Source organism: Balearica regulorum, chromosome 12 (genome assembly GCF_011004875.1).
Source record: "Balearica regulorum gibbericeps isolate bBalReg1 chromosome 12, bBalReg1.pri, whole genome shotgun sequence".
Taxonomy (NCBI): domain Eukaryota; kingdom Metazoa; phylum Chordata; class Aves; order Gruiformes; family Gruidae; genus Balearica; species Balearica regulorum.
This window is the reverse complement of record NC_046195.1, coordinates 12,827,441-12,959,513: the sequence shown is the minus strand read 5'-3', so window position 1 is coordinate 12,959,513 and position 132,073 is coordinate 12,827,441. Positions and strand designations below refer to the sequence as shown.

The window sequence follows — 132,073 nt, the reverse complement described above, 5'->3', positions numbered from 1 at the left end:
AACAGCTCTTATCTTAAATTACTGCCTGTTAAACCCTAAGAAATTTTAGGGCATAACATTATATTGAGACATAGCTGATTTTATTTTAAATCAAAGAAATTACATTAATCTGTACAAATATAGGTAGGTGAACCTTAAGCAAGCACATGAAGATCAATGCAAGGATTAAGAGACGCTATTTATAGCTGGTGGAAGCATTGCTCATGTGTTCGCATATGGCTCTGCCAAGCAGCAAGCTTTCACTGCATTATGATGCCAGCTACAAAATACCATCCTGGTACAAAACAACTCGTGCCATTCAATTTTTATTCAACTAAGCTGGTACATTCTTGAGAGTGTACTTCCTGTATTTGCAAGCGAGTTTTTAAGGCAAGAGAAGACAGTAACCAATAGTCCGGATAAATATGGGTTAAAAATGGAATTAAAAGATGAATTAAAAGCTTCATGTTTGGGACTCTTGTTGATTTGTTAATTTGCTGAGGGAGCAGCTTAGATCACAGATATCTGCAACCCTCCAACAGCTTTAAATCCAACGTATTCTTTTTCTGAAGTTCTTGTTAGTAGAGGGCATAAGACCTAATAAATGATGCTGCATTGTAAATCACAGACTGCATGGTGCACCAGAGGCAATATAATGTAGTTCATACAGTATGCATTGAGGGTCAGGAGGCCATGTGCTAATGATCTGCTGAGGATTTGGGGGGATTCTCTAGCAGCAATCACAGCACCAAAGAAGCACACAAAGAGGAATTAGTGATTAGTGTCCATTCCACTTACAAAATTGAGCATCCTTACCTCAAAAATGGAGCTACTTTTGGTGCTACAGCCTGTCTATTCACCAATTAATAATCTTAAGAGGAATTCAGATATGTCAGAGTAAAATTAATAGGCATTACAGTAAAAGGGAGTATGTCAGTTGTACTATTTGACTTAAGCTGTAAATGGCAAGAGTGTGGCTTCTTGTTAATCGTGTGGAAATCGAACTGCTAGCTAAACACCCTGGTAGAAATGGAGGAAATGTGTGCTCTGTCTGGAATGCTGCTGTGCCTCAACACATTTAGCAGGGATTGAAAAGTAAATAGCTTCACTAAATAGTCTCTGCTCAATCATAAAGATATGCTGGTAATAACTAATAAAAGAGTTTCCCCTTCCTTTGCTTTCCAGCTATGCAGTAACAGAATATTTTTAATTATTTAAAAAGTATGTCAAAGTATAAGATTTTTCATAGAGCCAGCCATGTCAGTATTTGAAATTATATGTAAAATAGGCATGTGGTAAGTAAAATCTTCTAAGGCTTAATTAATTGGTTTGGGTTTGTAATTATTTTCAGATAAAAGATGTGACAAATGTTGCTGTTGCCACTTGTTGTATATATTTGAAATACATAAATGTGCAGAATGAAAAATGAAAGACCTACCTCTAGAACTGGAGTGATTAAAAATTTCCATGTGATGGTTGTATCAGTTGTTCATGTCTCTACGTTAGGATTCTGAAAATTTTCACAGAAATACTTTGATTAGCAGGAACAGTGTACTGTAAGTAATGATTACAATATATTAACAGCCATTAATGTAGAAATTATGAGTATTATCACTAAAACTCAGAAAAGTGTATCAATATAAATGAGGGCACAAGATACATAACAACCTTAATACTCCAGGACAACTAGCCAGCACATCTGGAAATGTGGAATGAAGTGCTCACATACAATAATTACTTGTAGAAATTATAGACATAATTATGAATTTAAAAATTCTGAGAAAGTTGCAAATTTATTATGGTCAGGTTTAGATTACAGTTGAATTAATTTATGAAAGAGAAAAAATACTAATTGCTCTTATTTTGGCTTTTTTATCAACATTATATAGACACTTTACAAGACATAAGAAAAAAATGTAATCCCTGCTCTTAGTGTTCCTCAGATCTAAGATTCTGAATTTGTTTTCTGTGCATGCATGGATCTCACATCACAACAGCACAGGTAAATGCAAACCAGAGAAAAGAATTATTATTATAAATAAAAAAAGGAAGAATTATTATTATCATCATTATCTTTATCATTATTGTCATTATTATTTGCAAGCATTCTTATTACACATTTACATATTTAAATAACTTTAATGCTACTAGTAATTCAGGCATGAGAAGGGTAATATGCATATCTGTTATCCACAGCACTGGCATGGATCAGATGTAGGGGATTTTAAGAATCTAATTGAGCATGGAAAGGAAAAGATGTCATCAAATGGCCCCAGCCAGGAAGTTTAATCAGAAATAAATCTGTGATTTACTCTGAATTATTCTCTTCCCTCCTGAAGCAGAGAAAGGATGCTAACTGCTTATGAGAACAATTGCTAATCACTGTAAAAATACGTGCCAGCTCAAAAACTCTGATCATAACAACAAACAGCTCCTTAGAACCTATACAAAGCTGAGTTCATGTGGGAAAAAGAAGGAAAGGGAGGAGAATTTAAATAACTTCAGGAACAAGTGATTGAAAACAATACACTTTGTAACTCAAACCCTTTTGATGGCTCTCACAGAACTGGCCGTTTCACCGGCAGGCATGGCGAGGGCCGCTGGGCAGGCATTCCTTTGTCTCTGGGACATCCCTGGCATCACAAGTATCTCAGAAATCCCTGCAGTTTGATCAGGACATTCTCTGGTTCTTCTTCAGTATCTATAAACTCACTTTGTCCTCTCTCTCCCTGCTGGCAGGTAAAGGAACCTCAAAACTTGGGGAGTTCTTTTTTCATGAATTTCGACAGCAAAAAGGCACCAGGTCAGCATGAGCTTGCACAGGCCATTATGGTAGACCTTGAAAGTGAGTTGCTCAAAAGCGTGTAGACTCCCTGACCTTCTGTTTGCTGGCTAGTGATCAGGACAACCTTCACAGCTATATAATATAATACCGTTGAACTTTTGTCTGCAGCCCTTGATTTGTAGCCATTCTGTTACATGAGAACAAACAAAAAGTTCTTGGGCCAATATACACTGCTTATGTTATATAAATATTTTTCTCTGTATTGATTTCTGCTATATTTCCTAGACAAAAACTGAGCATACTAAGAAAGCAAACAACAGGACAGCATTTTAGTGACATTCACAAGTAGCCCCTTTTTGGAAAGGCATTGTATATTATTTCTGATCTGCACTGGTGAACACAATCCCATGGCATCACATTTAAAACCGGCTATGATCCATCTACTGATAATGCCAAAGAAAAACTAGCTGGTTTTTTTGGTTGATTTTTTTTTAAGGAAGCTGGCACTAAGATTACAAGGTGAAACAAATGTCTGAGGCTCATTGTCTACATGTAGAAAAGCCCAGTTTCAAAAGGAAAATGGTTACTTAATATTTTCTTAGCTCTGACTTCCAAAACTGTTTAAATTAGCGCATTTGGCTTTTAGCTGATCAGATCTGATGGGCAATCAGGTTGCATTTCTCTTTTTCTTTGTCTCCTTTCCCATTTTTTTTTTAGACTTTTGATTTCTTTCATCTTATTTTTGTTTCTTTCCCATCATTTTCTCTCTCAACTTTCTTTCTCAGCCCATCTCATAGGTCTTTCCCATTTTTTCTGTCTTGCATAGCTTTGTCATCTTAGGATTGATTTCTCATCCCTGAAGCTATCTTACATACTCTGTCTGCCCCAGCCACTCTCCTTTTAGTTCTTTGGCGTACCTTTCCCTCTTTTTCCCTTAGCCTTCTTCCATCCTTGTTAACTTCCTCTAGTGTGTTAATGACACTATGTTCACTTTTTTACACAGTTCTCTATAAACAGAGCAGTCATGGCTGTCAGCTCTCGGCTGACAGACTAACCTGTGAGTGAACACAGAAAGGTAAAAGCAGAAAGACAGCAATGAACGAAACTCATTAATACCCAGATCATCCTGTGACTGAAAAAAATACACCCAGAAAACTATTTATTTGTGTCCACGGTGTCACCATTTCCCTCATGATTTTTTCTGTCTCCATCCCTAGCTATTGGAGGGAATCTGGGCTTCTGCTTTCCCCTCTTTGCCCACCTTGGGACAAGAAAACCGCAAAGGTGATACCTTCATTCTTCTAAGTCAGCAGTATGATTTTATTTTTAAACATAGCCTGTGTGCAAAGCTACTTGCAGCTTTCTGGTTGGTATACTACGTCTTCCTGTGCCCTTTCCCACTATAGTTTACCCTGCTGAAATTGCTTCCATCTTGCTTAAGGTTCTCTGAAACTTGTTCTGCGAAATGGACCACATTTGCTTGGTCTCAGTTTTGTCCTAATTATAAACCTAAATGCAGAGTGGTGACATATTCTATTCCTCTTTTAGCCACATGCTTCCATAAATGCTGACAAGTCAGGAGCTATGATAAATAGCTTTCAGCTCCATGATTTAAATTGCTGATGTATTTACAACAAAACTCCAGTAGATGGCAAAATGATCCACCTGATTTTTCAACTGACAGCGTCTGGTTTGACAGGACTGTGAAAACGCAAACATACCCTTTTTGTCTTTCCCCTTTCCTTCCCAAAAGCCACCAAGATATGACACTAAAAATGACCCCATTTTGCTTGTCAGAATTTGCCAAATTAATTAACATTCCCTGGTTCAAGGACATTAATTTTGATGGCTACTGCTTTAGGCACAAATCCCACACTGCCTCTCTGCCACATTCACTATTGCTAGGTTTGCTTTGTTTTTTCTCCTCGGAAGTTTAAAACATGAAATGTCGAGACACATTGTAAATGGATTTCTTTTGTATAGGAATTGTAAGGTACAAGTGCCAACAGTCATTAACGTTTCAATGCTATTTCAGAAATAGTTAAAATAGGTGATCGATCCTTGTTTTGCCTGTTACCAGAAGGAATGAGGCATTATAAAAATGAATTTGCATTTCTCGTGGACAAGTAGAATAGCCGCAAGATCTATTAATTCCCACATGTAACCACATGCATTTCCGTGACTGTCGCAGTGCTGTGTGCTTTTGCATGCCTGGTTTCTCCCCCTTCGCGGTTCTGGAAGCGCATTCCCCCCGCACACGCGGGTATCAGACTCCTTTACAAAACTGACAAGTGACACAGACCCAAAGCACGGCCTGGAGGCGGCAGCCGGCGCCTGGGAGACCTCGCTCCTGCCCCCGGCGGCCTCCGTCCCCCCGCCGCCCGCGCGTCCCCTCAGCCTCACGCGTGGCCGTTGGGGACTGGCAAACGAGCAGCAACGGCTTCGCCCGCGAGCCTGCGCGAGGTAGAGACGCATGCGCGGTGCAGGGGCGGCGAGCGGTTGACGTCGGGGCGCGCGGCGGACGTTCGCGTGCCGCCGGGGGACGGAGCGGCCCGGCCCGGCCCGGGCCCTCAGGGCGGCGATGGCGGCCGCCGGCGGCGGCGGTTCGGGTGCGCCCGTGGAGACGCCCGCCGCCGCCACTGCCGCTGCTACTGCCGCGGAGGCCGGCGCGGTGCTGCAGCGGGAGCCGCTGTACAACTGGCAGGCCACCAAGGGCTCGCTGCGGGAGCGCTTCGCCTTCCTCTTCTCCAACGAGCTCCTCAGCGACGTGCACTTCGTGGTGGGCAAGGGCAGCCCCCGCGGCGGGGGCGGGGGGGCGCCCCCCGGGCCTGGCCAGCAGCGCATCCCCGCCCACCGCTTCGTCCTGGCGGCCGGCAGCGCCGTCTTCGACGCGATGTTTAACGGCGGCATGGCCACCACCTCGGCCGAGATCGAGCTGCCCGACGTGGAGCCCGCCGCCTTCCTGGCGCTCCTGAGGTCAGGCCGCGGCGGGGCGGAGGCGGGCGGCCCCGGGCACGGGGGGGGGGGGTGCTCCTGGACCGCGGGCACGGCGGGGCGGGGGGGACGGGTCGGGTCTCTTCCCTCGCCGGCGTCGCCCGCCCGCGGCCGAGGAGCCGGGCCGGGAGCCCCGCTCGGGCGTTGGTGTCACTTCCTCGCTCCGCGGCCCCTCCTGGCTTCTGTCCCCGAAGAGCCCTTCCTTCTCCCCGGCCCGCCGTGTTCGTCGCCGTGGAGGGAGATGCAGAGAAAACGCGTGACCACCTTGTGGGCTGGCAGGCAAGGTCAAACGCCCCACGAACACATTTTGGTGCCTTCTTGCTCTTTCCCTGCATCCTTTTCCCAAGAGGAGTGCCCTAATCTGAGGGCAGCTAATTGTCCGTTTACAAAAGTACTTCGGTAGTGCTGCGTGTCCGGTTTGGCTTTTTGATTCCGTTTTTACTTTTCAGTAAGGTGATGGGAGTTAGCAGTTTCTCTGGCTGTTGCAACTATCCATCCACCTTCTAATGATGGCTAAGAAGGGACAGAGGCTGTTGTGCCGAGCTTTTAATTTCATTTGGTACTTACTTTGCAGTTTTACTCATCTTGCTGTTCACTTTTCTTTTTCAACAGTGGTAATAGATGGTTGTTACCTTTTTGCCAGAGTAATACCCATTGTAGTCACGCTTATTTCGGATATTTTTGGGTGGAGAGTGAATATGCAGCAGAAGGCAGTAACTAACTGATTTTTACAGACAAATCACCCAAGTGAGACTGAGTGCAGTGATGGCAAAAAGTATGTAAAATGGGTTAGTGATTTCTCATTTGAGCATAATAAGATCTGCTACTTCTCATGCTCACAAAACTGACGAGTTTATCTACCATTTCTTTTTACTCACTGTACTCAGTGGTAAATAAAAGTTATGGTGTTCATAGAGACAATTGCTGATAGTTTCTTTGTGCATCAGGCTGTGGTGTGGTAATAAGACTAAAACTGCTTAACCTTAAGGCTTTTCTCAAAGAAACTCTCTGCTAGGCATAACCTCTATAAAATAGGTGAAACGGATTTCTGTGGTGAACTTTGGGAAACAAGTAATATTATTGCCTGGAAATAAATATGTAGTGTCTAGAAGCTTTCTGTAATGGGAAAAGCTTCAAAGTCTTAGGAGCTTTCTCTTTGTTTTGAGGCCTAATAGATAAGAACAGTGAGAAGACTCATCTAGTCCTTTTTGTAGTCATGGACACAGGAGTTGCAGCAACTGATTTGAAAAAAAACAAAACCGACAAAAAACCCCACAAAACAACAAACCACCATGCAGCAGCAATGTGTCTGTTGCCATTGGCAAACGAACTGTATTCTGTGGATTCTTAGCAAAGAGGGAGTGGCAAGGTGAAGACTCTCTGTAGCAGAGTAGGAGATAGTGGGAAGTATCTTTCAAGCAAAATGGTTTCAAAGGTTAAAAGTAAATGACTGTGCATATACATCTGTTTATATATATGTGGAAAAAAATGGACAGTGAAAAGTGGATATAATGAGAGAAGTTTGTCTGGATAAAAATATAAACACAGAAACAGGAGAATTGTAAGTAAAGATAAGGAAGGTATTTGAAAACTGTAGAAGTGAAGGAAGAGATGTTGTTAGAAGCAAACAAAAGCTATCTTGTGTTGGTCAAGCTGCTAGTACGTAACCGCTGGGGACTTACGTAAGTAAACTGATTTTGCTTGTGTCTTGTCTAAGTATCACCAGACTGATGAACTGTTGAAGCATCTCAGGTTTGATGTCTTTTTTGGAATGAAATACATGACAACTTTTTAGGACATTCTTCCATATTTTTTATATATATATCTATCTTATATTGGAATAAATATACACTGCAACACCTTGTTAAAAACATATATAAGGAGAATTTTAATACAGACAAGTACTGGACTTCTTCCATGCTCGTATACGTTGTTTTTAAAGTATACCAACTATAAGACAACCTGTTTTTTTTCCCTGAGGTTGGCCAGAAAAGGCAAGAACTTACCTTGTGCTGTTGGCCTCTTTTATCTATCATTAGTAAATTGATCAGGTAATGATGGTTGCCTTTTATAGGACCTTTCTTTAATCTTTGCAAAGATCAGTTTGAGGTGTATTGGCTAGAAATTAAGTTGGGATCTTTGAATACACACAGCAAATGAACATCAAGGTAAAGGAAAGTTTAAGTGATGCAAAAACTTTTAGGGATAACTTACTAATTATTTAATGTTCTACAACTTGTTTCCATTTTATTTATTCATGTGGTTTGTTAGGTCCTATCTGTAGTTGACGTGTTTCATAAAGATCTACTGACAAATGCTACTTGTAAATTAAAGGAAAAGATTTTTTTTGATGAAAATTTTTCCAATTCTCTTAAAAAATTAATTCCATCTGTATCTGTTCAGTGAGACTGAGTATCACTTCTCTGTCCTATGATGTAAACTTTCATCAGTATTAGTATTTTGTCACAAAATCGGTGGTAGTTCAAGAATTATGTTTATGGGGAAGAAAAAAGTAGCTAGAAATTGAACAATTTAAGTATCTGGTAGTCACCAAGTTAATGTGACATCTGTTTTTTTTATTTTTCTTTTGGATGTATTCTTACACAATTTAAAATCACCTACAGTTGCTACTTTTTTCTGGCAGAGGCCTCTAAAATAATAGATTTGTAGACTTAAAGTATTTAAAAATAATGAACTGAAACTTTAATGGATAGTACCAGTGTAATTCCAGTAATACGTTGTTTTTCCCCCTAGAGAAAGTTGAGTAGTCTTCCTTGTCTGTGGACTAAAAACTTAACTGTAAAGATGGGAAAAGAGGACCCTGTTAAAATTGGCAGGGGAAGGGGAGAGAACTTTCTTAGAAAACAATTGGCTGAGCTCAAAGGCTAGAAATGACTGTGGTGTGTGTGTTTTGGCTTATCATCCAGTATTCCTCTTGCCTGAAGAGTTTTCAAACATGAGCCACAGAAGTTTTTTTTTAAAAGCAGCTGAATACTTCAGTAATTTGACAGATAAATCCTTAAGAGCTGAAATAGTATCAATCACAAAGTTTGAATCTGCTTCCTAATTAAATAGCTTTTTTTTTTGTATGTTTCTAACTGTACAAATTGTCTAGCAGTGATCAAGAAAATTAACATTGTCTCAGTAGGATTCTGCTTTAGAGTTGTATTTTGTTGGTTTTATACGATTTTTTAAAAAATTTGTTCACATTTTAAAATACATTTTACACTAATTTAATTTGTCCTCTGATAATAGTATAAAGGAAAGTGACGACATGGCACAAATTTAGCAGTCCACCTTCCAAATGTCTTTGCAGAGGACTTTGGCAAGCAGTAAATAGAGGCGTAATCATGACTAACTGGAAAAAGATTCCTGTGTGCTTTTATAATGGTGAAAATATTTCAGCTGTTGGGAAGATGCTAAGACTAGGGGAGGAAGAAGTGCTAACCTGACAGTAAATAAAAGTGGCATAAAATGTGTGAGAGGCTTTTATGTAAAGTGAATGATCAAGTGGTCCCTTGGAAAATTGTTCTGGTCACTGAAAGTTTTCTTCCACTATGCACATACACATGCCTCCCATCCTGGATGAAAATAAAATGAGTCCATATCTAAAGAGCAGGTTATTTCTATAAGTCTCTCAAAGGGGAGGAGAGGAGGGAAGAAGGCAAGGGAGAAGGCTGAGTGATCTTGATTCCCACCGAGTCAAGCGGAGGAGGAGCAGTGGTATAAACGTAAAGGTGTGCTAGTTCAGGCGTGCCACAAATGGGAGAGTTAACACAGAGACAGAGCTCTTGGCACTTGAGCAGAGGGATTTTTAGAGAGAAGATACAGCTAGTGTTCCTCTTTTGTGAGTAGATTAATACATCGTGATCATTCATCCATATACTTAAGGGAAATGGGATTATACAACATCCTAGAGCAATGTACTTTTTAACCATTTTTCGTAGTTTTTACAGCTACTGCTTAACTTTGCAAATTCATACTTTTTAGTGTTTGTAAAAGGCTACTATTTGGCTTTGAAAATCCCAGACAAGTATTGGCATTGTCAAAAACTTGAAATATTCTACACAAAAAACTGACAATGTGACTTTCTTAGTGTATTTGGACACTTCTTGTCATGAGTTTTTGCAGTTTCAAAGTATGTAACTACATCGCACGTTCTGGGACAGTGAGTTGTTATGGTCTGTGGTGATTGATGTGCAGAAACAGATAGTGAGGTCAACAGGGTGAGCTTGAGATGCTGCACAAATTTTAATTATCAGAACTTTAATCACTTAAGTCAGTTTGTCATTGATGCACTTGCAGTTGAGGAGTGTCTCTTAATATGTATCCAGCCATACAGCAGGGGAGGGATTGGAGCATAGAGCCTCAAGTGTATCTTTCATGGGATGAAAAAGCATCCTGTAGCTCATAGATCTCACATGAATGAAAAGCCTGCGTGTATATGCACCGTTACAACATTTGATTTCCTGTCATTTGGCCATGTAATTGGTCTCTGATCATATGAGGAGAAAGTCTGCAGAATTCCTGGGAAAGCAAGGATCAGAAAAGTGCAATTTGGAACTGCACCCTGATTCTTAAGAAGGTGTACCAGAAAGTGAACCACAAGCCAGACAAGCCCCTCTGGTGGGTCAGTTCATTGGCTTCAGGTTGGACATGCTTAAAGAATAAAACCAAAATCATGTTCCAAAAACAACTTGGTGAAAATATTAATTTTATTTTTTTTTTTAGGATTAGGTAAAATTTATAATGTAGTTTGCGTGGTAATGCTGCTTTTTTACAGCCTGTTCATGCTCAAGTCTTGCATGATTTGGATTTTAAGCTCCTATAAAGTCATACAAGGAAGGTTAGGGCATTTTGAAACAGTTTGGGCTTTTTTTGTTTTTTCAAATCTAAAACCAAAATCTAAAGGCACTATTCTAGTTCTTTAATAAACTACTTGGCAATTTGATATACAAAACTGTACCTACGAGATGTTAGTTTCTTAAAAGTAAGTTTGTCAGTGATTGTGACTGACAAGACAGCCCATCATTTTCATCAACAGATAATAGCTCGTAACTTTCATAAATCAATTCTAAATGAACTGTATGAAACTTTTACTAACAAAAATGTTACCATTTAATTAAACTATTTTTCTAAAAGCTATTTGATGTAAATCCAGTTTAAAAACAATGTAGAGCATCATCATTCACAACTGATGTGAAAGCTAGTCATTTGAATGGATTGGAGTATTGTAATGGCAAACATGTACCTGTTGGTAAGTGGCAGCAAATTTTATGTTGAAGGCCATATTTAATCGTATGCTAGCAATTACTGAGCATTAGAGTTTTCTTCGAATATAAGAAATATAAATAGCAAAGAACTTTAGTTGAAACTTTAGTTCTAGGTTTCTATTACTTAGGTCTCCCCATGTTGCAAACAAGTTTGAGTCCATTACTTTCACAGGTTTCTTCTGTTAAATACTAACTAGCTATTGTTACATTAAAAACCCTTCTAAGCACCTTCTGTCTCTACTTGTTGCTTGCTATTCATTTCCAGGAGATTCTGAACAAAAAATATTAAGACATATGAAGGAAAGGTTTGGTCTTCATTGTGGAATTCCTGCCAATGTGCCCTGGTTTATTATGTTTAATCACCTGTGTGTTGGGGACGAATGTATTTTTGTAAATCACAAGCTATTCTTGATTATTATCTGAAAAACTGCTGAAATATTGCTAAGGCTATCTTCAATGTCACCTGTAAGAAAAGTTATTTTTAAAAAGTCATCTTTTCCATACAGAACCTTAAAATAAATCTTATCTTGTCTGGTCTTGAATAACACCTGCTTAGGAAACAGGTTTTTTTCCTGGTTTTGGTGGAGGCTTTTATGTTTTGGTTCACAGCTTCTGCTAAAATCTCAACCAATCATCTAGCCTCAAGCAGTGGAGACGAGCCAGAGTGTTTTGCTATGGCAGGAATAGAAGAGTCAAGGTCATCTGCTAGAATATTACTCCCTTTCCTCTCCTCCAAACACTACAGAATGGTAACTTTGACATAAGGTGTTAACCACAGTCTGAGTCTTTGACTCAATTCTCCTCATGGTGGAGAAGCTAGTGTGCACTGACAATAAATTAAGTTCAGTAATATAGCCATGAAGGGTTATGTATTGATACTTAGAAATACAGCTCTTCCTAGTGAATCAAAATAGCATGCATTTGTATGTTAAGTAATTCTGCAGCTCAGCTGTTGTTTACAGTTCGGTAGCTATGTATAACTAGTACAGCCGGATTAGTCTTAGGGAGTAATACATATTTAAAACAAATGTATGCCATTAGGTTAACGTTAATATTCTTTCTTTAACTAGCATATTAATTTGTAAAAAATGCTACATGGTGAAGTGTTGCATGTTCGCAGTGCAAATCTTTGACTGTTACAAATTGCAGAGAGACTGTTACATTGTGCTTGACTGCCCCCCCTCAAGATATATTTTTGTGATCTATATTTGTGTATTGATTTTTAGGTTTCTTTATTCAGATGAAGTTCAAATTGGTCCAGAAACAGTCATGACTACTTTATACACTGCTAAAAAGTATGCAGTCCCAGCCCTGGAAGCACATTGTGTGGATTTTCTAACGAAGCACCTCCGAGCAGATAATGCCTTTATGCTGCTAACTCAAGTAGGTAAATTTAAGCTTAGTTTTGATTTACTAGGAAAATCAGTATTTGGAGGGAAATGACTAAGTATTGCTTTACAGTGAGTTTGCTATCACATAGTCTATTTTATGTATAAAAATGTCTTGTTCCTCTGTTAGCATTTTTACAGACTCAGCTTATTAATCTGGAGGAAAGACTTAGTGGTTTGTCAACTTTATGCTTAAGATGTTTTTCTTTACCTTTTTAGGCTCGTTTATTTGATGAACCTCAGCTTGCTAGTCTTTGTCTTGACACAATAGACAAAAGTACTATGGATGCAATAAGTGCAGAAGGCTTTACTGATATTGATATAGGTAAGTTACTTTGGGCATCCTAAGCGTTAAACTTCTGAAGGGAATTGTAGGGCATGAGAAGACTTTGTTACGGTAACCTAGGATAGTTTGCCTCTCTCATCCAGTATGTAGAGTCCCAAGGATATTTTACCTCCTTGTGACGGTAACCTGAGGTAGTTTGTTTTCCCCCTCATCTGAACCCACCTTTGCACAGATGCCAACATGATGGGCAGCTGTGGATCTCAGAATTTGGACAACAGCACTTGCATTACATCAGCAAGTTTGCTAATGAGCAAAACAGGACATTGCATGTGTATGATGTGTTAATCAGCACAAGTTTTATTATCTACCCCTGCAGTGCTTTCCTTTGAGCTTCACTCCCAAACAGGGTTCCACTGCATTGGGTCCCCATTTGATTAGTGTAGGTGTCCTGGGGTTACCAGAACATAAAGCGAAAGCTTTCACTTGCTGAGTGTTGTGCCTTGTCCCCGAGGGATCCACACCTGCTTTTGCCGTGTAACAGGAATGATACTGTTTTGTTGCCACATTCTCTATTCAGAAGATCAGGTATGATTTATGAAAACTGTTAAAAAAATAATTAAGATCTAAACTGCTGGTTTCTCTGTTTCATCTTTTATGAAAAGCTAGCAGTTGTAAATTTGGTTAATTTCATTGATACTATATGTGTCTAAGATTTTAGTCCAATTCAGGTAGACTGTGTGAAAAACTCAGACTGAAGGAACATTTTCCAGCTGCTTAAAGAAATTGCAAAGTCATTGTTAACTCATGTTCAGTGAGACTTGTACCCAGACTGTGAGTGTTCATCTCTGCTCTTGATAAGTCCCAGTCTGTTTTGACTTTACAGTATGATACTTTTGATGACCGCAAACATGCCTTGCTTAAGTTCAGGGCATATAAAAATTCCCAAAGAAAACAGAATGTTCAGAATATGAAAACACGTTTTTTCAGGCTTGTGTTTGGTGGTAAACTGAGAATTTTTCTATACCTGTTATTCATAAAATGCCAGAAAGAGTAAGAAATGCAGGAAAACTTGCTTTTGTAAAACATACATGAGAGTACCTTGCCTCACGTTCTGTGTTTCACCTTCAAGCTTTGTGGGTGGTAAATACGTCAATGTTTAAGATCACTTTCATGTATCATTAAACTGGTTTTGTGTGCACCACTGCTGCTTGTGTCTATAGTTGATCCAGATTCGTAGGTGGCTAATCGGATGGGAATATGACAAAGTCATCGTGAGTAACTTGTTTTTTTCAGTAGTGTGCATTCACCACTTGGTCACTTCCAGTTTCGATTTTGCTCTAGCCATGGAAATTCTTTCGGATATTGGTTGTTACTACATAGTTTATATATAGTCACACTCTTAGGAATGAAGAAGAAAGTTCGTATGCTGTCTTCATAGCAGGAAAGTGATTTTTTGGTTTGGAGTCTATACACCATTGGGAGATTTATTTATACGTAAGATGTCTTATCTTTGATGCGTTACTGTGAATGTTCTTAGTGTTAACTTGCTTAACATTCTAAGCTTACTTAATGTGTAGCACCGTTACTGGTTTGGATGAAAACTGATGTAAATCTGTTAACGTTTTTTCTTTAGACACATTATGTGCAGTTCTAGAAAGAGATACCCTTAGTATTCGAGAAAGTAGACTCTTTGGAGCTGTTGTTCGCTGGGCAGAAGCAGAATGTCAAAGACAACAACTGCCTGTGACATTTGGAAACAAACAAAAAGTCCTTGGAAGAGCTCTTTCCTTAATCCGTTTTCCATTAATGACTATTGAAGAGTTTGCAGCAGGTGAGTTTTGGGGTTCTTTGTCTTACTGTTAGACCATATCTCTGCACTGTCACCTGTGAGTGTTTAGATGCTTAAAACTCGATTCTGCTATTAATATTGTACTAGTAAAAGTTGTAATGCAGAAATGAAAGCAAAACATTCTGCAGAATACACTCTTACCGTTGGAAAATATTATCATCTTCAGTTTGTGAATCTGTGTGGTTTAAATACAACAGCTGGAGTAATTCTTCAAATCATCTTAGAAGTTGTTTCTTTTCACAGGCCCTGCTCAGTCTGGAATCTTGTCAGACCGGGAAGTTGTAAATCTCTTTCTGCATTTTACTGTCAATCCTAAACCTAAAGTAGATTATATTGACCGACCAAGATGTTGCCTTAGAGGAAAAGAATGCAGCATTAACAGGTTCCAGCAAGTGGAGAGTCGCTGGGGCTATAGTGGAACAAGTGATCGGATTAGGTATGGCTTTTGAAACTGTTTGGAGGAGAGACAGAGAAGTGTGGGAAGAAAGGGAACATGGTACTCAACTTCAACTTTTTGGCATAAGATACAGTAACAAACATGCTGGTTCTGTTTGGGCATGTTTGATCTCTTCCTTTTTTTTTTTTTTTTTTTTAAATTAGGCTGTTGCACACATGAAAACATGAAGTAGCAAAGAACAAAGTTCAGGAGGACTGGGTGCATTCTAAAGTTGGTTGTTAGATGCATATTTCTTTTTAAAATACCAAGTCTTGATCTGTTTTTTATTTTGGAGATATTCAAAAGAATCTGGTGGGTTTTTGTTTAGTGATACTGACTATCTTGGGGGATTAGCAAAGCTTTAACCTATAAAGCTGATACCTTACAAAGCATTTAACTTAGTATCAAAATCTAAATAGAAAGCATTATTGAAAAAAAATATTAATTTAATGTAATTTTCGGCTTACTTCCCTACTCTTCAGGGCGAGTCTTTTTCCTGCTTGACTGTAACACACCCATCGCAGCTGTTTAAATTCCTTTTTTGGCTTGTCTTACTAGGTTCACAGTTAATAGAAGAATTTCCATAGTAGGATTTGGATTATATGGATCTATTCATGGACCCACAGACTATCAAGTTAATATACAGGTACAGTATATTCTCTTTAAATAGGCTTATGCAGAAACTACACTTGTAGTACTTGCAAAACGTTTGGTGTATATTTGAATTGGGTAGGAGCAATCTGATAGGCCAAGAATCTAACCCGTGTTTTGTCCCCAGCAGTGGTGATAAGCAGATGACTAGGGAAAAGTAAGAACAATATGAAACTCTTCTCCTTTTCTGCTGTATTCTGAGTTTCCTAAAGTGTTTCCTGAGACTGATTTGGTTTTTGTATTTAGTAGCTCTTGGTGAGTCTTCTTCAGGATACTTGTCTGGTCTAACCTTGTATTCCTGTAAGGAATTTCATAGCTTCGTAATCTGTTCAGTTGTGCACAGAATCTGTCCTTTAATAAAGTTTCTAGTAATTCAGGAAAGAGATCTTGGATTTATCAGGATAAGACAATCCGGCAATTAAGCCTGCTTAATTGTATTTTTCACACTTTAATCTGACAGTTTGAACCTTTCTGTTTTAACCTGGATACAACTTCATATTTCTATAGGATGCCCTTTTTTGTTTGTTTTCCAGTAACAGCCTTTTGCTGTTCAGCCATGCCAGCTTTTTTCCCCCTTTTCTCAAGCCTTTCCTAATAGGTGATATCTTCTGATACAGTACTTGGGCACATGATGTCCTGTAGTAGTCTGCATGCTTCTTATAAAGATTAAATTTTCTTAATTGGTCCTCCTAGCTTCTTTTGAACAAGCTTCTTCATTTTTCTCTTTTTGAAATCTAGCACAGCTATGGTGGATTTGCTTTTGTTGTTCCTGTGGCAGCATTGACTTTAAGTATATTATGGACACTGTTGCATAGTGTTTCCATTATGAAATTTTGAATCTGATCCTGCTCATCACTCAGTACCAAATCAAGGGTTGCATTTCTTCCTACTGAGCAATTGGTTAGCAAGCTCACGAAATGGTCAGTGGTAGCATCTAAAAATGTCACCCCTGCTTTGTGTCCTCGTATGACCCTTGCCCGGTCTGAGCAGGTAATTGAAGACAGCACTAAAATTGTATTTCCTGCTCTTGTAGCCTGTTTGATCTTTCTTAGCATGTTGTGGTCAGGATTGTCTTCTAGCAATATTGATCCAGCACTGTATTTTTTTCCTTTTTAAGTATGGAATTTCAGTCTGTTTGAATTCTCTTATTGAGATTGGTTGTGACTTGATTCTACGCTTTCTAACAAGGTATTAGCATTCCGTGACTGGCACAGTTTTACTCTGCTGTGTATTTCATAACCTGGTACTATTGCATCACATTGATTTATTAGGTGTGTGGGAAATCTTGTGAAAGAACAAAGGTGTGACTTCATTTAAGACCAGAAATTCCATTGTCCATGCTTTATTTCATGGACACCTAGCATGCGCTGGAACTGCTCTTTTGGTTCATTTCTGGGCATCCTATTTAAATGACAGTTTATTTGTCTTCTGTTTCCTATTTGATGATTACCATTCTCTGACTGTCCTGTACTTAAGGATAGGAATTTGTGTCTGACTTAAGAAAAAAAAAAAAAAAAAGTCCCTTTCCTCTTATGTTGTTCCAAGGAGAATGTATCTGGAATGAGGTTTTGAAGGAATTTGTTGGCTTTGCCACATTCCTCAGTTTAAAAGCTCACTTGCAAATTCCTCGATTTGAAGTGCTATCTGTTTGGTTTTCTTAAACTATACATCTATGTAAATAAGTAGCATAGTGCACTAGATTGGATTTTTAGAACAAGAGTTGGTACTGAGGACCTAGCAGCTATACTATACATATTTGGGGATATTTACTTTGTATTAACTCTTGTTTGATCATCTCGGCTAAATTCCTGTTAGCAGATGAGAGCATTTGGTGTGCTCCCTCAGCATGTTTGCTGGATTTATTTCATCTGAAAAGAATTTAGTTCTTGCAAGGCAAACCGAAGCATATTAAGTGGGAATGATCAAGAGATTCACTTGAAAAACATGTTCCTGATCCAAACCAAAAGGCTAATACACCTTTATGGTTCAGATGAAGGCCATCTGTCTTACATGTGTTCTCTTTATTCTGGAAGTATCCCCAATTCCTGATGAGTCTGAAACACCTGTCTGAAAAGGTTGTGACGAAGTTTAAGTCCCCTATTTTTCTTTTTGGACCAGCATCAGTACTAGCAGAGCTTCAGATAGTTAAACTTTACATACTTGTCTTAAAATAGTGACAATGTATATTGCAAATACATCTTTTACGGGAAAGGGGCTTATGACTTCAGCATTATAAATAATATTTCTATTGATTGTAGCCGGGGAAAAAAATTAGAGCACATTTTGCCTAGAATAGGGCTTTGTCTCATTTGTGTAATATTAAAAATCATGTGGAAATTTAAAATATTAAAATTTATAGGGTTCTTGTCAGCGCAGTAATCATGAGAAGTGTTCATGTTACTCTAAAACTCTGATATCCATCTTCTGCAAGAGGTATTCAGCAGCATGGACCAGGATTACTATCCAAAATGAGAAGTGAGGTATCTGCTACTACTACATGTTAGTGATTCTTATTCACCACTAAAATTGAAGGCAAAAGAAATAATGTGTAGTCTGGGTGTAATTTCTATGCTGAATATAGAATAGAAATAAATTGTATAAAACATAGCAGCATACACTTCTGTTTTCTTTTAACAATGTATCATTGACTGCTTATGTTATCTGTAAAAACTTGTTTTCTAAATCAGCCACAGCCAGCGCATGTGCTTCCCTCATGTGGGCTGTGTAGGTGTATGAAGATCAGCAAATCTAAGTACAGGATTATGTGTAGTACATGAAGCTCAGAAGCCGAAAGTCTATGAGCTATTCTTCATCTCCCAAGCAAAAACCTGAATGCTGCTCCAACCAGGTTACAGTTTAGCCCACAGATTGGACAGCCTGTGTAAAACTCTCAAACTATTGCTCGGCACACAGCTGGGTCAATCTTAATGGTATCGGGAAATTACACCTACTTTCCAGGTCTGAGATTGCACTATCCTGGCAATTAAACTGGGTGGAGTAGGCAACTGTTTGCTTGTAATATTCTAATATGCATACAATAAGAATATTTCTCAAGTTTATAAACCTAAAAATACTATTTTCATGTTTTTATACAGATAATTGATTATGAGAAGAATCAAACACTAGGACAAAACGATACTGGATTTAGTTGTGATGGAACGGCCAGTACATTCAGAGTTATGTTCAAAGAACCAATAGAGATATTGCCAACGGTTTGCTACACAGCTTGTGCAACATTGAAAGTACGAATGCCTAACAGTAGAGAAGAAAATGTTATTTTGATGCAAGAGTTGTTCTTTTGATGAGAAAGTGTTTTCTAGGTCTTGGATTTGTTTTAAGTTTAGTACTAAAGAAAACCGTAGCTAAACTCCACAGTAACTTCTAAGACTGCTACTTCTCTTCTGTGCCACAGCACAGAATTCCTAACTGGATCTTTTGTGACTTCCCACTTCCTGGCTTGATTTAAGAGTTAGAATGAGTTCTAATGGAAGTCACTGATTCTGTGTGGGCAAAAGCACTGTCTAGAATATTTAATCTGGCAGCTATCAAAATTTAAGTTTGATTTATCAAGGTTATTCTAACCACTAGCTAGAGTCAAGAAAATGGAAAGCTTTTTTTTTTTTAATCACTTTTTATATACTGGTGTTGAAATCTAGGAATGTCTCCCCTTTAATGTCATGGACAAATTTATTTATTCAATGTTTTCTCAAAAATATTTTAATATTCTTTTAAATATAATTCCCTATACAGAAATCAAAGTTGAATGGGTTGCAAAAAAATGTTGCACGCTAAAAGAAGCTGAGGCAGGGAACTAAGAATATAGACAACCTGTATGACAAGGAGATATACTAGAAAATATGTATTCATTACTAGTTGGATAAAATCAAGTGGTTTACGTCTGCTGTCAGAGAAACTTTTGTTATTTAGACACAGGGCACTTCCTTGTGTTGTCTGTGATTTTGTATATAACTTACATGATGTGGGTACAGAAATTTTATACTATTAAAATTACCTGAGTCAGTAGTGTTTGAACTTCAACATTTTATGGGTCTTACTGCCCGCTTCCATTCAGTTGCTGATCTCTTCTGATGTTTTTCAGGGTCCCGATTCCCACTATGGAACAAAAGGTTTGAAGAAAGTGATCCACGAATCTCCTACTGCTAGCAAAACATGCTTTGTCTTTTATAGTTCACCAGGTAACAACAATGGTACATCAATAGAAGATGGGCAGATACCAGAAATAATATTTTATACATAATTTCACATGATAATCCCAAATGTGTATCAGCGGACTTCAGCTCACTATTGGCGGCAGTTAAAAAATTCTGTGAAATTACATGAATGTGTGAGAACAAAACTAATTTGTTTGAGCGGTACTGGAAAAGCTGTTTTCTCTGCATCGTTACTGGCAGAACGTAATTTAGCTTTTCCTCTTAACAAAATGTCAAGTGGACTAAGTACTCTGTGTATTGAAAAGATTGTTTTAAATACCGTCTTGTGATTAATTGCTTTGTATTTTCACCTCTTCATTTCTCATGTAGTAGAATTCATTTTTGGAACTGGAAAATCCTTACTCATTATGAACTTCTTGTCCTAAAAAGACAGTAAGGCTGCTGCTGTAGTCCTAGCTTATACTTCTTTCCAAAATGACCTTGGAATGACCCTATGGACGTGAATTGCTACTTTTTTTTTTTTTTTTTGAAGTACATCAGCAAGCTGGATTCATATTGCTGTCATCTTGACTTTTTGGATGTGCCATGGAGAATTAATGGACTTGGCACTGCAGACAGCACCTGCAGCTGCACTGAAGAAATACTGTGTCAAATTCAGCAATAAACAGATCTTTCCAGAATCTTTCTTAATTCAGAAGGGCTGTTTTGGAACATAGAGCTGGTTATGGAAATAGCCACTGTATATACATATGTGCCTGTAAGAAAATGTATAATGTGAAAATAAGAATACTAGACTTGTAATGATGTTATTTTATCATTGCGTATTCTAATGCTAAAAATGAGTATAAAGTAAGGTTTATTTGTGTGCAACTAGTTCTACAGCTTGCATACAATAATTTGATGCAATTGATGTATGTATATAGTACGCGGTGTCTTGCAATACGTGCTGTGTAGTAGAACTTCATGTACAAAATCCTGTACACAAATCCTCCCACAAATTATAGTAAAGTATTAATTTGAGAATACAGATGGGAAAAATCACCTCCTCTTTTCTTTTCCCTACTTTACCTGCCTGCTACCGTGGAAGTCGTGCAGGCCTTAGGTCTGAAAGCTCAACCTTTAAACCAAGCTCTGCCAGCACCCTGCCTGGGCCGGGCATTAGTACGCGCGGCGCCGGCAGCTCCGGTCTCGCCGGGGCAGGCAGGGGAAGGGGGTGCCGGCACAGCCCGGGCTGCCGGTGCCTGGAGGTGCCGCTGCCCGGCAGACGGAGCGGCCTGGCCAGCTCCGCCTTTGCCGCTCAGGCGGCTGTGGCGCAGCGCGCAGGCGCGGCAAGGGTAGAGCCGGGCACTTCCGGGCGGGGCTATCTGCTGTTGCCGGAAGGGCCGCACCGCACTATGCTGGCCCTCGCCGGCTTCCGTCGGCTGCTGGCGGCGCCGGCGCGGAGCGGCGGCGGGGCCATGCCCCGGAAGGTGCGGGTGGGAAGGCCCTGGGGAGGGGGAGTCCGGCCCTGGGGAGGGGAGGCAGGTGGTGACTGCGCTTGTTTCTGTGTTTCAGGGAAAAGGAGCCGGGAAGGGACCCGCGGAACCGGCCGGCGCTGCGGGACCGGTGGCCGCGGCGGGTGATGGCTGCGTGAGGGTGGCGGTTCGCGCCAAGCCCGGCGCCCGGTGCAGCGCCGTCACAGGTGGGGCTGCCTCCCGCTGCCTCCCCGCGCCTGGAGGGAGGTGCTGCCGGGGCGGGGGGCGGCTCGGGAGACCGGGCTGAGGCGGGACAGCGTTCTCTTGGAACAGCCGGGTTGAAGGTGCTCCGGTGGCCTTTCGCGGCCTAGGAATAACCGCCCGTAACGGGGAACCGAGCGGGAAAGCTGGTTTTTCCAGCTAGTCTTTCTAACGAGTTCAACGGCTTATCTTTAACCCCTAAGCTGTAAAACAAACAAAAACCCACACCAAAAAACCCCACAACCAACCAACCAAACCCACCCAGAAATCAGAAAACTGAAGAGAGTAAAAGCAGCCGGGAGCAGCAATTCCACGTTCCCCTGTAGGTAACGCTAGGTGGTGCCGCGAGCGTGAGGTAAATTCTTCTGAACCAATTTTTTTTGAAAGGAGTCACAGCAAACACATTTGGTCAGCAGCACCTCAATTTGACATGTGTAATTTTTTGCATGCTACTTGTATCCCAAGAGCTTGTACGGTTTCCTTTGAACTCTAAAGTTTAATCGAATAAAAGGTGTTCTCCCGCTTGACTTGCTTACATACAAATTAGAACTGCTTTTTATGCAGATATGTCTGTGAGACTAACGTAGTGGACTGTAGTAGGGTATCCAGGTTCAAATGGCAACGCAAGGAAATTGTTGATGATAGCATAGCTCTCTGGGCAGGCTTATTTATCATGCTTTTTTTTGGTGGGATAACCTGATTTGTATTATGCTACATGATGCCAAGCTGGACTACACCTGCAGCAGAATGGACAATGTAGAGAGGGGCTTAGAACATAAACATTAATTTTTAGGAGACAATAACTAGATGTTTTGAATATTTTGAGCATAAAATCCTTAAAATATTTGTTATAGATGTGACAGCTGAGGCAGTAGGTGTAGCTATTGCTGCACCTCCATCAGAAGGGGAGGCCAATGCAGAGCTGTGTCGCTACCTCTCTAAGGTGCTAGAAGTGAAGAAGAGTGACGTTGTTTTAGAGAAGGTACTTCCTTTTTCTTTTCTTTCAGTTTTGCCCTACTGCAATTTAAATTCAAGATTTTGAAATGTACTTTCAAGTACAGGGAGCTGCTCTCCAAGTTGAGCCCAAAAGACACTTTAAAGGTGTTTAGTTGAGTTAATGAAATGATTCATTGAGAACAAACCTAGTGTAGGAAGAACCACAGCTCATCTTGAGATCTTTAACCAGAGCAGTTCACATCACGGTATATTTTTCGAATTTGTGTGGGGCATGTTTTCTGGGTTCTTCAAAGATTCTCGTGTTTTCATGTCAAATGCAGTTCACACAATTTGTGCTTTGGAGAGAATGTGCATTTTATTAATAACTTTCATTTTCTTGAAGTAACTTCTCTATTTGATGGAAAGTTTTCTCACAATTAACTGTCACACGTAAGCAAGAGCATATGTAAGCACTTGGGTTATATCTGAGCCTCAAGAGTTTCTTTGTATTAGAATTTACATGTCTTGACTTTAGTGAGTGGAAACTCTTTGTTTTATTCATTGCACTGAATAAATAATTTGTTTTATTAATTCATTGTACTTAAAGTTAGTCTTTCCAGCCATGTTCATTTATAGTTTATGAACATAAGAGCACAATGAAAAATTGTGCTTTTTATTTTTGTCTGTTAGTTTAACATAGTAGTTGTAGAAGTCTGCTAAAGGATCGTCATAAATGGCAACACGATGAATGAATTCAGCACTGCATTACTGAAAGGCAGAGGTGTGAAGATTTGAATCTTGTTTTTCCTGAATCCTGGGCAAATGGCTTCATTTGTTTATCAATATTTTACAGATAACACTGTTTTCCTACCTTAAAGGGATGTTCAGGTTTAACTATTCTCATAAATGCTAATTAAAGTTGAACATAAAAGGGGCCAGTGTTGTCTGACCTTCTTGACTCAGTTGTTCTGACCTGCGGTGTCCAAATGATTACGTTAGTGTTTGTTTTTCACAAGCCACTGTCCTCAGTGAAGCACTGTGGTAAAGTCTGTATTTTACCTGTGGCTTAGATTTTTTCCATCCTGATTTGCTAGGTGTAAACAGCGAGTGATTTTTGGTACTGGTTGCCCTCTTAGATGCTACTTGCTTTATGGTGAGTGCTAACATTAACAAAACCAATCCAAATTGGGAAATGATCCAGTATAAAACTGGGGTTACGAGTTTTTTATGGAAGGGCCTTGATTTGCATCAGCAGCTGGCTAGACCGCTTTAAAAGACTATTTTTAATTTTAAGTTTCATGCTATATTTCTGTATAGTAGAGTTAAGGAAGTTTTCCTCCTTCAGGATGTCCCTTGTGCGTTTTTCAAACTTTTTTGGCCAGGCTGCAGATTAACAACCAACTTGTTTCTTATGGTTTACTGAATACTAGCAAAGTTGTGTCTTCAGGCAATGTGAAATGAGGTTGCAGGTTTGCCAGTTCCTGTGTAAAATAGTGTGGGGGTTTTTTCAGTAATACAAAAATGGGTCAATAATATTTCAAATAACTGCTGTATGAATCTGACTGTCTTATAGGTTATATACAATGTGATTTCATTTCAACCTGAGAACTCAGCTTAGGAGTAACTAATACTCTGTGGGAGACAACTCTGAAGAAATATCTGAAAGTACCCAGTTATCCAATACACATATATATACCCACACACTTTTTAAAAAACAAAAATACAAATTGGAGTCCTGCTTCTAGATGATACAAGTGAATTATGGAAACTTATCACTCCTCACTTTTCATTGTAGCCTATAAAAAGAGCATGAATTCAGGGCGTGCTCTGGGAGCCATATCCAATTTTAAAAGGACAGTAGATAAGACATTAACTAGGAAGGACATTGATCTATCTCTTTCTGCTGTTAATTCTGAATGCCCATACTTTAAGAATTCTTTTTAAAGTACCCAATCCGTTGGCATCACAGTGAGATTTTTTTTTTTGAATGTGTATTTGGTGGTGATTCTCTGAAAGATGTTTTTTATGTGTGTGTCTAAACCAGGGTGGTAAATCACGTGACAAAGTGGTGAAGATTTTGGTATCCATGACACCAGATGAGATTTTAGAAAAACTGAAAAAAGAAGCTTCCAGTTGACCTAAAACAAGACTGGGAAATGGGACAATGCATCTTGGTAAATGGACTGATATTCCTTCTTACGTAAATCTAGTCCTGTTGAGAATGTGGGTAAGGAATAGGCAAAGCTACTTCCCCCTCCCCCCCCCCCCCCCCCCCCCCCCCCCCGGTTAATATTGGTGCTGTATCATTGAAGTTTTTGTGTAGGTTTGCTTAGAAAAACTTGTCTTTACTGAGGCTCTGTATCTGCTTCTGTCACTACAGACTTTTTCCCCTCTGGAGTGTTTCCTGTTGGTAAGATTTGTCCTCTTTCCTGGTCCCTAAACAAATGGTTTAGAAAACTTGTTTCTTAGTGAACCAAACTTTGGTTGACAAAGTAAAAAGCTTGGAGTGACAGGCTTCAATGTGAAAAGTGGTACAAAAGGATGAGTCTGGATGGATGGTAAAGACCCTGCAAGAACGTTCTCTTCAATATCTAGCCGCAGGTACTGGGTGCAGTTTTCCACTATGTGCACATGTGTACATCTAAAATAAATGTATTTGAGGCCAGTATACTGTTGTTGAACACGCAAGCAAGCTAAAAGCAGAATCGCCTGAACAACTGAAACAAAACTAGAAGTTTGCAGTATGAAAAACTGACCCAGAACCTGGTAATTGCACACACCGTGTCACTTTGTAATAGTCTGTAATTAGTTTCCTGAAAAGTAGCAATACAATCATGTTTTTTTGCCAAATGTATGTCAAGTGTAATGACTGTTTTTAATAAAAGGGGTGAAAAGTATTATGAAAACTTTGGTTTGGGCTTATATTTTAAACTAAAAGTTTCCTAGAAGTCACTTACTAGAATGCTATTTTTAAACAGGGCTTTTTTGCAATCTTTCCTTGATTTAAAAATGAGTAGTATTCAAACCCATAGAGAACTGAGCAGAGTCATTTGTAGAACAGAGCAAGAACTCTGAAACAAAACATACAACTATAACCCAGTCTCAGGGCTGATGAGAAGAAGGTTTAACTTCTCTCTTTGTCATGCTTCAGAGGTCAGAGTAAGATTTAACTAGTATTTCCCCAAAATGTATGTGATATCCCACATGTCTCTTATCAGAGTTTGCTTTTTCATCTGCATCGCTGCTGAGGTCTGAAATTGTCCTATCTTTACTATGGTTGTCATATTTAAAATAGATATATATACACACACGGAATGCTTGAAGTAAAAAAGAAAAACCGTTCTGAAGGTTTGTTTAAGATTTATCATACTTTCTCCTGGAAAGCAATATTATGAATGCAAAAGTTACAGCTAAATTTCTTTACCAGCTTCATGCAGTGTAGGCTTCAGAGCTCATAATTCAGTTTTTCATGGTAAAAAATCTTTTGCTTTAGGAAATTCTTTCTGCTTCCTGTTATCCTAAATATTGCAACAGTTGTTTTTAGAGTTAGATACAGCTCCTTCAAGGTGACTCATTTTCACAGATGTTACGAAGAATGTTACTTTCTTGTTTGGATAGCGTTTGGAGAACTGAGTCTAAATTGTGAATGCTGTTTGCGTAATGGTTTGCGTCTGTGCTCCTTACTTTCTCAGGCTTTTGGTCAGCCATACGTTGCCTCAGTTGCTGTTCCTTCCTTACTCCTTTCTGTCTGTACAGGCTGGTTTTGTTTTACTGTTCTGTCAGTTTTGGTTTACGGCTCCTTGCTGTGTCATCTGTTCTTGCCCAGCAGAGAGGTGCCATGTCTTGCAGAAAAATTAAGGCAAAGCAAGCCAAAACTAAGTGTTCATGGCTTTTTTTTTCTTATTTCCTAAACTACTTTTTATTGTGAATAGAAAACAACAATCCAAAGACTGAGGAATCCTGCATTTATAAGTTATATTTTGAGCTGGATGCTGCAACAGCTATTGTAAAGATTTCTTAGGAAGCTAATACCATATGTTCCATTATTTCAATATAGTACGTAATACATATAATGTATTACATTTTCCCATGACTTCAGACCCAGATTGGAGGAGCTGGGTAGGCAGGTACAGTCTCTGAAGTCCATTGGCCTTCAATGATGATTATCTGCAATAATAGCCAATTTAATCTTTCAGTTCCCTCTGTGTCTTGGCAACATGTTCTGCCTAGTGTCTTTGCTAGCTTCTGCTTCAGAGGTCTCACCTGTCCTAAATGCCTTCAGCTGGCATGCTGCATCTTTTCTTCCTAATCAGTGAAAGTAACTTGAAGACAAAGAGGGTGCCTTCAGTGTAGTATGATGTCATTTTTATGTAACGTGAGCTAGGCACATTGTCACAGTCATCACTTGTCAATCAGGAGACGAGTACTGTTCAGCTAGGAAGTTTATTAGTCCTTGGGCAAACAACGACCGTGCCCTCCTCCCTATTGCTTTTCGGTGTTCTGTTGCATTGACAAGTGTTTGGGAGGAGGGGGGGGAGCCATTTATATAAAACTGCGTTTGTGCTTGGCCAAGCCAAGTACTTTTCTTCTGTCTGGATCATAGTACAGCATTTGAGACTTGCTTTAATCTGTCCAGTTCAGCCATCATACAGTATTTTTTCAAAACTTGTTGCAGTTGACTATTTTTTAGCATTGCTTCTTAGGAAGCAGAAATATTGGTGCCATAGATTGAAGTCCTAGCTTCTGTTGGTCGACACATTACTTAATTGAGGCCTCAGTGATGGTGTAAAAAAGCCATGGCAAATGGAAGCCTCAGTAGCAATCAAAGCAGAGAGATGGAGATTAAGTTCTCCTGGTAGCAGTGCCCTGTCTCACTTAAGACTGAAACAGTGGGCTAGCTAGCAGTGTGGCAAATAAAGCCTTTATGTGCTGGGAACAGAGAATTTATTTAATATGAGTAACCAAAATTATTTTAGAATAAATATAGTAGTATAAATAACACTGGGTTGTTGCCATGTTTAATATGAGAGCTGCTTGTATCAATGTTTTTCTGAAGTCTTCCAGTTATATCCATAATATCTTGGTTGTGGATATGGTGATGTGCCTGGGAGGCAGGAGTTGTTGGCCCACGGTATATCAAAAGTGAGGTACACAAGAGTTAAGCAGCTTGCGTCACCAGACAAGTCAGTGCCAAAACTGTGATTTAGGCTTAGCTCTTTCAAATCTTCTATTGAAATCCTAACCTGCCAACTATCTCTTCATGAACACAGTGAAGTATCTTTAGTTGTGTTGAGAAAATTGTGATAGCAAATATCCCTAACTATTCCGCAGAGTATGTTTTTTAATAGAGTGATATTGTGATGTTGTAGGAGGCTTCTTCCAAGAATTTCAAAACACTTTTCACATCCCCTGTCTCAAAGTAAAACTTAACTCTTACTCCTAGACCAGTTTAAAAACATTGTAGTGCCAGTTGCTGCCCTCCTCTTACTCATTGGTCCCTGCTTTATCCTTATGCCTAAGACTATCTGATTAGTCAGCTTCTTGAAATCCTACTATTGACTCAAGCACTGTCCTCTTTTCCTAATGTGTTGTCTGACCAATTTCAGTAAAATGTGTCTAATGGTGATTTACTATCTTCCTACTTACAGACCTAGGCAGTCAGTGCATTTTTTATATAATTAAGGTATTTAAACATTAGCAAAATAGAAAGTTATCTAAATAAATTCTATGCCAAGCAGTCTTATGGCATAGAACATTCTTGCTCTTTCATCCACTTGGTTACATTTATTTTCTAAAATCCAACTTTGAAAGTAGGTATATGGTTTCATTGCAGTACTCTAATGTGCTAATTAAGGCTATTTAATTATACCCTCTGAAGCTGGCCTCTTTGCTCGTTTACTTTCAATCCACTCCATTTATCACCTGCAGCGCATTCCTATCTCTCCTTTTAGTCCCAAGTGTTTCTAAATCCCTATTTCTTCAGGTATCATCAGTCTAAATAATCCTGTATAATTGACAACTTTGTCAATAACTGGCAGTGGCAATTTACCAGAAAGCACAGTTTAATATCTTCCTTCTTTCAGCCTCCAGGAAGATAGATACACCTGATCTTTCTGCGCATTACTTCACATGTCTCACTCTCAGTGTTTCCCCTCTCATACTGTTTATTTGCATATTCTTGAACCAGCTGAATCCCTCTTTAAAATTTTTTTAGTTCAGCCTACTATATTCTCCCCTTAATGTTTTTCGTCTTTATCCCAGGAGGGCGATTCACTGCCGTATTAGCTATTATAAAAATGTGTTCCCCTGTCTCCTTCTGGGAACACAGTTCTTTACCCGCACGTAAAGTGTATCTTGGTGGTTATTCTCTAGGAAGGCTGCTGCATTTGGGGCAAAGTGCTGTTAGTGTAACCAAGGCGCAATGAACAGTCAGAAAGCTGCTGAAGAAATTAAATACCTGCTCGAAAGGAGGAGTCTGATACTTCTCTAAAGTACTGGGAATTAATTTTTCCTGGTCCTTTGTATATTAGTTTTTCAAGTAATTGTTTGTGAGCGATGAAGAATTTTGCTTTCATCTATACATGCTGCATTTATTTGTTTTTGCATTGTTTCAAGAGCTGGGGAAGTTAGAGTGATGAAGTAGTCTACCATACAATCTTACTACAGCTCGAGGCTCAGGTTTTGGAACATTATTTAAATAACATTTTGAGTTTCCAAGTCTGAAATAAGGCAGGTGGAAAGGGAAATATATTGAGTATCAGTTTAGCAGGTGGTCACTATAGAAACATGCTGTAAAGAGAACCATTAACCATGGACTTGAGGAGAAAAGAATGTTGAAATAAACAACAGAGGGTCAAAGCCTCATTTTGTGCTGCTCAGATAAAGCAGTTGTCTGCCTTAAGAGAATAACTGGGGTTTCAAAGTGTAATTCTGGATTGATTGTCATTAAGTTACCTTTATTTTATTACCTAGTATGCATGCAGCGCACATGGGAAGGGCTGCACCATGTTATTCCTCCGGCCAGCTTTCATTGCTGTAGTGTTTTGCAAACCAGGATGCACTGAGGCAAAATTTATTAAAAAATTTCAAAGCTCTCAATGCATGTTAGGACATACTTGGTGCCCATCTGTCTGAAAGGGGCATTAGCAAGTTGAATTTTATAAAACAAGCTCTTTCTATGGAACCTTTTTTTTACTAGTGCTACTTTCAATACCTTGTCTTAACATCTACAGTTTTCTGCTTGTTTTCTGATGTCCAGAAGGTCTGTGGGGTTAAATCTGATAGCGGTATCCCCACACATGCTCAGCTCAAGCAGCCACCTTCCTGACATCTCTGGGCCCTGGGTTCGTATGCCCTCTCCCTGCCTCTCATGTTCAGTTTTGCTGCCGCTGTATCAGGTAAGTGCCCTCCAGCAGGACCAGGCTCTGTGGGGATGTTTCTGCTCTTTATTTGTCACATCAGCATTGTTGCTGACGCTTATCTCCTTAGATGCTGCTGCATTTCTTTTTCTGTTTCTTGGGTCTGACAGCTCTTCGAGATGCCTTCATTGTGGAAGAGGGGAAAAAAGACCTTGTGATATAATCTTTGCAATCGGAGGGCAAACCTGTCCCTTCCAGTGAGGCCCTGTAGCAGCTCTGTGTCGCCTTCTGGCATTTGCCCTTTAATAGAATGTCTCCTTTTGTCTTCAGTAGATCTGACGGTAATCAGCTAGCACGTATGTGAGGTCATGTCCCTGCTATGAGGAAAGATTGCTATTAGCTGCTAGGATGCACTTCTGAACAGACAATTTTCTTCAGTTTCTTATCTGCCTTTTACAATGGAAGTGCAATCTGTTACTAATAAACCTGATAGGTTTATGGATTTGGTTTTTTTTTTTTTCTTTTTCTTTGAAAAACCTGATTAAGCTCATCACTGGCTGAATATAAATGCTAATACATAGAGGGGACCAGCCAGGCAAATTGCACTTAGCTAATTTTACTTAATGAGAATGTCTGATTCTGCTCAGTCACTTCCTTGCTGAGTTCAGGTTCAGCTACTAAAGCAGACCCAGGAGCTTTTTGTTAAATATTTTAAAAATATGATCAGTTTATAATGATGTTCTCAAACTGTATGAATTCTGTTTGCTGTGATTGCTGTCACATATCAGCTAGAATAATTTTTTTTCTTTATTTAATATAGTGCCAGGCAATATTTCTGGCAAAAGATAAATGTGAAACTAGAGCATGTGAAAACACTCATTTGACAATAGCTGTCATTAAATTGTGGATGTGTGGCAAGGCCAATCTTTCAGTAGCCAAATGCCTGTGCGTGTAGCAGTAGAGAAGGTGTAAGATCTAATTAAACAACTTTCAGTAGTCTGAAAAGTATATAAATGCTAAATCTGCAAAAATAAGTGAGCCTGTCAGTGGCGGTGTTGGTATACGTGTGTTACGCACTTCAAGAAACAAAGACAAAAAGAACATGTAATACCACAGTGCCAGCTGTATGGGGTTGCCATTGCAAATCTGAATTTGAAAGTATTTTTTTTCTCTGATCTTGCTGTAAGATCGACCTCCACAAGAAACAGAAAATTTTCTGTACCACTGTTCATGTCACAAGGCTGTGAAGAAAAGTTCCACTGAAGCCTGTCTTATGAAAATGCTATTTAGCAACCCTTTCTGTAGAAAACCTTTGGTTTCTCAGCTGCATATGATTCCTGCTCACTCCAGTGGACCTACTTGGTCTTTTTACCTGAGGAAGAATTTAGTGAAGTGCTGCAAGTTTTACACACTTGGGCTTATAAACATAAATAAGCAATGTCTGTTAGTTCATTTTTAGATCTTAGCTATTTCCAGGCTGGGTTTTAGGCTTTGTCCTGAGGTTGTCCAGTGGGAGGTACCTTGATTAGACTCTGAAGAAACAGAATGTGTTTGATTCCTGGGTTTGCGTACTAGGGGAACTTCTCCCATCCAGAAATAAAGAAAATAAAACATGGTGGGGAAAGGGGGGGGGGGGGGGAAGGAATCATTTACGTTAATCAAAGGTCATTTATTGGGCTAGGAGCAATTTTGCTTGACTTGTTGGAAGTATTTGCTGCATGTCCTTCTAAGATCTGCTGGGGAGGGGGAGGAACATGCACCGAATAGAAGGTGTGATAGACTCTACAGATATTTTGTAGCACCTGCTCTGCTGTTTAGCACTCAAGTCAGAATGGGGAAAAAAACCTGTAATGTTTTTATGACTGTAAATCTAATAATTTGCAATATAACATTCACAGTTGTTTTTTACTAGCAATCTATGAATCTAGGTGGGAAAAAAGTATTACCTCTGGCCCTCTTAGTGTGAATCCTGAGCCCTTAAATGCCAATCTGAATTTTTTCAGGAAGGAAAGATTCATCTTCTGAAATGCTAGATTCATGTAAGGGCCGTTGATGTGTAGTATAGAAAGAGCATCTGCTGATGTTGTGTGGGTTAAAATACGAATTCAGATGGAAAAGTTGGTGAGCTGCTCAAAGTAGTTCATCTATTCTGCCTTCCTGTCTCATTTAAGTAAATTGATTCTACAAAGGCAGCTACAGTTTGCCGGTGTTTTTTTTTCATTTTGGAGACCGAATGTGACTGAACTATTACCCTTCACAGCAAGTCAGGACTAACACTTTGTAATTGCTGTGAGAGGTTGGCACGTCCTCTTGACACCAGAGTCAGCCAACTGCAACTCCCAGGGTCTTGTCTTATCTGCAGAGCTTCGTCCAATGTGTTGTGAAGTCTCCCACAGGTTTCCATTACACTAAACTGGGAGCCCAGCCTCCAGCCTTTTGCAGAGGGAGGAGCTGCTGCCAGAAATGCTCATTCAGGTTAGTAGATACGGTGCGAGTTTGCTCTGCAGGGGATGATAACTGGACTGTATTAAAAATTGGTCCAAAATATCAGATGCTGTCTTCTATTTCTGTGTCAGAAAAGAAAGCATTAAGGCTCTAATTAGAAGAGAAATTTGAACTCGGAGAAATTAATTCCAATCATTGTCACCTTTCATCTCTGAATTTTGGACCTAGCTCCTCTGCTAGGTCTAATTTCTGCTGTTGAAAAAGTACAAATTCCAAAAGGGGATGACATTTCAAGGTTTAAGTGAAATCACTTGGGAATGGTAAAATCAGGTCTTCTGGTTAACTCATTCAATAGTGTAGTACGTGAGACGGTAAATCGAACACCTGTTTTCTTTCGCTTTACTGTCTGCGAACAGCATTGAGTAGAAGAGACACCCGTCCTTGTTTCTTCCAAAATGATGTGCTTTCTCCACAAAGAAGCCTTTGGTCTGCTGCTGTGTGCCTGTTCAGTTTTAGAGGATAAATACAGCCCACAGTTTTAGAGGGTAAAAAAATCTGTGACTTCTTAGTTGCAACAAAAAAGTGTGACTGGAGGCAGGTTTGGCAGCAGAGAATAAGCTCTCAAGACTGCTGTGAATGTTGGATTGGCAGCAGGGGAGATAGCTGTATTTAAGGATTTTAGAGAAGAACTTGTCCTAAACAGTAAGGTTTGAGCCAATTCTAGACACTAGAATTGCTGATTATCTTTGTGTCCAGTTTCATGAAGGACAGAATCTTTTCCAAAGAATGTCAGACTTCTAAAGTAAGAAAATAAGAGCTTATAGACTAGGTATAGCAACCCCTGTGTTTTGTCCCTTTTCCCCAGTCTTTTCTGTTTGTAATAACCTACAAATTTTCATTCTAGATTAGATGCGGGTTCTTGGAGATGCACGCTCCTCTGTTCCTTTGATAAAGTCTCTTGTTGCCACTGTAATACAAATAATAATAAGAGCATAATCAAGGTTGTATTTGTTTTGTGGTTATTCTGAACGCTAGAGACTTACAGTAATTATAATACCATTAAATAGTAATGGAAAAAAGATTTAAAAGTAGATCATGAGACTCCTGGAAGAAGATGAAAATCTTGTTCAGTTTTCTTTGCTTACCCCAGGCATTACATTCCTCTCTTTTATGGCAAAAAGAGCAACCTAAAATGATTTCCTAAATGCTGGGGCATATATCAGCCCTTCTGTGTTACAGGCCAAGAGTGCTATATAAAAGACAGGTTTATGTGGGAGAAACTAAACAGGAATGAATTCAGTTTCAAAAACTAGTTTTTTGTAATTTTGGAAGCGCATTGCCTTTGATTGCATTTGGTAGTCAGAGATACTGCATTTAGTGCCTGGAGACAGGAACATAACTATGAAGAAAGTCTTAATGTGTGTATATATGTGTGTGTATATATACGCACACACACTTCAATATACACTATGGAGTCTGATTGCTTTATGAATCTATGCAGGGTTACGACACTATTTCAAAATTTCTGCAGTGTGCTGATGTAAAAACATTATGTGATATGGCTCTATGACCCAGCCCTTTGTTTTGTGAAACAATACCCAGTCCCAGCATAGTGATCTGTACAAGCCAGTGTAAGGTGGTATTTGTCTCTCGTCTTCTTTCGTGATGTGTCCACAGTGTAAAGCTCCTGTTATGTCTCAAAATTCTGTGTAAATACAAGGGATAAGAACACTATCCGTCTAGAAGCCAGGTAATAAAACTGGCTGTGCTAAGACTGAAGGTGGCAGGATCCTGCAGGGCCAGAGGTGTGTGCGCGGGCTCTGTACTCTGCAGGTGAGACAGACCAGCTCCGAGGAGTCTTCCAGCAGCTGCAAGGCTGTTGCCTTGCCCTTCTTTGGGATGGGTATGTTTTAGGGCAAAAAGATTTTTTTTTGGGGGGGGTAGTTTAATCTGCCTACTTTGTCTTGTGTGAGCCACAAGGTCTATGTTGGGCCCTGATGATACAGTGTCTCTGTGGCTGTTGCAGTGTTTACAGTGTTCATTTGTGAGGGGGCGATGATGTATGTGACTTTGGTTAATGATCCTTTAACACGTGGTGCTTCCAGCCGAAATTGGAAGAGAGCATCCAAAGAGAAGGACAGGCTATGCATGATAAATACCTCTCCCACTGCACAGTTAGAGTTGGCTCATAGTAAATGTGAAAAATGCAATTTCATTTTCCTTCAGATTTTCAATTTCCTACTAATACCTTTCATAGAGGAAAAAATGTTTTTTGTCAAAATCATTATCATTTAAAGCTATATAAATGTGAAAGCTCTTAGAAGGTTGCAAAGGTGAATTAAAATACCCATTTTAATTGTTCCTTAAGCATACTATGTTTGACTTTGTTTTATTCCTCTACCTCCTCTTGTGTATAGTGAAGTTTCCTGACACAGGGCCAATGGAGAGGATGTATAAACTGATCTTAGTATAATCACATTCTGGCCTATATCAGTATTCAGGATGTATTGCTTATCTTAACCTGAAGTGATGTGTTAATTTGACTTGGAAACGGAGTAAGACAGAGTAAACAATTTATTGCATTAAATAAAATCTTAACTACAGATCAGTGATTCTGCTGTAGTGTTTTGCCTGTTAAAATAGAAGGCCTTGCCGTTACTGCATGGGAATCTGCAGTTTATCATCAGCCGGCAGATAATCAGCCCAGTTACCAAATTGTGCGCTCTCCAGTTTTGCCTGCGGGCCAGCAATGTCACAGGGACAAGCAGAGCATCGTCAGCCTCCGAAACAGCGCAGACCCAGCGTGGCACTTCCCCAGCCCAGTTGCGAGGCAGATGTTATATGCATAAGAGCCTTCATGCGTTATAACTTTTGTTTAGGTTCCGAGCATGCTGCAGTAAACTGACTGCTCCTATATATATCTGTTATGCTCACAGAAAGGAATGTGGTTTATTTAGCAGCTTAATGCATAGGAATTCAAATAAATTCTACTCTTTGGACCCTTTGCTTGTTCTCAGGTTCATAGTGTTCTCCGCCTCTGTCTGTGTTAAACCCAGACAAATTCTAGTGAGGTGGCAATGATTTTTTATTACCTACAGTCATTTTCTTTTGTTAAATAACATCCTTTCAGCTGTTGAAACTGAGGCACTCTTGTGTAGTTAACTATGAGATTCCCATATTAAACTTTACTTGTCTCTCTTTGCAAGCAATAGCAGGGGAGCTCGGTAGAGATTTGGGTAGGTGCGGTAAGGATCCTGGGATCCCTGAGTAGGCTGCTTTTATCCCAGGTGGTGCAGACAAAAGTACTCTAAGGCCACTGTCACACGCTCTCCCACAATGAAATTATCCCAAAGTAACAAATCCATAGCCACTGATAAACAGTGTAGAGGAGAAGAGGTCCCATACGTAAGCCATTGTTAAGAAAGAAGAAACTGGCAATGAGCTCCAGCAGGTTCAGAGAAGAGCTTCCAGAAGGAAAATCTGGCCCTCGATTAATCTAAAACTAGACTGGACAAGAAACCCCAAACCCAACTACAAATGCTCTGTGTGTGGAGGGATGGGATGATGGCATGGTGGTATCACAATAGGTAGAGTGAAAGAGGCTGGTGACAAGGAGTTAGGATTTTCCAATTTAGAGACTATATAAAAGCTCTGCTCTGATTTTGCCAACTGAAACCAAGATGCAGCTATTTGATATGGTCTTAACTCAGGGCTGATGTTTTGGTTATCTTGATGCTTGCTTTGGGAGACATGAATAACAAAGGAGCTGGCATTCACTTTCTTTTTTTTGTGTTACAATTCTTAGTGTTTTCTAGCAATCCTTAAATCTTCTATACTAGTAGCAGAAAACGTGAAGAGCCTGAGAAGGTTTTCTGAGCCCTGTCTTGGGTGGCATGGTTACAGACAGCCTTTTAAAACATAGTATAAGAGGCATGATCTAAAGAGACAGAAATTAACAGTTAAATTCATTCATCAGTTGCTGTCCTGTAGCACTGCTGCGTGCCATATGCATGTGCAGCAAAAGTGGAGTTGAGCCAAAGAGCAGCTGAGTTTGTGGACAGCTTTGAATCCAAAGTCACGATGGGACCTGCTGGGATGTCTAGGATCCTCCCCCAGAGCATTAATGAGAAATAGATGCCATCTGGAGGAATTTTCTTGCCAAGGGACTGTGATGCCATCTTTGTCTTCCAGTTCTCATCAGTCACAAACAGCTTTTAAATAGATTTGTATTTTACCTTCAGTCAGATGATTTCATCTTCTCAGCTACTAAGGACACTCTGACCATTCAATAGACTCTTCTAGAAGACGACTTTATTTCTGATAAGACACATTTTGTGCAATGGCTACTCTTTTCCTTCACCAGTACATTCCCTCTTTCACTGTAGCTGACTCGTCCACTCCCCTTACCGCTCTCTTTTCTTTACTCCTCTTTTGCTGATTTTAAAATATTTTGCTGTAGATGCAAAGAACAACTTTACCTTCAGTGGTTTTGGAACTCAGATGCTTAACTATGTAATTCTAGTAGTTTGCATTAGAATTTTTGCATCTACTTGATTAAAAAAAAAGCACTATAATACTTACACAAGGCTGGAATTTTACTTACTCTTGCCATGATTATATGGTATGTGCATGAATGTTTTTAAAATCAATTAAATATAAATGAATAGTACATTCAATGCAGTAATCATCACGAGTTTTATTGATGTGGAATCTAGATTGCATAGATTGCCCCCTCATTTTTAATTCACCTCTCTTTAATTCAATGTTAACTATCAAATTAGACTACCCATACCTTGTAGCTATGACGAGGTTGTCTTCATGCTACTTATATTTTTGAAGGGCTTTCCTACTACACCCGTAGGACTAGAATCACTTACTGTTTAGTGCAGATCTAGCTTTGAGAGTTTGCTAGGCCACAGAATCCCAGCTGTACGCCTCTAAATACTATGCTATGTAACTATGGAGTGACATAAAGGCAGTGTTTAAATCAAGTGACTGCCTTCATAGTATCTATAATGTGTTTGCTTTTAGCTTAAAAAATATTTTAAAATCAGCAAACCAATTAATTCCCTCTCCAGAATGTTTCTAATGTGTTTTGTGGGGACATACAGACCCCAGGTGAGATTGTTACATGCTGTACCTATGCTTTCAATGGAGTAGCCCCTGCCTGGGAGGATTTGTTGCAAAAATAGAGAGCTCAGAAGAGGGAAATGGGGCGGACTTACCACTGTTTTATGGGTGGAAGCTGCGACACAAAAGCATTAAAGGTTTGTAGCTGAGCTGGGAATTAACACGCATGTCTGGTTCTATCTTTGAAAACATCCTTTCCTTTTAACTTTCTTTTTAGTTCAGTTAGAATGACTGGTACTATGACAAAGTTGTCTTTTGATATATCTGAAATAAATAGCCTGGTGCCAGCGTAGTGATAGGAAGGAGAGAGTAAAAACAGTATCAGATTTAAAAAACAATTTTAGGCCAGTAGTAAGAATATGTCTAATGCAGGTATGGAGGGAAGTAAGATTAGGCTGATCTTTTATTACCTAGCAATAAATCTGTTTTGTCTCTAAAAACTAAAATCCCAAAGAGGTTCTTCAATTGGATTTACCCAGACTGCAGGCTATGTGATCAATAGCTATTTGTTTATCGTTCCCTGGATCTGTCCACCTTGCTTAAGGACTTAAACTCTGCCAGTGCAATGAGTCAGCTGCTTAACTGCTTCCAGATTCCTACGTCCATGTTCTGCCGGCTTGTTTTGTGCTGGGGAGGTCCCTGGAGTCTCTGGAGGAGGAAGGAATTTCTCTTCCCTCCCCCAGGCCGTGGCATGGCAGCAAAGTCACTTGATAACCAATAATCAAATCTCCAAACTTATTTTCCCCTACAGGGTTCAGGATACAAGAGGAAATGACCATGAAACAATTGTTCCTTTAGCTCAGCCGTGCTCCTTCCCATCATTGCCTGGGCTGTATGACATACCCTCCCACTCCCGTATTATCTTAGAACAACAAAAATTGTAATTCGGCTGATGGAAGTATCCTCTGAGCTGCAGGGTTGGAGAAATAGGATTTGCCCAGGTGGGCAATTTAAGGTAAAGGTCCTTTATGTTCTTATAGCTGTTTAGCTGTAGCAGGGGTTTAGAGGAGGGTGTGTGTACCCCACGCTTGATGCTCCATCAGCTCACTTCAGAGCAGGCATTTCAAGTGTGTGGCTTATAAATGAGTAACATGGGCTTGATCTGAGGAGAACGTGTGTCCACACAGAGCTCTTGCACTAAACTGATCTAAACTCCAGAGGTTTCGTATGCTGCATTTAAGTGTTCATACCATTAAAGCCACTGAAGCAGTACTCTTAAATGTATTTTGTTTTAGGTCTCGGTGGCATTCATAAATCAAGATGACTAGAAAGGGGTAAAACTTAAAACCCAGGCCTTTGCTATGGAAAAATAATTTTTTTCATTTTGTAAAAGGAGTATGTAATCATTTGGGGCTGGTTGCACTTGGCAGTTATTACCATTACTTTCTTTTTCTTGAGCACATTTTTAATACGAAATGTATTGTTTCAAGCATTTCTTCAGAAACAAACTTCTGACATAACTTTGGACAAAGAGCATCTGCTTTCTGATCAGCTCGGATCATGCTAAACTTGGAACATGGTGGCCAAAACCAATGTGAAACATCTTATGGTATGCTTGTGTTTTTGACCTTTATCTCAACAGTACAAATTATAATCTTAAGTAGTTAACTTATGTGGGTATACAAATACCAAATTGTTTTTCCTCAGTCTGAACAAGAGCTTTGAAAAAGCTTAGTGTCTTAATCATTCTTTTAATACGTTTCAGTTTGAAGATGCTGCTTCAATCCTTGAAGATTGTTTTTTTTCATGGATAAAGTTGGGCCTTGGTTATTTTTGTAGTTCTGTAAGAAATAACTAAGTTTTCTTAAATTTAACTCATCTTTTGAATAGATGAGTTTTTTCTTCAAACAGTGAGCAGGAGCAGTTTTGATACTTGTTATTGAAACATCTTTTATTAGTGAAGCAAGGTTTGAATTACACAATATGTAAAAAAAGAAAGGTGGCAGTCCCTACTTGTGGAAAAAAGTCCTCCAGCTGCTGAAGTATTATTTGAAAAAGAAGCATCTCTGTGTTTGGAAAAAGACAACATTCATTTGTATTCCTGCTGGTCATAAATAACAAACAAGGTAAGCATTGGGGATGGTGATATGATTTATCCTGGTGTGTGTTTATTAGACTTAGAGGAAAACATGGTTATTACCAACTTTTGCCATCTCTTGTAATAAATTTTCAGTTTACCAGGACAGAGTTCTTAGAAAGTCAGGGCGCAAGCTGTATAGAAATAACACTTTGGCATCACTGTTTCGCATAAGCAAATGAGGACTGACAACCACTAAGTACAGTCCGTGCTTTACTGAAGAAAAATAGAGGCCATGGTAAACACAAAAATAAATTCCAGCCTGCAGGGCCTAATGAAAAAATTAATCCTCTTGAGAGGCAAGATCATTGTGCACCACCATAGTACGGTTGCCATCTACTCTCCTGGCAGTGCTGGAGCCACTGGACTCTGTTTTGATCTCTAGATATACCTCTGTGTGCCTCGAATTGGGCTGTGTATCTCCTAGGTACTTTCAGGGAAACCTGATCCGCCCTGTAATCTTGCTTAGCTTCCAGTCATTAGAACGTCAGCGCCGTGCATAACTGAAGCAGGGTTATACAACTCACTTACTTTGAACATACAGGGACAAGGGGACAGATACAGACATTCTTCCTGACTGGCAAGTGAAAGGCAAGGGAGGTGCCGTTTCCTTGAGTCGCTCCTGAGGCAGTCAGTAGCTGCTGTAAGGAGCAATCCTGTAAGGAGCAATCCTGTTTTCCCTTCTTTCTTGCTCCATGTTCCTATCCCCTCTTGTTTGTGGGAGTCAGAGAAGGTGTGACTGCACAAGTTGGATCAGCTAACAAAATTCACTGAGTTGTGCTATTCAGAGCGATTTTTTTTTTTCCTAAAGAGTAGGGGTGGTGGCAGGCAAAACCTTAGCTTAAATATGATTGATTGATAGAAAAAGAATTTTCTTTCCAACATCTCAGTATGAGAAGCAGATGTGAACATGTTTCTTGGTTAAGCAGAATATTTATTACCAAGTTAACAGTATGAGTTTAAATATATTAAAATATATTTTATATTAAAATATATTTAAACAGTAGGAGACTAAATATATTTTTGTTCTAGAAGTTGAATATTGATTATATGTACATTAGAAAAGACACTTGCCTTCCCTGTCTGAAATCTTTACTAGAGCCTCTCGAAAGTAGTTCAGCTTCTAACTAACGTTTCAAAGCACGTCTGCACGTTTCTATTCCCAGCTGCAGTTAGGATAAAAGGTTGAATAGCGGTGAACACTTGTAAAATTGTGTCTCACAAATCACACTAATTTTTTTTTTCTATGCACTTTCTTTTGCCTTCAAGTATTGAGTGGCTTAGCTGTGATTTGAAAGCCTTTAGGATTTTTTTAAAATGCTAGTTAAGAAATTGTATAAAAGCTCCTGAGTTTCCTTAGTTGTTGGCCACAGCACCTGTATTTTAGCATAATTCTTCATTATCAATTAACAGTCCGTACAAAATTGCTGTATGTGCTCAGGATTCAGAGCTGCTGCAAGAGCCATATTCAGAACTTCTGGGGCGTTCGAACTCTTGGTAAAGTGACAGTCATTTTTTTAATACATAACATTTATCTTTTGTTTTATTCATGATAATAATGATGTCTGAGCAAATGTCAGATGGAAGAAATCTCTTAAAGTGAGATTCCGGATGCTGAATTTTAATGTTTACCCTGCAATCTCCAGCATAGTTAAAGCAAACAATTTCTGTAGTGTTTGAAGTTGCAAATGTTAAAGTTACCCAGCTTTAGTTCTGTCATCTCTAAAACACTGTAACGCACAAACCATAATTGCAGGCAATGCTACTGGTTTTATTTAGCTTGACAGAAGCAATAAACCAGACTTTGTCATAAATACTAATTAATCTAAGTGGAAACTGCTGGAGGTAATACATACTGAATTCTATTTACCTTTCTGTCCAGTGCAAGGCCTGCATTTATTTAGAAATGTATTCCCCCCCAAAAAAATTACATTCTTGCCATAATTGTTCCAAGGAAAGGTTTGTAAATCATACAGGTCCTTAAAGTTGAATTGAGAGTTCCAATGGTGAGGCAGATGGGGTCAAGAATGTAAAGACAGAAGCTGGGAAGCTGCACTGGCCTGTTTGTCCTGGTCTCACGGTCAAGAAACTCAGACTAAGAGAACTAAGATCGTGAAATGTGTGATTCCAAGTCATAACTTCCACTTAGGCCATCCTCATCTATCAGCTGCTACAGCTTGGTCACAGTGTTGTAGATTCTTTATTCACTAGCTGAAAGACACTAAAAATAAAATAGTTATTGGGCTTGAGGAAAGGCAACGGATGAGACAGAATCCCTTCCTTTTGCCAGGCTTTATTTCAACCTGAGATGCTACTCCAGATGGTACGGAAGAACATCACCCTGGCACAGCCTGACTTCCGTGGCATAGCTGGCAGCGTCGGGCTCTTTGCAGAAAGAGATGTGCTCCCTTCTTGGAGGGGGGGGTTCAGGTTATCTGGCACTTTGCACATGATTCTGCATTGAAAGGGAATTCTACCGTACCAACTTGCAGGTTCTCTGTAGTGCACAGACAAGAACTTCTCACTTCTTATATCCCCCAGTGTAACAGCTCCTCAATATTAACGAGGGTTAGAAAGGCTGCATTTCATCAGTAGAACTCCTTAAGGAAAACCAAACCTCTCAATCAAAGATTTCTAAGGTTAAACAAGTGAATTCAGGGCAAATACTGTGGGGAGTAGGATATTAAAACTGTATCATCAGAGCTAACAGTATTATATGAAAAGCAGAAAACAAATACTTAGCAGGTAGATGGAGACACCTATGTCACAGCTTTTGTACCACAGACTATGTAAAACCTACATACAGTGTGTGTTTCTAAGATCAACAGTAAATATAATCTTTAGCTCTTAAAAGCATCTTATGAGTTGGGAGACTGTGCTTTTGACTTCTATATTTATTCTTTGATTTTAAATCAAGATGCGTTAATTTGCGCTCCTTATCTCATAATGTCATGACTTTTACAACAGTCAGCGTGGATGGTTCCATGTTTCTGTACAACAGCGGAAGAAAATGTCAAGTAAAAAGAAATGCACTGCTCTCCTGATACAAATTGGCTTATCACGTAAATGGTGGAATAGAGAACTTTGACCCTATTATAGTAGAATACAAGATAGTGGATTAACACTCCAGACTTCTAATTAATCACAATGTGTCTCATCCTCTTGATGTAGGCCATTCTTCTAACTTAAACCAACAGCTGCCCAGTATTAGCGCTTATCTGTTAGTACTGCTTCTTGCGCAGCTGTCAGCCTAGACGACAGCCCTGCAATTCTGAATGTTTCAAAAGTAAGTTTCAGAAACACTCAGAAACATCCTTACATGTGAACTATACTTTTATTGTGTGAATATTTTAAAAAACTCACAGAACTTAAATTCTAAGAACTGAATAAGACTCTGCACTGCTAATGCTATTTTCTCATGCAAAAAAAAGTACAGAACAGTACTGAGTATGGTTCCTTTCTTCTATAACATGCACAACGTATTTCATACAAACTAATTACAATTATCATCAAAACTTTACAGCTTTACTGAAAAGCTAGGAATTCCAAAATTTGTTATGCACATACCAAATGTATTTTAAGATGATACAAATTAATCTGATATCACTTCTCTGGTAAAACTTATGTATCACTGAACTACTACAGTAAGAAGATACATATTTAAGCTACTTAATTTTTATTGCAATTTTTAGACCATGTTTTAAGAGGAATAGTGCAAATAAATTGAAGCCGTTGAGTCAACAGACACTATATTGACCTATAAAATATTTCTGTAGTAGCATCTCACTTCTCAGTTTCAGACATCTGAAATTCAAACCAAACTAAGCTTTTCTATCAAAAGCCAAACTAAGAAATTCTCTCCAGAGAAAGACAGTATGTCGCTTTCAAAAAGAACTATCTTAAGGCAACGTGCCACTGCTACAAGCTGCACACAAACCACAGCTATCTTCCCAACCTGTTGTGCTTTCTAAAATGTAAGAGAGAAACCGCAGTGATGGAAGAAGTGTAATAGTATGTATTCAGACAAAAGAATATGAAATAGAAATTTAATCTAAGATCTACAGACTCTAAACAAACTCTGTATAATACACTTTTATTATTCATAAAAGGTATTCCCTTCTTCAATTTACACTACAAACAAACAGCAATGGAATGTAATACTGACTCTTCAGTTATCGTTACAACTGTGGCAAAATAAGAAAACTGAAGTCTAACTCAATTTGTTACACAAATTACTGGACTTTCAAACGACAAGTATCATCAGTAAGGATGGTAACGAGGCCCTGGGTTGTAGGAGTTGTAGCTGTATTGTCCATAGTGGGAAGAGTACGATTGTCCTTGTCTGTGCTGCTGGTAGTTATTACCCCAACTTCTTTCTGGCCTCTGATTAGATCTATAGTCACCTTGCCAGTTGTATCTGTCCCCTCTAAAATATCTACCATCTTGAAACCTGCAATGAAAAGAAACGTCAAGGTCATAGAAGTTGTGAGTTTTAAAAAAAGATGAATGATAATGAACTCTTACTTAGTTTTCATGAAAACTGTTATGTAACTATACACCCAAATACTTATCCATTTTTATGACAAACAGATGAAAATACATCTACAGTCATCTGAGATAATTTCTTAATTTCATAATACTACTCAACGCACTATTTGCTAAGCAATGGGAGGTCAGTCTGCTTCCTATCACGAAGTATTCACAGGCATTAGGTGAACTGCTGGAACTTTTAATAGAGACTCAAACAGACCATGTATCTAAAAAAAGCCCCAGAAGATAAATCTGTAGCTGTATCAAAGCCAGGTTCAATCTGGTAGCTTCAGGGTTGAAAGCTGTGGCAAAGCTGGCTTAAGTACAATTTAGCTACCTAACAGCATAGAGTCCTGGGATCTGCGTATTCCTTAAAATACATACTACCCCACTTGTGGTCTCTTGTGGATTCCCAGACTCAAAAGAGTGTATCTCATCAGTTGTACTTAGCACTGTTCAGTCTAAATTTTGGCTTTTCAGCTGTATCTCAATTCCTATCAACACCTGAGCTGCCTCACAATAATTTTCTTTGGATATCTCAGTAGTGTGGTGTAGACAAACAACATCTACATGCGGTTCACTTTGTGACCAGAGCATAGATGTAAAAGTTCATTAGTTTAAAGAACCACAAAGTTTTGTAAGAAGATCTCCTTAAACAATCACTTTTATTTTTTAATCTGTACAAACTGATTCTGTGTTTAACTTAATGACAAGCTTCTAGGGTGAGAAAAAGTTAGAATGTTGTCCTTCTTTTCTTCAGACAAAGCACAAATCCTCTTTAGATATTTAGCTAAGAAGTCTTCCTAATTGTTAGTTGGACTGGAGTTTAACTGCTTTATATTAAAGGCTGATGTTAGTATTACCAAACATACTATATGCTGTAATCGTCATTTTTGAGTCACAGAAATCATGTTACTGTCCAGAATTCAGTAAAAAGCTGTAATTACATCCTGAAGAAATAATACAAAATATTTTGCAGTAGGCAGGTAACATTGCACTTGCTAGACAGAGATGATTAATTTTACAGTTATTTCTAATAGATAAAAGAAATACAGGCTAATCTAACAAAGCACAGCAAATGTTTAGGTTACAAATGAAACATTTTTCTGGACAGCTAGCAACAGATAATCACATTATTAGCCTGTTCCTTCGCACATTTTCCTGCCAGTATTATCCAACAGAAGATGATAGGCTGCTTAGTTTTGCAGAACTCTCATCTTTCCCCTCTGAAAAAACATTCGTGGCTCAGCATTAACAAACCCCAGGGCAATGGGTTCGGTGGTTCCAGCTCATTCCTTACTAAAAAGCAAATTACTTAATACTTTTCTACACAATGCAAGAACTTTGATGATCAGTACAGAGAAAATGTAAAACCTCATTACTTTTCAGAGAAGACTATTTCTATTAAACATAGTTACCTGTGAAGTAACAAGAAGATACTTCTATTAACAGAACAAATTCCTGTCTTAATCTGAAATAAATGATCATTTAACTATATGTTTGTGAAACTATCAAGATTGAAGAAAAAAAAAAAAAGGAAATCAGTACCGATCTCTGTTTCTCTGGTTGCCACCAGATCTATTTCTCCATTCTTCAACTATAGGAGGGGGATCTGCAGGGCGTTTCAGATATTCTTGGTATTCTTTATCATCTGATGTGAATCGATGAGCAAACATCTTTTCATAATTCAGGGGCGTGTCAACCAAGGAAGTCATTCTGAAAACTTTAAACATGAACACAATAGAAGTGGCTTTAGCAATGTACAAACACTCCTAGTGTAATAACAGCTACCAAAATCCACTTAGGGCAAACGAAGTTCAATCAAAAGTTACACTCAGATTAACAGCTGTAAAGTTTTGGGCAGACGGCACAGATGACTGACTCTTTAAGTCTTGGCGATCTAAGACTGTAAATAACTCTCCTGAACAGGTCATCTCTGATTCCAATTCCACATGCAGTCCTTGGCCATCTATACTTGATATGCAGACACTGATCTGTCTATACAGTGGGAGTGGTTTTAGGGGACTCCATCCACACAGGAGAAATTCAACTCTCATTAATAGCTAAAATAGTCAGCCATTACACAGCAGCACCTTTGAATCAATTTTGATAGACCTAGATTAGGTGAGATGAATTGTGGTAGAAAGATATGGGACATTTCTGAGAGTTAGTAATAGAAAAAAGTATTTCTCCAGAATGCACTCCCAATCTACTCCTAATACATTTCTGACAGGAAAAACATTGTTACAATCAACTTGAAAAGTTTGCTAAGGCAGATTATCATGCAAACCCCTACAGGTATACATAGCCAGCAAAGCAAAATTATCAGATTTATTCACAATAATTTATGTGTTAATAACTTGATTCAGAGAAAGGATAGCACCTAGGAGGATGTTAAATTACCTCATAATATGCCTCTCAGATGGGACTTGTGTTTAAGACCTTAGTTTCCTTAATTACCTGGCTATATATGCATTTGCCCTTCAGACATTGGTGCTATCAAGTACTGTCCATCAGTTAAAATGTGGCCCTGATAGCAGATGCTGAGAAAAGCTCTACGCCTACTGTTCCAACAAGCCCTGGGTAATTTAGAGTATTAAATGTCTTTGCCTCTAGACTTCCAGATTAAGCTCTTCTGCTGTCTCCCGAAGATTTGCAGGTAGGACCAATATTAACCTTGCAAACTGGAGGGAGGGAGGGAGGGAAGGAAGGAAGGAAGGGACAGGTTTGCTCTGGACCCTGAGGGCTAAAGTATACACCCTCAGTGACCAAGCCCAATTCTCCCTGCTGTACCCATGAGCGGCTTGAGACTAGTGTGAGTAACTGAAATGTTTATGGGGAATACAGCACAGTACTCTTTTCTGTAGACTGAACTGCCCTTTTGTCAGCTTCAGGAAGCTCAGTGTCTGGTGATCTCCAGAGCCCATCTGCAGCCTTCTCCCATCCACCTGATGATGCAATCTAAGTCTTTCTGAAGCAGGTGTAGGAGTTATTTCTGCAGGATGTCCAGTGACTTCATTCTCGTTTTTTGCAATGAGCTAACCTCGTTAGTTTTTACTATGAGCTATCTCCAAGGAACTTAGCTCCTCAGGGGCTACCTCAGTGGGGGCGGGGAGGGGTGTAACACGGCCCTGGGGACCCACCGCATACCACTACAGCCTTCTCCAGAGAGCAGTGGGAGCTGCTCTCCTCACGATTAATAATTTTAACATCAGTATTCATCCTGCGGGGACCGGTAACAGGGGAGACCCGTCACCTTCCTCCGCCTAAGGCCAAACACTACCTTGAACAACGGACTGGGCTCACTCCCCTCACGGTGGGTCAGGCCCGGGGCCCTGTACCCTCACCGCGTGTGGGGCCCCGCTGCAGCTTTGCCGGCGCCGGCCGGAGCTCCGCCACAGCAAAAGCTGAGGGGAACAGCGGGGCTCGGCTTCCCACCACCCTCCTCCCTTACAACCTCTCCCCACCGCCCGCCTCACCCTGCTCCGCCAGCCTCCGCCGAACCGCCGCAGAAAGCCCTCCTCTTCCGGGCCGGGCCCCGCCGCTTCCTCCCGCCGCCGGGGCGACGCTGCCTCAGGCCGGCGTCCCCTCAGCGGGCCCGCTAAGGGGACGCCGGCCCCCGGCGGCGAGGGGAAGCCTGTCGGTGTGGAAGGACTGATTCCCCCAAATTAGGATTTGATAGAAAGCACGTTGACATAAATAATATTGAGATTTGTGAGACGCTTTACTTGGCTCCTACGCAGGTTTTATGGAGGTGATACCTGAAATATTTGGATTTTAACAGGAAGGTGCAACTGAAAGGATAAAACGAACGTGGTGCCTGCAGCCACAGCCCTGTGGCTGTTGATGATGCGATATAAGTGTGTTTCAGGCCTAAAAAAGCTCAGAGATGTGTTGAATTCTGTGTGGGGAAAGTAGGATGACATGAAGCCTTTTTGGCAGCTAAATAATTCTGCGTAAACCAAAATAATTCTGGATGGCATCTGCTCCAGCAATGTATTTGTGCTCCAATGTGGTGCTGTAGGTAGTGGTTAGACCCGTCACCTTTAATTAACATGAAGTTACGCGTGAGCTTCAAAACTTTCCCTAAATGAGGTCCCGAACTGTACCTCCCCTCCTGTACTGCTGTGGCCCTGGGTGTTATTACTAATTTACAAAGTGCCACAGCAATTATTAACAGCTCGCTGCCCAAAGGATTTGCAGTACAGGGATGCGCTGTTGCCTCTCCGCATCAAGACCTTCCTGCAGCAGAAATGGTGTTGGTGTCCCTGTTCCCCTGTTTGCCTTGTTTCCGCAACACTGACATCTTTGCGTTGCTGACTTATTTTCCACAACTCTGAAGCTGATGATTTTTTAAATGGTCTCTTGTGCTGTGTATAAGAAATGGATTTTTTGTTGGACCCTTTCAGAAAGCAATGGCTTTTTATAAGCTCTGGTAGAGCCTATCGCTCACAGTTACTAGCAAAGCATAGAGACTGACAATCGAGTACGTCACGTGAAACAAAATACCCCAGCAACAGCGATAGTGGCATCCAATTCTCAAAAAATATTAGACCCGAATAAGTGCCCTTTGATATAAACAGCAATAATTACAGTCTGCTCTCCTGTGTGACCTATAGCAGAAGTGTAGTGTCACTTCCAGAATAGAAATGATGACCTCGATCCAAACAGCCTAATGCAAATATCTTAGCCTGTATAGCTAGTTCTAAGCCAAACAAATTGTCATCGAGGCTGAAAAATAATATATTTTAGCTTAAGTTTTCCCCATATAATCCCTGTTCTACTGACTGTCCTTTTAAAGTGGGCTGAAGTAAGTAGGATTTTATTTCTTCCCCAGACATGTTTCATTTTGACCACTGGATATTGCAGTTTCAGGTGTGTCCACAGAGGATTTAATGTATAAAATTCATGAGATGATCCTTAATAAAAGGGAGAAATTTTTTTTTTTTTTTTGAGGCTCTGACCTGCTCTTTCCTGGGTAACATTTGTCATTAAAAGACAAAACTTAAATTAGTATTAAACTTATAGACTCAAGTCATCCATACATTTAAGCACTTACATAATATAAGCATATATATAAGTTCTGTTGAAGGCATGGGCCCCTTGTCAGTGCTGTGAGCAGTGTCCTTCACAAATTACAGTTTTGCTAAGGTGCTCTCATCAGCATATTCTGCACAGAAAACACTTGCAGGGCATGGCTAAATCAGAGTGTCACATAATTATATGCGTTGTATGTATTTATATATGATGTCTGTGCTTTCTATCTTTTTTCATGACACATCTTTACACCTGCTGTGGGTTATAACATCAAGGAGGAGATTGGAATCCAGGTTGCAATTTCCTAAGATTTCTCATAGAGGTTATACTGAAGTTCAAACTGCATGTAAAAAACCCAAAGTGAGAGGTGATTTTTAAAGCAATAAGGGCACTCAGAACAAGTCAGACTTTCAACACCCACATAGCACATACTTACATTGTAGGTGACCAAGTACTTAAAAGGTCTATCTCCAAGTGTTGTCAAGACTGAGGACTTGATAATCCACTCTTGCAATCTTTCTGCTCACTTCAAGGCTCTCCGGATAATTAATGTGTTGTTTTCGTACAAACACAATCTTGTAATCAGCATCTCTGAAGCCTACTGTAGTGTGATACAGCCTCAAAGCGTTTGTTTTTTTTCCCTGTGGATTTCATTATGTTAAATAATGTACTGTTAGATGAAGTCTTATCTTCTAAATTTTAAACTAATAGTTGTTCCTTCTAGCCTATCGGAAATTTATGGAGCTTTTGTAGAATGGAATTTCCTGACTGAACAAAGGAGTATACACTAAAACTAGCAAAGTCTTGTTTGCCTTGAAACAATGGAAAATGACAGTTCTTTTTATAATTGTTTAGTCTTGATAACTCTTCTGTTCTGCCACGAGACTTTGTGTTTGACGTTTTACATAAATCCCCAGCTTCTGGACTCACGTGTTTTCATTATACTCAACTTTCATTTGAAAATTAATTTTTATCCCTTGTTATTATGGACACTTCTTGGGAGATGAAGTAAGTCTGCTGTACAGGATAACCAGCCTGTACCAAGAAGCAAAAGGAAAACATTATTCAAGTTTTATTTGTTTAAAATCTTATATTTTTTGCGATTTCCCATTTCTTTATGACTAGGTTTGTTGTTTTATCTCAGTAGAGGTTGACAGCTGTGGCATTTTTAATGAAAAGTCAGCATGTATCTCGGTAGCGGGAAAAAAGTAGAACTACGTTTTTGTGCATTTCTGTACCTTTAAACAGGAAGAATCCTTTTACTTCTGTGTTAATATCTACCTTGAGAAATCAGCTAAGGAACTAACATCCCTTGTAACTGGGGCCTGTCTGATCAAGGGAATATTTGTCTATAAATGAATAAGCAGAGAAACTTGCATAGGTTGTTATGGATCCTGCTGGGTTTTTTAATAGGAAAATAATATATCAGATAATATTTTGGTGAAATTTTATTTATCTTCAAAACTCTGATTAATTTTTTTTCTTAGCTTGCTGAATCTGCCCAGTGCTTTCCTGTCAGCCCATTCCCCCCAACCCCCCCTTCTTTTTGCAGTGTCTCAGTTACAGTGTAACTGAAATCCTGGTTTGTTTGTACAACAAAACCTGATTTCCCCAGATAATTTATTCTAGGAAATGGTGATGTCTGGCACTGTTAGAGAGAGCAAGACTTTGTGTTCTGGCTAAGGGCAGGTCCAAAGGGCGTGCATGGCAGCCTTGTTATTGATTACACACTAAAGGAAAGCTGTGTCTCTGTGGCACAAGAGGCTCTAAGACCACCAGGGGACATCGGAGCAACTAATGACCGCCAAGTATTTGCTAGATCATCATTCACTGCACTGAGCGACAGGGAAGCAGAGAGAGTCTTTAGCCAATCTGCAGAAGTATTTGGAGTTGTGCTTTTTCTCTAGGACCTCCTGTGCTCGAAAGATCAGTTCTCATCACAGGGTGTTATTCCTTTGGCTGGAAAGGATTATTGCCTAGATGAAGCTCACTTAAATTAACAAGAAAGACGGAGATATAACAGCTGTTACTGACAAATGCCTCCGAAGCCCGTGCAGTTATTCTGTCAGATCTCTGCCTTGCCTTTGCCATTATACTGTACAATATCGCCAAGCTTCACAGTGTCTTTCACACACCTCCATATGGTATTGTAAAGTGAAGTCCATAAAGGAACAGACTGCGCCGTTTCTACCAACTTCACTAAACTTAATACAAGAAATGTTTCCTTCCCATAACAATGACCTTTAAATGTTAACTGCTTAAAAAAATAACATTGTCCTTTTTTAAGAAGGGGAAAATGCAATTCCTGCTGCTTGATTGTGTTACAGAACAACCATTTTGGTGCTGTGGGGCCCAATTCCTTTGCATTAAGCTTACAACAGTGTAACACTTGATTAGAAGGAATTTATTCCTAATTTATGCCAGTATGAAAGAAGGCCTTTAATTTTCCTAAGAGCTATTTCTGTTATCAGTCTTTTAAAACTTGCAGTCACATTAAATTATATTTCTAGCGTATTGTTCTTAAAATGAGTGCAGAGGTGGTGTTATCTGACTGTCATTTATACATATCTATATACATATATACAAATTAAAAATCACTACATTCTAGCTGCCTTCTTTTATTTTCACCTTTTAAACTGACTAAGCCAGCTGTGCCCTTTGGGGTCTATAAGAATGAATCATTTTTATTATTTTTGCTCTCTTAGACAGTAATTACAGAGTAGTATGCTGTCTCTGTTTTTTAATATTATGGTGCCATTTTAATCGATGGTGCAACACCATTAACTTCAGCAGAGTTACACTAGAAATGAATTTGTCCCCAGGAGGCTTTTCCAAATGTTCAGTTCTTTCCTCATGATTACCCAGAGGAACGGAGAAGAAGAAGGCAAGACAGAGGGCCCTTTGATAGGAGGAATGTAGTTCAAAGTGAAGTCTTGTTTCTGCCATTGATGGTGCTCCATATGTTCCTCATTTGGGGTGGAGGTGGGATAGACCCCGTGGAGGCACACATGCTGTGGCTGAAGGGCAGGCAGAAGTTTTTTCATAGCACATCTGGTGCACAGGTTATGTTCCTCCTCAGACGTAGGTACTGTACAAATGGGGAAAAAAAAAATAAAAAAAGAAGAAAAAAAAAGTGGGAGGAATATTCAGACACTTAAAGCCTACTTCCGTGGAACTGCTTCAAAGTCAGAAAATGGAGTAGCCGAACACTAAGATATCAAACTCATCATAATCATCAGGCTGTCTAAACTCCAACTCAGAGGCTTTTTAGATGTCAAGTAATCCTGCAAGTGGGGATGTATGAATCAGTGCTACCATGGATTGCCTATTGTAAAGATAGTTGCAAAATACAAAGGAGGTACTTGCAGAAGTTTCTAGGACTAGATTTTATTCATAGTCAATTTTCTTTTATAGTTGGATATTTAATTTTAGTTTGGGCTTATTTCTTATGTTCATATCCAGTCTAAAACATTCAAATCTGCTGCAGTATGGAAATGCCACCTTGTAAGTTAGGTACAAATTAGTAGCACCCAGTGGAGTTTAGAAGGGGAATTTAGAGAATTTCCTCTTTGCTGTCGGGGAGCAGGGAGGGACGGGGAGCCGATGGGGTAGGGGGCCCATCCCACAGCCCCCAAGCCAAACAAGAGGGCCAAACAAGTTTGTGGGGACAAGTCCAAGACAAATCAGAAATTCAGTCCGTGGGTCACTGCCCAGACCAACAGGGTCCATGGCCAGGCACAGCACAGATGCAGCACAGCTGGATCTGAAGCCCGGCACAGCCGCGGCAGCGCTGGGCAGGGACCGAGGGCCCCGGGCTGAGCTCACACATGGTGGGACTTAAAAAAATACCTGTTGAATCTAGCTTTAGAGATGAATACAAGAGTTTTCAATACCACTATAATTGGTTATTTGCTGATCCCACTGAAGTAATTGATTTGGTTTATTACAGTTTTCATAACTCTTAAGTGTACATTTTTGAGCAAAAAATAACTAATGAGCAGTTATTCCTTTTCTTCTTCAAACATCAATTTTGAAACCTTTTAGGATGATTTAAATACGAGCCCCTGCGCCCCAGGGCAGGGCTGTGGGGGAGGCCCAGGGGGGCTGGTCATGGCAATTAAGGCCTGTCAGTGCATTCAGGGCCCTGACACACACATCTGGTAACAATTTCTAGTATGTTTGAATCAGAAACTCAGATCCTTGCAAAACCTAGGATCTAGCAGAAGGAAATGGTTATGCCTTTTTAGCAAATGTCTAGCGTTTCTCCTGAGTTGGATAGTTTATGGAGTTTGCATGTTGCATGCCAGTCAGTTGCCTCGGATACAAAGTCAAGTATTCAACCTCTAAAGAGGATACCTAGGTCTCCCATTTTAGTCCCAGAGTCTCCCTTCTCGGGATGGTGACGTTCCCCAGGCACTGAGGCTCCTTGTGTGGGACTGCCATGCCCTCTCGGAGGCCCAGGGTTGCAACCTGCCCTTGCTGCCAGCCCTGCAGATAGATGCGCAATGAGGCCCTGCTCCTGCCTGTCCTCCTGCTTCCGTGCATCAAAGCCACTGCAGATGTGTGAGCACACGTTCAGGTTCTGCTAAAAGCGAGGAAATTCAACAGCATTTCAGTGTTTTGTTCCCTCTCAAGGCTCAGGTCAGTGGAACTGGTCAAAGTAATGCTCCCTCCATTAGATGCTAAACACGGCTCCCCCCAGATGGCTTTACCAAGAAGCTGTTAGCCCAGGAATTTGTCTCCCATCTTTCTCTTCTCCTTGCACATAAGGAGAGTTCTGGAATGTTCTCTGCAGTTCCTCTTAAGGTTAAGGGCCACTAGAGAAAGCAAGGGCTGAAGTGTAGACCAGCTTTGTTCTGCTTCAAGTTTGAAGTGTCTTCTTAGTCTGAAATAATTTTTTTTAAAATTGTAAACCAGAATTTTCCTGAGATACCAATCTGTCCTGAGACCACACTGTGCTAAAGTGAAATAAGAGCCTGCGGAGAAGCCTGCAGGATTTTGCAAAGCTGGACTGAGCAGTCTGCTCCTTGCTCTGACATTGCCTCGCTACTGGCGTGCAGTGCCCTGTGCATCCTTTCGTTGTCCCTTGCCCTACACAAAATCGGGAAACTCTTTGGGCAGAGACTATCTTTTAATTTTAGGTTTGTGCTGTGCTGGGGCTGGTCCTTGTCTGGGGGTCTAGGTCACCACTACTCCTACCAGTAATAACTCTCCTTCCTGTTCCTAACTTAGGACTGGAGATCATTCTTTCCAGCAGACAAGGGTTCCTAATCTTTTAGCAGATTAGACTGTGGCTGCCACCCCTCTGCCTCCCCTCCTGCCCTCCCGAGACCTCTGCCTCAGATGTTGAGAGGCACAGTGTCCTTGCCAGCCCCAGCACTGCTGTAACTCCTTCTCCATCTTTGCCTTGGGCTCCTGCAGTGGTTTCCTTTCCTGGAACCTTTCCATGGTGCCGCTTGTTCCCGTGGCCCTGCTCACCCTCCCAATTTAAGGTCTCTCTCTTCACCACTTTCTTGAGTTGTGGCTGTCTCTTTCCTATCCCTGTGCCACCTGCAGAAGTCATGCTGTGGTGGCAACCAGCTGCCTGGTGTGGTAGTGCTCAGCTGAACGCTGCTTTCTAATGTTGGCTGGGAACCAGTGCAGAAGAACATGCCGACTGCTCAACAGTCTAAACTTAAAAAAATATAGAGGTGTTATCTTGGAAAATGCAAAGTTGTGATGGAGCCTCTGATGGAGGCTTATTAAAAACAAGCTCAGAAAATCTCACATATAAATGAAAACCGCACAGTAATTTTTGGTGATGCGTTGAATGTGATTGTTTCATATTATGCTATGGCTGCTCATTTTAAGAATAATACACAGTTATTTTCTTAGTCTTAAATGCTGCTGTGGGGGTATCACAAACTTCGTGAGTAAAAACTTTAATTAAAAAGCAAACGTTAATCTCCAAGCAGTAGCATCTGCAGCATATTGCAAGATAAGACTTTGCCAACCTGAAAAACTAAGCAAGATTCTAATTAAATCAGGGAAAAAAAATTATGAACTAGATATATGTTTTATTTAAGGATGGCAGTTACATAAGATATCAAAGATCTCATGGTTGCTATCTGATGGGAAATGTTGCTGCCAGATCTCACAGACTATTTCCAGGGAGAGAAATCCTTGTTCCTCTGATTCCAAGTACTGTTGTGATTTTGCCTTCAGCGGGGTCAGGACTTTGCCGTGGCTCTCCGTTTGACTCGGAAGTCACATCGGTCCTGTTGAAAGCTGCAGATGATCCAGCAATGAAGCAATGTGTCAGCATGGTATGAGGAAACACTGCACTGCGAGTGCTGCCATCTTTCCAGCGAGGCACAAATACAAAGTCCTGACTATTTATGGTTATTAAAGGTCCCAGTGCACCTTTTGAAAAGTAAGGCTCTTAATCCCTGAGTGCTGGCCAAAATCTATTTTCAGTGATGCCACTCTGGCTATCAGCATTTCCTATATTGTTCCAGATGGAGATAGTGTTGGCCATTGCATCCTGTTCCAAACTGCGCACTGGGCTCTCTGTTTTGGAACAGCTGATATTTTCCAGAAACAGCCATGCTGCAGTGGTGTGTGAAGTGATCTCTATATATCCCTCACTTGTCTCACAGGAATGGAATGAGGATTAATCAATTATGACCGAACCATGATCCCAGTGAAGTCAAAAGAAGGGTTTTTTCCATTGGCATCATGGGGGCCAGGGTTGCATTCTGTGTAGATATCGTTGTTTTGAGATACGTGCACATAAAAACAAATGAAAATGCAAAGCATTGCCTTGTTGAAGGTGTCTGTGCAGTGAGAATTCCTTTAGCTGGAGAGGAGAATGCATTTTAAAGGCTGTTTGCTCAAGAGTCTAGTTACTTGGCACAACAGGCGTTATTGTGCATGAGGAAATTCTGGTTTGTTGGATGTGGCTTTGAGCATGCGGTGTTGGCTGGCTGGCATTTGTGGCTTTGCATGTCCTATGCATTCAAAACATGCTTTGTTACACTTTCAGGGCCGGGTCCTGGTCTTTTCCCACTGCAGCTGATGGTGTGGAATTGTATCTCAGAAGCCATGTTCTTAAAACCATTAATAATTCAGCTTTAAATATTGGAAGAAAGTTGAATACTGAGTAACAATAGCTGCAGGTTATTCTCTTTGACCAAATATTAATTCTTCTGTGCAAACAGAGGATCTAAAAAAGAACAACTCCAGCTAGATTTGTAAAAGCCTGCAAAGATATTTACTGCTTAGATCTTCTGTCACATGCCACTTACGATGTCACATTTCAAATTGTAAATCAATTTACAAGTTGGACAAGTGATATCACTGAAAAACATTTTTGCAGGATCACCTATCTTCTTCCATGCAAATATAATAATAGTACACCTCTCATGCAAATATAGGCAAGAGTGGTCATGGACTATTTTGGGAAAAGCGTACTCACCAGATGGTCATAGAGAGAATATTCAGTCAGCCACTGAGGAGCAGAAGAACAGTAATAAATATTATTAAGGGTGGGTATGGATGAAGATTAGCCTATTCCTGCAGGAAAACTATCAAATTAAACTTAGAAAAATGTTGGTACATACATAACATAAATCATGTGCTCTTCTGCAAATGAACAGTAAATGAAAAATAGAGGATATGTGTCATCCATGCTTTATAGCCTTGACTTAATTTTCTCAAGTACGTAGAAAAAGGTTTTGATGTGTGTATGTTAATATTTCTCTATTGGCTAAAGATTAATTTAAAACAAAACACAGCTCAAAGCTTTTCTGGAAGTTGTAAGTGTTCTGCTCCATCTTCCACCAAGTCTCATGGAGTTACAATGAATTCTGTAACTGCGCGCTTAGTGTCACCTCCCATGGTAGTGTGCTGTGATCCCTCCCCTGGCTCCAAAGTCCGAACTGAACTATGTCTGAAAATCTTAATGTGATATTAATGCACGGCTGCTCTGCCTTGCCATCCTTTCAGTAATTCTTCAAAACCCAGGTAAGCACTCTGGATCTAAAGAGTGCTCCTCCAGGTGCTTGAGCTGCAAATATGTCCCTTAAATGGGGTGGGGGGTGGGGGGGGGGGTGTTAAGTATTTTCAAGTGACTAAAAATTTTGCTCTGATTTTTCAAAAAATATGGATTTTATACACCCCCCAAGGACTATGACATTTCCCCAGAAAAGTGGAATCTGTGTTTACCGTTAGATAGAGCACTTTCATAACTTCTATTAACTAGGTTTACACAAGATTGGATTTAAGAGTGTTGATAGTAAATACTTTATGAGAAGCAAAATATGGAGCTGAAAAAATCTGATTGTGTTTGTTTAACTGATTGGTAGTGTTTATATTTTTTGTCATCCAAGTATTGCTGCAGAACAAAGTTATATTAGGTAGAATTAGGAATGCAGAAGCTCCCCTTGAGCTAGTTTTACCTAGGGAAGACATGCAGCCTAAACTTGCCATCCAGTAAATTATTTTAAAATGCATTTCCTCATCAAAGTTTTCCTGGCATCTTTGTGGGAGCTGCATTGTCGTTGTTCTTTTGTCAAATAACTATTTTTTACTTTTCCAGATTTTAATTATTAGTGTCATAAAAAGAGAAAAATTTCTGCATGATTTGTGGCCTTCTGGCTTCACTTTTATTATTGATTAATTATTGTAGTTTAGCAGGACCTAGACATAAGGACTGGTATAAGTCAAGGTTTTTAACTTAATTTGAAAATGGTATAAATTAAGTCTAATAGGGTTTTTTGGTTTTGGTTTTTTCTAATGCATTTTGGAAGCATAAAAATATTATCCCACTTCTTAAATGCATCTTAATTGCTTTCCATAGGACAGTCTGCAGGGTGAAAAACTCAACACTTTTTTCAGAGGATGGTGCAAAATACAGCTTTTGTGGTGACAAATAGTTTCCTTCACAAATGAAAGTTATCCCTGTCTGTGAAAGACATAGCTGGGTACTTCCAACTTCATATCTCTGAGCCAGGTCTGGCTTCTGTGAACTCAAGATAATCTCCACATTTGAGAAATTTTGTGCTGTGGTGCCACTCGTGTCCTTATGACCTTTAGTGAGAGTTTTGGGGTGCTCACCACTATACCTCAACCATCAGGTCTTGTAAATAGGCTTGAAATCCCATGTGGCTTCATTCCCACCTGGCACTCTGTACTGCTCGATCCTTTGAGAAATTCATCCAGGCAAGGGATCCAGACACCTCTGCCCACAAGGAAACATACGAGCCTTTATCGAGCCATCGTACATTCATGTAAATCAATCAGACCTCCAGTGTACCCAGGAGATTTCTTCCTTTTCCAGTTAGGCAGGCAAGGAGCTGATTAAGGGACAAAGTCCACCAATGAGTAAGGTATAGAGAAACACAAAGAATGAGGTATTTTGCACCAGTCTGAAGTACAAATTCCCTCTCTTTCCTTCTGCCATACCCGTCCCCCATCCCCACATGTCCCTGATTACACTCTGAAATTGTACCCACCGCTGGAGAAAGTCAGGTGAAAGGCAGCAAAATTCAGTTTTACTTATGCCACTTGAGCTGGCTCTGGTCTCACGGGCAGGATTAGTTCTACGCACGACGCAGGACCACAGCGGAGTCCCAGGCTCAGCAACGATCCCTTGGCCCCGCAGCCCCCTTGGAGGCCAGACCCCTTCCTGCTGCAGGAGAGCTGGCCACAATGAGCCTGGGGGGGTCTTTCTCCACCTCCCCTCTTCCCTATCCCCCCAGCCCCTCGCCCGGCTCGCTGACCGGCACCCACACCAGACATTGTTCGTGCACCGTAGAGCCCAACGCAGCCAGTATAGCGGAATGGGCTAATTAAAAAGGCAGCATTTAAAATGCCAGACTGTGGTTGCTTAGAAATGTAATCCAACTTTGGTATTATTTTCGAGCTTAGATTTTTGAATCCAAAATTCCATGTGACGGAAGAGATGGGTATTTAAACAGATGTCTGCAATTTCTTTAAAAAATAGAGATTGAGTTACAGATGGTAGAAAGGGCCTGAGAATTAAAAACTCCTGAGCTACAAGAAAATTTACATGTGAGCAAAATGTTTTGCTGAAATGAATGGTCGTGCAATTCTGCATGTTTGAAAATTAAGGTTCTTTCACCAAAAAAGTTAGTATCTTTTCCCTTTCATATTATCTGCTTCTCTAGTAGTAACCTTGGCTGTCACTATCATCGTCACAGCCAAGTCGCAATATGAGGGTCCTGTTTCTAACAGACAAGGCATATAGTTCTTTTCTTCTCCTATCTCTTGTACAATTTGGCTTGTCAGGATCAAAATTTTTGATCTGAGTTAGTTTAAAAGAAAACTAATCTACCTGATCTGTATAACCGGTGCCTGATTGCTCTAACTTCCATTTTATAAATCACAAATTAATGGAATTTTGTGATGTAAGCCTGGAAGGAAACTGGAGTCATCATCTGTACTTGCAGATGAAATGGATTATTTTTTTTCTTATTTTCGGGATTTAAAAAGAAAATGACCAAAATAAACTTTGAGTAAAAAAGCTGATAACTTCTATGAAATGCAAAGCACCGCGTATTGGAAGGGAAAAACTGAACATAGCTTTATGAAGATCTCCACTCATGCATATGTGCTCAAAAAACCAGCAGTATTAGGATGTATATGAAACAAGTACGTAGACTCAAATACAAGCTGTAAGGAGACTTTTATTTGCAGTACTTCTCACCTACTCTGCAGAGTTCCAGTTTGTCCATTGCAAAACCAGTTCAAATTAACATGATTTCAGAGAAGAGCAGCAAGACCCAGTAGGTGCAGAAGAAAGCTGTCACGTGAAGAGTGAGCAACCTTATTTACTTTACATTGGAGTGGACATAATCAAAGGGTCTACATCAATGAAAACATTGAGAACAAGAATTGGGAGTATCTGTTTTCTTAATCTTACTTTGTAAGTACGAAGAAATAGGTCTGTTAAAGGAACGAGGTTTGCTCCAAGTATGGGACCACCTTTGCGAATGTTCAGGTTCAGAGTGCACTCCTGGGTGTGTCCCAGGCTGGATTTCTAGCAGACCAAAGTATAGAAGAGGATCTGCCTAGAGGATCTGTCCCAAATTGTTTATTAATGGTGACAGATGCTCTCTGACTAGGCCAGTATTATTAGAAATCCATCAGCCTCTTACAATTTTTCAGCCTTCAGCACTGTGCTGGGTACTCACATTCAGGGGTGGGAGACCTGTGGTGGCTGGCAGGGCGTTATTCTCATCTTGCTGGCTTTCTTTACGTGCCTATGTATTTTCTCTCTAAAATCTTATTTAATATTATTTTTCATTAGCTGTGTATTTGTCTTCATTGAGAAGGCAGTGTATAACACAATGTGACGATGCACGCTCTTTGCATTTACATAAAAATCTCCTTTGAACTGATATTTTACAGGACAACTTTTTGAAAGTGAAGTAGAAACCGCTTGTGTACCTTATATTACTCCACTTCGACAGGAGCTTCCTGGCACTAAGTAATTATACATGTAAGAATAAACTGCAAAGAATAATAAGAGAATGTTCAACCTACTCATTTAAAGAGATTGACAAAATGCTTTTAAATGGGCTTCTCCTTTTTTTTTTTCCCCACTTTTAAAGACACAGAAAGTAGTCCTACATGATTGTTCTGGGATTATTTTGGTTTATTTCTGGAGGAGAGTCGAGAGGAAAACTACTTTTACCTTAGAAATCGCATGTCTTACTGGAGGACTTGTTGAAGGTCTCAGATGTTTATTGTGAGCTCTGACATTTTAATTGAAAGGACAGGAATGTTGATTTTTTTAAAAAAATAGATCCTTTGTCCATATTGTTTGTTAGATATTGGATTAAGTAGGTTTTAACAACAAAAATTGTTAATCAGAGTGTTTTCAACAGTCTGACTTAAAATCCTTTCTCAGATGCTCATCTTTAAAATTTTATATCCAGTGATATAATAACTACATTAATTCTCCATTTGTCAAGGGATTTTGAAAACTAATTCTCTGTTTCAAATGTAAAATCAAGAATTTCCCAAAGCTTTTTTGGTTAAACTCCTGGATAACACAAAGCTTGAAAATGGTTGGTTATTTGTCAAAGGAAAAAAAAAAAAAAAAAAAAAAAAAGGGAAATGGCACAATTCTGTTGGAGTAAAAAAATGCAAATTTCATCAGTCTAGTTGGAAAAAAGAGAAAATCACAGTATTGAATATTTTATTTAATACTATCTGCCATGGGAGAAGACTACCTTGAAGTATAATAATTGAAAAGGACTAAACAGCAGGTTTTCTGAAATAAAATTATATCTAAAATAAAAGAGTGGCAAAAGATGACAATTGTGAAAGCCAAACAAAAGGAGAGAACAGAAACACTGAGAAAGAGGAAGAGATTGGTGAGCTCTTTGCTTTTTAGACTGCAGACTGGGTACATACTCCTGATTGCTAGATCAGTTTTCTGACAAGGATATTCACCCTGTATCTAGGAATAAAAAAATTATATTGTTAGAAGGCCTGTGGGAATAGAAGAAATTTCTTATCTAAAGAAGTTACATATATTTACAGAATGTGGGTATTTTTATTGCTCAGCTTGAATCATACTGAGGGTTCCTGTGCCTTCAGTATTTTGAATCTTCCTAACCATGCCACAGTAATAAGAGCACACTTGTGAATACTAAATAAGGACTGAATTACCATCACGTATACATCCTGCATCACAGCCAAATCGGAAATGAAATATCACATCACATATGAAAGCTGAAGAACTGATTAATTTTGATAGCATATTTATAGTTCTCATTTACAGAGAACTCAAAATACTTTAAGAAAATGGAATATAAATTATACTAAAATAATGTAAATAAATGGGAAATATACATGAAATAGGACTCTTTGTGATGGTGGCGGAGTTCAAGATGTCAAGAACTGTCTGTAGAGCGATCGCTTCATTCAATATTGATAATTGATCAATTGAAGTTAAACGTTTTGCATGAGATCTGGGCCTCATTCAAATCCATGGGACTTTTACCATTGAGTTAAATGGAGGACAGGACTTCAACCTCCTTTTGGCAGAGATAAGAGGACAACAACAGTGTGCCATGCTTCAGAAAGAGGAATATCTCATCCATTTGGAAGAACAGAGGGAATTTCAGATGAAGGGAGTGCACTTAAAGAAACCCCAATATAAGCAGAAAACTGGATTAACTCGCTGTCCACCAGACCAAATGCCTCAGGGTCCTTGAGAAATGGGACCACAACTCCATCTCTTCTAGAAGACAGTTCTGAAAAGAGCATGAATCAAATGGGAAGACCTTATGAACAAAAGTAATATACAAAATTTTGTATCATGCAAACTTCACAGCCAATTTTGCTTCCATAAGCTCAAGCTTTTTTATAATTGGGGATGAAAATACACTCTTGAATGCAGGATTGAAAAAGATTAAAACATGAGAAAATGCTAAGGCAACTGCAGTTCCAATTTTCATCTTAGCATGACACATGTAGTAAATGCATTACCCCATTTTGATCCAATTCCATTAGATATTTGTAAGTCACATACAGTGCTTGTTCATAAAACACAGCTTTCAGATGCTCACCAAAATGAACAAATTAATCAGAGAGGACTAAGACAACCTCCCTCTGATGAATGGAGTATGTAATTTAACAAAATGAAGTAAATGATGTAAAAATCAGTGAGATAAAATCATCAGATTTATGGTGGGAGTTTTTTCCAAGATTGCTAGGCTGCTATTTTTTCCCCTGAGAGAACGCTACCCCTTGCTGTTTCCCCAAGAAGAGAGGAATGAACATATCAAAGCAATATTCAGGGCTGCAGCCCATTGTGAACACAAAAAGATTGTGACTTTTGCCATGCCTGTCCTGGAGGAAACGGAATCTTGCCTTCAGCTGGCGGAACGGGACATGGGAAGTCCTTAGACATCAGTGATTAGGTAAGGAGTTAAGTCTCCTTCAACATCCACAGTAACCATCTAACCATGGTAAAGAGAGCAGGTTTGTTGGAATGGTGTCATCCCACAGCCTCTTGTAAACATCTGTGTAATTCACCCTGCTTTTTTTCCCCACGGCATGGACTTTATTTGAGTGTATGGGATTGAAATTCCATTTTGGTGTTCCAGACATCAGGAAATAGTTGTCTGTCAGACTGGGAGACAGTTTCATTGTCCATAGCTGGACACACTGGAAGGTGTTAGGTTGCTGCTTAAGTTTTCCTGTGAGGTCCCCAGGTAATACTGGAGACAATCCCAGTTATTACACACAAAGATAAAGCAAGCAAACATAAAGCCTTTCCCACAACTTCTAAACTTTTTTTGAAAGAAAGCATAAATCAACATGAGATTAAAAAAAAAAAAAAAAGATGAAAATAATCACTCTCGATGGCAGGGTATTAATTATAACTTTGTGTGGGAGAAGTTAAAATCCTCTCTTATGTGTGAATCGGGCATCTTTTCCCCACAAAAGAATAACCGTGTCTGTGTAGCACAGTCCTACGAATACCCAAACAAGCAGGTCCATGGCTTTCCTATGGATTTGTGTCCTGTGATTGCCTATCGGATGTCAGGGTGGTTGGGCAGCTGTAACACAGCTCTTCCACACTGGGGCAATTTTTCCTTCCATGGAAAGGAATCATCCCTCTCTTTGTTTTCATAAATCCTACAGGGAAATGATAGCTTTGGGAGCATGCCAGGCACAGATTTGCAGGGGGGCTGAGGAGGACTAAAAGAGGGGCAGTCCTCCTGATGCAATTTGGACTCCTGGGTTGAGCAGCAGGCTGGTGGCCAGATCAGGACTGTGGGGCCGAGTCTGCCAGGGCCGATTGCCCAAATGTGGCTGAAATTGCCCAGTGGCTCGAAAGCTCTTTGACACGGCACGCACACACGGTGCTCCCTTCCTTTCCCTGCGAAAACGGATTCAGACCGTGAAAAGACGTGGGGAGGGCTTGATGGTGGGAGAGAATCGCCCGCGTTTCACACGGCATCTCTCGGCGGTGACATCGCCTCGGGGTCGGAAGGGCACCCCCGGGATCCGCTCTCGGGAGCCGGGGTTAGCGGCGGGGCGCGTTCCCGCTGCGGGACAAGGCGGTCTGGGCACAGCCGGTCCCGGGACAGCCCGTCGGGAAGCAGCCGGTCTCCCGGGGAAGCCGATCCCGGGAGGAGCTTGTCCAGGACCGCCGGGGCTTCACGGCAGCGGGCGGGGCGGCTCGGGGGACACCCCCACAACTTCACCCGAAGTTTTCTCGCCGCACCGTCCCCGGCAGGTCGCGCCCCCACCACCCCCCCGGCGCGGGCACCGGGGGGACGAGGTGCTGAAGCCTCCCGCCGGAGCTTCTCGCTCCCTACCCGGGAGCAGGATTACTCTCGCCGCCGCCGCCGCCGCCGCCGCCTGCCCGGACCCGGGGCGGGGAGCGGAGGGGCCCCGGGGGCGCGCCCCGCCGCCCCGCCCCGCTCCGCCCCGCCGCCCCCGCGCTGCCGCCTCGCAGGGCGGCGGGTGCCGCGGGAGGCTGCTCGGTGCCGCCGCCGCCCGGGAGGGAGGTTATGTAAGGGGGGAGGGAGGCGGCGGGAGGAGGAGCAGGACGCCTCGCCGCCGCCGTGCAGCCGTGCAGCCGCAGCCAGCCGGGGCCGGTACCGGGGCGGCCGCATGTGCGAAGTGGGGACGCGGCCGCCGCTGGCCGCCGAGCGCGGGGAGCCGCCCGGGGGTGCCGCCGCCGCCGCAGCCGAAAGGTGCCGAGACATGGGGTGAGTCCGCCGGGCCCCGGCCACGCGTGGGCGCCGCGTCCCGTCCCGCCCCGACCCATGCGTGGGTGCCGCCTCCGCCGCCCCGGCCCCGCGCCCCGACCCACGCGTGGGCGCCGCCTCCCGCCCCGGCCCCGCCGCAGGTGCGCCCGGCCGCCGCGAAACGCTGGGAGACCCCGGGTGCCCTGTGAGCGCTCCCCAAAACCGGCCTTTTATAACGCAATTACTCGTTTACCGCCCGCTCGGAGCGGCGGCGGGGAGGCTCCCGCCCGAGCCACCGGCGGAGCGGGCACGCAGCGGAGGAAAAACACCCCCGGCACGTTACCGGTGGCAAAATCCCCACTGGAATAAGCGGGGAGGAGCTGGGGGTGTCGCGGCCCGGGGGAGACTGGTGCGGGGCCGGGGGGTCCGGTCCCTCGCCGGGAAGCTGCGGGATGTGCGCGCCGGTGTGAGCAGGGAGTTCATTGTCAGATGGTTCATGCTCTGGTTCAGCGAGAGCTCTCGGCTGCTGGAGGCACACAATAAACTTGCCAGAACTGTGCCAGTTGTTCCTTAATTTGTGTAAATATTCCCCCCTCCTTTTTTTTTTTTTAACATACAAGAAGTGTCTGCTCACATGTGATGGCCTCTTGGAGAATTCATCTTGATCTTTCCAAAAATCAGTCCTGCATTTTTCCTATTCTATAACTTTAATGGGGACAAAAGCCGACTGCTGGCGTTAAAGCAGTTTGTGAACTAAATATCAGGAAACAGAGGTTAACGTTGTGCTTTTGGCTTGACCTATATATAGGTTTGAGATCCTCTCGACCAGAATGTCTTGGGGGATTCCAAACCCCCACGTTTAATTTGCTTTATTTTTATCCTATTATGTTCTCTTACACCTTTTCTCTTCCTTGCCTCTCCTCACCCCCCTGTGGCAAGGAATCATTCTCCGGCTTCTGAGCTTCCTCACGCAGCTTCCAACTACGCAAACTCACACTATAGATTTGTTTATTATTGTCAAAGTGATCTAATTTGAGACAACATAGATAAATAATGAATTAAAATGACATGCATGTGTCTGAATTTGATACCCAGGAGTACTGAATAGAAGTACGGGGACAGAGGGAGAAATAAGATCTAAGTAAGTATCTCTATGTTTCACTTCAGGATTACAAGGGGCTCGTCTACTTCTTAATTATGTAAAGTTCCACTGGAAAATAAAACAGAAACTGTCCTTGGGGTTGGAGAGGGAAACATCAAAACCTGGCTGGAGCAGTGCTGCCCCGCTGAGTCCAGGATGGACAGAAACATCCATCCAAGGGAAACTTGCCTCAGTCATTTTCCCTGGGCATCTCTAAAGGCAAATATTTTTGTTGTCATAATTTTTAACCATTTTCATACTGGTAGATCAGTCTGGCTGAAAAGTTTAGCTGTGACTTGAAGAGAATTGAGTGGAAGAGTACGGTGGTCCCCCACCCCATTCTGTCAGTCGTAGCTCTGGGCTCGGCACGGTCCTGCTCTGCCTCCAGAGCTGTTCAAGCTGTGAAGGACTTGAAGGCTTTTGAGTGCCTTGGTTGTGCTCGTGTCTGCGCCGCTACTCGTGCTGTGTTGGGTCATGCAGACTTATACAGGTATAGGGCACGTTCACCAGTCGAGTTCAATATCCTGATTTAATGTGTTTCACTTCAAGTAAGTTATTTCAGTCTTACACCGGTGCAGGTGAGATCAAGCTCCCAGCATCATTCATTCCCAGGGTTTTGGCATGAGTTGTACATGCTCACACACTCTGTACAGAGTGCAGACAAGGTGGTTTTTTGGATGTACGTTTTGCCCATGTCTCACATCAGCTTGCCATTCACCTTTCTGATACAGGGAACCTGGAAGTGTGTTTGTGATAGTGGTATTGCAGCCGTGGCTCAGCGCGTATGACACAGGAGCAAACCCCCAGGTTCCATCTCTGCTGGCAAATCCTTCACCTCAGCATGCTCCAGCTTTTCCTTCTGTGAAATGGGCACCTCTGTACTCATCTGTCTTTGTGAAGCATGTTGTGATCAGAGCTCAGTCTTTCTTGAAAGAATTTATTTTGCCCCAGGCATTCCAGTGGGATTTGCTTCCTGGGCACGTTTTGATGTCACGTACGGGGCATGTTCTCACAGAGATTGTGACAGTGACTTGACTCTTAGCTCTTATAATATTATTTTTTTTCCCCATTCCTGGGGGTGACCATTGGTAATGATTCATTTAAATGCTGCCTATGGATTTGGCAGTGACTGATGGTGCTATGAAACCCGATATAGCTACTTGAGCTCAGCAAAGCTATTTAAATTGCTTATTAGCTGTGAGCTGAGCTATTTAAACTGTTGTTTTAGTTCAACTTACTAGGCAGCAAGGTAGTGTCAACTTTTACAAAAGCAATTTACATGTTTTTTTTTTTAAAAAATATGCCTGTAACTCAGGGCATGTGAAAACAATGTTGGGGGGGGGGAAGTGTCTAGGCAAAAAAAAAACAAAACAAAACAAAACCTGCTTCAGTGTTCATTAAAGTCAATGCGAAGGTTTCTGCTGGCTGAAAACCATTGTCTTTGGGTTAAGCCATTGTTAAGAATCTCCCTGGAAAAATGCTTACTTTAAAAGAAACAAATCTTTTCCTAAATCACCACTTTCTTCTACCCAGCATATCTAATAACTGCCGTTACCTCAGCAGTCTCAGAGCTTAAACTTTAGCTATATGAAAGCCACAGTGTAACACATTCCCAGCTGTAGAAATCTTTGTGTGAAAATACCACCTGATTTGTCTCCTGGTGTCGCAAGCCAAGGGCTAACACAACCCGGAAAATGGCTCGCTTGTCTATGGCTCTGACTTTAGCAAGCTGTACTTACTTACCTAATAGCCATGATCCGATTCAATTTGAGCTCAGTTTAAGTGGTCTAAGCTAACTTTCCAGTTATAAAGATGCTTCAGTTTTAGTTATTAGATGATTTAAGGAGGTATTGGCTAGCTGCTTCCTCTGTGCTTACATTCTTTCATTGTTTTCATTTCTTTAGTATCTTTGTTTTTCCTTATCAGTCTGTTACAAAGTATTTCTTGTTATTGAGGCATGTGACAAGTATCCAGTTTGATTGGACCTGTAAATCACTTCACTGCTGCTGAAGCTGTTATTTATATTATCTATTGGATTAAAACTCAACTAATTTAAATACCCTCTAGCAATAAAATTGAGTTTCAAATCTGGTTTATAAATCATATCAAAATGAAAATCAGGCCTCCGAGTGTAAGAAATTATTGCAGAAAGCTGTATACCAAGGTAAAATGTGTGCTACGCAGGTTAATGATGAACTAGCTGATCGCACACGTTTCTTTTGGCTGATATGACATGTGCTGCTTTGTCAGGGGCTGATGTGGTAAATTAACCCTGGCTGGCTGGATCCATCCGTACCTCCCCCAGGTGGGCTTTGAGTCCTCGCCTTCCTCCAGGAAGGTGGGAAAAGGCGAGTTTCCAAGCTTGGATCAAGCGATGAAGTAACCTCATCTTAAGGAGACTGGACTCGTCAGCAAGACTTGGCCTCTCCTGTAATATTTTCATGAAAAGGTGCAGTTGAGGACCTGGATTTCTGAGACTAATCATATGTAATGTTTTTATTATGCAGTGACATTTCAGAGCAGCAGGAAAGTCTGCCTTGCACTTCCCCCTTCTGCTGTTAGCAATAGTAACGTCCATCGGCCAACATACGGCTTTATTTGGGGAGTAAAAGGCAAACAAATGGGAAGATGAGGAAAGAAGGCGGTGAAGGAAGCAGATGATCTGATGAAGCTAGTGTTATAGGAAGACATTAATTTTGGACGATGTTCAAGCTGGCCTTTCCCGGTACCAGCAGTACTTTAGATACCATGGTGATAAGCTTCGCCTAAGAAGCTCCGTAGCGGGGGATAGCGTGTTGCAGAGGAAATTCACCTTGGCTGTCGTCCAGCTCCCGCTGACATCCACAGGAGTCTCGCACCAGCTCCCTCCAAAGTTTGGCTAAGCCATCTGTCCACGAGGAAAGGGGACATCCTGGGACCCCGGGAGTGGCGGGCAGATAACAGTACCCGGCTCTTGCTGGAAAGCCAGTGTCCTTCAAAGCAGGGCAGGGATGAGTGTATGCCCAAACGCAGCTCAGTTGGTACTGTGAGCTCAGGGACTTTTTTCTGAGGTTTTTAAGGCCAGCAGCTTCAGTTCAGTTCCTAGCATAGCCCAGGGGGGCAGATTATATCAGGTATCATCCAACTGGTGATTGTGTTGATGTTCAAGGAAAGGGACTGAGATTTGATAGATGCTGTTAATCTCATGATTTTTTTTGAAGCAGCTGGCTGGGGATGCTTGAATTTTCACAGCCCTGGTTCCTTATGTAGCTATTCTCATTTTGCAGAGTGGGTATAAACGGCTGCTGCTCTGAGAATTCGGTATTTCTGTGTACCGATATAGGTGTCTGTACAAGATCCAGTGGTAAAGTCAGGTTCAGAGAACTTTAAGTTCTGGAGCAGTACGTTGAGTTCACTGAAATGGATGGGAAAACTCAGCTGACCTCAACAATATGTATAAAACCTGTTATATGTAGTTCCTTTCTTATATTTAACACAATAAGATTAGAGAGGCAGGAAACTTGGGGGGAAGAAGGAAAAAAAAAAAAAAAGAAGAAGAAATAGCTAGATGGTCATAAAGATTTGTGTATGCTTAGGATTTTGGTGTGGTTGCATTCAGGTGAGCGAGCAAACCTGTGACATGGGAGTGTTCTACCCAAGTCTGTCGTTGGGTGAGAGCCCTTGTCTCCTCTCACGAGTGAGAGGAATTTGTAACATTGCAGATGCACATAACTGAATTTGAGCAAAAAATCTCCTGTGTGAATAAGCTCCAAGGAGAACATGGGATTGGGAGAAATTACAAAACAAGCTAATAAGAGTAGCAGAAAGAAATGATGAAGGAATGATTGGCATGAAAGACACAGCGGGTTAAGAAAAACATCATAGGGTCTGCTAGAGCGAAGTTCAGCAAACTGCAATAGGAAGAATCTGCCAGTACCACAACTAGTTTGAGTGCCCTGGTGCAAATTTCACCAAAATTTGCTCACATAGGCAATGCTGTAGAAAGAGTGACCAGAAAGAAAACTTAATGCTAAGAGTGATCATAATCAAGTTTCTTTCAGCTACTAGCCTAATTAATAACAACTGTTAATTTGATTATTACTTGAGAAAAAAACTTATAAATAAAATATTCTCCCCAAAGTTGGGATGTCCCTCAAGCTCTTCTTTCTATTTGAAAAGAGGATGGTGAGTAGGTCTCCTAATAAAAAAGGCATCACTTGAAATGTTAAAAAGAATTATTTGATGTTCAGTTGCTTTAAACCAAAAGTAGTTTTAATTGGTTCAAGATCTGACAAAGTGTCTTAAACTGTTCAACCATATTCCCAGCATGACTGAAACGCGCAGAGAGGAGCAATGAGTTTGGTGAGAACCCAAGAGCAACGGCATCAGCCTGGTTTTGCATCTAGGTTTTTCTGTAGTGCTGTGTATTCATTTTATTCATTCGGCTCTATTAATGCAGTGCCTACAATAAATAGCCTCACCCATGAACATATATTTAAGGACGCGTAAGCATTTTGATTCAGCTGTTGGTTTTCCTGTTGACTTTGTGATAGGGCGTGTGCAGAGTGGGAAGGTCCTCGGTCCTGAAGGTTGCTACATGGTCGAATCTCTGCTTGCTTTCACCTTGAATGCTGTCCGTTGTGTTTGTGCACTTTGTGCACCGCAAATACAGCGTGTACTTGTTTATACTGTGTTTTGGTCATGTCTCTTTAGGATGTAAATTTGCTTAGGGGAACATATTTCAACTGTGTTTCTGTGATAATTCAGCTGTACACTGTAAATAGCTGACAATCCTGTTATTAAACCTCAGAATGTGACAAGGGCACTGCCTTCCACCGAAGACAGGAAGCATTTAAGCTTGAGCATTAAAGAAGCACTTTTCATGGCAAGAGCAATTAGGCAGGGAATAGACCATTAGTATCAGGGAAGGTTACTGCTGCGCCATAGCCACGCAGCACCCAGCACAGGTTAGAGACGGCGTGAGTAGGGGTTGTGTAATATGTACTCATGCGAAATGTACAAGATGAGATTGGATGATGCAGTTGATCTTTGATCATATTTTTGATGACACATCCTAGCTGCTCTCTGCCTGTTTGTAAGAGAAAAATCTGCCCGCTGCTGCTGGCTTGGATGCTCCGTGCTTAGCTCATGTGTGACACGGGTAGCTGGCTGCTTACTCCTCATTGACGTAGCAACTATTAGAGGCTAATGGGCCCTCTTGCATCACTTGGAAATGATTCGTAATGGTAATTTTGCCACTAGGGTCAGGATTAAAATGAAGATAATATTTTTAAATAATTGATGTTTGAGGCGTTTTAGGATTTGTTTAAAAAAAAAAAAAAAAAAAAGATATCGCAGGATGACATCACCAAGTGGGACAGCCTGCTTAATGACTCATAGGGGAGCAGGAGGCTCTGCTGTGTAGGTGTTTTAGGATTTGTGGGCTTCATGTTGAACGCTGGCAAGACTGGGAGCTTTAGCTGCAAAACAACTGTGGCTTTATCGTGGAGAAGAGAGAACAGATTTGACACAGGGGAAAGAGGGCCTGGCAATGGAGGTGTGAGCAGAAGTGACTGCAGGTTACTGTGCAAAGCTTGTTCACTTCAGTGGCAACGCATCCTCCTTTCCTGCCTCCCACACGCACACTAGTCTGATTTTATTTATTTGACGTGGCTTATCAAAATGCAAGATTGTAAGAATTTCTGGAGTGACAAACTGTTTTCTTTCTGCCTGGAAGTTTCAGTGCAGCCTACAGGATTTAGAAACTTGAACCTTGCTGCAATTCAAAAAGAAATTTTCTGTAGAAGTTGCATTCTTCTGTCTACAGATCAAGGGTCCTGAGAGAGCCCTCCAGAGCAGCTAGGTGTTGTTCCCTGTTAGCATTTGCATTATAAATAGAAGTCCTGCAACTGCTTTCTTATCAGGCGAGGCTTAGTACATCGGTGCAGCAAGACAGCAAAGGCCTCTTTGGAATATGTCTAAAAATATGTAGCCAGCTTGTACGATATTTTTTCCTAAAGCTACTTCTAGTTGAACTGAGGATCCTTCCTTGTGGACTGTGAAATGGTGTGTATGAGTAATTACTGTATAAATACTTGTTGTTTGCCTGTGCTTAACGCTTTGCAGTAGATCCTCATCGGGCATGGAACGCTGTATTTTAGGGAGGGGGAAAAAATATAAAATTTAAATCATGCATGGCTCTGAAGGGGAAATATCAATTTTATTATGTGGAGGTGTGAGCATCTTACTTTCAGTATTATTACTGATTGTTTTATCCCTGGAAGAAGGGCAGGTACTGTAGTCAGAGCTGGGAGTACTCAGCAAGGCTTTTCCTTTTGAAAACATAGTACTTCAAGAGGCACGCTCTCTTCTTCATATTAATTGTGTTGCGGTGACTGACTCGAGTTCTTCACTTTCGGTGAGTTGCTCTGTAATAGGTAACAGCAACACTTTGTTGTTGCCTTTGTTTTATTCCCTGGTTTTATTGGGCTCTTGTATTCTGGCTTCCCACTATAAATCTGTTGCACACATCTAAAATGTCTCCCTGCAGTCGTTTAAGTGGGAACATGTGATCTGGTTTGTGATATTGAAAACTGTCGATGAGAGCATTTGAAAAAAAAACAAAAAACGGGAGAAATGCTCTGAGAGGAGGTGTGCAAAACGTCACCAACCAGCACTCGGGACTGCTTGGAGGATGTGTGGGTAAACTTGGGGAGAGTCTGACACCTTATTATTGTTTATTTCAGAGATGGTGATGTCTAAAGACGAGGCAGGAGGTCTGTTCTGGCAGGTAGTTCAGATGCCAGTGCAACGATGGCAACAGCGTAGTTGTACCCCAGTCTCTGCCTTGACGTCACACCACCTCTTCCATCTTTACGTAGTCCAAACCCCTGGTAGCCCCAAACCTGAAACGCTCCTCCCTCGCTTGCCCAGACAGGGCAGCCCCGAGGTGCTCGTGGGCACAACGTACACCAAGGGCACCACCACTGCCCTTGGATAGACAAGGAGGAGATAAAAGCATCTTTGGACTCTACTTATGTACGCATATAATCCAATGATTATCTCCAGCTGAGATAGGGAGAAATTTATTCTTTTATGAAACAATAAAGGAGATTTAGTTGCCTAAAACTTTATAGCACACAGGTGAATAAGAGCTCTCTCTTCTCATGATTATCTTATTTTGTGTTTGACAGCTGTTTGTCACGTAGGTAGTCCATTAGAGGAAATAGCTGATTTACTATTGTCTGTTGTTTATAGAGGTGGTCATTATAAACTTGTATTTAAGGGATCATCTAAAAATGCTGATACATAAAAATGAGTCTAATTTGATTTATAGTTGTTTTCAAGACGAGCAGAAACTGACTTGACTGAGAACAGGGATCTGACACTTTGCTACACCCACCCAAATTCAAGGAAATTCAGTGAAAAGCTTGAATCACTAATCTCAGTTACAACGAAACACAATAGCTGCAGAATGACGGTCAGATCCCACGCTGGAGAAAGGGAGCTGTTGGTTTGGGAGTTATTTGGGGTAGATAGGGAGGCTGCTCGCCTCCCAGCCAGATCCAGAAGTGTGCGTGAGTCCATGCTTCCTCGGGGAGCCTCCCTTTCCCTTTCCCTTTCCCTTTCCCTTTCCCTTTCCCTTTCCCTTTCCCTTTCCCTTTCCCTTTCCCTTTCCCTTTCCCTTTCCCTTTCCCTTTCCCTTTCCCTTTCCCTTTCCCTTTCCCTTTCCCTTTCCCTTTCCCTTTCCCTTTCCCTTTCCCTTTCCCTTTCCCTTTCCCTTTCCCTTTCCCTTTCCCTTTCCCTTTCCCTTTCCCTTTCCCTCCATGCCTCTTCTACCTTCCCCTGTGCTTTGAAGCAGGGGAATGGGTGTCCATGCATAATGTGAAATTCCACTTTGTCTTATGAGAGATCTGAAGGACAAATAATGTCTTTAAAGTTTCCGTGCGATCCTCAAAGACGTTCCCCGGACAGAAAGTTATGAGCATCTGTTTTTTGAGACCTTCAAAATTTCATATTATGGAAGATGCATCAGTTTTCAAAGACTTAGTCGTACGCAGCCTGACGCTCCCAGCAATCACTCTTGCCGTGCTTTGTCTGCTCAGACTTCTCTGCAGAGCCTGTGGTTTGGGCTTCCTTCTTCAGCTGGACTGAGCTCCTCGTGAAGCCTGGGGTAAACACCTCTCATGCAGTCGGGGTTACCTGCTTTTGCCTCTACAGGAAAGGTCTGTTCTGCATTTTTCAGTCTCAGAGCAGTAATCCTGCATTTGTATTGTTCAGATCTTTGCAAGAACTTTTCTTTGTTGAGTTAGAAATTAGCACTTCAAATTCTATGGGGGAGAAGTTTCCAAAGTTTATATTTCAAGTTTAGAGTTTGGAATGGAATCAAAATATCTAATCCACTTCGCATTCCCTGTTTGGTCTTTCCTCCCTGCCTTATGAATTGGCATCCTTGTCCGTAGGGCATAGAGCAATATTGTGCGACTCTAGAAGGCTTCTCCCATGAGAAAGTAACAGTCACTGATTTGCAACACACTTTCAAATAACCGTTAAATTAGCATACGTGACGTGAGGTTGTACTGGAAAGAGTTTATGCTCGTCAACTGCTTTACAGGATGACCTCTCAATTATCAGCCAGAAGATAAAATAGACACACGATCGCTGGGAACGATTCGGGATGGTTCAGTGCTGCCTGTTATTCCTTATAAGAACGACTGATTTCCATGAGTTAAACAGGGTGGTCCAAACTTTTCACCTGGGATCCAAGTTACTTTTCCTCACTTTCTTTTCTTTTCCCGTCTCCTTTTGGCACTCCTCCTTCCCCCGCGGTGACATTGGAGCTGCTGCAGCTCCCTGCGGGGAGGACAGCCTGGCCGGTGCCTGGGGCGGCAGCAGCTCCGAGTCCGGGTCAAAGCGTTGGCTGGGGAGGCACGTGGAAAAGCACGGGGCTAGTCTGGGTTGCCTAGGGAGAAGTGGGCAACTGAAATGCTCCTTTGCTGCCTTTCAGGGGTAGAGAAGCTTCCCAAAAGAAAACTGTGTTTAGAGAGATTTGTGTGTAATAGAGGCCTTACAAGTCAAATCGATTTAAATCAGGGTGCTAAAGTGTGAACGTGCAAAAAGCATAGTAGGAATTTCTCACCAATTGGCACTTTATCCTCAGTGGTGAATGAGTACTTGATCCATTCTGCATACTAACACCAGGGACTAATTTTAGATTACAGGGACTACAAAGACTGCAGTTTCTAGCTCTTGACTTGCTATAATTTACTTACAGCAAATAGGGGAAACTGGTGCATAAACTTTTTCTCTCCAGCAAGGGAGGTGTCTGCCTCCGCTAGGAAGGAATCTCCTACATTAGTACGTAATACAAGACATGATTTTTAATCCTATTTTAAAAGAAATAAATGTTCAGAATTTTGTTCTGAAAATGAAGCAAAAAACCCTATTTGAGTTGTGTTATGTAGCTTATTATTCTAGCATAAAAGTCCATCTAGAATTTATTGAGCTGATTTTGCTCACATTTGTTTGGTATAAATAAGCAGTAACTTAGAGCAGGAGAGGATCACATCTCCTGCACGTACTCTCCCGTTGTTTTGAAGGGTAAATTCACTGCTGCATAAGTCTTATAAAAGGTTCAAAGCCCCACAGCAAAAGTATTAGTAAAGGATGCAGCCATAAGCAGGTTGGGTCATCTGGGATGCCCTGACGTATTATCCATCGAGTGCTCTGCTTGCATTGGGTGAATATGATGAGCTACCAGCTTTGTGCTGAAGTAGCACTGCAGAACTTAGCAATGGCTTATCCCGTCGGCAGTGAGCAGGATGAGCCTCTGGTCACCAGAGGCTTACAGGATAGCAGTGGGCATGGTTCTGTCCTCTCCCAGTTGATTCCTCTCTTGGGAGCAGACGTGAGGACAGCTGAATGCACATAGTACATGTATAGTCCTACTCCAAAGACCCCACTGTCCGTGGTTTGGGCAGTCGTCCACTGTATTTATGTGGGCCATGGCTGGGTATGTGGCTGCCTTTAAAAACAGGACAATAACTTCAGTGTGTTTTCAACCAGAGAGCAGGGAAGGATTTAGAAAAAAATACCAGGAAAATAAAGTACGTGTATGAGTGCTGCCTACTGACAGGGCAGCTGGCGTATCAAGCAGCAAATAGTGGCAACTAAATAAGGGCAACGCAGAATAGCTAAACTGAGGCATGTTATCCCCTGGCTATCATAGCATCGCTGTACTCCAGCTGAGGACTCAGTACACAGCCGGTTTCATCAATAACTGTGCAATACCCGCGGGCCCTCGAGCCTGCACCGGATGGGAATCCTGGGAGAGAGCCCAGCCCTGGCGTGCCAGCCCATCCAAGCTCATCGTTTTTACCCCAGTCCACGGACAAATTATTTTAGATCATCTCTTCACTTTAAACATTTTGGTAAGTGTTAATATACTTTCAGCGCTGTGGAAATAATCACCATATTGCTGTAAGATTTGCCATCTGTCCAGAGATGCTGAAATACAATTAGCCCGTGTAGTCCATTTATCAATCTATAAGTGACAATACTCACATTCCTGGCAACTTTGGCTGCTGACAGAATCAGCACTTGTATAGGCCTACCTGTCTGACCTTATTACGATCAATATATAAACGAGATGGAAAAAATTCCATTGTTCAGCTGTGGCCTTCACCCTTGACAGAAAGAAAAAGGTCTATATTGGAGTAAATGAGACTGAGGAAATGTTATGCCTTAATTTTTGTAGCACTAATTGGATTTTTATGTCTAGTAGACCTTAATTTTATAAGGCAAAGCCAAATTTACTTGCAGTCTTTCAATCAAGAAATACTAGCAGGACAGAGTATGTCACAGGGGAAAAAAATATTATTAAATCCTCTCCTTTGTATTAACTTCCAAGGCACAAAAAGCTAAATGTTAGAAACATGAGAAATGTGATCATTAGCATCATACAGGTGAGATTTTATTCTTCCAAGGTTTCTTGTTTGACTTCAGAAAAGTGAGAAGATGTCTTTTCAGCAGAATGAATAATTCTTTGAAAAAAAGGTCAAGGCCTTTTTGTTTTGAAATTACTAATGATCTGATACTATAAAGGGTCTGACTTTGGACTGCTCCTGCAGATCTAGCCCCTGGTGGGTGTCCTACCTTGGCTGCTCAGGACTGTTACCTCCTTAAAACTTGGGTTAGATTTGTAATGGCTAATGCATATCCAGAAAATAACTTGAACTTTTTATTTGTTTTTACATATTACTCGGACTCATCTTGTGTAATAAGTTGTAATAAGAATATGTGCTATGTTTTGTTTATTCTACAAATTTTCAGCCAGCCCACACTAATTTTTGAGACTCTGCTGACATGAGAATGTAATTTTTTTCCCCACGCTTATTTGCATTATAGCCCATAGTTATGGAACCTGCATTGCATGAAAAATGCTGATACTTGAAATTAAATTCTCCCATAGCCCACACCTCGTATAACCTGTACGTCGCAGAACCCACAGGGTTGGAGGCATTGGCATGCAGAAATCAGAAGTGCTGAGGGAGCAGGACTGTGGAGATCAGAGAGAGGTGGCTGTTGAGTTTCAGGAATTTCTGGGATAAGTTTCTCCCAATATTACCTGCAAATATGCGCTTTACTATGGTGTTAGCAAGTTGTAGGGGTTTAGTTTTGTGTTTTTACTGGTGCAGGGGCTTTTGTGGCAAGGGGAGTGGTGGGGTTTTTTTTGTTTTGTAGAAATTGTGTTTCTCATGAATAACCTGTTGGTTAAGTTTTTCAGATTTAGTAGTTTTTCTCTCTGAAGCTCAGGAGATTACCAGAGGATCTTCACTTTTTTTGCTGGCATTGCTGACAGCTTTTTATACCAACAAATAAATGTACATATCTGAGATCTGTACTGTAAATCTGATGGCAACAGATGGTGTTATATTTTTAAAGATTAAAGTGAATAACGTTACCTTCTAAATGTTCAAAATTTCCTTTGTATTTTTAACTTGAAGCAGAAGAAATGTGTCATTCCATGATCTTATTGGCTGCTAGTAAATACATTAGTTTCAAGAACCGTGTCCCCCAGTTCCTTAGAGAGGTGCTGCCTGTGTGCTAGCAGCAACCACAATACTCTGGTTATTGATTCCATTAGTCTATTAAAATTGCCAGAAATTTGAAATCTGTTTTTTTTCCCCAGATAGTCTAATTTAAACTGCATTGAGTGGGGAATGACGCTGGCTTTAGCTGTGCCCGTTTGTGCCCAACACCTTGCCCTTTCCTGACAGCAGCTGTGGGGTTGCTGGATGTGGGCACGGGGGATGCACTTGCACTGGAACCTCTCTTTGCTGTTTTTAATACACTGTTTTTGGTGCTCTTGACTGCATTTGGTGATTTTTGCCTTCTAGATGGTTTGCTTTAGAAGGAGGCTGGTAGCAACAAACCTGTTTAAACTTGGCAGCGCTTTTGCCAGCCCGGTGCTGTTCTCAGCACAGGCAAGTTGATACATGTACCAAAAACCCAGTGCGGGCATTGGGTTGCATCTTTCTAATCCCTTACAGACTAAATTGCTAATTCTTTAATTGCTTTTAATTTTTACATGCTTAAGTTTCATTAAAGGCATGCATCCTTGTATTAAACCATCTGTTGGCACCCTTTTTCTTGCTGGCTAATGAAGCACTCAGACCTGAGTGTTTTATTAGCCCAGGTGCTCTGGCAGCGTCTCCGGTCACAGCGTGTACGAGCACAGGGCGCACACCGTGCCCTGCCTGTGCATGGTGGTGGCCACTGGGACAAGCAAAGCCCTATCATTTTCTTCTGACGTTATGGCTGGTAGAATTCCTTATTTGATCCTTTAGGCAGTAGATCAAAAAGAGTTATACAACTTGTTCTTTAAACTGAACTGATTGGCTTTTTTTTCCCCCTAGTGTAAGCAGAAGAAAAGCCTCAGGGGAGAACATTTGAATAGAGTATGGGAAAGCATATCGATAATTACATGCATGGATTAGTGCACAAAAGTACTCCCCTCCAAGGATCTGCTTAGTTCTGTGGCATCTGAAATAATGGAGTGCTTAATCGTATTTTTTTGCAATAGTGAGACTTTGATTGTGTTACTGATTAAAATCAACTTTTCAGATTTTTTTTGTGCAAAGATAACCTCATCTGCCATGCAAATTCTTTTAGCATGGGAGACAAAAGTGTCCTAAACTTAAAGATGCTGCCCTGGTGGTGTCAGTGGGTTTTACATGCCTGCGCACATACACACACACACACACACACACGGTCTTTCACTTCAGTCTTCTGTTTGTAGGTACAACGTATTTTGATTATATATCCTCTGACATTTAGTCTTTTCATTTTTTTAAATAAACACCAAATAGCTCACACAACCTCAAAGTATCCCCAACCTTCTGCCACACAGAAGACATAGTGCAAAGGATTAGTAATAATAATTAGGAATCCACTAGCATGCTAGAGGGTTTTCCTGCTGATTTACAAACGCAAAATAAATTACTCTCTTCCTCCAAAATGTGCCTACATTATTTTCTCTTCTTTTCTCATTTCTCACCAATGCTAACTCTAGGTGTGCATGGCGTCTGATGTGGGTGAGGAGGCTCAGGAGCGACTGTGGCTGCTGGCACCTCATCTCCCTCAGCAAGGCGGGTGCTGGGGGCTGCTGGGCAGCGTTTGCGGGGTAGGTGAGGCCTCTGAGGAGCGCTGCCTCTCGTTTTTGGATGGTGCTCGAGGAGCTTGATTCAGTTCAGATCTGCACATTGGCTCCTTGTTTCTTCTTTGTAAAACAAACCAACCCCCGTGGTGTTTTCCCTGTGCGTGAGAAAATTCACGGTGGCACAGAGCTGCAGAGCTGTGGTTTCGTTCGTGTGCGGTTGGGCTGCTCCAAGAGTAGCAGAGGCTGGTGTGTGCCCTGTGGAGGTGAGCTGAGTGTTTCTCACACGTGGGGTACCCCTGGGCCAGCTCAGCCTTGCACACCCCACCGTAATGAGCTCCTGTGGGCTCCCTCCTGCTCAAGCCTCCCTGCACTGTGGCAGAGGGTCTCGCCGAGAGCTTTCCAGAGCAGCCCCCCAACATGTAAAATGCAAGGCGAGCTTGTGCCAGTGTGTCATCCTTCCTAACATCAGCTGCAGGGGGTAAATTTTGGGGCGTGCACCCAGGTCTGTGAGCCAGAGCCCAGGGAGTTGTCACAAACCCAGTGTTGCCTGGGTTTGTGCCTGGGTGGGGGCTGCCGGCACCAGGCAGGGTGCGGAGGGAGGCTGCTCACGCTCTCCTACAGGCTTGCGCTCTCTACTCCAAGATTTACACTTTCAATTTACAATGGCAATCTCTCGCTGAAATATTACAACGCAAACATTGTGCCACAGAGGAGGCTGTGCTAAAAGCATTAACTCTACCGGAGCTGGGGCGAACCCAGAGGATGTAATTTTTAACTGATCCAGAGAAATAGAAAGGTTTTGGGGTTCTGTTTATGTGCTGATGCAGCCTCATTTGTCAACGAGGGTAGGAGAGGTGCTGGTGGTAAACAGAGTATTTTTTTCAGTTTAACAGGGTTTGAATTTATTGCTATGCAAATGGGAGACCATGTAAACATTACTGGGAGTGCAAATTTATGGATCCTCTTTCAATGTCTTCTCAGGAGAAATCTCTGGAATAATCAGAGTAACATAGCCAGTTTCACATGCAAGTGCCTCAACTTGTTTTTTTTTTCCTAATAAATAACCTTACCTGTGGAGGGTTAGTTCATGGTCCTCTCAGTTCCTGTTACTTGGGTATGAGTGTTTATTCACAGTGTCTTGAAAGGTTAATAGCTTTCTGGAGATAGCCCAAAAATAAAGTGTGAGCTTTTTCACTGCTGAATTTAAGCCTTTTAATTTGTATATTGACTTCATAAAGGCATAATGGTATTGTAAGATCTCACAGATGTTACAATGATTTTCATACCGAGAGCTTTTGTCCTGAAGATTTCTTCTTTTGGACTTACTCAGCTGCAAATCAAAAATGAGTTTAATTAATGCTTGTGCTTTTAACAGAAAATTCTTCCTTAGCTAGCTAGGTTTTTTTTCTTTTTTTTTTTTTTTTTTTTTTGTCTTAGTAGCTGGAACTATTATGTTTCCTAAAAATGCAAGAAGCACTTTGTTAAATATATTCTGTCTATTGAAATAATAATGCCTATACAAGAAGGGAGCTAAAAAGATGGTGGGTTTTTTGCATGAATGTCATATATTTATACAGATGAGTTGATATCAAACGTAGTATAAAGTGGACACCAGAGAATTACAACTGTGGTTATTTGAACGAGTTGCACGACCTTGCCCTCGATTAGCGCTGCTGCTGGATTCAGCGCTTCTATTCAGCCTCATCACGGTCTGCCTGCAAAACAGGAATTTCAGCAGCTGAACGACTGCAAAGAAGGACTTTGAGTAAATTATATTTTAAAAATAGCTGTTTCTCTTGTTTTCTCTTTTTCTAGGGACGGTGTAGTCTGGATTTTTCAGAAGTTGTTCCCTGTACCTTCCTATGTACCACAGTTCCACCCTGCAGCAAAGCACCACCTGGGCTTGGCTAGCAGAGTACCAACAAATGCAGTTTAAGGGGTGCCTGCACTATTTTTGTTTTTTTTAAAGAGAGGAAAAAGAAGAGCAAAAACCAAGTGCAGTTGTCCCCTGCAACCCCATCCTGACGCTCTAGGCCAGTTCTCCCATCCCTCATGTTCAACAGATATTAAAGCCTCCCTTTTCTCTCTGTGCTCCCCCTTTCTGCCCTGTATTGCTCAGCATTGCTTCTCCATCCTTCCAAGTAATTTTTGCTATGGAAATACTCGCGTGAGGAGGAGTATTTGCTTTGCAGGACAAACGGGAGCTGTCCACGTGTGTGGAGCTGAGGCACGCTGGACAGACTCGCATCTGGCCACTGGTGCTTGGCTGCAGGAGGGTGGTTTGCAGGGCTGGCATCCTGTCCCACCTGCCTCCACATCGTGCGGGAGCAGTTCTTAAAACCACCAATAGTTTCTCTCTGGTTTGTAAAGACCCTGAATTTTTATAATAATCCCTGTTGTTGAGTGGTGAATATTCAGCTGTTGATCTAGCCTTGTAAATTCATGTAGTCAAAATCTTGCCTGGATGGAAGATGTGGTATAAAACTGCCCTGCAATGATTACGATAGCAAAGCTACAGAGAGGAAATGAGGCGATTTAATTTTATGTCCAGGCTTGCTACTGGCTCTGTTGTCCCGGGATCCCATCTCTTGACGGCTGTTTCCTCAGGTGTAAAATGGAGCCATTACCCACCTGCTTGCTTCACGCTACCAGTTTTGCACCCTTGCAAGTTGGAACAGGCTCTTCCCTTTTGCTGGTTGTGTATGCTGGCAGCCGGCACCCGAACCTGCCTGTCACAGCTGATGAGATCTGACTGACCTGGATTAATTAGCATATGCACATTTGGGAAGGGAGCAAGCTGTCTGCTTTCTTAATGCTGCTTTGCTGCTACCACATCTGTAAAATGTGCAGGTTTAACATTTGCCTCTCCCCAGCTCTGCGTATCGCCCGTGGTGGCTGGGCCCAGCCTGCCGTCCTGGTCCCCAGCCACAACCCCAGCGATGGACGCTGAGGTTACGGGGAACGGGGCTGAGACAGCTGCATCTGCTTCGTTTGTGGCGAGGGTAAGGGGGATGCGCTTGTCTCCACTGGAGTACATGTGGTGAGGCGAGGAGGAGTCCTCCAACTTTGTCCTTGGTCATCATTAAAAAGCTCATTCATGTGGTTTTCCGCTTCCTGAAAAGATTTGATCCAAGATGGCATGAGCCTTCAGTAGGTAGAGATAAGAGGCTGGAGGATAGTGGACTCTCTCTTTTGCTTTGAGCAAAGATTAATTTTGTGTATAAAGTGCAGCTGGCGTGCTAATTACAAAATGTGACTCCATGAGCTGTACCTTCTCCCCACGGCAGTTACGTCGTTCATCAGAGGCCTGCCTTTACTTGAGTTCTGGTGTTTTGGGGAGAGGGGTTAGTTGTTTTTGAAGTTTGAGATGTGCACGCATGAACAAGTGAGTAGTTTACAGGTAGGTTAAACAGTATTTTCCCAGGTAATTTTTAGGCATCATTACTTGACTGGACTTTCATTGAAATGAGTGTTTCAAATAGGAGAAAAATCTCCGTCCGTGAACACAGGGACCATCGTGCAACAGTAACATCGAGAAAGGCAAGGCGACAGCAGCCTGGCAGGGCAGCTGCACACCCCGAGGCGTGGGGACCCTGGTACCGGCACTGCTGACAGCTGTAGGGGGACGTTTGAGGACTTCTGGGGTCACGGAGAGTGACCAGAGAGCTTGCTGCTTTCAAGGGGCAAGATATATTTATTCAGTTTTGTTTGGGACCGAAGGCACGCGTTTGCCTCGCTGATGTGCCCTGAGCCTGCGGAGCTGTGTCAGAGGCACAGGTAACGCTCGGTGGCTTTGGGACCTGGCGTCCTTACCGTCCCGCTTTCACACGGGAGGAAGGGCGGCCCTGTGGGACAGCTGTGCACAGCTGGCCACGCCTGGGGAGGGGTGGCGTGGGGACAGCACTCCTCTTTTTAGCAACGTTGCTTATTTTTGAATGATCATAAGTAAATACAAATGGCACTCCAAATTACATTATATGTGAAGATATACATAAAGGATCAGTTATTTTTATTGCACTGTCAGGCAGTAGTAGCGGTGCTCGGTTCAAATAACTATGGACACCAAGTTTATCACGTTGCGTTTAGCAAATAAAATTTTTTGTATCATGACCAGTGATGGGGGATATGTCACAATCTAGGATTTTGTGTTCATATCTACTCTTCTTTCTTGAAAGATCCTCATTATCTAATATTTGCTGTAGCAAATCACTGCAGATCTGCTGGTGCTGTCAGGTAGTATAAATCTCAGTGTGTGCATGACACTGGCCTGTAGCAGGAAGCACCACGTTCCAAAAAACTCTGCGCTGATGAGCTGTCTGCAGACACGTGCATCTTCCAGCAAATGGCGGTTATATGAGGACATATTCTTTTAAAAAATATATTTATTCCAATTGGTAGATTAGTTAGTGCAAAGCTGTCTTGTATTAGTGTGGAGAGAGCACAAATAATCCTGTCCTGTAAACTAGGAATCCTCTTCATGGATAATTTTATGTGATCTGTTAATAACAGTTTTAGCAAAATGTGCAAATGGTTTTGCCTCTGGTGAAGTATGAGAGCTCCTGTCACAAATATGTTTGGTGTTCCAGATCCTACAAGTAAAGGGGCTACTTTGTGCTTTCTATTTCCTGCTCGGTCAGCGTGTCAACCCGACGTGCACTGGACGCTTTGCACATTTAGAAGTTGGGTGCTGATCCCACAGGCATCCCCACAAGTTGCTGTGTGGTGTTTATTACCAAAAAGATTGCTCAAATACAGAAATGTTCACATCATCGGTGCCTTGATTGGAGGTGGCTCCAGGCACTGTGTGTGGCTGGGGTCCAGGGCTCTCCCAGGTGCCGGCTGGGTGCCCAGCCAGGGCTCGCCGTGCCGCCGCTCCATCAGCCACCAATATCACAAACCCCTTACGGTGCTGGCTGCCAGTCAGCAAAGGCTCTCTACAGCTGAAGTGATTTAAATCACTGGTTGTGCTCATGATTCAAATGATAAATAAAGAACCTTGAATGAAATAATGTGAACTTTTCCGAAGTGAGAGCCATTCCTGTTGATTGGGAGGAGTAGTATAAAATACACGGCTTGCAGCTTGTCACACACTTGTGAAATTTGGCATGGTTTTATATTAACCAGAAAGTGATACTGTATCTCACACAATGGTGGATGCAGTTAGTTAGCTTCACAATCTTCGTTTATGCTTTTTTTTAATTCCTCAGAAAAGGTTAATGACCTATTTCTTCATTAATGGAGAATGATTGCTTTTTACTTGAGGTTTGTCTCACATGACACAAAGATGGCAATCAAAAGTCAACTAAAATGTGTAAAACCATGACTTGAAAATTGCAATCATATTTATAATACATGCTGGTCATGTTTAATAACAAAAAAAGCTTATCAAAGTGTGTTTTCTGTCTTAATCTGCATTATTAAACAAAGAACTGTTAGCTATAATTTAGGTCTCCATTTGCTACTTTTCAAGTAGCTTTACTCTAAATATTGGATGTTACTGTCAAATTGATTTTTAAACAGATTTTTTTTAAAGAATATTTAATCAATCATTAACAGCTTTGGTTAAAATTCATGAGATTTTAAACATTCATAAATTCTCTTTGTCTTCTGATTTACGAGTCCACAGCTTGGCTGGCAGCGCCACTGCTCCCTGCGCAAACTGGCAGTCTCACGTAACCACCAGCTTACAGGGGCTAGAACAACACAGGATGTGCTGTGGGAATTTCAAGTTAGTAATGCTGTTGTTTTAGGCATAAAACTTGATAAATCTATGATCAAATTAAAAGGAATGAAACCCTGGGAAATGAAGTCATTCCTCTATCAGTAAAGCGAGTTGCAAGAAAAGTTGCGAGTAACGCAGAATAATCCTTCTCAATTTGAAGCTCTGTAAGACCATGGCAAGTGTTTTAAAAGTGTCTAATTCAGCATTTCATTTGAAAGTGGAGTGCCACAGTTTTATTGTTGCCTGTGTGTGTGCTTCACTAGCCAAAGGAGGTTGGGATGCAGTGAAGGAGGATATTCCCCGCAAATGTTAAAAGCTGCACTGCTGGAGTTTGTAAATGCTGTTGTCTTTGTCGACCCGCCGTGGTGTGAGGGACAGCGTGGTGGCACCGGCTCTGAGTGCTGGTGGAGCCGACTGATGGGCCCTGCTCATGGGTTTGGGCTCCTTGGGGTACCAGCTGAGCACAGACCTGCAGGAGGATTCGGCAGCAGGGAGCACTGCAGGGCAGGGACAGCCCCAGAAATGCATCTTCTTTTCTTAATCATTAGGAGCCAACACTGGGAAATCCTTCCGGGAGGTTGTGTCCTGGGTCTTTGTGGCCTTGTGGAGCCACCTACCGCAGGGAGGTCAAAGGCATACGTGGAGAGCATCCAACTGGCCCTTCCATATTTGAGACCCAATACAAGGTCAACAGCTCACTTATCTTGAATGAGTTAAAATGCTTAAGTTTACACATTGCTTTTACTTTTTTTTTTTAAATAATTTATCAACTAGCACACTATCACTGTGAGTAATAGGGTTGCTATTTGTACCCAGAAGACAAAATGCACTTTTTTTTTGTTTAATAATAATAAAGATTAGAAACATAGTCAGGTTTTGCCTTTACTTTTTCATAGAAGCCCCACATGAATGGATAGATGGCTGTCTTGAGCCCTGAGCTTCGTTATCCATTAATTTATCCACTTGGATGCATGTTGACGACAGTAGCTGCTACAAGACTCCTGAAAAAATGGGGACAGATAGTTTTTCCCTTCATTCTACTTTTGTTATCTCCAGTTGTACTTTGTGTGCTTACTGTTGCTGCTGCTGCAGAGAGGCCAGGCATAATTTTAACCATATTTTCTGGTATTGTTAAGATGACTTAACAGAGTTAAAGTTGTTTGTGGATATGGGTTTGTCTGGAGGAAAAGTCTGAAACTTCTGAAAGTTTCAACTGCAATATATAGGTCATATTACCATTAGCAAACCCAGTTATTAGTAGAATCCACTAAAAATATAGAGCTAAGTAAAAGGCAAAATAAATTCAAAATTATTCTTCACTAGGGAAAGTACATATTTTTAGAGTAAAAGAATAAGCAGCTTAGGGGAAACTTCCCTTCTCTGCATTCCTTATTGCAAACAAACCCCACAACCTTCATGGGCGTTAGACTGCTAATCCTATGTAATGGATGAAGGAAATATTTTTAAAATGTTACGGAGACGTGCCTCTTCTTTCCTCCCAGCTAAGGACAGCATTGATTTTAATGTGTGAAATGAGAGTCAGGTTCAGTGAGTTACTGATGAGGAAGAGCCGAAGCAAATGCTACTCTTTCACAGCTGTAACATGACAGTGCTATTGTAATTTCAATTTATTTCATATAAGTATTTTACAGAGTTCAGCACAGCTATCCATCCAGACACCAGCATGGCAGCCCCTGGAAAAATGTAAAACTTTGCATATGTCTTACAAGGAGAAAACCATTGTTTTATTTTTCTCCCTCCTGAGCCCTTGCTGAGCTTTGCAAGCTCACTCCATCTTTCCTGAGCTAATTCTACAGTTAGACTGCTTCATCTGTTTGATATTTGCAACTTTATCATCTCCCTCGATTTTAATTTAACTGCAATGGTCAAGATCACGTGCGATGTTTGATACAGTTCCTACGTACAGTACCTGAAGTTGTTCTATTCTAAAAATGTATAGGTGGATATGCACGGAGCTGAACATTATAGAAATCTTAATAAAAACATAGTTCCAAAACTATGGGACTGAGAATAATAGAATTATTTATATGAATAGGAAAGAATAGCATATGAGAGCAAGAGATCTCTCTGGCCTTTTACCTACCTCTTTTCATTTGCTTTGTGCAAAATTCAGCCTGGCAGCCTTTTCAGTTTCCATGTGGTAAACATTTTTGGGTGGTAGCTCTGTTGTAGTACAATTGGGTTTGAATCCTGTCATAATTCTGTCAAGTGTAGCTATTCATGATATAATATTTTGTACATGATAAGAATATGTTGAGCAGTACACATAACATAGAGTGTTATATACTGTAGCTTTTAAGAACTAAAAGCATAAAAATGTACATAAAAGCACAGCAGAGCTTGATTTGCACTTCAGTTCTACTTCTAAACTTGGATTAAAGGTACAGTTGGAAGTTTTATGGCCTCTAAGTAAGTCTTAATTCTGATCTTCAACCTAGATGACTTTGTGCGTATCACGTTTTGTTCTTTTGGTCCTGCATCTTCTCTGCTTTTACGTGTGACTTGCATTGTCACATGTTGAAGGTAAAAGAAAACCCCTCCACTGTGTGCACAGTTCTCTTGATGAGAAAAAGCATCCAAGGAGGGTTGGTGTTTAGGAATGGGGTGTTAGGGGCAATACGTCATCCGCTGAAGGTTGAACTGAAAGGCAATACGTATCGACGCAGGGTTTTGGTTGTGTTTCTTTTCCCCCTTGCTTCCCAGGATGATTGGCTGTTCTTGCATCTGATGAAATTTTCATGCACATCTACAGAACAGTGGGGTTCTAAGGACAGAGATTAATATTTCAGTAATTATACCTTGCCTGTAGGTTGCTGGAAGTGTTGGTGCATCCACAGAGGAACCCTGGCTGCAGGTAGCGATTCTCAGGAATGTGCGGCAGGAGGAAATCCAGCCGGGGGGCGGGGGGGGGGGGAAAGCACTTTGTTGCTTTTGGCAAAATATGTGGATGGGGAAAGGCAGAATGTATGCGAGTGTCCTTTCCTGGAAATAAACATTTTGAGGACATATACTAACTTGGTACCCAAGTTAGTATAACATGGGGAGAAAAAATTGCTTCCTGGGCTGCAGCAGTCACTTTAGGGCGCTGAATGTCACTTAGCAATGGCAAGGAGAGGTACCCAAGGCTGGATTGTAGCTCGGCAGTCTCTGCCTTTTCACTTGGGGGATTGCCAGGTGCTCTCTGTCTTGTGATTTCAACGTGCCTGGTCAAGGCTGGGCTTCTGGGACATTTCATCTTCTGCAGACTCATGCATCCATTTCTCCTGTCCCTCCCTATTCCAGAGAACAGCCCATCTTCACCACCAGAGCCCATGTCTTCCAAATTGACCCCAGCACGAAGAAGAACTGGGTTCCCGCAAGCAAGCAGGCTGTAACTGTTTCCTACTTCTATGACAGCACGAGAAACAGCTATCGGATTATCAGTGTGGATGGAGCCAAGGTAGGAAGCTGATGGTACCCTGGCGTGTTTACTGTGCGGAGAGGATCGTGACTGTCAACCCTGGCTGAAGATAGACATTGATGGGCGACATTAAGCACTTAAATTCATAAATAATCACTTTTTCTATATAATCCATTATGGACACGTGTAGTGATAACTGGAAAAACACAGGGCACCTTAAAAGTGATTTTGCCAAACTTAATTGATTTTATCTCTGACTAGTTTGACTTCACGATCTTAATGAGCCAAGAGCTTTAAGTGTCGAAATTGAGTCTGCAGCACAGTGTCTGAAACCACCACCCGTACTAGGTAGATAAGGCTTAGGCCTTTTCGGTGAAAAAATATTCTTTTTAGAGAACGAGGAGGCAGATATGTGCAGTCTAGAGCTTTTAATGTAAATGCCAACTGCATATTCACTTTTGCCTGGTTGAACTGGTTACAGGTTAGCACTTCATTTTCTTCAGCTTTTGCACTGGAGTTCCTCAGCCTCAGGAGACACACTGGGCATGAAGACTTCCCCCCCTCACTCTTTTTTTTCTCATCTTGTTTTGCATTACCAGATAGTCTGCTGAGTATCTCCTGTAAGAATCCCGATCAGTTGGATTGAATGGGTTCCTCAGACAAGTGTTTTTATTACATACCAGGTTTATCCCTCTGATTAGTCCCTCCAAAGTGACTTGTAAGGTGACGACTTTCCCCTAGCAGACCCCCGTCGGAGGTATTAGTTAAAATATTTCACTCATGTACAAAAATCATCGATCATTCCTGCCAAAGCACAAACCACAGGATAACGAGACAAGTTTACAGCCTGTTTATCTGTGCTCCTGTTTGGATGAGGATGTTAAAATATCACTGTCTTGGGAGAGAGAGATCACAGAAATCATGCCTTAATAAAGCTTTTCTATTTGTCATGCCTATTTCACATGCTTGTTTTTCCAAACATCTCCTGTGCTATATTTGGTTATATATTGGCTTATAAATCAACCATACTGCTTGTTCAAATTGATGGTAATGTTTCATTGACATCAGTATAGCATTAATATATCACCATCATTACACTGGTTGTGCCGGTGTGTTCATTCCCAGAAACGCCAGCTAACCGGCTGCCTTGGTTTGCAGTCAGCACACACAACCCCTGCAACTTGCTGGGGAAAGCTGGGCCCCCAAATTTGCTTACACCCCACGGGTGCTCCTACACCTGCTCGGGTGAAGCTGGCACTGGTGGCAGCGGGCTGTTGGCTTTACAAACCCAGGCGAGGGTGATGTCCGAACCAAAACTGCTGTACTCGCAGCAGTGGGTGGCTCAATTTGTGGCTGTGCATGCATGCATTAAGACCAATTAATGAAAAGGAAGTAATTACTGTATGTGGCAGGGGGAAGCTGCAGGGGCAGCGTACGCCCGCAGCCAGAGGGTCCTGCCAAGCACTGCAAAGTGCGTGCTGAGAACAAGATGGGCATCCAAGCTTCGCCTTGTAATCTGCCCGAAAGACATTCAGAAGGAAACACCCCCTGCCCCGTTTCAGTGTGTCCTGAAAGAAGGTGAGCTTTCCATAATTAAAATTCTCCCCCTGGGGCTTCCCGAGCAAGAATCAATTGCTGGCCACATGAATTATTCCTCTTGTGTTGAACCTTTGCTGATTAAGGAACAGGTCAAGAAGAGATGCTGCCTTCACGCTTGCCTCTGGAGAGTCCCTGGTTACCCTGCCTGTCCATTTTAAGAGTGCTGATTTGGTAAAAGAAGGGTCTTTGTGTCCAGACAAAGTTAAAAGTTGCTTTTCTCCCTCAAAAAAACATTGTTTAATGTTTTGACCTACTTTTCTAGGGAGAGTATAGACAGCATCAGTTGGTATTGTCCTGCTTTCCATACATCTCACTTATTAGAATAAAGTCTTCTGTGTCTTGGTGAATACCAGCTGGATTAGCATCACGGCATCATTGCGGGCAGAAGATCCCTGTTTTAAAGACAAAAATGCGGAAGCTCAGGTAAATTAGGGAGTTGGCCCTAGAAGGAAGGTGGTGATGAAGGACATGTGTCTCTTACAACTCTCTGTCCTTGTCTGAACTGCAAAGTGACTGTTTTAACAGTTTATTTTAGACAGACATATACAATGCACATTGGCTTGCAGAGAAATCTCATTTAAATCCAACTTGTATGCAGCAGTTGAATTCGTTTGGGATTTTTTTTTTTTTACCTTATGTTGATATTATAATAAAAATATTTTAAAGTGATCAAGAATACAGGGCACTTCACTTAAACTTTGTTCATTATCCAGTTGCATAAGCTTTATTTTACTTTTAGCATTCAACGTATCGCTCTGGGTGGCGTGTTGAATTGCAAGTACGTGGGGTAGCGTAGTGCTGCTGAAACCAGTTAGCACTGCTGTCGTGCAGAGCGTGGGACAGGCTGCGTAACGCCAACCCGATATTTAGTTTCCTCCTGATGCACCACCGACCCAATGGGCCGTGATTCTCACAGCAGTGGCTTCCTCAGGCTGCTGCTGCTGTCCCCAAAGGTCCGGACCCTCTGCAGCCCCCCCTTCAGCCCCATCCTCTCTTCTCCCAGCAGGTGTAGCCTGTCCCCTTCTCCTTCCTGGCACATCCCTCTCCCTCGTCCCCAAACCCCAGGGCCCAGGAGGGTGAGGAGGGGTGCTGCAGGAGAGGGGAGCGGGAGGATTTAGGAGTGGGCTGAAGGGGGGGCATTAAGGGAACCACTGAGCCCGTGTGTTTAAGGGCATAAATATTGGGAACTCCTTTTGCGAGCACGGCTGGCAGGGGGGCAGAGGGGTTGCTTGGCTCTGCTGCCAGTGAGTGCAGCAGGACCCTGCTCTCGGGTCTTTACCTGTTTGCCAAGGGGTGGGGAAGGACAGAAGGGCTTGGCTGGTGCGTGGGGTGGTGAAGACGGACATTGCGGCAAAGAGGAAAATTGGACAGAAAGGGAACAGGATAAAGGGATCAGAGTGACTTAGAGGGAGCTTAACTCTTCCTTCGCAGAGGGATATGCAGGAGGCTCGTGCTGAAAGCCAGGAGTCCGATATGATGGGGGGCAGCCAGGTGAGACCGTACGCCTTCCAGGTGCCAGGTTTCTTCCAAATCTTCCCAGCCCAACAACAAACACCCCCCCCCTCCCCCCCATTGAAATGCCTGGGGAGTCAAGCACTGAAATGTAGAGATCCTATATTTAAAAAGCTTGTATGACTTTAAAAAAAAAAAAGCTAGAAGAGAATGGGTCTTATAATTCCTGTGTCTTTCACAGAAAAACAGGTGCTGTGGACAGTAGCTTACAATTTATAGCAAAAGATTTCACAGATACCATACAAGTATGCACCACGTGATCTTAACCAAGATACGTTCCCAAACAAGGGAATAGATTAGTATATCTTTTAATTATATTATAATTGACTTGTATGTTGTCGAGAATGTAATTTCATCGTGATGTTTTAAGAAGTTTCTAGCCAGAGGCTGTTTAAACTGCAGCACAATGAAAATTGGAGAAAATGATACAGTAAAATGCAAGGGCACGTACTGATTCAGAGTTAATGAGGCAGCCAAGAGACTTCACCATATGAAAGCGCCCAGCGTTGTGGGCAAATTCAACCCTGTTGAAAAATGAGAAAATATGGTGATGATGCCGGGAGAACATGCACTCCTAAGTGCCTGGTTGCTGTGTGGAAAGCCACACAGAGGGCTCCTCATTAAAAGTGACCTACATTATTCTGCCTTTTAGAGGCGAAAAGAAAGTTTGGAAGTATGAGAATTACTCAGACTGAGATCCTCCTTCGTCCTCTGGAATAATACATGGTAGTGCTCTGGTTGGTGGGTTTGTTTATTTTTTTATACACTGGAAATATGTGTTATCCAAACAATACAGGCGAGAGGGAAAAGATGAGAAACTTGTTTCCATATAGAACTTGAGAAAGAAATATAATCCCTCAGGAACAAGCTTTTGTCCTCATTTTCAAATGTTCAGGTGTTCTATGTCTACAAAACGTGTGATTTCAATGGCATCTTTTTTATCTTTTGGGAAATAAGTTGTTAATAAGGAACATAAAGCTGTCTTAAAAATTAATATCCAGCAATAAAGTGTATAGTGAGACTTTTTGAGACAGCAGCAGCAAAGTGACACAGTCAGAGTCATCTGAGATGCCAGTCTTGAGTTGTTTCTGCGAGACGCTTAAACAGATGACTACCAAAAATTAAAATCAGGGTTAAAAAGATGAATAGATTGCAAAAGTAATTTTGGTAAATACATGACACAGAAACATGGACTTTGTGTTTCAGAGGAAAAAAGATTGTCAGCTGACAGTCATTCCCAGTTGCTAGATCATTTAAAAGAGTTTATTACCTAACAATTACCTTGAATATTGAAGATCAGCAGCTAAGTTGGGCATAATTGTGTGAAAGTATTGAAGAGAGAACCAGCAAAATTGCGGTGCTGGGAAAGCAAAATCAGTGGGTCTATTTCAGAAGTAAATTGCAATTAGGAAGAATAAGACTATGGGCCAAATTTTGCCAATCAGTATTCACATAGCGTTCCCCAAAGTGAGTACAGTACGCTATATAGCATGATGAAGCTGTTTGATTAAGAGGCATATGTGTCCTGGTAATGGGATCTGTCAGTGAGTGTCACAGCAAGAGCGGACAGTGTGTTTTCCAGAGCAGAATGATGCTGGCAGGGACAGAGCCCCAGCACCACGTGGTAGCAGATATTTAGGAAGGCAAGAAGGAGCGATATGTAAATCTGCTAATATTTTATGTATTTCTGGCTTTCTCAGTTCCTGTACCAGTCCTAATTGCTACCTAATTGAATAGCTGCCCACCTCTGTACGACCACGCTTTTTCTGTTCTCACGACTGGAGGCAGGCATCCTCGGCACACGGAGAGGAAATTCGGAGCTCTTCCAGTGCTGCGTTCAAAGGCTCAAAACAAATCATTTTCTTTGCCCGTGGAAATGGAATTATTTTAAGACATAGTTGTTAAAAATATGCTACGGTATTTTGCCAAAAGGTGACTCTTAGATTTAAGAAGCTTTCTTTTCACAGGAAAAAAATTGCAGGGTATGGTAGCACAGATGAAATTCCTTCATCTGGTTAGTTCTTTATGTTCTTTTTTTTTTTTTTCTTTCATTGACGTAAATTCAGCCATTAAACCAATAGCAACTCTTTCTCAGGAAAACCTACCAAGTAATTTATATATTACAAAATTTTTGGCACTGAATTAAAAAAAAGGCTTCTGGCAAGGCGTACCTCACCGGGGGCCTGCGTTGGCGTGGCACCATTTAACTGTGCTTCTGCGACCTGATGGATCTGATTTGCGATAACATGTAGCAGAAACAATCACAACATCGCTTTCCCTCTTGGCATTCAGAGTATCAGCGTGTGTTCGCCTGACCCCGTGCTTGATGAATTAGATGGAGCGATGTACCATGTTTTATATTATTTAAATACATAATTTTTTTTAAATACCCAAGTTGTTTAACTACCTCAATTTTCAGGTTTAATAATTTTGTAGTGAAATGATCAGAAGATATTATACAGCCTTGGGTAGCAAAAGATAAAGGGATGTAAAAGAACATGAAAAGTGACCTTACAAAGAGGTGTGTTGCCTTTTCTTTTAAAGCCTATAGAGAAATCCTGAATTAAATGCTACAATTGTGAAAGGTTTGTGTGAGCATGTATGTGTGTTTTGTGAAAGGGACGGAGAGTCTTTTATTTCCAGTTTTGCCTGCCCTAGTTTTATTTATGGCCATCACTTGTCAGGAGTGCTGTGTGCATTCTGGAGGAGTGCGGTGCTGCCGGGGTCCGAGCTGGATGCCCTCGCTGCCGAAACGCCGACAGGCCCCGAGGATTATTTTGCTGACTGCAGCACTGGCAGGACTATGATTTCCAGAGAGCCTCTGCTGGTAAAATCTGATTAAATTAGCAGAAAATATTTTTTTATTCCAGATCTCAAAGTTTTTTTCACTGCCGGGTACCTGAGATGGATATTTCTTTTTTTCAAACCTTTTTCTGCCATGCTCTTTTTTGCCCTTCACACCGTTTCTTCCAGGCTGGGTGTGAAAACTCTTCTTTTCTGTTTGTCCCAGAAAGAGTGCCAACCGTAAAACAGGGGTGTGGGGGAGGCAGGGGCTCAGTAGTACTTACACTTCTGACACTAAGAACCAACACCAGAAGGACCTTTCATCAAAAAGGCAGCGTGTGACACTTGGTGCTGTTTGAAGAGCCCAGAAGACACATCCCAGCTTAGGGGTGACACCGCATTAGGGTAGGCCGGTGGAGAGGTGACCAGGTGTTGACCTCTGGAGGTCCGAGCTGACTGATCCAGTATTCCTGCATTCTTGGCCATACCTGTCCACAAAAGAAACTTTCATATGCCGTAAGAAAAGATTTCTAGTACTGGTCTGGCTGATTACTGTAATACAAAAATTTGAGCATATTTGATGGCCTTCATCTTCTCTTTATCATAGTATGTTGAGTATTTCATGAACTATCATCGGAGCTAATTTCAACATGATTATTAGCACTGAGGATGATAGTGGAGCCATAAAAGAGTAATTCCAACAAATGGAACTAATTAACCCCCCACATAAAAGGAAGAATGTCTTTTGAAATACAAAAACATGGTATAAAATGTAATTTTAATGCATAATCCTGTCTTCCAGTGTGCATAGCTTGTGTGTGTGTTATAATAAACATCTCATTGCTTTTATGCTAGCATGATGACTATTAAGTAAAAATATTAGTTGTGGGTTTATGATCTTTATATAAACAAAATATAATAGATAAGTACTCCACAGTTGATACAGAACAACTATAATAATATCTATATACTAAACTTCTGTGAATCCATATTAGAGCCTTTAAAATAATTTGATCCCATTTAATCCACTCTCATCAGACTAGTTTGCTTCGTAAGGCAGCTGCAGTGTGGACTTCTCCCAGTTCAGATTACCCGGCCCATGCTGGAGAACGATGCTCGTCAGCTGGAGACATGTTCTAGTACCAATTGTGCTAAACAAAGTACTTTGTAAAAGATGCCTGAAGAGTCTCTAGCTGCTCCTTGTGAGCCTTTTTGGGCTTGTTGTTGTAAATAATGAAGCTGGATCGGGCTGTTCTCTGAGAGACAGCTGCTCCTTTTGTAGTGAAGTTCTCCTTCATTTCGCATGATGAGCAGATTAAAAGCAGGACAACATCTGTCCTGCCCCGAGTCACAGCACACCAGCCTAACCTAAGCTGGAACTGGTCTCTCACTCAGGCAGTGAAACAACTTGCAGTAAATAATGAATATTTTTACTGTCCTGGTTTTAATAGCTGTTTCCTGATGTCATTTAAAGATGTTAGTTGTGGTGATGCAACTTCCAGATTTTCAGCATAATTTTGAAGGATTCAGGGGGAACTCTCAGTTTAAGGAAAACTGGCCATCAGTGGATGATGCTGGTGCCTCCCAGGCAGAGGGTGCTGCTCCGGTGAAGACGGGGGTGCAGGCACGGGGTCAGCAGCAGCCTCGGCACGAGGGTGTCTGCATGGGGTGGTGGGTCGGGCACCTCAAAGGTGCGGGGTGTGCCCAAAGTGTCACACTCCAGAAAGGTCCTGTGCAGACATGTATCATTCAGTATTGAAGAGAAATGTGAATGTTGGGGTTAACGGAAGTTGAAGTAGGACAGGCACAAATGGAAAATGAAATGCACGTTTTAGAATAAGCATCAGTGTCTATGTGGGGTCAACACACCAAGGTGTGCACTGGATCCTTCTGCTACATAGGCCAGAACTTCACTTTCTTCTCAAAGACATCTTTGAAATTAGAGTGAATGAAATCCAGGAAAATAACAGTCCCTGATGATCTTAAAATATTTTTGTTGTCTATGTTTGTGGTATACTCAGCTTAACTAAAGTGACCTGAGTTTTTGTTTCTCTCCAGATCTTAAAATAACTTGGGAACATTTTCTTTGGAATTTGGTGATGAAGAAATACAGCATAAAAGGAGAAGCAGAGCTGTCAGCCAGGGATGAGACTACCCACTTGCATCACCTTTTATTTGCTTAAGGTGATATGAAGTATTCAGAAATTCAGGCTGAGGGGAGGTGCAGGATTTAATAGTTGGGAGGATAGTACATTGCCTTGAGTTGTGTCTGCAGGAGAATTTTCAACAGCTGCCAAGACTGGTGTAGATAGGTAGAGCTAGTAGCGTTGGGTGCGCTTGTGTGGACAGGTCCTTGAGTGTTCAGAGGATTAAAACCAAAAAATACTGTTAGGGTTTAACTGCAATGGTAATTTCAGAGTTGCTAATGCTAGTGGGGATGAACTGGAATGGAAAGAAAAATTAAACATGGTTGCACAAACAAGACCTGGGACTGCAGGTGAAAGAGAGCTCGTCTAAAGCTGAGAAATGGAGCGAAGTAAATAGCAGGAAATTTGGCGAGTCCCCTGAGATTGCATCAACCAGAAATCCTGATCATCTGCTCAGGCTGTGTTTTGGTTTAAAAAAAATATTAAAGTCTAGAGCTGTAGAACTCATATCACTTAAATGTTTCTATATTAATCTCTTTCCAAGTTATTAACTTTGAAATATGAAAAATCCTCTGTTCATTGTCTGGATTATTTCTGGAAGTAAATCCTTCAGAAGCCGGTTAGTAAGCTTAGGAGAAAAGATAACAAAGTGCTGGCAACAGCTGTATCCTTGACAGAAGAACCGAGGCACATCTGCCACTGTTTGATCCTGTCTGGCTCATTTTCCTGCTTGTATGTACGGTGCGTGTGTCACTGGCTCAGTGGAAAGACCACACACAACTGAATTCAGGAGATCGATCCTGCAGAAACCTTTTCATAAACACAATTTGGTACTCTTTAAAAAGAAAAGAAAAAAGAAGCTAAAAATCCATGCTAGAGGATTTCTTGTCGCACCGCTCACCGGCAAGTGGGGAAACTTTGATCTGGGTAGGTTTTCCCTTTTTGTAACCTCTCCATGAAATTTTATGGAAAAGCTCCATCAAAGAAAGTATTTCAGTGCATAACTTCCTCACACAGAGTTGTTTCTGATCACCAGACTCCAGTATTAATGTGGCATCCAAATGTGCCAGAGGGGTTAATTAAACCGTGTGATGTTATTGTAAAGAAAACTGGAATCAAGCAAAGGATGCCTGCTTTAGGTCGTGGTCCTTGAACTTAGCGAAACTTCTGAAGATTCTTGAACAAATTTCTGGTGAAAATAATCCGTGCCTGTAGTTAGGTGAAAATTGAGAGGAAAAAATCAAGATTTTTAGTAACATCATCAACACAGGCACAATATGGTAGAGTTTGCAGATAGCTTCCCTCTTTTTTGGTTTCATCAGTTGTTCAAAGCAAAACCTGTGAGATGAGACTGAAATAGGCAAATTTATAGGTGGTAAAAACTTTCATACCAGCTGACCAGACTCCAGTGAACGCAGTGGTGCTCAGCTTGTTTGCGGGTTTTGCATTGTGCTGCCTTTTTTTTCCAAAAAAAATGGGGCTGAGGAACCTTGTGCCCAAAGATGAGCTGAACACATGCTCCATCCCTTGGGCTTTCCACAGCCTCCTCCCAGGGCATTAGGGACTTCTGTCAAGAATTGCAATGAATGCAGCACTGCTTAGCTCTTGGTTTCTTAATCTGGGATTTTTACTCCCTCTTTTTTTAAGTTCAACTACTGAAAGTAATAATAATTCCTAAAGCTGAGCTTTATGAAACTCTAAGGATTGCTTGTCCAACAAAACTGCTACATCAACTATTTGTTCCCTTCCCCCCCGCTGCTGTAGTGCCAGAGGTATCTAATACTTGGAAATCCCTATTCGGAGAGTTAATGTATCAGACATGCTAATCAAGTCATGCCAGATGGAGTTTATAAATAAACTACACTGCATTGTGTATTCTTAAAATTTGAGCATCAAACATAATTCAAGGCAATATTTTCCTAGTTTAAAAAAAAAAAAACAAAAACCAAACATTACTTCTTCCTAGATTCTGGATTGTGAATTTGCATCCAATGGCACAGTGGTTGTTGGATGGAAAATGAGGAATAGCATACAGGACTGTCAACCATTAAATACTAGCTGAAGTCCAAAGCTAATTCTCCCCAAAGAGTGAACAAAATGATCACATGAGCCCCAGCTAAACTCCACCTAGCTTTATTTTTTAACAGCAAAATAAGGGATGAGGCATTTCTGAGGATGCAGAAGGATTAATATTTTCTATTATCTCATAGACACCTTGTGTCTTCAGTTATGTTAGAGCATTGCTCCTAAGTGTTGCTGGACCTGGTTGCCCTTGATTGTCATCTAACACTGACAACTTCAAGGTGCTTTAGAAGATGTCAAGTAGATCCTGTCATCTCCTCAAAATAATGTACCTGCCCTTCTTGGCCATTCCTCATGTCAAGGGGCAATTTTTCCAGATTTTAGAGAGGAAGTGGTAAGCTATCCCATTGCTGACCGCTCGCTGGGGTGTGTAGGTTGTTACAGAGTAGAAGAGTCTTTAACGACGCCACGTGGCCAAGCCCCTTCTGACCTCTGCAAAGGGACCTTCAGGCTTAAGTGAAGCTGTTGTCACACAGCTTGAAGGATGCAGAAAATGATTAGGGCTTAAATGATTCATGTAGGGATGTGATTATACTCTACACAAAGACTATATGCTTTTATTAAATCCTCCAAAGCGTGAATGTGATTTATCTATGGGTTTGTTTTTTTTTAGTTGTATCGAATTGTGGATAATGCAACCTTCTCCTTCACCCCATTTTTAGTCACCAGGCAAAAATGAAGAATCTCCACTGTATTCTTCTCCCTGTCTCTATCAGCTAGAAACCTTATTTTTCATGTGAAAATAACACACAAGCATCATGGTTTATGTATTTTATAAAATGTTGCATGAAATTCCTGGGTAACAATTTGTTCCGGTTTAGAAGGTCTGAAAATCCTTGCTGTAGATTTTCTTCATGAAACAGCTGCTGGTGCTTTGAATCAGGTGGGTGGGTGGATGTGTGTGCTGTGCCTAAAAGGAAAAAAAAAAATCTAGTCAGATGTCAAAGCAAAAATAGGAGATTTCAGAGATTTAGACTGGGTGGAGGAGGTGGGAAGCCAACTCTGCAGAGATGTTAATTACCTTGGGAAGAAAAAGAGCGCAATGGAGTAGGTGTAGCAGGAGATTTACTTAATAGAATTCACATAATCGTGAACCCACTTTCGCTGCATTTAGACAGGTTCTCAGTGAGGACTTTACAACAGAAATATTTTACCAGAGTAAAAACAGTTATTAGTCTTTTTATGAGGGGAGGAGGGGGCTATTTTTACATCTCTTTTCAGGAAGGAGGACAAGAGCTGTATGGGTTTTCTTTGATTTGTTGGCTTTTGGGGTTAAAAGTGAACGTCATCATTCATTGAATTATCCTGGGGATGCAAGGTGATGCAAGGAAAGAAAAAGATACGTGCAACTGTAGAAATGGCTCTTTTGCAGCAGCATGGGAGACACTTTATCCGTAAAAGGTGAATCTCCTCTCTGCAGAGGGAGCTCAGGTTGGGAAGTAAACGCTTCGGACTGCAGCAAGTCCTCTGCAGCTTGCAAGGCGTCCTGGCATCTTCCTCTTTGCAGAATGCGGATGAATCACTGCGGTTCCCCTTCCACTCCTGCCTCCCGCAGAAATACATGAGGTAGCTGTGGAAGTTTTTGGAGTCCATCGATGGGTGAAATAACCACTGTCCTGGTTAACCGTGTAGAACAGTAATTCTTGAAAAGCATCGGCTGGCCAGGCTTACTGGCACATAGGGATAAAATGATGGGTACCCAGAGCAAGAGACTGGTAGTAGATGTCCTGCCAACTGTTGCCTACCCTGTGCTCTGGGCCCCCCCAGGCACGCACAAACGGTGGAGCGGAGCAGGAGGAACAGCAAAATGGAGATACTCAATGCATTCTTAACATATGTTTACAGTATTTCCAATCTAATTGATCCATAACCTCAGCCTGTCCCAGGTAAAGCACTGTGTACGTGTCAGGTGCAGCAGATAAAGCAAAGCTAGACTGAGTGCCATTGCTACTTTCAGTTTTCCCAGGCTTTTTTTTTTTAAGGACCTTCTACAAAGACTTAGCAGGAAGGGTGGGGAAAAAGATTTGATCACATCTGCTGGCCCTGATTTGTAAAACAGCTATAATTAATCCTCCTGCATTACAGGTTCACTGTTTTAGCCAAAGGCTGTTCGTTCTTTCATCCCCAAGTTCTTGCGCTGCTGTGAGTGTGTCTTTGTGTTGTTCCCGCTCTACTCTGTTAGGTGGCCTCAGCAAGGGACTCTCTTTTTTCCTATTAATAGCACTGTTTTGATTAACAATGTGTGTGTGTATGTGCATGTGTGTAGGACTAGAAATGAGATGATCAGTTTATCACCAGTGACATGTTGGCGAGAAGGCGTTACATGTAAGCATATAAGCTGTCAGCAGAGGTAGGAAGGATGGTAGATAGCAAAGGATAGTGCAAATCACGGAAACGTAGGTGGGTTAATTCCACGAGGGAGTTACTGAACATTTGGGATAGAGGGAGAATTTCTCTGCAAATCCATCCTTGTCTCCTCATCTTCACATCCAGTGTCACAAGCCCTTCTGATTCACATCGACTTGATGGGCTGGAAGAACCTGCTGAGCCTGTGATAGCTGTGGCCAGAGGATTAGCAGCTTCTTTCCCTCTTCAATTCTGTTTTTAGACTGGGATACATCTTTACTGAAGATTAACAGCCTGGTGGGTTGGGGAAATTAAATTTGACAAGGGTTGCAAACTGGAAAGCACATATTCAGAGGTGTGAAAAGGAAATGGGGAGGTTTTAATGTAGTGACTTCTTAATGAGCAGATCCTATGGCCTCGAGCCTTAGGTCTTTTCTGGAGGTGACGTTACTTCAGAGTAATAGGTGATGTGAATTTAAAGGGGAAATTCCAGAATAATTCCTAATCTGGCACTCTTGTCTCAGAATAAGGGAGCCTTTTCTGATTTGATGTAATTTAACGTGGTTCCAAAATACATTGGCTAATATATTAGCTAGCTGTTTCATAGCTCTTATTTCAGTCTTTTCCCAGGTAGAGAAACTCGTGGCAGGGCAGCCTGCATTGGCTCATCGTCCCCTTTGGCAGGCGTCTCATCAGAGGAAGCGTCCCGGCCGATTCCTGCTGGCATGTTGGCCCTCCTCGGGGCTCTGCCAAATGCCCGCCGCGATGGCTGCTCTCCTCCCCTTGGAGCTGAGCTTGCTCTTGTCTTTGCTTTTCCCTCCTGAGAATCTGGCAAGCCAAGGCCGACGTGACCGGGGCGTATGCTGTGAGCCAAGCCGGCAGCCCCCATGTGCTGCTCCAGCTCCGCTCCCTCTGTTCTCCAGCCGGCCGACACACACTTCACCTTACGTTACCCAAATGCTGACTTGGGAAAATGTACTTTCAGGGGCCACATTGGCTTTCCCCTTTAGTGCGGTGGTGTCGTACGGGGAGTTTGGGAGAGCAACCTTTTAAATAGTTGAAGCATCCCCTAAAATAAGAGGCAGCTATACATATTATACGCAGCATGAGCTGCCAATACATTTTCTTCCCTTCTATACACTCAGGTCATCTTGTGACCTCTCCCTGCTCAATTTATTTGGCAGTTTCTCTCCGTGGGAAAGCAGCAGGATGGGTGTGTTACAGCCTATGAATGTTCAGCTCTACACCCCCTGATTTGCATTCACTTTTATCTGATGAATATACCTGGTGTGTCTGGAGTCATTTCTGGTTGATGTAGTGCTACCTTGTACTGTGAAAATTCTTCTGTGTCATCTTTAAATAAAAATTTAGATCTGTCAGGATTGTTTTTCTCCCAAAGGAAGTGAAATTAGTATGAGATTTTTGTTTGGCTTACGTGGATGTATCGGGAATGTTCACCATCTGATACGCTTGCATGTAGATCAGAGCAAAGGCAGATTTATTTATTTTTTTTAACTACATGTAGACAACTCAGTATGATGAATGAGTTTATAATTCTGTAAGGTGCTTATTATATTATACTCCTCTTTGCCTTTGTCTTTAGGGAGAACTCTTTAACCGCTTCAGGGATTGATTGCGTTTGATTAGAGAGTAGTTTGTCTTTTGAATCCATTATCCTGGATGAAAGTCTGCAAGTTTATTTTGTTTTCTGAAGCAGCCGGAATTGCACCATGTGTGTTATACGAACGAGGACAGGATGCAAAGTTTTTTCATAAGAGCCCATTTGAATTGATGAGAATTATAATACTGGATTGCAGGTAGGGGTGGAAGAGAGCCCACGGGCTCATCCTGCCTGCAGAAGCTTTCAAATATGCCCTTTCCCTCCTGCACCCTTCCTCTCAGCTCCTTCCTTTGAAACTTGAAAATTCTGACTCATCCTTTCATGAAAAAAGGAAATTTTCCCAGTTTGGTTGAACATTCCCGTTGTGGTGGCCACAAATGCTAACCCTGCCTTCTGCCCCAGCTGGAGACCTTCTGCCTGGGAGATGGAGGAGTGGTGGGATGTACTTTCCTTCTGGTCTCACATAGCCGAGGGTGGGCCAGCTTTGGGCGGGGGGTAGGCTGGGTAACCTGGCAGGAGCGCTTGCAATCCTCACTTTCCATCATTCTTGGAAATCATAACACCCTTTCTTTCTCCTAAACAAAACCAACATGACTGATCCCTCACCAGTGTAGTGTCTCTGCTCTGAAATGATGACCAGATTTACACGGGAAGTGAACGTACAGGCTGGTGCTCCCAAAGTTTAATGTTATAGCATCTTCCAGCGAGCGTGACGAGAGGATGGGGTGAGAATGGGGAGGAAGACTGGGTCGATAAGTGCGATGTACCCGCAGCATCCAGCTCCTCTGAACCGTTTCCATGAGCTCTGATTTAATCTCCTTAGGTTTTCACTTCTCTGTAGGAACGCAGCGTTTCTGAAGTGCCTGACTGACAGAGGAGGATTTAAGGAAATAAAAGGTAGAGCTGGCTTCCAGGCAGTTTCACTAATTGCAGCTTATTACAAATTTAACAGATGAACTGTCAGTTTCTTGAAGGTGTGTGATCACCACAACTTTTTCTTGGATTCTGTGCTGGCTATAGAAAAAAATCAGCCTCTAAGGTGCTAAGCTAATGTGCATTTCATTGCTCAGTAAGATGTTTCTTGGTTTACAATTTGCAGGCTTCGTTATTCCTTTTATCACATCTTTGATAATATGGAACTGTGGTCTCAAAGATATCTTTGGTGTGGGGTTTTTTTTAATATATTTGTATTTACTCAATTAATATTGTAGGAGGTATTGAAGAATTTTATTCTTCTTGGAGTCTGCTTCCAGTGATTGAGGCTTTTTTTCCTTTCAATAAAACAGGTCATTTTATTAGTTTTTCTCCATAGATGTCTAATTAGATAGGCACAGTAGGACTGAAGTAATACTTTTTATCACTTGAAATTTCTGGGTGTTGCAGAGCTTCTAAAATAAATTCTGTAAACATTTGTAAGTAGTTCATCTGTCTGATGTAAGATTTTTAAAGAGGAAAGATACATATAGCACTTTAAGGAAAGTTTTTGGAAAGCATCCTGATTTTTCTGGGTTGATGGTAGCTTTATCTCTCTTCCTGTGACTCTCCATCATGCACTCCTTGTATTATCATGCTCCCTTCGCATTGTCAAAACACTACAAAAATCTTTGATTTTCTTTTAATTTAAATCTCTGAAATCACACTTAGATTTCATATTGGCTGCATTTCTGTTGTGTGACTTAGCCGGAGGAGAGCAGGTCTGGGCAGCTTCGCTTATAGCTCTGCCTGTCAACCGGCCGTTCAAAGAGATGTTCCGACCCTGAGAGCTGACGTCTGTACGGTGTGTGTTGGCCAGCACTTGTTGTAGAATCACCTCTCCCTCTTTCTTACCCTCTTTATCCCCAAGCAAAAAACAATTTCAGGGGTACCAGCCACCTGGCCTCCACTTTGACCCTTTTGGTGAAACTTTCAGTGGTGGGAAATGGCAGAAAGTCGTACGTTTATTTGAAAGTGATGATGCAAAAAGAGGGAACCACTGAAGTCGAGCAATAAAGAAATTAAAAGCATCAGCACAGAGGTCAGAAGTTAGGGAGGGGACGGAGGCAAGCAAGGATCTTTCACTGGTAAATTTAATTCATACTTTTTGCTAAATGTAAATGATAGCTTAGGGAAAAAAACCTGCTTGGAATACATAGTAAATGATGTTGCCAGGATACTTCCTGATCATGTTAATTAAACTGTCCCACAGATTTGGCTTAATTACTGCATAATTTGCATATTGGAAATGATGGTATGCATTACTAAAGAAAGCTCCTATTCTGTTAGCAGAAAGAACACTGTACATGAATTAATTTCCAGGGGAAGGAGTCTCTAGACTCAGATAATGATGTATCTTGAAAATAAAGTTAAGATTTTTGATAATGAACTGACATATATCTCATTCCTTTTTGCAAGATTACATTTTATGCTTGTTCCATTAAGTTCCTTAGAGACCTCATCCCACTGTTGGCTATTTCTTTAATTACAAGAACCACTGTTGCTTTCAAGGTTGCTGGTGGTGAAGCAGACAGTAGTTAACTAAGTGGCAGAATATTTGTCTTGAAGAGGCCCACATTTGATACTGCATGGCTGTTGGTGGTGATGCACTTCACAACCCTCCTAAGTTAAACTCACTACGAAGCTATCAGTTTCTCCTTGTCTTGTTTTCTGTTGTTTTGTGTTTGGTTTGGTTTGGTTTTGGTTTTTAATTTCTGACATGTCTGTGGCACCCTACTTGTGGAGTCCTGAGGCCAAATGGAGAAATGCAGAAATATCTCTTTGCTCTTCCAGTCTGAGGGCAGGTGTTGCTGGCGGACACCCTGCTTGGAGGCCTCGGGCCATCCCGGGTGCCTGGCGGGGTGGTGGGAGTAGCCATGTGCCTTTGTAACACATAAAAAAAGAGGCTTTTTGCATCTGCATTTCTGACGGGGTAATTTTATAGCTCCTGTCCCTGCTGTTGCTTTGAGTTCAGTGGCGTTCCTGCAGCCGTGTTTAACTGCAGGACTGTGACAGTGCTTTGGAAAAAGGAGACAAAACTTCAAAAATCCTGCATGAAGTAAGACAAGATAGAAACTGTTTTGTCTGAGGAAAAAACCTTCTGAATACAGCAATTTCCCAATTTGGACTGCTAGTTGCTTTGGATGATAGGATCCTGTTGTTACTAGGATATGCATTTCCGATGTGGCTTCTACTTTTTAATTCTTTTTTTGATCTGCTTTTAAACAGGTGATCATAAACAGCACAATCACACCTAACATGACCTTCACCAAAACATCGCAGAAGTTCGGCCAGTGGGCAGACAGCAGAGCAAACACTGTGTTTGGTTTGGGCTTTCCCTCTGAGCAGCAGCTGACAAAGGTACCGGCGCTCGCTGAATTCCTGCAAAGGCTGTCTTGTTTCTTATTAATGAAGAATTGCATGCACCCATCTGACCTCTTCTGAGCTGCATGCCTCTGCAAGTCATCTTCATCTGTGCAAGTCGCCCATCTCCTAGAATTACCCTGTGTCCATATTTACAGAATCAGGCAGTATTGCGAACTTTGTGGTCAAAACTATAAATTAAATCTGACCACTGATGATGGTACTAGTGAGGTGATCTTGATGGTATCTTACCCAGTGGCTGAAAGCATTTGTGTTTTCAGATGTTTACAGAAACAACCTGAACTTTGAAGTATTTTTTTGGCATCTCCCTGCCCTGTGTGCTCATTTCAGCCGAAAGCAGCACCAAAAGCAAAAGGAACCACTGATATGCCAGGCCTGTTGGCATTAGGGCTGCCTAATGTGTCTGAAAGAAGAGAGTTGCTGTCCCAGCCTCAGAAACGTGCACTTTGATGTCTTGCTGCCGTTGGCAGCTAACTGAGGTAAAGCAGGTGCCAGCCCCCGGGGCTTGCTGGTGCGCCCGTTTTGCAGATACCACTGTTGGTGGGGCCATGCTCTCAGGAGGCTCGGTGAACTGATCTGGGTTAAAATAATACTGCATTTTTGGCACTTCAGCTCAGTGATGTGATTTGCAGCCCTGACCCAAAGCAGTTTTATCACAGACCTGAGGAGGAGGGAGTGAGTTGTGGCAGAGACAGGGGATGAGGAGCCAGGGAGGTCTGACTCCAGGTTTGCTGGCAGAGCTGGACCTGCACCCCAAACGTGGGTTTGGCATTAATGCAACACTTCCCCGGACCAGGGACTGGCTAGAACAACAGGCTTGTAAAGTCTAGAGCTGCCTTTTGTCACGAATAACCAGGAGTTTAAAATACATCCTCTGTCATTAGATCAGTGGTCTGGCCAAGTGCTCATCAAGCAGCTGAGATGTTTGTTTGTTCATGCAGTAAAAAAGCCCCTACTTATCTAACACATAGTTGACACTTGAAGCATGGCTACTTGGCAGTGGATTTTGTCAGTTAACTCACCGCTGTGTCCTTGGGCACGGCACATGGTCTCTTGTGTTGCTGTCCTCTTGTGTGCTTTGATAGGAAAAGAATCAGGAGAACAAGGTGGTTCTTGTAGTGTCTAAAATAGCAAAGGCAGACCATTGCAGTGGAAGGAGGACCTTTCCATCAACTGAGTTGTTACAGGAATTTGTTTTACTAAGTCTGTCTTACTGAGTTTTTGCAATTTCCAGAGAACTGCTTTTTTGGCAAATAGTTCTTAAAAGTAAAGTATACTTTACTTTCCGCATTAAATTATTTTTGGACTTGGGATGTCCATAAAGGTGCCGTGGCAATCATCTGCTCGTCTGGGGTGCTAAGGCCACCCAACCTATCACATGCAAAACGGTTTGGTTTTTTTTTTTAAATGAGGTGCTGGTGCTGGTTATGTTTTATGATGCTTAATCAAGTGTAGGAGACTGCTCATTTCACCTATACATACTCTCCACTCCTGTGGCAGAGGTGTTCGTAATAGCTGAATAAGTAGTATGGGAATATGGGAGCATTAAAGTGGGCCTAGGGGAATAGTTTGTTTTGAGTAACAGGTAAGTATGGTACAGTGCAACCTTTGGACACCAAATGAAAAAAACTAGCACCTTTGGATAGCAATTTTTAATCCCGGATTACTGAAAGTGCACCTCTGGAACATGACAGGTGACCACATGGTACCTCGGTGCCGACTGGGGTTGAACATGCACCACGCACAACATGGAGCAGGTGATGCTGAGGCTGGCTCAGGAGACAAGACGTATAACAAGGCATGAGGTACATTTGGAGGTCCTTGCACCCTAATCGGAGAGATTTTACCGTATTTTCCAAAACTGTCCAAACACGTACTTAGAATAAATTTAATACTGGTATCAGAAAGCAGCTCTTTAATGTTCATGTGGCCAGACTAGAGTCAATCTGAAGAACGTGTTGCATGGGCACAGGGGCCCCAGCACCAGCTGTGTTTCTCTCCAGATCCGTTTGTACATCTGTTTGCACTGCAGGATCTGCTGAAGAGTCCATTGCCAATAATACAGACTTCTACTTGCAGGAAAAGCTTTCCAAATCACCAGAAAGGCTTTTTCTGGTCTGAATATCGAAGGAGAGCTTAAGGGGAATACTTCTGAAAATGGCTCAAGATAATCTATTTAAAAAAAATAAAAAATCTGACAGCTATCTAGCTGGAAAGTGTAAGAAAACCTGGTTTATTACCACCATGCAAAGCAATGGGACAAAGATAACCCTTATCATCCATGCTCCTCAGTTTAATTATTGAACCATTAGTACAAAAGATCAGAGATGGTGGAGAGATTACAGATGTATAAGTGTCTTGGGAATAGTAAAATCAATCAAGTTTCATTTTATGTTGATATCATTACACTCTTATAAAAGACATAAATTAAAGCTTGCCAGTTTTACTGGAAATAATTGAAGCTTTTAGTCAGGAACTGGGAGGACACACTAAAACTCCTCTAAACCAGAGATCAATAGCCCTGGCTTTAAATACGTAAATAAATAAATAAATAAATAAAGCTGAAACATGTCTGCTGAAAACAATGAATAATAAGGAGACATGAGGAGAGGTTAGCACACCTAAAAACAGCTGCATTTTTAAGTATATTGGTTGGCCTAGTAAAAGATATTGCCTCTTTCTAAAGCCTTGCTTCTCTTGAGATACATAAGCATATAATCTAGACCTATAGGGAAAAGCAGCTCAAATTAAACATGAACCATTAATGAAAACTGCATTCAGTGGTGTACTAACCTAATTACCATTCGCATTGATTGGGAGAATCCCAGGGCTTAATGTTGATGTCCGACTCAGGGTCCTTTTCCCCTCTGGCAGGACTCGCTGACCCTCCTTTCCCCCCTTCCCACCCTGTGCCTTCAAAAAGATCTCAAGACATTATTCAGACATTGCTACAGCCAAATGGAAACAGGAATCAAAAGAGAATGGTGTGCCTGGGTGTGCTGAAGAGGCAGGGCTGGTGCTGTAAAGGCAGTGATGTGTTTTGCACTTGAAGCGGTTAGGTAAAATTTCTGCTATCATTCAAGGTGCTTCGATGCAGACATGCTATCTGAGGAGGTGCAGGTAGTCAAGGGCATAGGGACAAAGATCTATACAGGTGAGAAACCCAGTAAACCCAGACTTTGCACATCATAAAGCAACTGCGTCCAGCATCTGGGGAGCACTGGACTTTATTTCTATGCATGAGTGGACATTATGTGAGCGGTATTTGCCAGGCAAGAGGGGAGAAGGCTCAGAGCAGCGTCTGCCCCTGTCCCCAGCACACAGTGCAGCCCCTGCCCAGTCCAACCAGCATCGGTGCTGGCAGCACGCTGGCTGTGCTAGAGCAAATAGCCAGCCACTTGCTGGAGTAAATAGTCTTGTTCGCTGCCAATCTGCCTGGTAGTGAGGGCTCATGCAGGGAAAACCACGGGCAAAGCCACGCGTCCGTTGTGGGTCACGGCACAATGGTGCTCCCAAACGGGACCGTCGCATCACCCAGCCTTCTGCAAACTGAGAGGGAGATGAAATATTTATGAGACTGCTTTGGGTGGGAGCAGCTGTTTCATCTATCGACACTGGCACAGTTTTTCAGTAGAAGACATAAAATGCTATGCCAGATCAGCAGCTTAAAATTTACACATACAAAATAGTGCTTTTTAATGTATGAAATGCTAAGAAGGTCTATTTAAATATATATATATATCTCCAGGGGACAAGCTGGCTGCAGATTTGAACAGCCTTTAAATAATTTGTGCAACGCACAGTAGCATCCTTGAGTCCCCATTAAATTTCACTGGCCAAGACTCATAATCAGAGCGCTCAGGGGCTGCAGCAGCCTTAGACTAAAAGGCTTCACTAGTGTTGGTAGCAGCAAATCTCTTCCATATTGTAGCTCCCTGGGGCACAGGAAGACATGTCATATAAGCCACGATGGACTATTGGAGTGCTGTTTAGTTGGTGTTTCTCCTACTCCAGTCATTTGGGGTATTTTTGCTAATTTGCAGGAGCTTTGTCTGCCCAAGGACAAGGGTGGAGGAAAGGGAAGATGAAGGGAGTAAAGATGAAAGGAGAAGGAGCGTGATTTTTTTTTTTAGTTGGTTTTGGGTATTTATACGTGCCATTGCCTCTTGAGACCACATTTACCAAGTTTTCATTTACTAAACAGAAGATTATTTCACTTTTTAACTAGAATTTTCACATTTGAAAAGCAGTCCCTATTGTTGCAATGGTTTGACAGCTCAAAGTCGACTTAGATCTTGGAGTTGGCACATGATTTTTTTAATATCAGTCACTTGTCAATTACTTGTGTTTGGGACAGAAGGAATTGGTTACTGGAGAGAAAGCGTCTCTCCAATTTCTGCTAGTGATTGGTCGCTGTGGCCATGCCATCGCTCTCAGAGAAGGTCTCTGGATCTCAGTAGCTTCAGAAACGCCCGGTCTGGTGCTGTAGCGATTAGCGTTGGTAATGCTACCCGAGTTTGGGCTGTCACCACTGTGCTGCTGCACTCAGAAGAGTAATCAAGTGAAAGACTTTAATTTCATAACGAGCCAAGCGATCCTCTGTAGCTTTCAAAGATAGTCTGTTAGTAAAATCTGGTAGGTATTAATTAACTAAGAAAAAAAAAAAAAAAGAGCAGCAGCAGCAGAACTCTGTATGGACTGGCTGTTTCCAAGTGTATGGGGTAAACAAAAACCAGAGACAGTCTTTCACCACGGTTTTTGTTACAGTCGTCTTTGAGTTTGTAACAACAATGAGAACGAAGGGTAATATTTTGACTCTTAAAGCCGAAGATCTGTCACTAAGATGGTGAAAAATTCAGTTACTGGTACTTGTTTCTAAAAGCAAATGTGTTAAATACATGTGTTGGTAAACCAGAGTCATGACTGAAATCTATTGTGCAAGGAGATCATTATCAGTTTTGTATTGAAGATTAGCTTTGCTCAGTCATACACGATTTTTGTATTATGGATATGTGGAAAAATGACCTTTCCTTCTCAGTTCACATAATTTTTCATAGCAGTCTCCTGTGTGCTTTATGAAGATAGCTGCAAAAATAAAATCTGATAGATCACTTCCAATTCTTTTTGTCTTTTCATATTTCATATAGTCCATGAAGAACCTTCATAAATTTTTCATACTTGCCCATAAAGATTTATTGTAAAAGAGAGACTCAAACCAGCCCTTTACTATTTGCAAGAAACCCAAGTGTAGAACTTACTGTTGGTACAATATTTTAGAAATAATCATTTTGTTATAGCTGTTTTGTCACAGCAGGAGATACGTTTAGTGTAAAGTTGGAGTTAAATCACTTAAGGCAAAAATGTAATGTAGCTGTTCCTAATGATCTTTATAGTGCTACAAAGGTAATCAAGTCATTTGTGCGTGTAGTGACTGCACATGCCATCAGATAGCAACTGCTGCCATCCCAGAACACATACTTTGCATATGCAATTTCAGCTGTTGTATAGAAAACAGCTGGATTTGAGGGCTCGATCTTAATTTCTAAGCATCGTCAAAGACCGTAGTCTACAACCGAAATTTCACTTGGTTTTGACAATGTGCCTATCCATGGGATCTCAGAATGATGTATGTGTGTTTGCTGGAAATTTCCATTGGTGTGTGTTATACAAAACACAGGTGCCTCCACATATAAATCCAGATTTCTCTTAGACCAGTTGGAGAAGATTTGTTTTATCAGTCTTTATAGTCCCAGTATTTTACCAAGAGAGAGCGTGCTAAATGCCTGCTGTAAATCTAAAAAGTAGAAGATAAGATTAGTAAGTGGATAATGATTCTTCCCATTCCTTGACTATAAAATGTGATGCATGTTCATGCTTTTATTTACAATTTTGTCATAAGTGTCCTGAGTTATCTGAGGATATAATGACAGTCCTTTTATTCACAAACTGTGCAATAAAATAGATTTATTTATAGGCACTTTTAATGTGTCTTCCCTTTCTAGTGGTTCAAGATTCTCAAAACACAGGCAAGCAAGACCAAGCTGTTTTAGCAGGAAGACAAAGTTACCCATTCATATACAGGATACATCTTAATTAAATTTTTTTTAATGCCTTTTCTTTCATCTTTGAAATCCTCCTTGTAAAACTTTAAACACTGTTTAAAGTGTTTAAAGCCCTGCAGCCCTGATCAGCTGTGATCATACTTATATTTCAAAAGTGCTGGACTGGCTTCGGAGCAGATGTCCTACAGCAGCTTGTAGAGATCGGGATCGTTCCTTTTCATCTTCATCTTTCCTTTCCCCTGCCTCCCCCAACTTGCTACAACCCTCTTACAGCAAGCATGCAAGCTTTTCCCTGAAGTCTTCTACCTTTATTTTTGCCCATAATAAGAAAATTAGACCAGGAAAGCTGTGTTTTCATATGGCCCCATCTTACCTTCAGATCTACCTTTTTCTCCTTTTTTCTATGTCTTGATAATCCCTTCCTCGCATCCTGCAGGTGTCTCATGAGCTCATTTGCATTCTTTAATTTAATTGACTTGCTCTTAGCAATAGAAGACTGATAATTTTTTTTATCCAAACATATGCCTTTTATACTTTCAACTTTAATAGACTGTCAACATTGAGTGAAACAGAGGAGGGGGAGGAAATAAACAAAACCAAATCAAGCCAGAAGACACTAATAGCTCCTTTTTCTCTCCATGGGTTTTTACTGTGATCGGCCAGAGCTACAGAGATGTCCCCTCTTTCAGAAACACCTCCATTCCTTTTGAAAGAACCTTCCTGCAAAGAATTAAAACTTTTTTTCTTGCCAAAAATTTTAAATTAGCAGAATTAGTTGTTCACTTTTGGAGATCTATGACCTATATAAATTTAGCAATCTGAACAGTTTAGTAGATGACAAATCATTTTAATAAATATCTTTCATGCTTTTTCCAGTTTGCAGAGAAATTCCAAGAAGTAAAAGAAGCTGCCAAACTAGCAAGAGACAGATCTCAAGAGAAAATTGAGACATCAAGCAATCATTCCCAGGTTTGCAATTTAACCATAATACCTTATGCATACAGGATAAATAATTTAAAGTTAAATTTTCTAATGGACTGTACCAGCTTCTGGCAGCAAGCTTAAAGTATATAAAATGAAGATTGCCGAAGGTAATTGTCAGCTGCTGGACATTAACATTGTCAGAGGCATATTTTTCATCCATGCATGCTCTTTGCCTTCATTTATATCTTTTTTTTTTCAGCAGTTCTTGAGCTATTATAACTGGTTTATAACGGGGAAAGCTATACATGCTTTGATTTGTACCGTTACCCACACTTGGGGTCACTGGAAAGTAAGTCGGTGTAATGCTTCAGCAGACAGTCAATCATCAGATTCATCACGATACTTCTGTTTGTCATCTGTCGCATCTAGTTTTGCTGGAGTTTGGTTTGCCAATGGAGAGACTGACTTTGTGGCCATGGTGCTTCACTGCCTAGGTGTGACTAATGGAAAGCCGTGGAGTGGGAACGGAGGCAGTGCTCTAGGGAGCGGGTGGGTGGAAGAAGCTCCTGTTGCGTATTTGTATAATACACTTTTCTAGGCAGCACACCTTGATATGGCCAAGCGCGTCCATGTCCAGGGAGATCTGAGTTTCTTACAGATGGAGGGAATTGAGTGTTGTCGCAGTCTCTCTATATGTTTGACTGTAATTTCATATGCATTGCATGAGGTAAGAATGAACCCTGTTCAGTGGGCGTTCTTGGCCTGGGCTAATATTTGGAGGAAAGTTAGACAAATTTCGATCAGAGAGAAATTCAGATACATGATCAGAAAAAAGTTGTTGAATGCTCTTAGTCTTGCAGCTAACCTCCTTTGTGAGGTCCACAAATAGCGATCTGAGAGGCTGTCTTTGGATAGTCATTTTTTAAAGATTTTGGTCATGGCCTTTATGGTTCACTTTCTTTGTTCTCTGTTGGTGATCAGCACCAGGCAGTCTATGAATGGCATCTCTTTGGAGGAGCAGTATCTTCTTTTTTTTATTTTTGGTTTGTGCTTTGTGTACTTCCAGGTGCACTGTATTGTTTCGTAATCTTCAAAAAAACCCCAACAACCTTTAGAAAACACAAGCCTGGTCAGTTAAAACACTTTAAAAGTTTTTTTTTAACACTTTGTATATCATTATCATTTTTTTAATTCTTTTTAAACAGACCAGCTTTGCAGCCAAGATGTAAAGGGTATGTGTCTGTGGCCATTGTTCTGGCAGGAGAGCATATGCAGCCTAGGTCTCATTAGGATGGTGTGGGATCAAGATTACAAAGCCATTGGTGTTGTGGTGATGCAGGAGACGCCCAGTGTTCATCTGTGTGTTGTGCCGCAGGAATCTGGACGTGAAACACCTTCTTCCACTCGAGCATCTAGTGTGAATGGGACAGACGACGAGAAGGCATCGCATGGTGGTCCTGCTGAGGCACATCTCAAGTCTGAGAATGATAAATTAAAAATTGCTCTAGCCCAAAGGTGAACTTTCTTTAATACCTAAATTGCATTGGAATAGTGTGCTATAATTATCTGATGGCTAATGATATTAACAGAAATTATTCAAATGTAATTGCATTAATTTAAAATCAGGCAGTAGAATGGGTGAATGAGCAGACTTTAGCAAGTATCTCCTGGTATCCAGTTGAGAGATATTTACTATTTAGATTTTTCCTGATCTAGTTCGTGATGAAATAAGATCTCTTTTGTTCTGCTGGTGCCAACTCTTATAACCACCTTCATTTGTGAAGTTTTAGAGATACAGAAATAATATTAAAGCCATGGGGGAGCAATTGCTACTGATAACATGTGAAGCCAATTTCTTCCTCTTTGAGTTTGCTGCATTTACTTTGATGAAAATAGATATGAATTTTTAAAATTATAAAAAGGAATGAACTCAACCATAAAAAGTTGAAGTGGGAAGTATAATTTCACCAGGCTGCTTAGAAGTCTTAAGGGGATGTTTCTAAAGCTGTGGACAATGCCCTTTGAAGTCACATTTTTTGCTATTTGCTTTGATAAATTATTTGAAAATGCTGAGAAGAGTAATTTGCAACTATAGTGAAAATACAGGCATTAGAATATGCAAAGTTACATTAAAATAGAATAATTCTCTACTGGGATCTTGCCTTGTCTGCGTCTTGCATGTCAATATATTTGTGAATGGAAAGAAAATATAACAGGATCAAGCTACTCTTAAAAAGCTATTAAAAAAATAAGGCAGCAGCACCATAAGCGGCATTACCCAGTGAGCAATTCTAAGGTTGCATAATTATATTCGCAGTATATCATCTCTATTGACATTTCAATAGAGTAACCTATTTCAAATCATAACGTTTGCTCGTTCCTCCTGCTGAAGACACCTCCACAGGCAAGTAGCAACTAGCACGTAGGGAGCTTCAAAGCCTTCCTTCCATTCACTCTCTAATCTCGTGCTCCACGCTGCAGCTTGAAGCTTTGGGGAATGAGTAGTTTAATTCTTCAGCATTATGTAACACTTTTCTGTTTAAGGCTGAGCATTAAAAAAAAAATCAAATATAGGTAGTGTCAACCCCCTGTCATCTTCTGTTCTGAATTATTGTACCGTTTGCAAATGCGTAGAGTTGCTTTGCTGCACGGGTACCACGTCCCCAGGCCCGCCAAGCAGCGGGTGCTCAGCGAGGCACAGCCGCGCCGCTCTGGAGGCGAGCGCAGACCGTGCGCAGCGCCGGAGTAAAACCCCTGTTTGCAAACGGTGGAGATCCCAGATGTCAGCTTAACCCTACAGCCTGCTTTGACAGCAGGACTTTTGTTCCAGAAGCACAGGTCACTGTTGCTGGAGTTGATAGATCCCTTTGTTTTGGCAGAGACAGTCAAATTAAGGCTTAGGTTCTCGTGAGGCGGGCAATGGCTAGGGGCAAGTACCTGCATCTGAGTATGCTTGGTCTCAGAACAACAGCTCATTGGTAAACACACGCCATGGGTGGATGAGTTTGCAGTCAGGTAAAGAATAATGATACGCAGAATTATAAGGTGAAGCCGCCTAACGGCACCCTGGTTTTTCTCAGTTCATCCAATGTGAAGAAGTGGGAGACGGAGCTGCAGACGCTGCGGGAGAGCAACGCCAGGCTGACCACGGCGCTGCAGGAGTCCGCGGCCAGCATCGAGCACTGGAAGAAGCAGTTCTCAGCCTGCAAGGAGGAAAATGACCAGCTCAGGAGCAAGGTAGCAGAACATACCCACAGGAGAGCCATCTCTTCCAGTTAGCTGCTCCTGCCATTGCTCTTTTCCTTGGATTTCTGCTGCTTTACCTTGGTGTGTGTGTTAGGAGACAGGTTTTGTCTTTGAAAAGGAGGTGGATGGTGGCGGGGGAGTTAAGGCAGGGGCTTCCCTCTGTGCGCAGCGGGCAGGGAAGTTGAAAGGGCTGGGGATCAGCGGGAGGACTGGTGCTGCCGCAGCATGTGAAGCTCCGTGTCGGCAGGGGTTCCTGGCTGGGGTGATAAACCAGAAACGTTTTGAAAGTGGGATTACTATTGCGTATCCCTTTCAAAGCTCACTTAAATACTGCCGGATGATGAATGAGCAGAAGGCAAAGATCTGGCCTGGTTACGCACAGGAAACTAAGCTGGGAACCACTCAGAAGCAAATCCCAACGGCAGACAGGGGAATGAGGACGTGAGTTATATCCCCAGCTGTGAGCTGGGTCCTCCAGCGCTAATACCAGGCACATCTCATCCAGAAACCTGCCAAGAGGCATCGTCAAAAGCTTTTTCCCCTCCATTACTGAGCACAACATTTCTCAGTAGCTTAAGATGGAGGGTGAGCAGCAGCTACAGCAAAGAACAATTGAGAAGTTTAAATTTTCAAAGCCTCAGTTTATAGTAGTCATTGGTACTGTCCCTCAAATCACACCGTGCTATCCATCAAGTGCCGGTAGCAGCCCCACACAGTGCTGGTCCCAACCTGGACACGGGGAAGCCTGGTTTCCATGACCACCGCTCGCAGGGACAATTTCACTCCCTTCATCTCAAATGTCTTCGAAAAAGCTGGACCCTTTCCCGGTTCACTTAGATGGATCACTGGGACGTTTGGAGTAGAGATTGGATTGTATCAGCCTGGTGAGGGGTTGGTTTGGTTTTTTTTGGTTTTGTGTTTGCTTTCAAAGAGGGGAAGGAATTTCATATTTTTTTGTATGTCAGTAGGCTGAAAGTAGTATTTCTACGTTGGAGGTGGCCTGGGTTGCCTGTTGGCACTGAAATTCCACATGGAGCAACCTTTTCCTCAGGCAGATGCCTTCTGACTATTTGCATGTATTTTAGGTGTGCACAGCGACAATTCAGAGATCAAACCAGAACTGTGTTAGCTGATGTTACATTGACAAATTAATATTAACTGTTACATCATTTGGGTTCCTATATCCAGTCTCTTTTGGATAGGGGAGAAGTGAGAGACTGCAACAGTACATTACAAGAAAATAGCAAATTATGATTACGGATTACTACTGATTACTAACTACTAATTTGTGGGCTTTTACTTTTCTGTACTGTTGCAGAGAAAAGTTGTTCTCATTAACATTAACTGATGAAACATGGCACATCTCAGTAGCTGTAGCCTAGATATGAAGAGGTTAGCAAAACACTGCCTTACTACAGCTGCAAAGTCATCCTACCGGTGACTAGCCAGGCTGTGCAGCAATGCTGTCTGTACAATGTGCTGTCTTTGTCTATGCAGTGAGGTTTTCTGAGCTTTTCCCCCGAGTAGGTTCCTCACTCGGTGCTCACGCTGCACCACTGCAGCGCCCTGGGAAGTTCCTTCTCCTTTATTAATTGGGTCAGAATTTTTTGCATATTGCTCTACCTTCAAATGAGGGAAGTTATAATCCCAAAGCAACATGAAGCTGAGAATTAAAATACATACTTTAATGAGCCGGCCCGTTGGCCTGTGGGAAGTGCATCTCCTGGGAGCTAAGTCCAAAGCTGGCAGGAGGAGGTATGGAGAGAGCAAAGCACGTCCCTGGGCAAGAGAACAAAGCAGCGTACGTTGTCCTGAACTGGTTCTTCCCCCAAAGTTTTGGTGTTGTGTCCCTTGTACTCCAGCTAGAATAATAAGCAGCCCCTGAGGAGGCAAAGCTGGGAGTGCTGGAGAGATTTCTTCTCCTTGCTGCATTAAGAAAACCCATCCCTTATAGACTTGTGTTGGTTTCATGGAAGTGAAGTGCAGATTTTGTCCCCAGCCCCACTTATTTTAGCAGCTCAGTGTTTTGCACATTCTTGAGTAATTATATGAGATACTGTGTGAGAGAGAATAAACACAGTCCCGGGGCTTCCTAGTGGATGTGTAAATTGGCTCTTTTTAATGAAAGCAGCAATAATTTTGTTGCAGTGAATCAAGTGCTGTGATCTAGGAAACAGATCCATGACAGATCAAAATTGCCCATGCTTCCCTCTGCTCAGTGGAGCAGTGCCCCTTTACATCAGCTAGGGTCTGCCCCATATTTCCAGAAATTTGAAAAATTTCACCTAACTTCTGACATTTCTTAAAGATTGAAGAACTGGAGGAACAGTGCAATGAAATAAATAAAGAGAAGGAAAGAAATGCGCAGCTGAGTAGACGTCTCCAGGAACTGGAAACAGAGCTTCAGGACAAAGAGCTGGTAAGTGCCCTCTACACAGAAATGACATATTTTTGAGTTTGAGTGGCTCAGTCTGCTTCTCTCTTGGGATGTAGATTTATGGACTGGCTCACCTACACCCAGAAGCAGCCCAACGTCTCAGGGTGTCACTCATTTCTAGATTTTCCACATTCAACTCTTTAGCAATAGTTTGACAGAGTTCCTCAGTGTTGATTTCATTACATGTTATGCACTGTGACAGCACACATTAATTTGGCAGCAGTTAACAAACATGATACTTTTATGTATACAACACGTTACTCCTAATAGAAGAGCTGGAGTGGTGAAACAAGTTGCCCAAAGCCAGGCAGACCTACGCTGAGAACAGAGTTTCGGTTGCCAGTCCCCATGTCCTGAATTCCTGCAGATATCAGGACCATCATTAAAAGATATAATTTACAAAATATCTTGGCATTTGTGTAACAAGTCCTGTTTCTTTATGCCGGTGGCTTGTAGTCTTCAGCTTTGCTGTTTCACGGTCTCCCTCTGATCTCAAGACTAATGCCAAGAATGAGAATTTCAGATTCATTTAGAGTACCCCACTTTGTCATTTTTGACGTACAAGGTGTTCATTTTTCTAAGGAGAATGACATTGATGGCTTGGAGCCCCTGAACAGTGGGGAAAATAATGGGATCCTTGTATTTTCCTTCATTACTGTGACCAAATGCTCTGTGCTGGCTGAAGAGAAAAAGCTATCAGCAGGTGCAGTAAAGTTTGCCATGTGCCATTACAGCATCTCTGCCGGTGCTCTTAAAAGCAGTGCTGTTAAGGGGTTTTAAGATGGCACAAGGAAATAGTTTAGGGAGATGGATTTTGATGCACTGTTGTAAATATAATATGGTTTTCAGCCCCATATTTCAAAGGAAGATGTCATGCTTTCTTCCCAACCTTTCTGTGGTAATAGCATGTATAATAACCCTTATTCTCTGCCAGCATTTTCCTCGATTCACATTTTTACGGTACCAAATGAACCAGAAAATTGATTGACTTGTGAATATTACATGCCTATCTTCCATGTACACTGACAATATACTAACTTGTTTTCAAACTGCAGACTTACATTAGCAGGTTCTTGATTAGGTCTAAACCACCCATAAGGAACCTTTTCATGGTCTGCAATTCAAACCAGCATGAAGCCCGGTCGGGGACGTTGCTGCGTAAGAGGAGCTGCTGATAGCCTCTTCATGAAGGAGAGAGAAATTTAAAGACATGGGAGTCAGGACAGAGCTGTCTAGTGAAATAGTTATGTATATACCATATGCCATGTGCCATATACCATATATATAGTATGTATATAAATATGCACATACTGTATTAAACTATTTATAGTAAGTATGCAGTATAGTAGTGTGTGTATATATATACACATAGTAAGTATATATAGTATAATATATTTATATTTTGAGATGTAAGTCCCCAAGCATTATTTATGTATATACAGATATATATGTGTGGGAATCAGGGTGACTTGAGAAAAAAACATTATTGTCTGGTGCTGTGGAAGAGCTTGAGCTATGAGTTCTGTTACACTCGTAACTTAATTTGTGCAATTCCTATTGCACTCTGAGTTCACCTGTTAGGGAAGAAATCACATTTCGTAGCCAAGACATCTGCCTTTGAGTCAGGAGTGGTTTTGCTGTGCTGTGTCAGTACAGCTCAGGGAGGACATACCCCTGTTCACTCTTGAGACCGTCACCTGCACGGGCAGTTTCTGGAGGAGGCTCTCACACTCTCTTCAAGGCACAGAGTTTCTCTGGACCTGCAAATGTGCTTTTCAGATGCTCTGACATTCCTTCTGGAAAATGTACAGGCTTTCTTTAGGTCTTCCCCTACTACCCACATTGCTGGTGGTCGTTTGTGGTGTGAATGTATTCAGCGCCCTTAATTTCCATCACAGACGTGACCTCCTATCAAGTCACATCATTGCTCTTTTCATGAACTCCTTTCAGCTAGTCCCCTCAATTTTGGTAGTGATGCCAGAACTGAATACAAAGTTGGGGGGTGGGGGGGTGTCTCAGAGCTGTGCAGTGGGGGAGAGCCCGTTACAGCTGTGCTCTGTAATGATGTCTCTATATATTCAGCTCGTAATGCTGTTGGCCTTTTTTTGCTGCCATATATCATAGAAAATTCATGTCTAATTTGCTCTTTGCTACCATCTATAAATTGCTTGTAGCATTACAGCCCTTCAGATTTCTCTCCCATTGAATATATCTTTTGCATAGGTATGTGTTTTCGGTTAAGATTTCATTAATATAATTAATGGCATTCATGCTAGAGATTGGATTACATTGTCTTTTTTAGAAAAACAAAGTCAAATATATAGTCCAATTTTCTAGTAGAAAATTAGCATGGAATGCAGAATTAGCATTTGGAATGCAGACATGCTATTTTGATTATTTTACATCCAAATATTGTGCAGAATACAATAAAATATGTACAGTCATTTCATATTCTCAAATTTTCATTATATTTTAAATTGAAGCTTGCATTAATATTTTTTTTTCTTTTATATTTTCAAGGAACTGGAAGAGCTGAGAAAGCAGGGTGAAATTATACCACAGCTAATGTCAGAATGTGAATCTGTATCTCAACAATTACAGGTACAGTTTAGCAATGAAATTAATTTTAAAATAGTTCATACATTTATTTTCTTTCTCGAAACTATATGCTTTTCTTTGTTCAGACTTCAGTGTTTGAAGGCAAAAGAGCTCCAGTTTGTAAAAACAAAAAATGCTAATGACATGCAAAATACACCGTGCCCTTCCCAGCACAGGAGTAATTAAATAGCTCAATTTCTTTGCCTTGCTGTTTGCAGAAAGTGCTTTGCCTGGGATCATGTTGCATCTATCTCCTGCAGATTCCAGGCTATCCTGGATCCCGTATTTCTGCCGCTCTGGGCTTGTGGAGCCGCACCATAGCCATGTGTGTCGAGCCGCGCTCCAAGACCCGCGGCTAATTGCCGCAGCGGCACCAGGGAAGGCTTTTTGGAAAGAAGCAGATGAGCGTAGCTACACACCACCAGGGAAAAAAAGTTCACCTGAGGATGCATTGACACGCTGTGTGATTCCTTTCCAGCAGAGCATGGCTCGCTGTGGCTTGGTTTGCACATGTGTCTCCTCTCCTGGGAGATGCTCGCTCGGAGCAGAGCCGGATGGGCTGCGGGAGCCCTGCCCCAGCCGGAGGCTGGGCTTTGTGCGTCACTCGTTAAAGCCAGGGCTTGTTAAATACAATAAGTTAATCCATGAAAGGAGAACAAATATAAGCAGTGTTATCAATGAAATAAAATCCAATCAATGAAATAAGCCATCACGCTGATAATCTAAACGATCAAAAATAATTTAGAAGGCTGCTGAGGAGTGCAGATGATGAAAATGGTTAAAATATGAATTTTGTTTGATTCAGTATGGTAAAGTATGTTGTCCATGGCTTTTGGTGAGAATAAACAAGTGCTTACATGCATGAAATGGAGAACAGTAGGCAGAAGAGCTAACGAGAAGGGAAAATAATAGAACAAACTGCAGCAGGGGAAGTGTTACGGGGCTGCCCCATTCCTTGCCTGAGTGCTCACACGAAGTGGAACTTTAAAAAAATACCAATAAATCCAAAAGTGCTGAAAAAAGCAGTATCATTGCTCAGGCAGTATTTTCTAAGCTTGTTTTTCAAGGTTAAAGCACCATAGATAATTCTGTATGTAATCGGTGGCACAGCATCTAATTCTGCAACTGTAGCAATGACAGAAATATATGCACAGTGCATGATTTAAATCCAGCTGAATTTTAAGATATCAACCAAACGACAAAATCTGATGCAAAGCATCTTTTCCAGTTAATCCGTCCCCTTTCTTGCGTGGGCTTCCTTGCCTTTTAATCTGACTAGCACATGTCACTTGCTCTCAGAGGTGCTTGTCTTAATGAGTTTGCAGAAGTCAGAGCAAACTTTTACAGCCCAGCTGCCAGTTGTTGCTTTACCCTATTAAATGCTGTTCATCCTTCTTCTCTGTGATCATCTTATTGTCTCTTTTGTCTTTAAGGCTGCTGAGAAAAAGAACAAAGATCTTGAAGAGAAAGTCAGAACGCTAAGGACAGAAGTTGAAGAGAGCAAACATAGGCAGACCAACCTTAAAACTGAATTAAAGAATTTTTTAGATGTACTAGACGGGAAGATAGATGAATTACATGATTTCCGACAAGGACTGTCTAAACTTGGGGTTGACAACTAGATGGCAATAGGTTTTTTTTTTTTGTAGTCTAGGGTCTGGATGTTTGATGTTTTGTTGATCCCAAACGTGTGTTTTACAAAATATAACTAGAATGTTCCACTTGTTTGCATCGTTTTTGTACATAGAGGCTGAAAATTTGCTGGGGGAGGGGGGTTCGGTTTTGGGGGGTTTTTTTGTTTGTTTATTTTCCAAACCAATCATGCTGCTCACTGAATTCTGTTGAGATTAGAAACTTTCTATATTGCTGCTCTGGCTTCGTGGGGTTGGGAACAGGTAGAGCGTTCTGTCTCAGGAATCTGGAACTAGATCTACCTTAAAATGAATATGCAGTTAGTTGTTGCAGGGAAATTTATATCTTTCTTAAGGGCTGTTGCAACCATAGAAACAGAAAACAAGTCTTTTTCTTGTCTGGACTATCAGCACTCCTAGCAACATCCACTTTTATTCCTTGGTGGAGCAGAGAGAAGATTAGCTGGAGCTCCTGCAGTTTGTAAAATGTGCCTGTGATGAGCTGCAGTCAAGTGAATCACTTCACACAGATAACAGTATCTTTAGGGACCACGTCGATCAGGCCTGATTTGCCAAAAAAACACCCCAGTGGATTTCAGATGACCTCCCATACAGCTTGCCTGGACCCATACAGCACAAAGTCAAAGATACAGAAATGGATTTCAGTCATACATCTTACCCGGTAGGTGAGGACAGCTTCTCTTGCTTAGCAGGATCATCTCTCTTTGGCCTTCAATTTTGAACCCATGTAGTTCCATCATTATGTGCATCTCTGAAAAAATGACCACCTGAGTCCTGGGACCAGGTATTTATTTTAAAAAGCAATATGTTGCTGGTTTGTACACAGGGCACATGCACCGCTGTGCAACTTGGTGGCTGTTGATTAACTTCTGCAGTAGTGAAGAAAGGGATGTCGATCTGAAAAGCAATATAAGGTTACTTGAAGGCGTTGCTCAGAAGCAAGTTTCTGCCCAGGAGACTGGCAGGGTCCTGACCACATGAAATCAAAATCCTTTCCTATGATTTCTGCATTCTCACCTCGTGTGTCTTGACAGGAGGGTGGGCGTTAGTCACCAAGTTAGACTGTCCAAAAAAAACCCCAACCCAAAAGGCAGAAATGCTGTCGTGTTCTCGAACTGATTATTCAGCAGCTCTAAATATGTTTTGAGAAATGCAAGGTCATATGCTGGGCTCCAACGAGAAGGAAGTTCACTTTATCACAGACAGGGATGTAAAAAGGGCCGGAGAGGAGGATTCAGCCCAAGTTTTGCTCTTGCCCCTAGGACTGCCTTCAGCTTCTCTCTCTTCTCTCTCCATAACCTGGTTTGAAAGTGTATTTACAGGGGATCTGAATAAATTCAGAAAAGAACTTTTGTTTATGTAACATTATTATTAGTTGCTTAATTCAGACAAAGCTTGGTTAAGAGCTGCATTAGTGCATTCCAGCGGTGACTAATATAAAATGGCCGCGCTTTTTTTTTTTATTTACGGGGTTTTTTCTTTTCTCGGCACGTCTCTATTAAAAAAGTGACCTTTAAAAGAAAGGTGGTTTATAAATGAAACATGCATTTATTACTTTTTGCGCATGGATATGTAATTTCCATGCTGGAGATAAGATCTGTCTGCAATTGTCCCTTGAATTTTCATTTCATCTATTATTGTTGCATTACCTTCATTGCCTGTTTTTTAGACTGGACGTTGTGTATTTTTGTTTTTACTCCTTTTAAACAACAGATGTGAAGCTGGGACCTTTCATAACCATCACAACCATTTAAGTCTCTTTAAAAAAAATTGCTGTAGGCTGTTGATATTTAAAAATAAAAATAAAAATAAAAATCAGGTACATAGCATGTAGGCGTGTGAAAAGTAGACTTTGCCAGCGTGGAAGATTCAACAATTGCATAATGTGGGGTTAGATCAGACTTCTCAAAATTGAAAATGACGTCAGAAACTGTGTGGTTGTGCACAAGTAATCTCCATTTTTAGTCTTTTTATTTGATAGCAAATCAGATAGACACCATCATTTACCAGGCAGCTTCTCCTCTCCTCCCATGCTGCTTTAGAGTTCCCAAACTGCAGCCGGTCCTCGCATCAGCTGGGAACCAGGAGATAACACAACTAAGAGCCGCAAGCAATACAGGTAGTTGGTGCCCTCCGCATCACAGTGTTTTGTTGCTTTTGCATCCAGGACCTTGCTCTGTCTTCTGGTTCCTTTTTCCTGTTGAGCAGTCTTAGGGCTTCCTTCTTGGTTTTAACCTAAAATCTGATTTTTAACATTATTCTGGGCAGAGGGATACAAAAATTATTTTATTGGGGTTAATCCAGCTCTTTTTTTCCACTTTAGTCAAGTCTATCTCAGATCCAGTTCATTAGGAATGTATTAAGCCACTCTTAAATTGCAGAGAAAGTGTTTCTATGGGATTGCATCAATTTAACAGATGGAGTTTAATACTGGTGCATTAAACTGGTGCATAGCTCTGACACGGGTGGTTATTTCTGTATCCTTCGTGCTCACCAGAGGAATGATGGGGTGTCCTTAGAGGAATCGCTACTCTGGCTCTTCTAGTCATGCCCCAAATGTGTATTTGCCTTATCTGCTGTAGCTCTGATGTCGTTAGGAGTGCCTGTACACGGCTATACACTGTGGGAAACTCCCTCCATCAAGCATCCAAGGTCTTGCTATAATTACCCCCTTTCTCTTTTTTCCTTCCCAATAGTTTGAAGTTGAGAGCTTCTATGTATAATTACTTGTAAACCTCTCCCCACACTCCCTCTCTTTTAACGTTTCCCTCTCTTTCATTTCATTTTTCCTCTTCAAAAGCCAAAAGCGCGTGAGGAAGAGGCGGCACATGCTCTCAGGAGTGTTTGGATGCCAGCCACAGCTCCCCTCTCCGGCCTGGCCCCGTCCCTGCCCCAGGACTGGTGCCCCGTGCGCCCGCTGAGCGGGGACCGGTGGTGTCACACACTGCTTATTCCTTGACGCTCTGTGGTGGCCCAGCAATAACCCCTGCGTGCCAAACCGTGAGCCCCACGCTGCTCCTCAGGGACCAGTCCTGGCATCAAAATGCCTGCTCCCTCCTGGCGGGAGCACGGGGACGGTGAGCCTTCCCCTGCCAAAATGCCCACACCATCCTACGCGTGCATTTGTTCCTCCTTTTGTGCACGTTGGGGATTCAGCCCATGCCAGGAGCCGCACTCAGCCGCGGCCAAGAAATCCTCATCCCTGTCCAAGAGAGGCTCCACAGAGCTTGGGTTTGTTTGTTATTAAAGTGCAGCGCTGGGCAAACCCTGGTTTCCCTGTGCCATTGGCAATGAAGTAGGTCGTCGCTCCGTTTCCATGGAGCCCGCGTGGAGGTGTCTTTATACAACGTTATACCTCACCTTGGGCAACTGTGGGTTCGCTTTCCAGACACAAGTTTCTCCCTCAAAGTGTTTGATGGCAGGATCTATCCTACCTCAGCTACGCAGTCTTTCGTCAATAAAGGTCTCGTGCTGGCGCTTCCCGTGCCGATACCCGCCGGCTGCACTGCTGCGGGTCCCACCACGCTGCCCGTCCTGCCTGTCCACCGCGGCTGGCTGGTGGCTCTGGGAAGAAAAGTCTGTGGTGGCCTCTTGTGACATGGGGTTAGAGAGTGTCTTACTGCCTTCTGGGCTTGGAGCTGATGTCAGAGCTGCTGAATAATGGGTTTGGGTTTTTTTCTTGGTTCGGTGGCCAAAATGAGAAATAAACAGATCTACTTTGTATTAGCACAAAACCTAAAAATATTCAGCGATAGAAAAATATATGGAGATAATTCTTTTCAAGGGGAAAGAGTGTTTCATTAGATATGTTATTTCACATTTTGGAAAATGACCTTAGCCTCATCTTTGGAATAAAGTATTTCAAAATGAAAAACTGCAACGTTGTATCACACCCCAAAATAAAACAGATTAGCCTTTTGCTTTTTTCCCTATTTGGCTGATTCTTTATCTGCTGATTTTGACTCAAATTCACATCTAGTAGTTTTGTTTGGCCTAAAAGTGCACTTTCAGCTAAATTAGTACTTTGCAGTGTTTTTCTGTCTGTATCTCTTTTGGTGTCTCCTTTACTAAGTGAGCTCACTGGAAGAAAACTCTCTTTTCTGTAAGAAATTCAGTGCCACTTCTCACTCTCTACAGCCTAGTGTTCAAAAGATCCTCTTTTTAAAACTAGTTTTACACTGGGTGCATCTGTGCCCAGAAAACAAATGTTATTTAGACAATGCCTTTTTTGTAGATAAACACCTGATTTTTATTTTGCTGTGAGCGATTTAGGGTGAACATTTTTGAAAGCCGCTCAACGAATTAAGGAGAGCAGGAAGGGTGTCTGCTGTTCCTCCTGCTGTCCCTGCCACTGCCATTACTTTCAACGAGCATCACCAAATGCATTCGTGGTGTTAAGGCGGGTGCTCGGCCTGTGCTCGGCGGCTCGGCGGGCACGAGGAGCCCCTGTCCCCCTCTCAGCAGGGCACAAATTGTCCATAGGCTTCCGCACTCTTCTGTTGCACTGTTCTTTCCGCAAGCATTCATCTTCTCCCTTATTAATTTCTTGCCACCTTTGGCTGCTTCATGACTGATTGAAGGAAAATTCCCTGTTACTGGCACCGCCTCGTAGCGGTGGGAGTTTCTCAGCCACAAGACCGTGCTCTTCGTTAGGTTCTTCTGAATAGTTATCTCTGCAAAACCCTTCAAAGCGTCAGTGACTTGTAAGGAATATAGCGCTGTCTTCCTGAGCCTATGGATTAGCAAAGATAAAACCGCTATCAGGGTGAAACTCCCTGCTCAGCTTAGTGCGTGACTGATGCTGAATCCCGAGGGAAGGGCGGGAAGGGGGACTCGGACAGCAGCAGCAACTAATTTTGACAATCGTTTCAGCAGAAGCTTCAGTGAAAGACGTGCTCTGCCCACAAGCTGTGGATGTGCCAAAGGTATAGGATGGCCACGCTGAACTGCCAGCTCATCCGCCTTTGTCCGGGCAGTTCTGGGCTCGTCAAGCCTGTAAATATCAAAAAAGTCCTCAGCATATCACAGAGGCGGCAGTGTGAGGGGTGAAAGGCAAATACCCACACACACAGCTGAGCAGCACTGGTTTATGGTCAGACATTTTTCAGTCAAAAATAGGAAAAGCTGCTGCTCTCCTACGCGGGCTCAGCAGCACCAGACCTTGCAGAAGGGCAGGGTCAGCTTTCGGGGACTCCCAGGCTGGGCAGGCAGGGTCTGGTTGTGGGCACGATTTAGCAACAGGAAGGCACAGAGCTACCCTAAAGTAATCTTTCTTTCCATGGATCGTGTTCAACAAGCACCTGTGTGTCAAGCAAAGCAATACGTAGCCACAAGACGTTTAATCCAGACACACCTCCGGACGGAGAGCCCCAGCTGGCCAACACAGCCTGGCCGGGGGTGCCGTGCCTGGAGTCCTGCACCCCCGGCAGCTCGGCAGTGCTTTGGGCTCATTGTTAGAATACAGACTTGACAGTTACGTGAAGTTTCCATGTCTTAAATACTGTTCTGTGCCGTAAACCAGAATGTACCTGAAGTGAAAGACAGAGTTAGGAGGGGAATGATAAACGTGACGAAGGTGCTTCCCAAACGCAGGCTCTCCTGCAGGCTGCAGGCAGAGCCGGTCCTGGCCAGGAGAGCTTTGCTTGCATCCCTGGGAGATGGTGGATGTCTAACCAGTTTGACTATCTACTGTGTTTTGTCTTAGCAATTTTTTTTTTTTTTATTTTTTTTAAATAAAAACAGCCTAAACATAGAGTCTTCGGATGAAGGTGCCTATACATCCAAAAATTTTATATGCACATTTTGAAATAGATTTCTTTTTTTCCTTTCTGGTCATTTAGTTACCTAATAATAATGACACATACAAGAAAGGCACTTGAGAAAAATCTGTCTGCTGTTGTATTTTTGTTTGGGTTTGGTTTTGGGTTGTTTGGGTTTTTTTAACACTGGTCAGCAATAATTATTTTAGCCATATACTAGCTAAAAGGACTGATAATGTAAGATTTGTGAACTAAGCTTCTAAGTTTGCAGTACGTTGATTAACTTGGGCATGTGAAAAGGGAGCTATGCTCAATAAAGGAGTATTTTGCAGCATTTAGATATTTTCATTTAATTGCCTAATAGTGATCACGAACATACTATTCTATAAAACCCATCATGAATGACAAAGCACATATAGGTTTTAACATGAATATATCCCTTGTAGTTGAAAGTTCTGAGAGTGTTTTATTGTGGTCTGCTATACCAAAATATTTAGACTACTATGAGATTTTAGTACTAAAGATAAACATACACCCTGTTTTTACTGTTTCAAGTAAAGTTTAGTGAATGACTGACAATTTGTTGATACACAACTGTGGGAAAACACTGCAGTGCTCTAAATGTATACTTTTATTTGGGTTTATTATATTTAGTATATGGTTTAATGAAAACTGAAGTGTTTACTACAGTTGGATCATTGTAAAAACATCTCTTACCTCGTCATTTTTGTCTGCTGTGAAAAAGTACTTTCCTCTTCTTTTTTTTTCTTTTCTTTTTTTTTTTCAAATAGACCATAGACAGTCAATGTTAACATTTAGACTCCTAGTAGCAGTAAATGCTGGGTTTTATATATATAAAAGGAAAACTTGATTTTTTTCTTTATCAACTTATTATATAACTTTGTGATTTTTATCTGATTTTATTGTAACATAAAGTTGTTTTATGTAAAAATATATAGTTTAAGTAAAATCTCTTGTCTCACTGTCTTCATTGACTTTGGAAAATGAACATCCTTGTGGAAATCTGAACTCAAGGTAATGCTGTCCTTTGATAAGAAGACATATGGAATAGTGCCTTAGATAATCTTAAAAACTCTTTTTCAGGAGGTGGAGCTTTACATTGTTTGTCTCACTCCACTGGATACTGTTAGTTCATCCAGAGGGGGCTGCAGGATTGGGGTGGGTGCATACATACATGCATACATACTGAACTGGAAAAGGAGTATCTAGAAATACTTTGGCGTGCGATTTTGGACTTACTGCGTGTTGAAAAAAGTCTATCACTAGGAGAAGGCTTTTTGTCACCCTGTTTGGAGGATGCTCGGTACTGAAAACCCTCCCGTGATTCCTGTAACTGATGTAGCAGCCCCTGGTGGCAGCTAGAGCTGGTATTTTCTCTGGAGGAATTACGTAGGACTCAGAAGTAGCCCTCTGTATGGAAATCCGAAATGTTTTGACACCAATGATGTCCTGTATCAGCATATAGCGGTTGCTAAGAGCCCTCTCAGAAGACACCTCTTCCCAAGGTCCTTGCTGCTGGCTGGCGACACAGTCCACACTCAACAGCACATCCCTGGTAGGGGATAAGGCTGAAGTCCACCTACAGACAGTATGTAACGATGCTCTCAGCATCGTCATATTCATCGTAGAGAAGCAGGGTTTGCTGTCTTTGCACCAAACCAGGCTTCCCCAAAGGAAAAAAGAAGGTTCGAGGACTGTTAAAGGGCTGAGGCTTATCGTGCCTTTGTTACTCTGTGCTACAAGGCTGCAAATGTCAGCTTTGGGATGGGTGAGAAACACATCTGCCCCTGACTTTTCATCAGAGCTCTTCTACCAGGAGCCATCAATAGCTCCGACAAGCAATTCAGCAAATTCTGGCAGTCCCTGAATAACCACTAGCCATAAAAGCAGCTTATATGTCCTCTAGTAAAATGCAAGTAACGCTCTCTAATTCTTAGCAAAAAAAGTATTTTTCTATTTGGATTTGCATAATTATAAAGCCTGGTGTAATAGCAATACCTGTGTGTACATCCCATCACCTACAGTTATCGGAAACAAGCCTCAGTCTCCTGTTACCAAGCAGGCTGATGATCCCGCAGCGTGCACTTCCATTCCCCAGCGACAGCACCCCTCTCCAGTCACGCGTGGGGAAGGGCCTCGTGCTGCCGGTCGCGTGGAGGTGCCTGTTTGGTACGGGCACATCTGATGCTTCTGTAGGCTAATTGCCTTATCAAGTCCAGGATATATTTTTAGCATCGAGAAAGTCACTGGTCTGTGTGAAGGCTGTTCCTCACCGGCTGTTCGTAATGCGGGTGACCAGCGTTTCCAAAAGAGACAGCCGAGTGACGCTGCCATCAGGGAAATCTGCTGCTGTCTGTCTGCGATCCCTTAATTCGCACGTTCGACTGGATTCATACCAGAAAGCTCAGGGAGCCTCCTGCATGGGGGTTGGACTTCTGAAGTTCTCCATTAAACAGCTTTTTACCTTGCTGTGTGACGCTGAGCTGAAAATATGAGCTAAAGGGGGATGAAGTTTAATATTTGACATCCAAGCGGATGAATGACCCTGCAATATGTCCTCCTTTTGGTTAGCTTGTATTCCTTCAACAGCATAAGAAAAGCTAATTTCCTTCCATTTGGAGGAAAAAACCCACCAGGGGGGAGGCCTGTATAAAAGCAGTACAGTGGATGAGATCCCTGAGCAGGAACAGGCTTGCTCTCTCCGTAACACGTGTAACTGGTGACAGGGCTGAACTTACATAAAAATTCAACGTTATTCTGGCCCACGCGCTCCAAACGCTTTTAATGTTCAGCACTTTTCATCTAAAGGCATGTCTGCACCAACAAGGGAAGAAAAGAGGATGTGTTAATTATATATTATTCTCTTAACTGTCTCCCCACTTCCTAGGAGACTTGAGCATTTATGCACAAATCCTCTGATACATACAGAAATGTGTGTATATTTTATTTCTTTTTATCTATCTCCTAAGAAGTATCCAAAAGCTTGTAAATAATTTTAATGATTTACAACATTGTATATCCTTTACATAATCAGCATTGCCAACCAGAGCAGAACAACAGCACCAGTAAGCCTAATATGTAACAGGCTTCTCCGGTGCACAACTAAAACGTGCATGTTAGGTGTAGAAATAGAGCAGTAGCAGATGAGAAAGTGAAGCCAGGCAATGAATGTAGCTCGGACTCTGACCTGCAGCTTCGGCCTCTGAACCAACTGGAGCAAAGTCCAACCATCCTTCAAAAGCG

The 132,073-nt window shown here is 41.6% G+C and overlaps 4 protein-coding genes across 8 annotated transcripts; 3 read left to right on the top strand and 1 right to left on the bottom strand.

The window, feature by feature from the left end:
* Window positions 1-5,233: 5,233 nt before the first annotated feature.
* BTBD1 (BTB domain containing 1) lies at window positions 5,234-20,851 on the top strand. Of its 2 annotated transcripts, XM_075764980.1 has the most exons (9): window positions 5,234-5,740; window positions 12,258-12,414; window positions 12,639-12,744; window positions 14,339-14,536; window positions 14,798-14,990; window positions 15,549-15,636; window positions 18,737-18,883; window positions 19,741-19,837; window positions 20,183-20,851. In XM_075764980.1, exons 1-9 carry the CDS (start codon window positions 5,346-5,348, stop codon window positions 20,236-20,238), a joined length of 1,437 nt encoding a protein of 478 aa, XP_075621095.1. In that variant the 5' UTR covers window positions 5,234-5,345; the 3' UTR covers window positions 20,239-20,851. The 2 variants fall into 2 exon arrangements, with proteins under 2 accessions (XP_075621095.1, XP_075621094.1); XM_075764979.1 differs by having other exon boundaries at window positions 5,235-5,740; window positions 19,741-20,851.
* Window positions 20,852-21,136: 285 nt separating this feature from the next.
* Window positions 21,137-25,370, top strand: C12H15orf40 (chromosome 12 C15orf40 homolog). Of its 2 annotated transcripts, XM_075764983.1 has the most exons (5): window positions 21,137-21,282; window positions 21,368-21,494; window positions 22,383-22,510; window positions 24,509-24,638; window positions 24,845-25,370. In XM_075764983.1, the coding sequence occupies exons 1-4, from the start codon at window positions 21,208-21,210 to the stop codon at window positions 24,599-24,601; spliced, it is 423 nt and encodes a 140-aa protein (XP_075621098.1). In that variant the 5' UTR covers window positions 21,137-21,207; the 3' UTR covers window positions 24,602-24,638; window positions 24,845-25,370. The 2 variants fall into 2 exon arrangements, with proteins under 2 accessions (XP_075621098.1, XP_075621096.1); XM_075764981.1 differs by having other exon boundaries at window positions 21,138-21,282; window positions 24,509-25,370.
* An 18,136-nt stretch (window positions 25,371-43,506) lies between these two features.
* RAMAC (RNA guanine-7 methyltransferase activating subunit) lies at window positions 43,507-47,552 on the bottom strand. Of its 3 annotated transcripts, none has more exons than XM_075764984.1 (3): window positions 47,484-47,552; window positions 45,553-45,727; window positions 43,507-43,924 (listed from the first exon to the last, which is right to left on the bottom strand). In XM_075764984.1, the coding sequence occupies exons 2-3, from the start codon at window positions 45,717-45,719 to the stop codon at window positions 43,735-43,737; spliced, it is 357 nt and encodes a 118-aa protein (XP_075621099.1). In that variant the 5' UTR covers window positions 45,720-45,727; window positions 47,484-47,552; the 3' UTR covers window positions 43,507-43,734. The 3 variants fall into 3 exon arrangements, with proteins under 3 accessions (XP_075621099.1, XP_075621100.1, XP_010300080.2); XM_075764985.1 differs by lacking the exon at window positions 47,484-47,552 and adding an exon at window positions 47,288-47,445; XM_010301778.2 differs by lacking the exon at window positions 47,484-47,552 and having other exon boundaries at window positions 45,553-45,737.
* Window positions 47,553-64,554: 17,002 nt separating this feature from the next.
* Window positions 64,555-129,779, top strand: HOMER2 (homer scaffold protein 2). The gene is made up of 9 exons (XM_075764402.1): window positions 64,555-64,781; window positions 88,566-88,722; window positions 105,976-106,107; window positions 113,070-113,162; window positions 114,493-114,632; window positions 116,198-116,354; window positions 118,672-118,782; window positions 121,321-121,401; window positions 122,832-129,779. The coding sequence occupies exons 1-9, from the start codon at window positions 64,684-64,686 to the stop codon at window positions 123,018-123,020; spliced, it is 1,158 nt and encodes a 385-aa protein (XP_075620517.1). The 5' UTR covers window positions 64,555-64,683; the 3' UTR covers window positions 123,021-129,779.
* The last annotated feature ends 2,294 nt before the right edge of the window (window positions 129,780-132,073 follow it).

Bases quoted from the DNA above. Each gene is read 5' to 3' on its own strand.
- BTBD1 (XM_075764979.1), top strand. From the start codon at position 5,346: ATGGCGGCCGCCGGCGGCGGCGGTTCGGGTGCGCCCGTGGAGACGCCC. The intron at 5,741-12,257 runs GTCAGGCCGCGG...ATTGATTTTTAG, and splicing joins GCCTTCCTGGCGCTCCTGAG to GTTTCTTTATTCAGATGAAG. The intron at 15,637-18,736 runs GTACAGTATATT...GTTTTTATACAG, and splicing joins ACTATCAAGTTAATATACAG to ATAATTGATTATGAGAAGAA.
- C12H15orf40 (XM_075764983.1), top strand. From the start codon at position 21,208: ATGCTGGCCCTCGCCGGCTTCCGTCGGCTGCTGGCGGCGCCGGCGCGG. The intron at 21,495-22,382 runs GTGGGGCTGCCT...TATTTGTTATAG, and splicing joins CCGGTGCAGCGCCGTCACAG to ATGTGACAGCTGAGGCAGTA. The intron at 22,511-24,508 runs GTACTTCCTTTT...TGTCTAAACCAG, and splicing joins GTGACGTTGTTTTAGAGAAG to GGTGGTAAATCACGTGACAA.
- RAMAC (XM_010301778.2), bottom strand. From the start codon at position 45,737: ATGTTTAAAGTTTTCAGAATGACTTCCTTGGTTGACACGCCCCTGAAT. The intron at 43,925-45,552 runs GTACTGATTTCC...TTTTCATTGCAG, and splicing joins AACCAGAGAAACAGAGATCG to GTTTCAAGATGGTAGATATT.
- HOMER2 (XM_075764402.1), top strand. From the start codon at position 64,684: ATGTGCGAAGTGGGGACGCGGCCGCCGCTGGCCGCCGAGCGCGGGGAG. The intron at 64,782-88,565 runs GTGAGTCCGCCG...TCCCTATTCCAG, and splicing joins GAAAGGTGCCGAGACATGGG to AGAACAGCCCATCTTCACCA. The intron at 118,783-121,320 runs GTAAGTGCCCTC...TATATTTTCAAG, and splicing joins AGCTTCAGGACAAAGAGCTG to GAACTGGAAGAGCTGAGAAA.